At 43.7% G+C, this 144,179-nt stretch overlaps 1 pseudogene; it reads left to right on the top strand.

Moving 5' to 3' along the window:
* The first annotated feature begins 25,667 nt into the window (after positions 1-25,667).
* On the top strand, positions 25,668-105,616 carry LOC146856419 (glycoprotein-N-acetylgalactosamine 3-beta-galactosyltransferase 1-B-like; annotated as a pseudogene).
* The last annotated feature ends 38,563 nt before the right edge of the window (positions 105,617-144,179 follow it).

The raw sequence follows: 144,179 nt of genomic DNA on the forward strand, positions 1-144,179 counted from the left end.
CTTTCATGTTTACTTTTTACTCCTCGCCATAAATGTGGTTTTCGTCTACACAAATTCTCATATTCCTTTCTGGTTCCCTTATGCTCAGTCTCACCTCAGATCCTCTACTGGGTCCTATCATATGTATATCTATTCCCATTCCTCTCTGGTCTGTACCCAACCCTCTCATCTTTCGGCACCTGTAAAAAATGCACTTACCCGTCGCTGTTGAATTTCTGTTCACTTCATGCTGCTACATTTATTTGCACATTTAATGTTTTGCAACCGTTTTACGTGGAATTTATCTATACTGCTTGGACAGAAATGCTGGATGATGAAGTAAATGAAATTAAATACAATTGAATCTTTCCAGTCACTGTAAGCGCATCTTAGGATGACAGACTATGTTTCGTCTTCTCTTTGAGTGATTCAAAGCACTGGACATTTAACAGGCAATAGCTAACAATTTCCCGAATAAAATATCACCTCTAAGTATGCAGTGCTGGAACGATTTTTTCCTGCTACGCTATACTGATACGGCTTTGCAAGATCAAATCTGTTTTTTTTTTTTTACTTTACAGAGTTTTATATAGCGAGGAACTTGAGCCGAATATGGTATCAGAGCGCTTTACAAAGCACCAGTTGCATTACATGAGGACACATTCATTTTTTGTTGTTGTTGTTAGTCGCGGTCCTTAGACACACTAAACCAGTGAATCATCTGACAAAAACAGGACACAATTTACACTTCTCACCACTTTTCAAGGCTGTCCGTGGCAAAATGTATCCGATTTCTGTGCAGTTACTGTTATTTTCTAAATCAAACAACTACTATGCCCAGTGCCACCCGTGTTTATCGAACACCACATCATATCAAAATGCTCTTGAAGATTTCCACCTAACACCCTAAATTCTATTATCAATAACTTTAACCACATTTAGAAAATATGCCAATTTATTTAGGCAACACCTACAGATAGAAGCAAAAACATTTTACACATCTCAATGACGGTACACAGATCAGTGATGGTGAGTTGGTCATTTATTTGAAGTTTTATATAGTAAGAACTAGACCCCTCCCCTATCTCCCTTCGGGTAACAGAATAACTAAATTAATGGTATACATTTAAACATAGAAGAGGATGTGCATATTACCTTCAGTGGAATTAGAGATTAGAAGGGAGAGAACTTAATCCGTGATATGGATATTTTAGATTGTGGTGGGAAAACGGACTGGAGAAATTTGGGGCGAGGATTCAACCCAGGTTAAAGTATGATAGAGGCCAACAGTATGACAGTCCCAAAAAAGACCTATTTAAGTACTCTAGCCACTGCAGATGAGCTACAAGCAACAGTAGAATGGAGGCTGATCATGGCCGAAGAAGTAAAAGTAGAGAATGGCTTTTAGTTCTTTCTTGATGGTGAAGTATGAGGGTATACTTATTTCAGCTGGGACAGAGTGTGTGATCTTATGGGCGCTGCCCGAGAAGGACTGATTCAGAGTAGGTAGCTTTTTGAAGAGTGGGGTTTCAAGTTGGAGAGTGTTTCTTTACTTAGGTCCTTAACTTTCCAATTTGGTTTATTCTGGATAGTAATCATTGCTGTTAGTAGTGCTAGCGCCAATAAGGCAAACATAAGCCAACTGTTAGGCCTTAAAGTGTAATATTACAAGAGTACATGCATTGTAAAATGGCTGCTGTGCTGGCCTTTCCCCATCTTGAAAACCATAATCAAACCGTAGGTTTCATATCGTTTCTACTGGAATCAGTGGAGTAATGCAGAACAGTATCAAATTCCTTGGCAGAGATATATTTGAATAGGAGTTGATTCTCTAGATATACTTGGTCTGAAAATGGTTACCGTTGATAATCGGATGATCCATCTCTTTAACGTATATAATCGACCATGCCCATCATACAAGGAGTCACTATGTATTGACAAACTAGAGTCAATACTGGATACTCTGGACCCGGTAGCAAGCACGATTATATGTGGGGACATGAACTGCAACTTTGAGCCCATTGTTGGAATGAATAATTTGTATGAGGATGAAGATAATGCTAATGGTATACCATCCTTATCTAGTAATGGGACAGTTGTAGGTACTACCCTAGCTTTCCAAATCACAAGGGTACTGGTAAGCCATGGACTGAGGGCATGTAATGGGCGTTTCCCCTCTGATAGTCCCAAGGCACCTACTTTCACGAGACGTAATTGCCAAAGTATAATTGACTATGTTATTATTTCCATGGACTTATGGCCACATACAAAAGACTTGATGGTCAAAGATAGATTTGATAGTGATCACCATTCCCTGGAAATTAGTTTTGTAAAGAGCTTAATAATGGGACTGGAAGCTGAAGAGGGAGGACATCAACCAGTCCCAGATAATGTTATATTAAGCAACAACCGTCGGTCCGTTAAATGGGCATATATCCTGGGACAAGAAGACTTAGTGGCAAACATTTACAACTGCCTTACTAATATATTTGATACCTATAATCCCTCCGAAAGTGAACCTGGTCAATTTCTTAAATTACATAAAGAGTTCTTTAAAGAATTATTAGAACTTATGACTAGAAGACCAAAAAAAGGAACGGGTGCTGTGAACTTGCAGCCTATAGGTAAACCATGGTTCAATAAAGAATGCCGAACAGCAAAATCAGCTTTGATTGATTCGGTTAAAACCAAAAATTCTTTGGCTATTAAAGAAAGTAGGAAATTATATAATAAGGTGCTGGCCAATGCAAAGTGTTCATGGGACGAGGAATTGTGGTCCTGTATGCTGATGGCAGCCAAAATGAAGGACCAAAAGCTATTTTGGGAAACAGTGGCCAAGGGTAACCAAAGGGAGAAAGGCTCAAGAGAGGTTTTTCTTGATGAAGCAACTTGGATAGACCATTTTACGAACTTGTACGCCGCCCAAGGGGCTGATAGTGCAGTGCAGGAAGATCATGCTCTGTTGCTCGCAGAGGTCGAAGCTACACATATAGTTTTTGATCTAGAGGAAACAGAATTAGTTATTAATTCTGTCAAATATGGGAAAGCTCCTGGGCTGGACAAAGTACCAGGTGACCTGTTCAAGCATGAATTAGACGTCTGGGTTCCATACCTTAATCATTTGTGTAACACTGTTGCTGCTGGGGAAACAATTCCGGACACATGGAACGGAGCGGAAATCATTACTATTTTTAAAAAGGGCGATAGAAGCATTCCTGCTAACTATCGCCCCATAAGCCTTTTAGATATTACCCAAAAAATCTATGCTAGGCATATATTAAATCGTATTAATACCTGGTTGGAAGAAGAACAAATTTTAACGAAATATCAAGCAGGGTTCCGAGTAAAAACAGGAACTACTGACCAAGTCCTAAGGCTCTGTTGCTTGTATTGGAAATATGTCACTCTTCGTAAAGGTCACTTATATGTGGCATTCGTAGATCTACGGGCCGCATTTGACCTTATACCGCGAGAACTTTTGTGGGAATCACTGAAATCCCAGGGGCTCCCGCTAGGCCTATTAAAATTGGTTATTGGATTACATATGGACAATTATGCAAAGGTTAGGTTGGGTCCAACTGGGGAACTTACAAAAGCTATCCCTATAAAAAGAGGAGTACGCCAGGGGTGTGTACTGGCGCCAACCCTATTCTCCCTGTTTGTTAACGATATACCATCTTACATGGAGTGCAGTGACAACGACGCACCAAGACTAGGGGGCGAACGGGTTTCTTCCCTTTTGTTCGCAGATGACACCATTCTCATTTCCCAAACACCACGGGGCCTTCAAAATTTATTAAACAGGTTCCAGTCTTATTGCTCCTCGAAGGGCTTAGAAATCAATACTAAAAAAACGAAATACATGGCACTGAGCCCACATAGAAATTTTAAGAAAAATGTAATGTTAAATGGACAGAAGCTTGATTATGTGCAGAATTTTATTTATTTAGGTGTCTCTATAGACTCTTCTTTAGCATGGAGACCACAGCTAGAAAAGAATAAGATTAGCTTCAAACAAAACTGTCTCCCAATTCTTAAGAGACACAAAGAATGCTTGAACAAGGCAGTGACCCCTGCCCTAGAGATCTTTAAGTATAAAGTCCAACTAGCAGTATTATATGGGCCGGAATTATGGGGTCCTGCATGTAGAAATACATTTGAAAGCTTAGAGAACAAGTTTCTTAGGGGGTTGATAAAAATATCTACAAATACCCCATTGACACCCCTCTTTCTGGATCTAAACCTGAAACGAACAGATCAACATGCAATATTAAGACCATTATTGCTGTGGGTTAGATTGTGGACGACTCCAGAATTACTTGATTACAAGAAAGGCCTGAAAGAAGTTATGGATCTCGATAGTTGTAACAAAGTTTATTGGTTCAAGCATGTTAGAAATTGGTTAGGCAAGATCGGATTAGCCCACTTTTGGAATGATCCTGAGGCTATGAACTCGTGCTCTAAGAAAATTGTTAAACTATCCTTCTGGTCATATGTGAGCTATGAGTCAGTATACACAAGAATCCATGGACCACTAACAGAAAACTTTCTATTGTTTAAGGATGTAGCATCCTTTGAACCCTTTCTAGACGAGATTCACCCGCCATTATCAAAAACTTTGTACCTAAAATTTAGATATGGGACTCTTAGAACGAAGGCCCTTGAAAAATGCTGGGCGAAATTAGGAAGTGATCTTTGTACTTCATGTACTCATGGTACTAAGGAAGATGATTTACACATACTTCTATTTTGCTCCAGCTATTTAATACCAAGGAAAAAGTGGATAGTACCGCTTTGTCACAAAATAGGCTCAAGATCCTACAAGAAGGCTGGCAGAATTTTAAAAACTGATACCAGCCAGGTGATAGTTTTTGGAGTTAGTAGATTTCTTCTCGCTGCTAATTTTATTAGAATAAAGTTGGGCCTACATTTTTAAAGAAAAAGAAAAAAATGGGGTAACATATACAAAAATGCACAACTATTGTTCACTAAGTACCCTTAAGAAGACTACGACATCAAAACATTCAATTGTTTGTTTTATTACCCAACTAGGAGGATGTTGTTGCTGTTTTAAAAAAAAAGATTAAAAAAAAAAAATTTTTATATAAAAATGTCCTAGCGGTCAGTGATTTAATACTATTTTAATAGTTCTTAAATTATATTTATTAATTGTATTTTAACCTTGTAAAATTTCCGCCCGGGCCAAATGTGTTTGATAAAGAATTATGTAACTAGATATTGTGTACTCGGATGCAACGGACATATATGAATAGGTTAGCTTATTTGATCCTTTTACCTCTTTCGTTTTTGAGCTAGCAAATGTTAAATTGTAAGAATAACAAATGTTTTTTATTGTATCTTTTATGATGCCAATGCGTCGAAATAAAGACTCAAATGAAATGAATGAATAGGAGTTTAGTTTTTCATGTTTTAAAATAATTTGTTGGGTTTTTTTTGTCCCCAGACTGGACATATTTGTACGGACATTCCACACATCACACACCAATGTCACGCTTGCCTTACTGGCACTTTTAGGTTCATTTGCACACCCATCAACAATGCCATACTTTATTTTTCATACTTTAAGTCACAACTTCTAGTCTTGAAAACCACGACAAATAAAACATGGATCAATGTTTTGTTTAGCAATAATGGTTAACTTTTGTTAAAAAAAATTACAAAAAGACTCCTTCCCAAAGATTCTTCTTGAATGCAAGATTTTTGGATATTTCCAGTTTGTAAAAGAAAGAAAAGTCAGAGGAAGGTAATCATATATTGGTGTAACACAACAAACTGACAAAATAATGTTATAGGTACTGATATTTGCCACAGTATGTTTTTTATAATTTATTTTCAATGTGTTGGTCCTTTTCTGAGGCTTGTGAGCGGGCACCTTAAGGTCAAGCAATAGAAAAAACATTTTCCCTGTATTCTTAATTTTGCTAGAGTTTGAGGCACAGCCACGAAGAAGCACTACACAAAGAAGCCAAATTAAACCAATAGTTTCAAATCTGATGCTATAACATATTTTCAATTTAAGCTATTTTGGAAAGTCTAAATAATGTTTATTGTGGAAATGTTTGTTGGTGTTGTCTGCAAAAAGACTGAATATAAAATAAACATTTTTTTTGCATTATTACAGGACACTTTTTGGGGGGTAAAACGAAAATGTTTACTAGTTTGTGTTTTCAAATATATCTGCAAATTACTTTACTTATGATTGTAAACATTATGAATGACGAATAGTTGGGGACATTTTACACCCAAGAAAGAAGTGCATCTGAGTTAACTGCATTTTTGTGACCTTGCTTCTTTTATTATTTGTTATGAACAGATAACCAAGAGTATTCATTATAGTTTAGATCGTTTATGAAAACCGGAAATAAACTTTATAATTAGCAGTTATAATATTTTCATTACTCTGATTAACTCAGGGAAGAGGCCCTAAATAAATACAGAGAGCATTAATATATTAGTAATCTTTGTGAGGTTAAACGAGGCACAATTAATTTGTTTGAATGAAATAAAGTTATGAAGTTTTGAATAATAAAATGCTCCAACAGAAAAAAAGGGGTTCGGTAATTAATTTGTTAATCCTGGATCCTTGCCACTTGGCTCAAGTAGCTGTGATCATACAGGAAGTACTAAACAAGCATTGGCATAGCCAATAGGTCTCGCCTTTGGGATCTTATAAGTATTTACTTATGCAGCACAATATTCTTGGTGCAACAACATCAACTGTTGCATTGCTAAACACTTATAAGATCCCCAAAGGTGAGACCTATTGGCTATGACAATGCTTGTTATTTATCTATTCCTTTCTGTCAGAAAGGGTTTCTTTATGTCATCAAGGGAGCATATAGGCACAGTCTATTCTTAACTATTTTCTCGCCTGCTACAATGTTACTGTGGGTTCTTTTTGGGTCGCATTTGTGGGTTTTAGGAAAGTATTTATTGTATTTTTCATGTACTTTTGTGCGTGTTGAAAGGCAGCGTGCCTTTTATTATTTATGTATTTACTTTTGTCATGTAGCTTGTTTTGGAAAAGTTTTAGAAACATATGCTTTATATCCTTTATATTGTCAAGATAGCGTTAGTTTACTTTAGCATGCAATTTTGTTTTTTATACATTTTAAGCTATATGTGCTTTTTTGTTTTTAGCATTTTTTGGTGTGCTTTAGTGGCATATCAAAGGCATCGTGGCTTGCCTTTTCATATCTTTATTTATGTCCTACCCTAAAACTTTTTTTGACACTCCTAGCAAATACGGAATAACTGTTTATGTTTAATATTATAATTATTTGATTATATCTTTTATTAGGTTTAAGCGTTAACATTTCAGTTGTGGAGGTCTTTGCCTATTCGATCTATGTCTGCCCTATACCGCCTTTGAAGTTTGGGAGCAAGGCTCCAGTCTTTTTTGGAAGTTTACCATCCTTTGATTTAGGGCAATTCACTCAATATCTACGTGCCAAAAAAAGACACATATGCAGGTCGCAATATATATCATAGCTGTTTCCCTTGAAAACACAGCTAGAAACTATTCAGCCCTCTCCCGCCACCCCAGACTCCTTGGCATACCCTTCTCGCTTTGACTAAAAAGGTGTGAGAGGTTTAAAATCAGCTTGCATGCTCAAAGTGACCTAGAGGCTTGAACACTCACACTAGTGCTTTTTAACCACCTGTAGCAACACTTTTTTTTATCCGAACTGAAACACCAAATGTACTGTGATTACAAACAGTAATCAACTGTAACTTCTTTATTTGCATGGAAACGTCTGTTAGATTCAAATTTTGTCTAAATACAGTGTGTTGGCTGTTGGACCCTTTACAGCTTTTACAATTAGAACTGAGTTACAGTGCAATGCTTACATTATTATATTGGGAATGGATGGGGCAATGATTTGGAGGAAGGGGCAATCTAATACCCCCGAGGAGTTTACAGACTAGAGGATGTTCCCCCGCCTGGTGATCCCCAATGTGAGAATGTCTTGCAGAAATCGCCGACTGGTAGGTATTGATGGACCTATACACCCTACCGTCTGAGGCTAGGGATGCAAGTCCATATCACGATATAGATAATGTCTGTCTCCACAGGATCCAGGTGTCACTGGTGACAGCAGCCCATCCATCGAGAACAACTCAATCTCTAATGCTTGATCGTGTCGTCGGCCCAGGCCTTGGAGAGCAAAGACACAGCTTGTCATGAAAGTCCTTGCACTTTCCAGCATTCCCTGTAATCCTCCACACCATAAGTTGTAGAAAGCCATCCATTACAAGCCGGTGAAGGTTTCCCTCGGGATTCCCTCGGAGACCTGGAAACAGGGGTAGACAGATTGGAGAATCCCAGGAAAGTTCCATCAGAAGTGGATGCCACACTTGAGATCTCCAGATCGGGGTTACAACTACCAGGTCCGACTGCTCTCTCCGAACTCGAGAGGTTAGCCTCATTATCATTGCAAATGTTAGTAATGCATACCCAGCTTCCGCCTGCCAATTCTGTAGAAAAGCGTTCATCTCCACTGTATTGGGATCTGGCCTCCATCTGAAATACCTGACTAGTTGATGGTCTAAGCGAGATGCAAAGAGGTTCACCAAGAACGTGCCCCATCTGACCAGGAGCATTTGGAAGACAGACTGTTTCAGTTTCCATAGGCTCACATTGTGCAGGTACCGAGACTCTCACCAAAACATGGTTCAAGAGGCAGTAGTCCCAGAAACTTCAGGCCAGATCCAAGAGGTTTCTGGATCTCGTTCCTCCCAGGTGATTAATGTATCTGACTGCCGCTAAATTGTCCATTTTCAGGAGGACGCAGCATTGTATATTGTCCTTGGTCTGGCATTTGACTGCAAACAAGCCCACCATCAATTCGAGACAGTTGATGTGTAGCTTTTTTTTGAGAGAGGACCATTTCTGCCGGTGAATAATTCTTAACACTTTTCGCCCCAACCTGTACCACTGGCACTGGATTCTATATTTTTGTCTGGGCGGGATCTGAAGATCGCACACCCATTCCAAGCTTCCATGTCCTTTCTGGCTTTATCTGACAGGGGAATCCTATACAAGTACGTGAGTCCCTGCCGGAGGCGAAAGGCCTTCAGATGTTGTAGGGCCCGACAGTGCAGGGGTCCCTGAAAGATGGCCTGTATTGAGGTTGCTAGGAGCCCCACTATCAACACAATTTGCCAGAGGGAGGTGGACGGCCTGGCCGCTGTTCTTCGCAACTGGTGTTTGATCCTGGTTATCTTCCAAGAAGGAAGACTGAAAATGGCTCGAACCAAGTACACCACGAAACCCAGGAATACTATGAATTGTTCCTTGGGCATTGATTCATTAGGGGGATGTTGTGTAGGGACACTATGAGACACATGCCCCTGAGATGTTTGCCCACCGGTTTCATGACCTTGGTAAAGCAGCAAGGTGCCGAAGACAGCCCGAATGGAAGAGTTATGAACTCGAAGGTCTGAAATGCCATTGGTACTGCAGAAAGCGACGATGTGATGGGTAGATCGGTATGGTATGGAATGCATCCTTGAGATCTAGGTGTACCATCCAGTGACGCAGAAGGTCCCGCAGGAGGTGTATACCTTCCATTTTAAAGTAGCGGAAGACCAGCCACTCGTGAATTCCCTATGGTTGATCACAGTGCATTGTCCACCATTTCTCTTCTCCACTAAGAAGAGGTTGCTGAGGGAACCGGAGGCATGGGGCCTCGCCTGATATGCAGATCCTTTGGAGTGCAGTTCTGCTCCTTCCACATCTACCAGGGTTGCTCCTGATTCGGAGAAGGAAAGACGGCCAGGAGGGCTGGTTGGGAGGGGGAGCTGTAAAACTCAATTCAGAACCCTCAAATCATTTGAAGGTCTTAGGAGTCCGAAGTGACTGTTCCCCAGTAGTGAGCAAAGTCGCCGGCCTGCCCCCCAGTTTTTCTTGAGAAAAAGGGTGTACACTCATGTTGAACAGAGCCTTGGTTGCCACTTTTTCTGGGAGCACCTCTAGAGCCTGGATGGCGAGGGAAGCCTCTAGTTGAGTAGAAGCCACCGAATCAGGCCGGGCCCTGCCATTGTTCTCTTTTGGAACACTAGCCTCTGTGGGGGGGGGGGGCAGGCAGGTGTTGGGGTTCGCCGGCCGAGTGCCCCTGCCACGACCACCCCTGGTGAAAACCCAGGGTGTAAATATTCTCTTGATGGAGGCTTGGGCTTTGTCGAGTGAGTTGTCGGTGGCCCTAAACCTGCCCAGTTCCCTTATGCACAGGTCACCAAAAACCCCTTGTGCTATTGGGCCCAGTTTTTATGTCACTAAATTCCCCAATTTCCAGTCTATTTTGATTAGTAGTGACCTGCCCCTCTCAGTGGAGATGGCGCAGTTGGCATTGCCAGAAAAATAATTGCCCTCTGTGCCCAACCCAATAGAACTTCCAGGGAGATTAGGGAGCCTGATTCCTTGACATTCTCAGCCATGTCAAGGATCTTAGTAAGGCGGCCAGAGATTTCGAGGAGCTTTTCCTGACATGATCACAAGGATCGGTCTATCCCTTTCTTAGGGTCCCGGATGTACTTGGCCAGGAAGATGGCCATACAAGCCTCGATCTGAGGGGTTAATGCCACTTTGCCGCTAGCGACGGACAGGAGCACTCAGCTCGGAGGTTGTTACGTGTTTCTTTATCCAGGGGCTTCCGAAGCCTCCACACCACATAGTTGGCCACTTTCTCCACTACGGTCCATTTTGCCTTACAAAGGATCTTTGTAAGTCGAACAGACATATTGTGGAGCTTATCCTGACATGATCACCAGAGAAGTGTCTAGGCACTGCATAGCCAAGCTGAAAAGCAGTACAGCAAACCGCAGATAAATACTGTAGTTGACTACAAAATGGCCCGGAGGCCACAGGCACTTATATGTGGCTGCTAGAGCAGTGAAGACAGAGAAGGCAGGAGAGATGACCGTGGACTATAAGTAGCGACCCTGACTCCATAATAGTTAGACTGATGTTTTTCTTCTTCCCAATGGTTCATGGGAAATGTAGTTTACTATTCTTATTTAATGTGGCTGCTGTTAAACAAAAAGTGAAGAAAGTACAGCATAATCCTCGCCTCTAGTCCTGACAAAGAATGGCTAGCAGAGTGCATGTATGATGATGCTTAAACACACCACGCACTGATGAAGCAGTTTTAGTGATATGCCAGACCTACAGACATTGCCAGTGCTTGTTTAAAGATTATAATCCTAACAAAGAAAAAACTGCAGAAGCGGCTTTTGTTCAGCGCCATTGTCTGCACTCTCCTGTGGGAGCCTCCGGTTCATAGTGTGGTCAAAACAGTGAGGGATCCTCTGCTGTGACATCAAGGGGGGCCACAGGCAGATCGAGTTTAATGATACACTGAGGAGCCAATGAGTTTAATGATACACTGAGGAGCCAATTTGTGCTCAGGTACTGGAATATCAGGGGTACCTGGAGGTCAGGGGGTCGTTGGCAGAGTGGAGTGTTTGTGTGTGGAATACTGCAGGGTGCTACAGACAAGGACTGTGGTCTTCGACAGAATTCTGTGTGCATCCTGCCATCTGAACAGTAGAAGCATCGCCACCAGAGGATTGAAGTGCTGGAAACCAAAGGGTATTGTGTGGGTCAGAACCGAGGTGATTGGATAGAGCAGTGCGTACATTATTGTCTGGACCAACAGAGCCACACCGCCTCATGGTTGAAGAGCTTTGGTAGAGCTGTTGCTGCATCATTGCACAGAACTATTCAGAAGCTGCTGGAGGGTGTTGAGTTGCTTATGTAACTAATATGATGCTGAGCTTTGGATTCCTATAAGTAACAACAAGAATACCAGTACTGATACTAAACTTTCTATCCACTTTTTTTGTGTGGGAACATTTTGAAAGACAACAAAATGAGCAAAGACCACTTTTTCCGTCTATTTAATCAATCAATTTCATCTATTTCTCTTTTAGTTCTCCATGCTTTGATAGTGACTTTACAAAAAACAATTCAAACAAATATCACAAATTGATGACTGTAAACATATAAAATAATTACATCACTAACATTTTTTACACACTCCATTCATTTCTAATCATTCGTATTCACATTCACTCCCATACCATACTGAACAGTCCAGAAACAGACATACTCTCAACTAACAAACTCTTCATCATGTGACCACTTCTAAAACATATATTTTCAAAAGGCCATAGGACAATGTTATACACCGTAAACAAAGTACAATGTTTTTCAAGTGGTTCTTGAAGTTCTTATGGCCAAAGAGCTAAGGTCGACGCGTTTCAAGCCCCTTCCACAACCGGGGCTATCATCAGGACCTGGGAGCTTTAATTAATGACCAAGCCGGAGTTGCGACCAAATGAGTTCAGAACATCGACTAGTACTATCAAAGACTGCCGGGGAGACGTGAGGTACAGGAGAATGTCGTCCGCATAAAGAGAGATGCGGCCCTCAAATTCAGGCGTCCACCTAATGCCGCGCAATGAGGGCTCCCATCGTAACCAGGCAGCCAGAGGTTCCAAGGCAAGTGCGAAGAGGAGGGGCGACAGCGGACAATCCTGCCGCGTGCCTCTTCCCAACCCGAAGGGTGCCGACACGCTGCCATTCACAACTACCTGAGCCAACGGTTCCTCATACAGCAACTTCACCCAACCGATAAACCCGGGGCCAAAACCAAATTTCGCGAGCGCCGCCCAGAGATACGGCCATTCTAGGGTATCAAACGCCATTGTGGCATCCAAGGACGCCAAAACGGCCGGTTCACGTATGTACGCCGCTCTGGCGAGCACTCCATGAAGACGCCTCAGGTTCAGAGCCGTATTACGGTGAGGTATGAAACCGGACTGGTCCGGATGGATCAAGTCGCCAACGACCCTAACCAGACGATTAGCTAAAACCTTAGCCAGAATTTTAGGCTCAGCTTTTAACAATGAGATGGGCCTGTAAGAAAGACACCGATCCCGCGGCTTCCCCTCCTTGTGAATCACGACTATTGTAGCGAGACGCTGATCATAGGGGAGGGAGCCCACGTCACGTGCCTCAAGAAACATGTCGCAGAGATGAGGCGCCATCTTGTCCGGGCGCAGTTTATACAGTTCAATGGGAAGGCCATTGGGACCCATGGCCTTGCCAGAAGCGACCGAGCGAATAGCCAAAGCAATCTCATCAGGCGACAACGTTGCATCCATCAGTACCCTATCCGCCTCTGACTAAGACGGCAACACTATATCTCTCAGCAACAGATGAGAGTCATCCTCAAGGCCATCCGAGACTGGAGAATATACGTCGCGGAAATAAGTCGCGAAACATTCAACAATTTCCACTGGGTCAGTCACACGCACGCCATCCGCTCTCTCAATAACCGGCACCACTCGACTCGCTCTCTCCTTCTTGTCCAACCATGCAATCAATTTTCCAGCCTTATCCCCCACATCGTATAAGCGCCCTTGTTGCTCTCTACTCATCACTTTGGCAGCATCAGTAACCAACGCTCTATAGTCAAGCTGCTTAAGACTGAGAACATGCAACTTATCATTCGTAACACCCAGCTCCAGGTCTCTCTCCAACTTGGCTATTTCGTTTTCAAGGCGAACCACCTCTTCAGTCTTGCTTTTCTTGGAGTGGGAAATTAGAGAAAGAGCCTGCCCACGGAGCACTGTTTTGAAGGCTTCCCATAGCGAGACAGCAGATGACACTGACCCCACATTTTCAGTGAAATAGCGCTCAATGGACTTGACCAGGTCTGCCCGGATGTTAGGATTACGCAGGTACCAGGGGTTGATCGGTGCCACCCTCCCCTCAGCCCCGGGGGTGACCTCAATATGCAACAGTAGTGGGGAGTGATCGGAAATACCCCGGGCCAGATGTCTCACTTCCCTAATCATCACAGCTTGGGCCGCCGGCATAAGGACATAATCAAGTCTCGATAAACTTCCATGAGCCCCTGAGTGGAAAGTGTATTGCGCCTGCCCCGGATGCATTAGTCTCCAGCAATCTATCAGTCCGAGGGTATCTATAAACCCACTCAGCCAGGCCTGTGCCCCCGGGAGATCCCTGGGAGGGTGACGATCCGCCCTACCAGATACGACAGAGTTAAAATCGCCCCCCACCACCAGAACCCCCCCCGGGAGTCCCAAGACCATTCGCCCCAAGTCAGCAAAAGTTACGGTCTGCAATCCTGGTGGGACATAAACAGAAACGAGCGAGATGGTTCTGCCCTCCCATCGGCCTACTAGTGCAGCATACCGCCCTCTATCATCATGAATCACATCGTCTACCTCCAACGGGAGAGAGGCTCTAATCAAGATGCCCACCCCCCGTGAGCCAGAAGTGAAACCAGAATGCACAACAAGACGATATCCCCGCCTATTCATAGCATGGCAAGAATTCCCAATTAGATGCGTTTCCTGCAGAAAGACAATATCTGGCGACAGCCGTTTCAAAAACTGCAGCACTACTCCACGTTTAATCCTATCCCCCAAGCCATTCACATTCCACGAGAGTACTCTCAATCCCCTACCCCCCATCCCAACCCCGCGCACAACTCCCCCCCCCCCCAGAGAACACGATCCCGACCACCAGTCGTATAGCGTGACGTTGCCTTGTAGAACATTCAAACATTCCCCAACTCCCCCCCTCCTCACCAACCTTCCCGTTACAACTCCCCCCGCCCTGCACCCCCTGCGTGAGCCCATGTAGCCCCCCCAACTTGCAGTGTGCCTGTCGCCCTAGCATTAACTACTCTACAAAAAGAAACCCCAGAGGAGGAAAGAGCCCCACTGAGCACCCCACAACCCCCGGGCATTGAAGGATAAGGCACTAAATAGAAACATCAAACCAAAATATGGAAGTGTCATCACATTAGTCAGTCACCGGGGACCAGAGTCTCTTCCTGTCCAGCCAAGCCCACTCCGTTCCCCTCGGTCTGTCCCTCTCGACGTCGTCGCTGGGGCAGGGTATCAAGCCAATCTCCAACCTCCTCCGGCCGATCGAAGAAATGCGTCCGATCTTCAAACTCAACACGCAACCTGGCCGGAAAGAGCATCGCATATTTCAGGTCCATGTCTCCCAGTCGCCGTTTAACACCCATGAACTCCTGTCGCTGCTTTTGGACCAATTGTGTGAAGTCCGGGTAGAAACTTATATGTGCGTTCTCGAACTTCGTCGGCCCACTCACCCTCGAGGCCTGCAGGATAGCATCCCTGTCCCTGAAATGAAAAATTCTGGCAATGATGGGCCGTGGGGGAGCGCCCGGTTTAGGCTTACCACCCAGAACTCTATGGGCCCGCTCAACCGCAAAGAATTTACTCAAGCCTTTGGGTGCGAGATGGTTGATCACGAGGTCTTCCACGAAGAGATCAGCCGCAGGGACCTCCGATTTCTCCGGCACCCCTACTATGCGCACATTATTCCGCCGAGCCCTACTTTCAAAATCCTCCAGCCGACGGACAGACAAATCCGTAGACGTCCGCAGATTACGGACCTCGGTTTGCAGGTCAGACACGTCCGTTACCAGACTCGACGTCGTCAGACCCAAGGATTTGACATTTTCATTCGTTTGTGAAAGGTCCGCTCTGACTAGTTTAACGTCTATCAAAACCGTGTCCAATTTATGGGCCAAGGTATCGAATTGCTGGCCGACCGCCTCTTTCATCTCATCGATGGCACCCATGACGTCCTGCAATGTTAACTCCGTGAACGATCCTGGGCCATCCTTGGGTCTCTCCGGTGACTTATGCAGGCCACTAGGGGATCCTTTTGACTGGGTATAGCGGTCCATGTTATTAGCTTGGGTATGAGCTCCCCGCCTAGTCGTCTTGGATTTTTGTTTATCTCCGTCCAATCTAGCCGCCATTGTCTGATGGTCGCCAAGGTTGTCGGCCACCAACACAATGAGCGATCCCCGGAGAGCCGATCTAGGGAGCCTCGGCGATCACGAAGGGTAGTCCAGGCTAGTGTCCAAGATCAGGCAGGATACCCAATCGTCCCACTATAAGTGCGTGCTGACAATCCAGGGCCCCTCAGTCAGTTTCAGCGAGGAGACCCGAAACCGAAAGTGAAAGTACGGGGTGCGCACCGGCCCGGGTCCTGCATGCCATTGTTGTTCACTTTCTGCCCGGGCACCATGCCAACTCGAGTCCGTGGCAAGGGCTGGAGTAGGCCGCCAACTTGGAGTCGATGCTATCCCGGATCCTGAAGTCCGATTTGAATTTGGACAGCAGGTTTCACCTCCACGTAGGTTCGCCTGTAGAAGCCCGTCGATAGAATCAGGATAAATTCAGGATAGACGTGGGAAGTTGTGGAGGCCCTCGGGAGCCCTGTGCCTACGCGGCCATCTTGGTTGCGCGCTAGGCTCCTCCCCCCAGATCTTTTGGTTTTAATGCTGTTTGATGAGTCCTAAAGGGGGGGTGAGTATGTATGTGAAAGAGTGAGGTTAAAACTGGGTAGGGGATATCAATTCTATGTTTAATGTGTGACTTCCCCAGTTAGATTAAAAGACCTGGTAGGTTAGTGCTGCTGTCGGAGCTGCAATGTCCCATTGTAGCGTAAGTGATATATCTTTAGAGAGATAGAAACCGGTCAACATGTTTCGCGTTCCTGTTGGTCTAAACAGATCCCTGGCACTCCATCAGGACAAAAAATCCAAGGGAGAGTGAATAGCGTACCCCACATGTGGTCCTGCGGGTACTGACTCGTGAATAATATCACTGGCTGTCCGACCTAGAAGAGAGCATAGGTAAAGAAGAAAATAAAGGGTAAAAAACAGAGCTCATGGCAGGGTTAGAAAATGTTTCTGACATAAGAGCCCCATATTTGCCAGAAGGTTCCTTTGCGTGGACCACTGTGTGAGTCTGGAGCTGACATAGTCACCAGATGTATAAACATACACACATACATGCATGTCCCGTAATTAATTGATTATGGATGTAATATGGTTAAACATGCTGATATTATCGTTTAAGTAGTTTTAGTTCAGAACATATCAAGATCCTGTCACCTTACCTAGTCATAATTGACATACGGCCTAGTGGGTTAATGCAGAGGTAAATTAAGGGCCAGTTCCAAAAATAAGTGCCAGTGGCTCCCACCGACTCAAATAAAGCACTGACTGCAGGAATTCCTAGTGGCCAGCCAGGACATTTCGTGTCAGTATATTCGAATATTCTTGCAGTCTGCCTTGCGACTACATATATCATCATATTTCTAGTAGTGCTGTTGCAGGTGGGGGTGATGGAGAACGACAACATGCCTTTGGCAGATGGGAGAGATTACATTGTCCTATTGTGCGTTGTCACTCAAAGGCATGCCTCAGGCTTCCAAGCAAGATACATTAATCAAATGGGTGTGTTCAACCTCTTGTCTTTGATACTTGTTCAACTGGCAAATATATAGCTTTTATGCAGTTTTTAAGCGCAATAAATAACAGGTGTTGCTATTTCTTAATTTATTGGGACTGAATTTACTGATGTCGAAAGGATGAAATGCTGAGACTGCCATGTCTATATTTATACTGGTAACCTGTAGATCAACACATATCTCAGTTATGAGTATTTTACTCACAGGTCCATCATATTATTGGCATCCAATGTTTGTTCATTGTCGCAGTTTCTTAAGATTTTTGATGGCACATTCTTCAATAAGGTCATTGCAGTTATCCGAAAAGTTTTGGACTTAAGTTTCTAGGTAGGTCACCCTTTTGAATATTAGCTATCCGGAGCTGAGGCTCCCCCGTAGGATCTTGACATGGGATTGATGATCCACTATAGATTCTATTCTTCTTTCTTGCGTAATGCCGATCCTCAGGCTGCTTACTGAATAACCATATCCAAATCTTCCGTTGTGCTTCAGAGCAAAACATTTGTCATTTCAGCTTTTTAGTAAATTCACACAAGTCATTCAACATTTGAGAAGTCAAACCTAATGTGTATCTAGGAAGCAGCCACTGCTCCTCTGTAATAGCACAAAGGCGCAACCTCCAATGATGGGACATCCGCATGAGCTAAGAAGCCAAGTGATCATTTTGGAGGAGTTGTGGTTCAATAGCAACAGGAGAAAGTCGTATCTGGCTTGAAAATGATGGCCCAGATCCACACCGTGCAATGGTGGAGTAAAAGGAAAGCACAAAGGCCAGGACCTGACCTGCAAGAATTGTCTTCCTCAAGTTGTTTTTCCCACTTAGTACCATTATAGTCTTATCAAGTCAAGTCAAGGGCATTTAAATCGCGCACAAATCACTCATACAAGTCTCATGGCGCTTGCAGACAGCTCTGAAAGTGAACGGAACTAAAAACTTAGTTTCCAAAAAGCCAGGTCTTAAGCTTTTTACGAAAACAGCTGTGGTCTGACATGCTGCGGAGGTAGTAAGGCATTTTGTTCCAAGATGCTGGGGCCAGGGAGGAAAATGCACGGCCCCCCCTGCCTGGCTGTGTGAATTTTAAGGGGGGTAAGCAGAGCAGAATCACTAGAGCGCAGTGCCCTGGAGGGTTGATACCATCGTAGCTTTGGCAGCCAGTATTTTGGGCCGCTACCGTACATATGTTTATGAGTTATCCATAAAGTTTTAAAGAGGGTTCATTTTTTCACTGGGAGCCAGTGAAGAGTGTTTAAACATATTGCCGACGGGAATCTGTATGGGCGGTCAAGGACTAGTCTGGCGGCCGTGTTCTGAAGAGTCTGGAGTCTGTTTATGAGGTCTGTATTTATTGATAGCAACAGAGCATTGCCATAGTCCATTCTGTTAATGATCAGACCTTGTATTAAGGGTCTGCGAGCCTCGAAGGGAAGCCATTTAAAAACCTTACGAAGGCTCCGCATGACACCGAAACATGTGCCAATAACATGATTCACATGCCCCCTCATGGATAAACAGTTGTCCGTGTAAGTTTCGAACCACGTTCTTATGGGGAGGACATGGTCAGTCGCTTTGCCGAAGAGCATAATCTCAGACTTGGCCCCGTTTAACTGGAGATGGTTAGATATCATCCATTTATCCACATGGATCAGGCAGTCTTTAAGACGTTGCTTGGTTTCGCTGGGGTCAGGACCTAAAGTGACCAGAATCTGCGTATCGTCTGCATAGGATATGACATCGAAGCCATATAGTCTGATCACTGCAGCTAAAGGGGTCATGTAAAGATTAAAAAGGGTGGGGCTCAAGATAGAGCCCTGGGGGACACCCATCTTTACTGGTCGCTCACTGGAGGTGATTTTTCCCATCTGAACGATGGTTCTGCGATCCCTCAGGTAGCTACTGAACCATTTCAGAGCCTTCCCCCTGACACCAACCTCCCAAAGTCGTTGTTCAAGAATATAATGGGAGATGGTGTCGAAAGCCGCTGACAGGTCGAGCAGAATGAGGATAACTGATTGGTGTTTATCTAGAGCAAGTCTGAAATTGTCAGTCACCTCAATCAGCGCAGTTTCCGTGCTGTGCGCTGCTCTGAAGCCGGATTGAGAAGGGTCTAAAAGTCCATGGCTTTCGAGATGGTTCACCAGCTGTTTGTTCACCAGGGACTCCAGCATTTTCCCAAAATAGGGCAGTAGGGAGATGGGTCGGTAATTCAGGAGTACCTCCGGATTGGCCGATGGCTTCTTTAAAATTGGTCTGATTCTGGCTATCTTACAACATAAGGGAAAGTCGGATTCTGCCAAGGACTTGTTGAATAGGTTGATCAGTCCATCTAAGACTGTAGGAGCCATAATAGGAAAACATTTAGAAGGGAAAGGATCGGCAGGAGAGACAGATTTTATTTTTATCATGGCCTCAGTGACAGACTTAAGGTCACATTCCTTAAATACATTAATAAAATCGGGAGGGTCAAGTGAAGGGCAAGAAAGTTCTTCAGTGCTGATATGGTCCGGAGAAGAGGGGAAGGTCCGATGAATGTTCATCATTTTTTCCTCAAAAAATTCAGATAAGGAGTCCGTCCACTCTTGAGAGACGGACACAGTAGATTCATTTATAGGAGTAGTGAACTCTTTGAGGATATGATGTAATTCCCTTGAGGAATTTTCTGCCTCTTTATCCGATTAACTAAATAGGATTTTTTGGCTGATTTTATTTCGTTCATGTAGCCATGATGCCGCTTCCTATAGTTTTCGCGGTCTATGGAATTTTTTGTTTTCCGCCACCATTTTTCGGCGGTACGACATAGACTTTTGGTAGTTTTTAGTTGGTCGGTGAACCAGGGGGTGGTTCGGCTCTTGGACTTAATATTCTGAACAGGGGCAATTAGGTCCATTGTAGTTAAAATAGCTTTATTTAATTATAGAGCACCATGATTGACATTTGCTACGGGGTCTATAGAGTCGAGACGGAAATTATCATAAAATAGAGGCGGGGTTACTTTGCTCCAAGGCCTGCGCGATACGAATTCGCTGTCAAAGTTGGGTTTCTTTTTAGGGATGGTCGGAATGATAAATTTCAATAAAAAATGATCGGTCCATAATAGCGGTTCAGGGGTTTCAACGATCATTTCCGATACATTTGTAAAAAGAAGTTCAAGTTTATGGCCCGCGCAGTGGGTAGACCCGACCACCATTTGAGCAAGACCAAGGGTGCTCATATTAGAAAGTAATTTGTCAGTGTCTGGATTAGAAAGCATTTCTACATGATGATTAAAATCTCCGATGAGGAGAAAATTATCGGAAGCTAAAACATGCGGAGCAATAATTTCAAATAGCTGGTCAGAGAAATCACCCTTTATACCAGGGGGTCGATAGACCAAAGCCCCTTTCCAAGACCCATTTAAGAGGCCAGTGATCTTGAAAGTACATATTTCTATCTGACTACATAACACATTTTCCAAGGCACTGATTATTAAAGCACATTTATAGGCAATTAATAGGCCGCCCCCTCTTTTCTCTTTTCTATCGATACGAATAATTTTATATTGGGGGGGGAGGGCCATATGCAAGTCTGGACAGGCATGTTCCTGTAGCCAGGTTTCCGTAATGAAACATATATCTGGGTCAATTTGATCCAATAAGCCCCATATCTCTAGCGGATGTTTAGAGATGGAGCGGGCATTAAAATAAATAGCTTTCAGTGAAGTAGAGGAGGCTTTGTGTTTCTTCGAATCCCCGGAGCTGATTGGTGCATTGGGGTTGATTAAAACAGATAGGCGCCTAATTTCTGGGAACCGAAGTAGGTCCATTTCACATATGCCGGAGCATTTCGTAAAAGAGACGTTTAAATCTTTTAGTTGGGTACTTGAATATTGGATAAGACCAATTTTCCAGACAGAAAAAAGGAAAATGACCCCAGAATGCGATATGAGACAGGAGAGCAACTGTGTCAAAGGCACAACCACAAACTATCAGGGTTTCTGGCTGGGGCCCGGCGCGGACGGGCGCAGACGGGCTTGCCATTGGCGCGCCGTTGGCGCGCTGCTGCGCGCATCCGCGCCCTCACCCTGCTAAAGTAGGGAAAGTCGCGGAAGAGGCTAGAGAGCAAACCTAAACTTCCGCCAGGAACCGGAAGCTGTGCTAACCCCAAAGCGACCCTCCGTACAATCGGCACACGCCGTGACGGATCGGGGTCAGGGGCAATTATCTATTTGGAGGATTATAACCAGAGACGAGGTAAGGGTTTGGTGTATTTATAAAAACGATTAAGACAAGTTATTTAAAACAGTTAAAACAAGCTAAAACTGAGTGCAAAATACGCAATTGTGCAGGTCATAGGCAATATCAGAATCAAGGATGCAGGTGTAAAAAGCAGCAGCCGTTACCGTTTCAAACAGGGCAGCGTTATATGAACCTGGAAACACATCTCAATGCCTGCCTGATCCCTGGCACCATAACGTATACTAGTTTACAAATATTAGGTGGCAGTGCACAATGACTAGTGTGATCCATAGTCTGCACCAAAAAACAACGTGAAAAGCTTCAGCATTGCAACAAGCCGCAATACCCAACACAACTGAAATCCCAGATCCCGCTTAGTTTCTCAGGGCTGCCACTGGCCATAGGGCCATTCTGTGTGCCAGACTTGAGCACTCCTGCTTTGGTTTGGGTGTCTGAATTCTCCACCCTTGATTATGAGATCCTGTCTTTATTACATTACCTCTCTTGTGCAGACATGCTCCAGTTAACACAAGCTTCCATGCTTGGACCCTAGTTTTTGGTCACTCACCCCTGTTGGCTAATGAGAATCACTAGTTGCCCAACATTTGAGAAACCTGAATAATGACTCTCCCAAATATCTTAAGACAACCAAACAACCCACCTACCCTACAAATAGTAATGAAAATCACTGTCATCTTACGAGTGAAAGACCTGTCCAGCGACTGAGTGACCCCAAAGTCTAGTATATTCAGTGAGCCTGTGAACACCCTCTCACTTCTTCCCTCTTTGTGCCAGCTCAGAGCCCTGACAGTGTGCCCCCTCACTCCCAAGTCCACACCCACACATCACCCAAAGGACAGCAGCAAAGACTTTGTGTATCTCGGAACTCAGTTCTATTCCTTGTGGCCGCATCCATCCCAGGATGTCTAAAGGAAATTGGTACACACCCTGGTGGTATCAGGGCCGTGCGGCTAAAAGTGCTAGAAGAGGGTTGCTGGGCAAAATAAAGAAGACAGTACCCCCTCCCCCCATCATTTGTCTCTCTTTTTGCATTCTCTCCTGTAATGTCCTTTGCAGGATGCATTACCAAAACTATGCCTGGAACTATGACTTGTCTGTTGATTTGTGTGTTTGAATACGTTAATCAGGACACACACAGGGCACCTCGCTGTGCAGTTCTATGGTTACATAATTAATCTGAAATTGATAATTTTTGAGCTTTTGAAGTTTTCTGATTAAATTCCTTAATTTCTTATTGTAGACAGTGGGAGCCACCGACTGGCCTCAACAATGACTGCAGGCATGTAATTGTTAGAATAGGCTGACTATTAAGGGAAACGCATGTAAACAAGCATTGGCAAGGCAATATGTCTTGCATTTGGTACCTATTGGTCTCTGTCAATGGTTTGTGGTAATATTATACACCATGGGTAATAGCAAACATTTCCTCAAAAAATATAGTCTGTGGTGTGGCCAAGGGCCGCATTATTGCCAACAGGGTAGGGGTCAGGGGAGAGGTGGGTGTAAGGTGGTGTGTAAGTGGGCGACTCACAATCCACATGGCGTGGATTGTGAGTCGTGGAGTTTTTTTGAAGGTTTAATTCCATACTGCCCTCTATATTATGCCCCTAACTTCTAGAGGAGAAACATATTTTACAATACTGTGTTATGCTGTATCTTAGTCGTTATCCATGTATCACTATCTTTAGTGAGTCGAGAGTTCAATAGAAGTAACTCAATTATTGAATTGCAATGAAATAGAATGTTAGGCCTCACAATCTCCTTATTCCTTATCTGTAAACATTAGGAATGCTTAGAAAGGAGCTCAGATAAGGTATCAAGTTTTATAAAAACTTTTTGACAAAGGCCCCCTTGCCACCCTTTGTCGAATCTTGCGCAGTGAGTGTTGCTAATAAAATAATCATATTGGGTGGTTCTTCTCATTCTATGCTGGCTATTACAAATGAGACGAGAGGAATATAAAAATGTTTATGCTTTCAAAATATGTGCTTTGTCAATAGCCGTAAAATTACATTGTGTTTAAAATAGGGTAACATGTTGTATTTTAAGTCAAAGTGGCTGTGCATGTGCATTTCTTACAACCGGGTAACAGTTGGAGTATTGAGTTTCACGGCCAGTTGAAGGGTGTGGGTTGATGTTGAAAGTAAAGACAGGGAGAAGTGGGATCGAGAGACTGGGCAGCAAGATGGAAAAGTGGTTCTTGTGAGGGCGAGACAAATGGTACCTGAAGCAGACGCACTCTGATTAAAATGAATCAGTGCTTTATCCATGGGCTGCTGGCAAACTATGAAGCAGCAAAGAAGAGTTGCAATAAAGTCAATGAATGGTATGCAATAGGTGGGCTGCAGCCCCTTGTACACGATAGTCTAGAAGAGACACCGCATGTGCTGTCTAGCTGAGACCTATGGTGTGGATAAAACTAATAAAGCCAGTAAATATACAGCAAAGAAATATGAGTTACAAAACACAAAGCTGATTGTAAGCACTAGATGGAATGCATTCCTAGGTAAGGTTTCAGCATGACCCCAATAGGCCTTTCCAATCTGCTACGATTCAACCTAACAATACAAAAAAACGCTGAATGGAATATCACAGTTTGTACAATGCACAACAAATGAAAGCAGGTGTTGCTCGGATATGAATTTACCTTACATAAAGACAAGAGGTGTTTGGCAAAACAGGAACAAGTTGGTTTAATTAAAAGCTGTGGCCGGGAGAGCCTGGACTGAGTGTGTCTGCTTAGAATCTCTTGACGGTTTTGGCCGTCAATTTATACAGTTCATGAGGTTTAATAAAACAATTTTCTACATTCCAAAAAAGCATGAGTTTCCGGAATGGCTCGCTACCTCAGGGAGAGCTAGTGGTGCCAGTGTGTATGTGTCCAGGTGCCTGGCATGCGGCGCACATGATCACTACGTATGCTGTGCATGTCATGTTTTGATTGGTTGAGTGTGCCTAGCTACATGTGGTATCTAACTTTGTGGTATTTCTGGGAAATGCTAGCCTTTGGCCAAAAGGGTTTTATTAGGGCCAATTATCTCAAACTTGTTTGTGGTGCAACTATCTATCTTTGGAATCGATCAGGGTTTTTCCTGGGTGCTTATTATTTATGGGGGACTCCACCTGTGACCTGTTGCTCAATAAGCGTGGACATAGGTCGCAGGGCCTGCCTGACCCATGTATCTCTGACTCGGGTTGATGGAGGGGTCACCTTGGTGAATCCAATAGCAATGAGGTGAGTTCATTGGAACTCCTAAAAATAATATGGCAGCCACTGGTAGAGTTTTTATCGGCATTATCATCATCACACATACAGTTGTCATTTTGTACATTGATATCGTTTGTACTGGCATTACAAGATCATGCTTGCTTTGGTATGAACGTACGTTGGCGTTTTTCTTATTTGCAACAACAATATTATCATATGAGCATGGATCACGGAATACATTGGTATCATTGTTGCTGATGTTGACGCTGCTGTGCGGACACAAGTTACGGTATATTTTGACATTGCATTGACGGGCATTGTACGGGTACAAGCTGTGGCATACGTTTACATTGCATTTACTGATATTGCTGATGTCCGGCCTGCACGTATCATGACATTCATTGACATCGTATCCACCCATTCCAACACAGGCATGGCCTAACTTCTACATGTGGTTACCTTTGAAGATCAGGTTTTTTACTCTTGTCTGTGCTAAAAACGTCTGTGAAAGTGTGAATGGAAAGAACCATTCTAAGACTTCCTTTCCTAAATATTTGACTGATCATCACTACAGTAAGCAAACACCTCTCACTCTGCCACACAAATAATAGATTTTGGTTCCTATAGACCAAATGCAATACAATTGCCGTTGCTTAAGGAAGTGGGGTTTTAACATAATGGCATATAGGCCATTCTTGAATTGAGAGTTTTTGGCATGTATGGATACATCATTGAAATTTTACTGGTGCATCTTGAGAGCCTTTTGAGAGTTCATATCTATGAAAGAAACCCTAAAGGTACTTTTGGAATGCCGGACCATCCACCTCTGTCTTGTGTTTGTGTTCTCAGGTTTTTACTGTGCAGAGCTAAGAATAATGTAGAGAGAAGATGGCCTTTCTCTTCAAGATGTCCTGGCTGATATTTAGCTCTGGCCTTGCTCTGGGATTCACCACTGCCTTTTACATCCTGCATAATTTATTTGAACCTATCGATTTGCAAAGCCTCATTCTGTCCACGCCAGTCATCAGCCATAAACAAATCAGCTGTGTTTAACGTGGTTCACCCGCATCATTAAGGTGGGTATGCACAGAAAACCTCCTTGTGTTGAGGGGCTTGGGGAGATAGAATGACAACAATGTATGTGTTTGAATGTGTTGTGATGTATCAGTAGCAAGCATAAGGAGATGGTGGACGGAGCACGGGTATTTTTGAGACACCCTCCACTAGTCATAGATCTGGGTTGAATCCATCATCGTTCTTTAGCTCACTTTGCCAACCCTGTTCAGACCCAACCATATGCAAATCTGTCTTGACCCTGTTCCTCATGGGAACAGTCCAGCCCGAACTGCCAACCCAGGTCTTCCCTGGCCCGGAAACAAGCATCCTGGAAATTGGTTTTGGTGTAACACCCCTCATCAGCCCGGTTAGCTTGAATCCAGTGACAAAGTGAGTAAGGGACCCACGTCTGGACATACCTTGCCAAATTAGGGCGAACAAAGCAAACACAAGGAGATGATGGACGGAGCACTGAAACTTTTCAGACACTCACCCCCAGTCACAGATCTAGGTTGCATCCAGTCACAGATCTGGGTTAAATCCATCAACGTTTTAGCTCACTTCGCCAACCCAGTTCAGACCCAGCCATATGCAAATCAGTCTTGACCCTATTCCTCATGGGAACAGTCTAGCCTGAACGGCCAAGCCAGGTCTTCCGAGGACCGGAAACAAGCATCCTGGGACTGGTTTAGGGGTAACACCGCCTGTGTTTGCTCTGACTCATCAGTAGGCCATCTTAAGGATGTTTCAAAGCATCCTGTAAAAATAAAAGAAATTGCAGTGTGTGATAAATATGTATGAGCACAGTGATCCAAGCAAGGGTTGTGCATCAGAGTGTGAGAAGAGCAGTTTGCTAAGTTTCTGACTCACGGCATGCTCAGATGCACTATTGCTTTATGAGGATTGTTGTTAAGTTATTGTATACAGAAGACACCCATGTATTTCTGTTTTCCCGTCTAGCAACACAGAGATAGCCTGCATTGCTCACCATTGCCTCTTGTGACCTTCATGTGTCATTGGCTTTGTTAAATTCTGTTTCTTTAATGCACAGTGCTTCTCATCTCCTGTATTTTCATATCCATCGTTTGAATTAATGCAACTGCACCCTTCTACAATAGAGAGACTATTAATGATAGAAGTGTTGCTGTAAGTGTCTTGTACCTCTTGAAGACTGCTTCCAAAGACAGACACGTGCCTCCTGTCTTAGGCCTCATGGAATTCTGTTCCGTGCCTCAGATGGTCTGACACACTGCTTTTGTCTTTGTAATTCTATAATCTGGTGGCAGGTCCACTTCTCTGCCACTAAGTGCTGCATCATATCTGAGCCTGGTCAGCTCCAAACCTCTCACCATTACCATTGCCATGCTTCAATTCTGGACAATATTATGCTTCCAGAATCCTCTGCGGCATCCATAGTAAAATGAGGCGCAAACACTGGCAAATGTTCTTTTCCTCACTTTCCTCAATGTCATTTATGATTGGGAGCAGAGCATTGAATGAGCTTACTGGCATGGGCATGAACTGGTTTGCTGCTGGTGATCTTCTTGAACCTACCTTTCTTTCTAGTGCTGTATAATGAAACTTTAAGACAAGTTTGGAGGCTGCTACTCTAGCCCACAATGGTGCCAAAATTCGAGAAGCAGCCTCTCTAGTTCTCCAGGACCAGACAAGTCCAGTCTGGGTCTGTTCCTGTCGAGGCAATTTATAGCAAACTAACTAGGAGACCTTTGGGCACTGTCTGGGTTGAGTTCCGATATCTCACTGGGCAGTGTTTTTCTAAGATGACGCACTAAGAAAATACCCCGGATTTGCCAGTTCACTCCCCCTTTTTTTGGTAAAGTTTATTGCTAACATTTAGACTCTGTACACAGGGGCACTGCTGTACAGTGCCCACGGTATGTGCTCTGACCTCAGAAACTTGTACAAATTGGCTAATCACTGATTACCAAATGTAACTCTCCTTAGAGGCCATCGTATATGGTGTAGCAACTACACTAATGGCATGAAAGGTTATAGGTCACTCTTGGATTACAGCCTTTATTGTGCTATCCACTAGTGTGACGAGGGAAACAGCTTCATGTCTACTACTGTAGCCTGACTTCTGCAATTTAAATCGGCAGCCTAGCCTGTGAAAATATCCCTTTTGGCAGGGGAAACACCTTCTTTTTAAATATGAATAAGTCACCTCTATGTAGGCTTTGTAGCCTACCAAGAAGGGGGCATGGCATTTTAAAATGGGACATGTAAAAATGTTATGTCACCATGTCGTGAAGTGACAAGCCCCCAAACGCTGTTTTCTCTGTGGAAGGCCCTGGCTGCCTATGAGAAAACTAGAGTACAGATTGAAATATTAATCTGCTACCTTGAGTTTGGTGGCAGCCAAAATGTTTGATATTAATTAAAAATGCAATCCAGTGGTGAAGTGGTATTTTGTTTTCGAGCAAACAATTCTGTTAGTGTTTAGCAACATATAGACATACCCAGCAATTTCCCAGTAAGGTTCACACAGCCTCTAGTAACATAGAACACAGATTACATCATACTTAGTTTTGTAACTGTTACCTTTACCTGTAGGTATGCAGTACATTGATGTTTTATTCACATTCTGTGTTACAGCAACTTGTGATATTTACAGCTTTCTGATTCTGTCGGGTCATGTATGCTCTAAATAAAACTCTTTAATACTAATAGCTCCCGTTATTTGTGGCGTCACAAAGTAAAGCATTGCATGCTATTTGTTTAGCCCCATCCAGAGGTCTTTTTTGTAAATATTTAGGAAAAGCAACTTTTAGAAAGCTACCTTTTCCCTGCCTGATGCTTCTGGTGGCTAATTTACAATAGCTCTCTAGCAGCTGTCCAAAGTGCTTGACCTTAATGAGGTGTTTAAACGGCTCCAGGAACCGGGACAGTGGCCTTTGTGTGTTGAGGTGGTTTTCTTCGCCTGCAAAGAAGTCCATCTGGGGTGGGACCAGGAGCTAAGTTAACTTGAAAGAGATCAGTCCTGCCACAAGTAAGTGTTAGGTGACACATGGAGAGGAGCACCCTTTGTCTCCCTCATCAGGGTGGAGCCAAAACCAGTTGGAGGATCGTACCCCAAGAATTGGTTGTGAGTGTCCACAAAGGAGGGGACTGCTCAATACCTAAACTACAATGTGGGATTGTTTACCATATGGCAAATAGGAACTGCTGCAAACATGGATAGAGCTGCCCCAGGAAACTTGTACCCCATTGGTTAGGGAGGCACTACGGTCACCCCAACCTACTAGCTGATGTCAAGCATAATTGTGTCACTCTAAGGTACCATCATCAGAACACTCTCTGGACCTGTAACAGGAAAGAAGCACTGCACCTGCTGTTTGAACCTGTGAGGAGACATGAAGAGCTGGACCTGCTCCCACTTGTACCAAGAACAAAGAACTGGTCAACTGTGACCATAGACATTTTACTTTTTACACACAATATGAGAGCCAACAACAACTAACATTTAAGAACAAAGAGTTATGCAGAGAACAGAGAAAACAAGATGAGTCAATTATTGCTTGTGTTATTTCTTTTTTATTCCATTCTTCTTCTGAAAATACAGACAAGCGCTACCAATACATTTTGCCTAACCATAGGCTTCCTCAGGGCTGCAAACATGCAAGGAACACATGTAAGTCTACGTTCTAGTACATACATAACATTTGGAGAAGATATTATGTGACGTTTTGATATTGAAAGTCTAGCACCACACAAATATATATATATATATATATATATATATATATATATTCACTGAAAAAACCATAGGTTTCACACATGTTATAGTTAGCTGGACATTTCACTCGTAAAAAACCAATCAAATTCCCCCGTTATAGTTAGTTCAGCTAACTACAGCTCGCGCGCCCGCAATCCACTGCTGATGACGTCACATAATACATCACTCATGACATGGTCAGTGACATCACTCATGACATCACTGATGACATCTCAAATGACATTACTGATGACATCACTGATGACATCATCCATTGAGTATGTGTTTCTTAACAATTTTAACATGTTTAATATATATAGGAAAAGACCTGTTGAAGAATGAGTGGGTGTACAAGTGTGTAAATGGATGATTTTCTGTGGTGTGTAACTAACTCTATAAGTGAGTCATTAAATGTATCTTACTGCAGACTAGTGACTAAACTGTGTAAATGTCTGTATGTTTCTGTATGTTGGTGTACAAGTGGCTGCATGGTTTTGTGAATACCTATATGAGTGTCTATATGAGTTATTGATTGCTTGTCTCAGTATCTGTATGGGTTCCTGAGTGTTTGTGTGGGTAGGGTGTGTGTGACTCTATGCATAGATGTGTGAGTGGGTGATTCTATGAGTGCATGGTTTTAAGAGTGCATCTGTGATGGACTGTATGGTTGAGTGAGTGTATGTATGGGTGTGTTAGGGATTGAATGTATATCTCAGTGGTACATTTGTGACTAACTACATATGTGAAAGGCAGTATATATGTGTGTAAGAGTATATAAGTGGGTAGATGTGATAATGTGTGATTGTGAGAGTGACTGTATGGATGAGTGTGTGCTTGTATCAATGATTCTATAAGAGCGTAAGAATGTGGTACTATTTTTTATGATTAAGTGAACTTGAGTGTGTATAACCGCATAGATGAGTAAATGGGACTGTAATTATTTGCATGATTGATGGTGTGTGAGTGTCTATATAGGTGTATAAATGCATATGATAGTCTTGTATGGCGTGATTGTAAGTATGAGTGACTGTACAGGTGAATGAGTGGAGGTGTATGTAGACCTAACAGTTAATAAGTGGGTATGTAGTTATTGGTATTGGAGTATGTATGGTTTTGAGAATGGAACTCTGAAATTTTGAGTCGGTGTATCAAAGGTTATATTAGGGTGTGAGAAGATGTGGTAATTTATCACATGGATGACGTCATCAGTGATGTCATCAGTGATGTCATTTGAGATGTCATCAGTGATGTCATGAGTGATGTCACTGACCATGTCATGAGTGATGTAATATGTGACGTCATCAGCAGTGGATTGCGGGCGTGCGAGTTATAGTTAGCTGAACTAACTATAACGGGGGAATTTCATTGGTTTTTTACGAGTGAAATGTCCAGCTAACTATAACATGTGTGAAACCTATGGTTTTTTCAGTGAATTTGCAAGGCTTTTTAAATGCTAATTCCTAACTATAACGTGTGTGAAACCTATGGTTTTTTCAGTGAATTTCAAAGGTTTTTTAAATGCTAATTCCTAACTATAACGTGTGTGAAACCTATGTTTTTTTAGTGAATTTGTAAGGTTTTTTAAATGCTAATTTATGTATGTATTATTATATTTTTTATATATTTATTTTACAATAAACTACCTATGTATATAGTTATAGATTGACTGCATCCTGTAATATTGAATGGCTCAGCTCTTTTTTTTTAAAATTTGGATAAAGTTGAACAGCATAGTTAATATCTTCTATAAAGTTATAAACACTTTAATATTTTTTTTTTTTTAAAGGATTTTTACAGTTCGCGCACCGTGCGCGTACGGTGCGTGCACCTGCATGTTCCGAGTGCGCATGCGTACGTCGTGCGTGCTCCGTGCGCGTGTGCTCCGAACGCGCATGCGTGCGTGCACCGTGCGCGTACGGTGCGCGCACCTGCGTGCTCCGAGTGCGCATGCATATGTCGTGCGTGCTCCGTGCGCGCGTGCTCTGTACGCGCATGCGCGCGTGCTCCCTACGCACGCGCTCCGTACGTGCATGCGTGCGTGCACCATGCGCGTACGGTGCGCGCACCTGCGTGCTCCAAGTGAGCATGCGTGCATGCTCCGTGCGTGCACCGTGCGCGTACGGTACGCGCACCTGCGTGCTCCGAGTGCACATGCGTGCGCGCTCCGTCCGTGCTCCAAGTGCGCATGCGTGCGTGCTCCGTGCGTGCTCCGTGCGCGTATGGTACGCGTACGGTGCGCGCACCGTGCGCGCACGGCAAGTCATGTGATTACAAAACAACACTTTTCATTGGTTCATATTAGTTTCTGTTTCAGAATCTTCAAACACCACACCCACTCCCCTCACTTTTTCTACTAATTTCCTGAGAGAAGGTTGCTGAAGAGCTACTCCAGTGAAATGGCAGAACACCAGTCATCTTCAGACAGTGAGGAGACCTTTCAAGAACCACCAAGAAAGAGCAAACAGAAGCACTCTTTCATTTGGAATTATTTCACTTTTCCAGACGGGCAAAAAAAAGTGAATGCGCCAAAGGTCACTTGTACAATTTGCGGAAGTGTCCTGTCTAGAGGGGATCCGGCCAAAAAATACTCCTTCAGCATTTATTGCATGCTCAGGCATTTTAAAGCAATGCATCCAATTCGTTTTGCTCGTGAAACCACAAGAGCCCTAAGGGAGAACCCTCCACCTGACCTTCTCAGCCGAGTACATCATCTGCGGCTGCAGATTCACCATGCACCAGGCCTCTTGACATCCGGCCCCTGTTCCAAAAAGTGCACATTCATCGCAATATGTGCAATGAGGTAATTTGCTACGGAGAGAGTAGCATAAATTTAATTGAAAACCGTATACAGCAGCACACATACTCCAGGTCATAATTTTTTATTTATTTTTTGTTCCTGTTGAGCAGTTTTTTTATTCCCAGTTTTGTTTTGGTGCTGTAAAAAAATCCCCCAAAAAATAAAAAATTGTTTGAAAACTAAAAAAAATATATAAAACAAAAAAAGACAAAAAAAACAGTTCTTTTAAGAACTCACTTCACTTCTCCAAAAAGAGCTATATTCCTAATATACTGTTTTTTATTTTGATTGAATGAATGTGTAGTGTATACAAGAAGGATTGAAATGATTGAAATGACTGAGTGAAGAGGAGGAAAGGACAGACCGAATGAGTGAGAAAAGGAAATTTTGATCAGTCATGAAAGGGAAGTGAAAGACTGACTGCAACAAAAGGACTAAGGGTAGAGGATACAGGTAAGAAGAGTAAATGAGTAAGGGAATGGCAGTGAGTAATGGAGGGGGAGTGAGAAAAGGGGAGTAAGGGACGGAGATAGGAAAAGGGAGTAACAGATGAAGCGGATGAAGTACAGCAGGGTAAAGGGATTGAAAGTAAGAGAAGTGGAGTGATGGTGAGATAAGGGGTATGAGGATTAGAAAAGGGGGTAAGGGAAAGTGAGAGATGGGGAGTGAGGGGATGGAAGAATTTAGGAAACTGGAGTGAGAGAAAGGGAGTCAGGATTTCAATGGGCAAAGGAGAGGGAGGGAGAGTGAAGGAAAGAATGCAAAAAGATGAAGGGGTGTGAGATACAGACAGGAGGAAGTGAAGTAGGAGAATAGGAGTGACTATGAGTAAAGGATAGTGACAGTTAGGGAAGGTGAGGGAAGGAGAATGACGGAGAAGGTTAAAAAATTAACATAGATGGAAAATGAGTGATGGAGAGAGGAGAAGTGGTAGAAACAGAGATGTTAAGGAAATTAAGGGTAAGACAGACAAAGGGAGAGAGACAGAAACAGAGATAGAGAGCAAGGAACTGAGAAGGAGTAAGGCAGTTAGAATGACTGAGACATATGGAAACAGGGAGAGAAACATGGTTGAAAAAATAGTGATGGAGGCAGTAAACCTAGGGGAGTAGTAGAGAAGGAGTGAGGGAGTTACGAAAGAGCAGTAGAGTAAGAAGAGAGAGGGAAGGGGAATGAGAAAAGCAGAGTGAGTAGAAGTGAAGAAAAGGGAGCATGAAAGTGAAGGGGTGAGAAATACAGATATTTTAAACTTACCTGACCAACAAAATAACTTAATTAGAAATAAATGGGTTTTTTTAATTGCTAGAAAAAAGATTTAAATTTCCTACATATTCTTTCTCGATCTGAAAAAAAAGAAAAAAAGTATTAATATTTAACAATACATTTTAGAATACAGTACACATATTTTCATATTTAACAAAGTAATGTTTTGCCCTTTTTTTGCTGTTTTCAGAATATATTGAATTTCACTGAAAATAGTGATATCAATTGCATTCATCACTTAACAGCGGGCAAAAAAATTAACAATCTGAAAGATTGTTTAAAAAAAGCCCAGAATCTATCCTCAGTAAAACATACCTTGATAGAAATGTAAGATATGTATTAAAAATATCTTCTAAGAACAATAACTATTTGCAAATATCATCTGTAAATCTTGTTGCTTAAGCACATACACCAAAATAATATCTGTCAAAGAAGTCCACAATAGAAAGAGTTACCTTTCCATGAGGCCAAATGGTAATTTTTAAATTCTTTTTTGGTGAAATATCCAATGGTAATCCAATAAAATCAAAATAATGGTTTGTTCAGATGCTGCAATTTGTATCTAAAATTTTGGTTTTAGAAAAATTAAGTAGGAATTTGGTAATTCTGCAGGCAAATGTTGCTTGAAAATCAATTGTGAATCATTACACAGTGTCCAGCTTTTTTCACATTTTAGATAAACTGTGTAATGACCAGAAGTTATACAAGGTCCATCATGGAAAATTATTGCAACTGCAACAAAAGTCTTTCCTGATATTGATAATTGATTTCCTGTAAACTTCTTTATTAAAGTGTCCAATTTTGTTCCATCAGCTCTACAACGTTGCATCATTAAAATTACATACTGTCCATATTTCTTTAAAAATAACGTTGATAACATTTCTGATTTACATTGAGAACATTCCATGTTGTGATTTGCATCTTTAACTAATTGACTAAAAGTCACTGATTTACTCTCTGGTAATGTTAAATATATGAACCTTTCAGAATCAACATTAGACCTGCATGTGTTCAAACAGTTTTCACAACAATGTTCCCATTTATAAGAGAGACCAAACATATTTTCTATTTCTACCCCTTCATCTTCCAGTACCATAAGCATATACATTAAGAATTCCTGTGCATCTTGCTGGACATTTTGAGTAAACTGTGTACATCCAGAACATACATCTAAAAGATTTCTAACATCAGAAGCACTTTCTATTTTAGTTTTATCATTACTCAGCTTCTCATAAAGGAAACTAAGCAGAGAACAGAATCTTTTTTCATGATTTAGTATTATCTGCTCTTTCAAACTTTCAAGATAAAATACAACATTCAGCACTACATTAGCGTAGCAGTTGACACCAGAGCTATTTTCAAAATGACAACTAACAACCTCTTCAGCATTGTCCTTTTTCTTTTTGCTTGCAATCACATCTCTATTTGTTTACTCTTCTGTACATCCTCATTACAGATATTCTCAATTCTCCTTTTCCGACAAACAACACGTTTTTCAAACACAGGATACTGACCTAAATGAGGAGCATAGCTTCTTCTTAATCTATTATACTCCTTTACACAGTTTGCATCAGCACTAACTTTTGACTCATCAAAGTCTATCATGAATAAACCAGATATTTTTTTCACGCGTGACAAAGCAACATATGCCATACCTTCTTTAAACACACTAGATCCAATGTTTACAAAAGCACTATCTACAGTTAATCCTTGAGATTTGTGAATAGTTACAGCATATTCTAGAGAAAACGGAAACTGCTTCCTACGTACATATAAGTCTTTCACAAGCAAGAAACGAACTGAACAACGACTAATGTCTTTAACCTCTTCAATCTGATCAAATTTTATTTTTAAAAATTCAATTCCATCTTTTTTCTGGTAATTAACAAAACACACAACTTTACCCATAGCTCCATTCACTAAACCTTTTTCTACATCCAAATTACGTCTTAAAATTACTCGACAGTTCATACATACATAAAGATTCTTTTCTAAACCAGCTGTTTTCGATATGTTTTTCTCTAGAGAATCCAATTTAGTTGTCAATTTGCTTGTCAATATAATAGATATTCCTTCATGCTGTATTTTATCCACAGCTTCCAGTTTTATAATCTCTTCATTTTCCAATTTCAAAAGTTCTTGATTGAATATAGAGCATTCATGTAGTGTTGGCATTAAGCAGATTACAGTATTTTTTCTTGCAATTTTCTTGTATATTTTCTCTGGCACTATTTGTTCTGTTGGAAACAAATTACATAGCAATCGACTCTGTAAAGCTTTTTTGCCATGTTCTGTGAGTAGTCCAATTCTGATATCTTTGAGAATACTTGCATAATCATCATTATTTGCTTGCCGCATATTGGTAATGAGTTCTTTGTACTCAAAGTATGTCCAAATATTCACATTACCTATACTTCCTAACGACTTTTCCGTGTCTTCATGTGTAAGAGTATGAAATACTGGTTGTCCTTTAACTGGAGTGAGCTGCAGTAGATCCCCAAAAACTATAACATGTTTTCCTCCATATAGCACGTCATAGTCTGTCTTTTGAATTTGCTGCATTCTTAAATGCACAAAGGCAAGCATTAAGTTTGATACCATGCTTACCTCATCAATAATGAGAACTTTCATTTTTTTCAATACTCTTGAAACTTCAAAACATGCTTCTCCTGTTAGCTTGTGGTATTGTATTTTGTTCTCATGCTCTACTGGTAACATTAGCAAACGATGGAGGGTAATTCCTTTTATGTTATATGCTGCTAACCCAGTTGGAGCAGTAAAAACACAAGACAATGTTGAATCAGTTTTTTTCTGTAGGTAGCTTCTAATTACTTTAATTAAGAAACTTTTTCCAGTTCCAGCTTGTCCACTCACATACATTCTGATTGATTCAAATGATGTGCATGAGCACTCTTTATTTTCATGTAGTAATCCATGATCAATTTGTTTTGTGACTTCCTCATAAATTTGTTGTTGTTCATCATTCAGTTGTTGTTCCAAATTTGGTAAGTTTATTAAATCTTCCTGAGCTTGATTCATAGCTGTTTCCACTTCAGTCATGGCTATTGCAGCTTCATTTTCTACGATTGGTTGTCCTAAAGGATCTTGACTGAGCGTCCCAGAACTTTGACTGTCTTGAGAACTGTCTCTAGCTACTTCAGCTTCAATTGTTGCTTCTTGTTCAATTTCTTCATTTAACATTTGTACATATGTTGTGAAAGTACTGCATTCTATGGTATCTTTGCATGCATTAAAGGAATCTTCATAGCTTTGAAAATGTCCAAGTAATTCATCCTCTTAACGCCATGGTTTAAACAACTGTAAAAGTGCTAAGTAGTAAAATTCCTTCTTGTCAGTAGTGGCGCAACTCAGCTTTCTGTGATTAATCAAACTTCCTTTTGTTTGTTTTACCAAACATCCTTCCTCACCAATGACTTTATATTTTCCATTGTTGATGTCTTCTGTGGTATTCCGTTTAAAAATGTAGTTCTGCAGCACTTCATAGAGACACATGTTCTCAAGATGATGACTTCTCTTTGGGTAATATGTGTCCAACATGTTTGTTCTTAAAATGTCTGTACTTTCAGGTTCGTACTCTGCTAAATATTCAATTTCTCAAATAGATTTCAATACCCGATTTCGCATTCCTGCAAGGCCTAAACTTACCCAAATTATTCTTCTGGATTTGGAGTACAGACTTGCAGATGATAACCTATCTGAGCATTCGTATGACCCAATTTCTCGATGCGATAACATCTTTAAACTGAAACTGTATAGCGTTTTACTGACAGTCTTCTCGTGAGAAATCTCTTCCCACATTTCTTTCAATTCCGTTTTCTCAGATTTAGTGATGTAAGATGTGACATACCGAGCAACAGCAATAGAATTGTCAGCTACATACTGAATATCCATGTTAGCATTCCACATGGATAAAATGACTGGGTTGTAGTCATTTATATATTTTGACTCTTCTTTTCTTCTTAGGTTGTAGGTATTTTTAGGCGATTTTCTTGTAATAGTATGTCGCACAGCTGACATAAAACTGTTTACTCTTCCTTTTGAAAGAACAGGTCGTGGAAATCCAAATCGACATTTTGTGTAGAATTTATCTTTACTCTTGTACTTTCGTCGACAGTATTTTCCACACCGATGACTTTGAAAACGTAAAACTTGCTCTTTTAAGTTTTTTTCTTCTGTGCTTTTAGTTATAGCACATGTTGCATATCCTTCAATGAAAGATAAAACTGCATCATCAGAATCTGTTCCAAATTTTGGGGCATCCTTGATCCACAACAGCATATGAATATGAGGAGCACCTCTTGCTTGGTACTCTTTTCTCCAAAAGAAATCCACAACTTCTCCGAGAGGTGGATTTTTTTTATTGCAGATGAACGACATCATAGCCTCAAATCTATGATTGAAATATCTGCAAACATTAACCCGATCCAATGAGCACAATTCTCCTGCTGTCTTGTATTGGATGTTTTCAATATTTGAATTTGCATCTCGAAGAAAATCCATTAAATCATCCCAAGCGTACTCAGCACAGATTAGGGTAAGGAACCATGTAGGAGTTCCTAAATTCCGTAACATACATTTCAATTCTCCATGGCGTCGGTATCAATATTCATTAGTCCCACGTTGAGAAGCCATCAGATGAATCAATTGAGATTCCAAATGATCATCTCGCTGTTGCACTTTGTTCAGAAAATCCTTTGCAGACACATTATGTAGATGTACTCCAGTTTTTAAAATGTGATTTACTGCATAAGATAGTGCAGACAAGTCACTTTCAAATAAAAGATGGAACAAATAAGGAATACTTTGACGAAATCTTGGATCTTCTGCATATATTCTTGTAGTCCGATACTCAGAAGCAGGAATCTGTACTGGACGTTCATCATATCGTCCACCTTTTCCTGTAGGAAACAGTTGGGGAAAACAACTAGCTTCCAAGCTCTCCTCCCATACACTCACGGGAGTTCATTTTGCTTTTTTTAAATCTAAAACAGATCAATAGTGTTTCCCATAACTTCTTTAGAATGAAGAGGATGTATGCTGAAATGTTCATAAATTTCTTCTTCTTTTGACTTATCCACTTTTTTAATTTGCCCAGTTGGTATTCCTGTGTCTGCTAGTAAAACTTCTTCATCTTCATCCATATACATTGATTCATACCATTTATTATTTCTTTTCAAATATAAATTTGCTCTTTGTAATTTTCGTACATCTACCAGCTCCTGCCAAATTTTCTTATTCTTTGTAGGTACACCATTAACCAGAATAACTATTGGTTCAGTTTCCAAATTATCTGCATGAATTGTTTCAATATTTTTTTTCAAATCTAATGGCAAATAGACAACTCTTCCTTTTAAACCTCTTTGTAAATCTGAAGGAGGTAATTTACCTGTTTTGGGCTCCATACGAACTATAGTCTGAAACGGATGGACACATTGAATGAGTATAAACTCATACGTATTTAAATCAGAAAGTTCTGCAGGAATATCAACCAATTCTAAATTATTATGTACAGCTCTAGCTGGCATTTTATTTTCTTCTAACTTGTTATAACAGTATTTACAAATACGCTGATCTTCACCCAAATCAAAACAATTTTCCAGAAATAAATATGTAGCAAAATCCTTCCACTTAGAATTATTTTCTTTTTCACTTTTTTTATAGAGATCAACTTTCCTTGTTTGAGTTTTATAATGGCTTCTCTGGCAACAAATACAAGTAATATTTGGTCTTTCATTAGAGATGATAGCAAATTTTGTCATTTGATCTTCAAATTTTTTACTAACAGTGAGTTCTACATTCTCTTCCACATTTTCTTCAATAACTGTGTCATTTCCTGCACTTTCTTGCGCTGGACCAAAGTAACAAAACTCAATATCCTCACAAACTTTCTTCACATCTGATACAGATCCACAGAACAGAGCACTATTCAACTCATTTAACTTTAGTGCTGGACTTTTAGCAAAATACAATCTTCTCACAAACTTTCTCATTTCAGTATGATGAACTGCCAGCATCCTAAAATGGTGAAAAACACTTTGACAAACTTTCCTAGAAAGACAAGCCAGAGAATGTCCTTGCAAACCAGTATTCTCTCTCACTCTGCATGGATCTAGTCTTTGAAGCACCTTAATCTTCTGTTTAACACTTTTTTTACTATATTCTCTTAGAAAGTCACGTAATTTATCAATAGATTCCTGTCGTACAGTACAAATACTACTACAATTCCAAGTGTACACTGGGGCTTTAGGACGTCTCCCCATAACCTCATCAGCTAACACTTCTTCCTCATTTCTTGGAACCATTTTCTCCTTTTCCATTACACAACCATCTTTAACTTCATATGCTCGACCACTGGTGTCAACTGCATGCAGCAAACTATTACTTTGAAGATAACTCTCTTCATTAAAAAATGGTTCAGTACTTGAACTATGCTTCCATTCTCCTAAGAACACTTTACAAACGTTTTTTTTTTTTCACTTCTCTTTTTCTTTTGCTATTTGACTTCATTACATTCACTAATTTATCTGATGTACGGATCCTGTTCAAAATTAAAATGAATAGTTTTCTTTTTAATTCCAAAGCCTTTGCAACAATTGATTCAATATGTTTCTTTTTCCTATAAAATTTGGCTTTCTTCCTATATTTTTTCACAATATTTAACAAATTGAACATCACTCTTCTCTGAAACATTTTTCTACGAATGTTTTTAAAATCTATTTTTCTTTTTAAGTCATTATTTCTTACTTCTGATTGTACATTAGCATTTAGTATATTCTGTCGATTGTCTTGTTGTTTTCTACTTGAAACAGTATTTGCAGTGGATATATTTTTTACATTTTTTCTTTGCTTGAGGATATTTTTTATAAAATCCTTAGTCTGCTTACCAGAAGACTTTTTCTTTTTTCCAACATGAGGTTCTTCAACTAATTTTTGTTGTCCAGTTGTCTTCAAACATAGATGTTGTTGCTGTTCTTTTCTCTTTCTTGATTTTATAGGCATCTTTAATTTATTTCAGTGTTGTTCAGCAATACCTGAAAGAAACTAAAAAAAAAATACCTTTATGTAATTTAAATATATTACTATATTTTTTATGAGGTTTTCAAATCCTATCATATGAGCTGTCCCTTTCCTACGACTGCAAGTCTTACACAATAAAAGCTACACAAATTAAATCTCTGACAACAATTCCTGTGTGCACACAGACTCATGGTGTGATTCTAGGCAGAAAACGATATTTGATTGGCAATTTCAAAGCACATTTACTACTGTGGTAGAGCAAGTGATAATTACTGTAACAGCCTGACACATTTTCCTTATAGTTGAGAGAGGTAGAAAAGAGCACATGTCCTAATAGCTACTTGAGACCATGAGCATGTGGAACCTGGGTGAGTGATTAGACTAGAGCAAAGGAAATGAGCCTTGGTGACATTGAATGTGTTAGCGTTACACACTGCTATCTGATATACCACACAGTGCTGAATACTTAGCATGGGACTGCAGGAGAAGCTACTGCCTGTGTGCTAAAAGTATGTTTCTGGAGATTGTATATTGTCAGGTGCAACAGAGATCTGCATGGACGCTTCCACAACTGCATGAAGACTGCAGAGATGTATATAAGAGTACATGTATGGTAAGGGTTAATTGAAGTTTTGAACATGTACGAACTACCTCACCAATTGCAGGAGTGGAAGGAAAATCTACCATGTTGATTTCAAATGTGTTTGCATTTGCCTTTCATTTGTGAGATAGTGATTTGTGCTGAATGCTAACCATCACAGTTCAAGAAAACAAGCTGCCCCTTTCCTACGAGTGTAAGTCTTACAGAACAACAGCAACACTAATTAAATCTCTAACAACAATTCCTGTGTGCAGACAGACTCATGGTGTGATTCTAGGCAGAAAACGATATTTCATAGGCAATTTCAAAGCACATTTACTACTGTGATAGAGCAAGTGATAATTACTGTAACAGCCTGACACATTTTCCTTATAGTTTAGAGAGGCAGAAAAGAGCACATGTCCTAACAGCTACTTGAGACCATGAGCATGTGGAACCTGGGTGAGTGATTAGACTAGAGCAAAGGAAATGAGCCTTGGTGACGTTGAATGTGTTAGCATTACACACTGCTATCTGATATACCACACAGTGCTGAATACTTAGCATGGGACTGCAGGAGAAGCTACTGCCTGGTTGCTAAAACTATGTTTCTGGAGACTGTGTATTGTCAGGTGCAACAGAGATCTACATGGACGCTTCCACAACTGCATGAAGACTGTAGAGATGTATATAAGAATACATGTATGGTAAGGGTTAATTGGAGTTTTGAACATGTACGAACTACCTCACCCATTGCAGGAGTGGAAGGAAAATCTACCATGTTGATTTCAAATGTGTTTGCATTTGCCTTTCATTTGTGAGATAGTGCTTTGTGCTGAATGCTAACCATCACAGTTCAAGAAAACAAGCTGCCCCTTTCCTACCAATGCAAGCCTTACAGAACCAGACCAACACGAATTAAATCTCTGACTACAATTCCTTTGTGCACACAGACTCATGGTGTGATTCTAGGCAGAAAACGATATTTGATTGGCAATTTCAAAGCACATTTACTACTGTGGTAGAACAAATGATAATTACTGTAACAGCCTGACACATTTTCCTTATAGTTTAGAGAAGCAGAATAGGGCACATGTCCTACCAGCTACTTGAGACTATGAGCATGTGTAACCTGGGTGAGTGATTAGACTACAGCAAAGGAAATGAGCCTTAGTGATATTGATTGTGTTAGCGTTACTCACTGCTATCTGAAATACCACACACTGCTGAATAGTAAGCATGAGAGTGCAGGAGAAGCAGCTGGCTGTGTGCTAAGAGCGTACTTCTGGAGACTGTGTATTGTCAGGTGCAAGAGAGATCTGCATGGACGCTTGCACAACTGCATGAAGACTGCACAGATGTATGTAAGAGTACATGTGTGGTAAGGGTTAATTGGAGTTTTGAACATGTAGGATCTACCTCACCCATGGCAGGAGTGGAAGGAAAATCTACCATGTTGATTTCAAATGTGTTAGCATTTGCCTCTCATTTGTGAGATATTGATTTGTGCTGAATGCTAGCCATCACAGTTCAAGAAAACAAGCTGCCCCTTTCCTACGAATGCAAGTCTTACAGAACCAGACCACCACAAATTAAAACTCTGACAACAATTCCTTTGTGCACACAGACACATGGTGTGATTCTAGGCAGAAAACGATATTTGATTGGCAATTTCAAAGCACATTTACTACTGTGGTTTTGCAAGTGATAATTACTGTAACAGCCTGACACATTTTCCTTATAGTTTAGAGAGGCAGAAAAGAGCACATGTCCTAACACCTACTTGAGACCATGAGCATTCTCTAAGTTAAGCCCATCTGCTCTGTGCAATATCTACAAGGGGTTGAGTTCACTCAGGTTTAAATTATTGAAACCTTGACTGGACCGCACAGGTTAGTAAGTGTATTAGTTGTGGTGGACCACCATCCACCCCTATTATGATTTTTTTAAATTTACATTGGTGTTCAGTGGTGGGATCCAGAACTTGTGGCAGTACCACATAGTTTTAAAAGTTGAAATTAAAAAACCCTAAATTCAATTAACAGCAAAAAATGTTTTTTGATGTTTAATTGGTATAAGGTCATATTTGGGTCATCTTTGATTTTTTAAATTATTTTGGAGTCGAGTTTTTGCATCCTTAGTTTTTTTTGGGAAAATGGAGGTGGATCTGTCTACCATGGAGAGCTTTGTCATGGTCAAGCTGACAAAGGTTCTAACAGAGAAGGCAGAAGTTGAGTAGAGAACCCAAGAAGGAGGATTTCCAGAAAAACTTTAGGACCTGGCAAATGTCTGCCAGCTACAAACCACCTCAATGGAAGACGTAGAGATCAAGGATGCCGAAGAAGAGAGGGCAGCTGATAACCTGCCCCTGAACAGACTCTTTAGTGGTCTTTAAAAGTTGGGAATGATGCAGGCCCTGACAGCGTAAGCCCATCTGAGTAGGCCATCAGCCAGATGGAGTACAGTAGTAAGCAGTCATCAAAGGAACTGCAGGCCAAGCAGGGATCATAGCCCTGGAGGAAAAGAAGCCTGCATTGGAGTAAAAGAAGATGGCCTTGGAAGAACAGAATGCCAGATTGGAACTCATGGCATCTTATGAAGATAGTGGAAGCAATGCTGAGCGGTATACAGTGGAAAGTATATTGTGTCTAGCTTTGTGATGGAACCTGGGAGGTTGACCCTGGCAGTTAGCTGATGATCTTTGGGGTTGGTGAATGGTGTCACAGTCACTGCGCTGCGGGACTACCTTTGCCAGCCACACCATGGTGTTGGAAAATATGATTTCTCTAGAACAGTATCGGTCACTGGTGAAAAATACAAGGAGGGTCTGCTGCCCAGGGTGCCCTGAAAACATAAGTTTCTGGCAGTGCTGTAACTAAGCATAGGATACAGAGGCCCTGGAAAAGAGTTTGAGGTACGAGATGGATGCCATTCACAGTAGGAAGACCAGAGGGCCAGGGATTACCTGATCTGACAGGAGAGGACCATAAGACAAGCACTGGGAGGGCCAGTCCTCACCTGTAGGCACTGCCACCACTACTGCGACAGGAGTCTGGGACCTGGGCCAGACAAACTCCTACAAGACACTGATAGACTGTGTCACCCTCGAGGGGGACTATGTGTCCATCCTAGAAGTCCTGTGTAGCAAGTTGGTTGACCACAAATACCAGCAGACGTCGTTAAAATCCAGAAGAGTTTTATTGGCCATACATCCAAATAAAAGTAAAGACAGAGAAACCAAAGCTGACAGGAAAGCGTCCTAGTAGGTTCAAGGTCAGCAGATAACTGCCCAGGCAGAACACCACCAACCATGACCTAATCATTGTTCTAACCTAGAATCATGGCAATTAAAGAAACAGCACAGAATACTAATAGAGAATACTACATACCCTCCCCCCATAACAAACAATTTCAAAAATAATCAATACAGTACATAGTCATTGAACTTTTGTGGCATCTTGCAAACGCGATGATCACGCGTAGATACAACAGAAGATTGACTTGGGGAGTCTATTGTAGAACTCAAAGTAGGATTAATGATGACATTATCTGCATTAGAGTTATCATCCAAGTCAGGACCAAAATTAAACCCATCATTATCTTCATCACCATTTCTGTACACTTTGTTAAAATCTTAACTTGTTCGTCAGAAATTTTCACAACACTGTTCTTATTCCACCAACCTCTGTTTCCTAGAAAGAGGGAGGACTTAGTAACTTTAGCCACCTTAACTGGTAAAGTAAACTTAGATTCATCTTTACAGATTTTAAAAGGTTTTTTTTATAATAACCCAATCATTTACTTTGATAACAGGAACATGATGAGTGGAGCTACTATCATAATTTTTCTTTTGTAGGAGTTGCTTATGAGCAACTCTAGATTTAACCTCTTGGTAATCCGTCATTGTGTTCCTTTTATTGAGTAAGGAGGAGCCAGCTTCCAGGTCCGTGAACCAGTGCGGCACCAGTTTAGATCTTGCTTCCCTACCCCTAAGTGCTTTAAAAGGTGTGACTCCGGTTGTGGAATTAGGCGTCGTTAGATAGGCCCACACCTTCTTTTTTAAGAAAGCACCTACCTCAACATTTGTTGCAATGGCAGTCTGTACTCCTTCTTTAATGAAACAATTAGCCCTCTCAACTAATCCATTTGATGAAGGACTATAGAGGGCGACACGACAGTTTTATTTCAGCACTCTCAAGAAAATTAGTGAAATGCTGTGAGGTAAAATGTTGACCATTATCAGTAATGACGTAACTGGGAGTGCCCTCAATTTTAAAAATGTTTTGAAGAAACGAAACAGCATTAATGGAGTTGGCTGCTTGAACAAATGAATAATATACCCATTTGGAATGGTAATCTATGGCAACTATGTAGTAGGCTAAAAGGTCTTGAAAAGTCTAATGCAATTTTATCCCAAGGTAATTCTTGAAAAGGAACAGTGATCAAAGGTTTTGTGTGAACTTTCCAGTGTTTATCTGATACAACACAACTTGGACAATTATCTATGAACAATGCTACTTGTTTGTCCATGCCTGGCCACCAGAAAATACTTTTAAGAGTCTTGCATGTTGCAGAAATGCCTAAATGGCCTTCGTGTGCAATATTTATGATCTTTTCCCTTAATGATATGGGAGGAACAAACAACCCATTCCTTACACAGACTCCATTTTCAAATGATATTTGTTCACTAATTTGTGCAAAACTCTTTAACTCGTTACTCAACCCCTTATTAACCGGCCATTTACTTCTGTTAAAAATGTCCACTTTCTTAAGAGTGTCATCAAGTTCCATTGCAGAGGCCCATTCTTCTTGTGAAATACTGTTATTACATTTAGCGACAGCGTCTATAAGGCCAACTACGCAATCTTTATGGAAATCATCCTCACCTTCGCTACAATCAGGCAGAGGTATTCGAGACAAGCAGTCAGCACGAATATTCTTACCTCCTTGAATATATTTGATGTTGAGATTATATTCTTGTAATTTAGATAGTAGTCTGACTAGTCTTGCTGAAGACTTTCCCAGACCATTACCACACAATAGAGAGACTAAAGGTTTATGATCAGTGAAAACATCACAACGAATGCCCCAAATGTATGTTTTGAATTTCTGTACTGACCAGACAATGGCGAGTGCCTCACGCTCGATTGTGCTATAGTTGCACTCAGTTGGAGTTAAAGTGCTAGAAGCAAAGGTAATAGTTTGTTCTTTGCCATCAATCCATTGTCCAAAAACTGCACCAAGGCCTTTCTGACTGGCATCCACTGATACAAAAGAATTTGCATTTGAGACAAACGGATGTAATGCTGGGGCATTGATAACTAATGATTTCACTTTTCCAAAAACCTCACGTAGCGTGTTATTCCATTCAAATTTTATACCATTCTTAAGGAGATACCTTAATGGTTGAATCACCTGTGCATATCCTGGTACGAATCTAGCATAGTATTCACATAGGCCAAGAAATGAGCGCAAAGCCTCTTTATCTGTGGGAGGTGGTGCATCACGTATTGCTTCCACATTGCAAAATCTTGGTTTAATGCCTTCTCGTGAAATATTGTGACCTAGATATTCAACATCGTTAACCAACAATTTACATTTATTAGCCTTAACTGTCATCCCTCTGTCTTGTAAAATGGTCAATACTTTCTTTAGAATTAGAATGTGTTCCTCTTCGGTTTCAGTATATATCAATACATCATCCTGATACGCTTGTACTTGTGGGATGTCACCAAACAAATTATCCATCAGTTTTTGGAAAACGCTTGCGGCCGATGCCAGTCCAAATGGCAATCTTAAATATTTGTAAGCTCCAAAGGGAGTCACAAATGCAGTGAGGGCTTGGCAATCTGGCGTGAGCTTAATTTGGTGGTAAGCGGAGTGTAAATCGATGGTGGAAAAAAACTTTGACTTCCCTATTTTTGCTAACATCTCATGTATGAGGGGTAAAGGATGACAGTCTACTAGGATATTTTGATTTAAAGATCTTAAATCTACACATAACCTAAGATCCCCATTCCTTTTTTTCCGTAAAACCACCGGAGAAATCCATTCTGAGGAGTCAATTGGCGATATTATTCCTTCAGTTTCTAAGTTGTTGAGTAGAGCTTTTAAATCCTCTCTGACATTAAGGGGTACAGGCATGACTTTGTGGATTATTGGTACAGGATTCTTTTTCAACCTTATGTTATGTTCGTAACCTTTTACTACACCCACTATATCCTTGAATACATCTGGGAAGGACCTTGTGATGTTTTCTACCTCCATATCAGACTGGATGCATGCCAAAATGTTTGAAGGAAGGTCACCAAGTACAATCGGAGGATCTTGTCCAGGGCGTAATATGATACCCAGGAGAGCAAGATCTTTCCAACCTATGATGTCTCTTCCTCTAACGGCCACATAGATTTTTGTCCTAACAGCTCTTCCAAGACACTCTAATTTATCCCAAAAATATCCTAAAAGCTCTATGTCTTGCTCTCCAAAAGCTTTGGGATTAATATCAGGAGCAATGAGTGGCATTTCATTCGGCCAAAACTGATAAAATGTGCGATCCGCGAGAATGGTTACAGGAGCCCCAGAATCGGCCATCGCTAAAATTATTTTCCCATCTATAGACATGTCAACCAATGGGCCCTTAATAGGTTTCCCAAGTGACTCTGGTACTTCAATAGTGACCACAACATTTTCAAACTGTGAAGTGCAGTCTTGTACAACTTGTTCTTCCAATGAAATATTGGATACCCTGACTCTGTTTAAATTAGAATTTATGTTACTCCTACAGGCTCCTTGGAAATGACCGATCTTTTGACATTTGGTGCATTTTTTTCCCAAAGCAGGGCAACTGGGATTGTTCCCCATGTGGCTTCTAGAACCACATCGAAAACAAACCAATTGGCCTCTTGGAGATTGATTCTTATAATACCTATTCTTGTTGTATGACTGTCTGTTATTGATAGCACACACAGCATTGTCATTAGAAACCAGACTTACATTGGAGGAACACACAGGTTGCACAGAAGTCTGTATATCGGAACCCAAGGTCTGGTTTGATTGACCAGACAACACTTTAGATGTAACAATCGACCTCTCGATGCTTTTTGCTATGTCGATTGTTTCAGCTAAATTAGGATTACGTGAGGTAAGTAACCGTTCCTGAATTTTCTTTGAAAAACAATGAAATACAAATTGATCTCTAATATAGGTATCAATCTCAGGTCCAAATTCGCACTTTTCAGCTAACACTCTTAAAGTCGCTATGTAATCTTCTACTGATTCTTCACTGGATTGTTTACACATTGCGAAATTAAATCTCTCAAGTAGGACGCTTGAAGTGTCAGAATACTGTTTAGCCATGCGTAACTTCCCTTCAGTGTAAACATTCCAAACTGTATCTTCAGAAGTAGGGGCAGGATGCCTTGGTAAGTTGTCAAAAACTCTATGACCTGCTGTGCCTAAATGATTGACCAATAAAGCTAATTTCCTTTTTGGTGAGTAATTGTCTGCATTGATGGCTGTGAGGTAATTTTCAAAGTCCCTAAGCCATTCTGCCCACTTCAGTTAAGGTTTGCCTGCTTTTAGTAGAAATGGTGCCGGCTGAATGACACCCTGACTGGAAGCCATCGGGGTAGGATAGATGTCTATTCACTTTTGTTGAAGAAAGTTGAATTGATTTCGTTTGAAATGTGAAAAGAATAACTTCGCAGGCAAAGGTCAAGAAGGTGCGTTTATGAAAACATTCCCATAACTCACTGTTACATAATTCAGGAAATTGCGGTGTGTGAATCACCGTGTGTCACACTAGCAGGAACGCTGTCTCACCGATGTATGACGTTTTCCTTTTCCTGGTTCCTGAAGTCGCTTTCATTTACTTAAAACGCTGAGGAAAACGAAAATATTCCTTTTCCCCAACTCAAAATGGCCGCCAACGTGCGTGTGACGTTAATCCGTCAGCGCATCTCCCACAATGCACCGCGGCAAGGCAGGAAGAAGGAGAGCGTGGAACTTGGAGCGCTGGAATATTGAATTGAGAATGCTGTTTTGTGTTACCTCGTTTCGAGCAGTGTCGCAAGGTAAGCAATGTCAGCCGGTGTACTTTAAAAAATGCTATGTTGTAACGGTCCCTCGTTTAGGAATGGCAACGCCGGAGCAAAACAAAATTTCCAAAAATTGGCATGAATCACCACTTACTTGACGGAGTTCGCCGACGTCAGGAGGTCGAAACCATTCACTGTGTAGGTTGCGGAGGCACTGGGCATACGCAAAGTTGAGTTTGTGTGTAAATAAAACGAACCACAACCAGTAGACAAAGCGGATCGGCTCCAAGGCGACTCCGTCCCGAAATGTTTAAAAATGCTCCTCTGTCCCAACGTGGGTAGTCCAGTGAGGTTCTGACGATCAGGGATTACAATGAATCTTTACGCCACTCCTGGTACCAATTTGTAGCAAGTTGGTTGACCACAAATACCAGCAGACGTCGTTAAAATCCAGAAGAGTTTTATTGGCCATACATCCAAATAAAAGTAAAGACAGAGAAACCAAGGCTGACAGGAAAGCGTCCTAGTAGGTTCAAGGTCAGCAGATAACTGCCCAGGCAGAACACCACCACCCATGACCTAATCATTGTTCTAACCTAGAATCATGGCAATTAAAGAAACAGCACAGAATACTAATTAATAGAGAATACTACATCCTGGATGGCCAGGCCCATGCTCAGGATACAGACACTGTGATGGCAGAAGTAGGAGTGAAATGAGGATGTCTGCAACCAGGGAGACCTAAAATGCCAAAGGGACCTTTGGAGCAAGTGGGCGATTTCCAGGTAACCCAAATGCTGGAAATGAGGCCTACCGCAGGCACCAGAGGAGTGGATGGCTAGGGGCATGGTTCCTGATATTGACAGCAGCTGTAAGTGGCCTCTGTTGATTGCTTACTGTTTTGGCAGAGCTTGCCCTAACTGAAGGACAGAAGCCTGCCATAGGAGGCAGAATGAACTGCAGCACCTTGTTGGCTATGGTGGTATTGTTCACCTGCTGTGATGTCTCTGTGAATAGGATAAGTTTAGCTCAATCCCAGGTGGGGATTGCACATGAGACGTGTTCCCATGGACCTGGTTAGTGGCTGAGACTGAGCTTGGCTAAACTGTCAGCAGCAAAATGTGAAGGTAGGCCAAACCTTTAAGGTGGTCCTACCCCCTACAGAGAGTTGGCTTGGTGGTAGAATGTGAGAATGGATCTGAAACTGCTAAAACAGAGGGCTTTTCCACATCCTTTCCACTTAAAAAAAGATAACTGCTAAGAAAGTGACTTTTCTTCTTTGCCTTTTTTAGCTACAGAAGACCTGTATGAGAAAATGCCCCTTTTTGTGTGGTCATCCCCATTTTGTTTGCTGAATTTGTTTGCTGTTTTTTGGACTCTGGAAACTGGGGCACTGTTGCCTGGTGTATGTGCCCTGACCACTAAAACATTAGAAATGAGCTAATGCCTGATTAGGCATATATAATGCTCCTACAATGCCATAGTACACATTGTAGAAACTACAGCCATAGCATGGAAAATTTAATTTTATCTGTGGACTGTGCCATCTACTAGTGTAGCAAGGAAATCATGGTTTTAGGCTGAGCACTGTAGCCTGACTGCTGCAGGCAGTGACAGGGACAAAAATGTCCTTTTAAATACTAGTAATTCACACATAGTCCACAAGGTAGACTGCATGGTATTTACAAATGGGACCATTTAATGTCATGCTGTCCTATGAAAAATCTAGAGCACAGATCAAAATAATATTTCTGCTTTTCGATGTCTTGTCAAGAGTTTTTGTGGTATTCCTCCTGGAGATGTCATCCAGGAAGTACTATTCTGTTTAGGGATGGGAGTTTACTTAGTAATGTAATGCTTTTTTTACTCTGTCCCCATGTTGCAGCCCCCTGCTGCCCAGGTACCCTGTTTTGCTTCCCCATTTGTATCTCCTGTTTTGCTTTTGCGCTCCCTGTCAGGAATTTTTCTTCTTTTTGGTTGCCAATCTAACTCGGATCAGTAGCTAAAATCAGAAAACAGCACCCAGGTCATTTTGTACATGCGAGCCTACAGAAAGAAACTGCCGTCCGTGTCAGAAGTGTCTACTTTTTTTTTTTTAACACTTTATCCATAGTGCACAGAATCATGGATGCTGTGCAGCGTGGCTAAACTCCATTGGCAAAGCCAATAGGTTCCAAAGACTAGACCTATTGGCTTTGCCAATGTTTGTTCCCCAGCTTGCAAATAGGAGCCTCCCTGTTCAAATCAGATGGGGATGTTGGGTTGAGATCCCCAATGAGAAGAGTCTTTTCTCTATGCAGCTGTGGACTACATTGTAATCATTCATGCTGTATTTTCTGTCCCTGTGTAGCTGATATTAAGAAAAGTTATTTTAGAGATTCATACCGGTATTAGGACTTTAAATGATGCTCTCTGTTGCAATTATGTTTTTTTACACATGTTCTGCTTGTTATAAAACTTTGGGTTTTAAAGACCATATGACAATTTTCTAATGGTGAATTTATATTTATAAAAATGAAATTATATCAATGTCAATATTTGGAGAAAAAAAAATGTTGATATATTCTTGTTTTGCAACCATATAACTAGTCAAAACCATCAATCCTAATAAAATGTAATGTAATTTGCCTCTAAAATTGTCCCGCTCTCTAGTCGCCAATTTCGGCTGGTTTCATAAATAAATATTGCCACCCTAAAATTCTTCCTTTAACCCCTTCGCTGCGGCGCGAATTCCGCCGCAGCACTGGGGGTGTTTTAAGTGTGCGCGGCGCCGCCATGCTCATGACGGAACCACGCCGTCATGAGTCACGGGTGAGCTGTGCTCATGACGGAGTGGTTCCGTCACGGTGCCGCCCACTTACGTTAGACGCCCGCACAGGCAGGGAAAAGGCGCCGCGTGGGCGGAGCGACAGCCAACGGCCGCGGCATGACGGAACCACTCCGTCATGAGCACAGCGCGACCGTGGCTCATGACGGAGTGGTTCTGTCATGAGCAGGGAAGGGGTTAACAAGAGGCCCTTTCTTGTGAATGAATATCAGTGTTTAGACAGGCTCGCAGTTCTCCCTGCTAGTCACAACCAGCCCTCGGGACCTGCATCCCTGCACACAACCCACCTTTAGTGCTGTGACGCTGACACCTTTACTTTAAGTGCAAACATGCCTCTTTAATTTGCTTCATGTAGGAACCGTTTTTAAAACCAAAGCTTTACTCAAAAGCAGATCTTATTCTGCTTCCACGAGCCTTGTGATGTGTTTTAGTCTGTCCACTGCCGTCATTTTCATATTTTTCCCAAATTACAGGAATAAAAGAGCAGCAGAGTATCACGTCTGCTTTAGCTGAACTTCAAGCAAGTCAACCTCGGTTTAGTTTTTAGGTTTAATCAAACACACAAAATCTGATGGAGGGAATGCTTGCAGTTTGTCTAACCCAGGGATCTCCAACCTTTTCTATATTGAGAGCTACTTCTGATCAGTGAAAATCATCACGAGCTACTGAAGGCTAGTCAACTTGTGCTTTGTTTAAATTTAAAGTACAGAAAAATGTTCTGCAAAAATGTTCATAATATGGAACATTTTTCTGCACTTTAACCCCTTCGCTGCGGCGGGAATTCCGCCGCAGCGCTGGGGGATGTGGGGGGGCAGCGCGGTGGCGCTGTGCTCATGACGGAGCCACTCCGTCATGAGCCACAGTTGAGCTGTGCTCATGACGGAGTGGTTCCGTCATGACTCCGCCCAGTTGCATTGTCCCCCCGCACAGGCGGGGAAACAGCGCCGCGTGGGCGGAGCGGCCGCCATCGGCCGCGGCATGACGGAACCGCACAGTCATGAGCACACGGCAACCGTGGCTCATGACGGAGTGGCTCCGTCATGAGCGCTGAAGGAGTTAAATTTCTCTCATTTAAAAAAATGGCTGTATTTTTCAGTTATACGTATGGCTCAGTGTCTACTGGCCACTGGGATCAAGAACCTGCAGTTTGTAAATGCAACACTTTGAAATGAGAGACAATTAAAGTGAAGAGTTAATGAAATCATTAATGTAACTTTTCATTTAAATTTTCTCCCATTTAAAAGCATTCAGAGACATCTTTTTGTTCTCCGTTCCAATATTGCGTTGAAAACGACTTGTATTTAAGAGTTAAATACCTCAGTGCTTCAGTTGTTCACTTCGCTGTCCCAGTGGTGCCTCCTCCGCAAAGGCAGAGGAATGTCACCCCACTGCTCCTTGAGCAGTGTAAAAAAAAGAAAATAATAATAACAAGAAGTTATTATAATTTTATTTTTCTTTGCTACAGCCAGGTTGGGTGGGGCAGGGCTGGGTCGCCGCAGAGGGAGCAGGAGTGGTTTACACTTCCAGCCTAAGTGCGCATGACGGCTCTTTAGACCCGGCCAAACTGCCATGCACACTTGGCATGTTCTCCATTGGGCTGTGTTGCACAGCCCAGTGAAGAACATGCCAGCCTCACCAGGCACTGCCTAAGCGACAAAAAGGCCGCTCATACCAATCACGACGCTGCCTGAGCAGCGTTGTGATTGGCCGGGAGAGTCCGGAAGCCTGGGAGCTTCCAGTGCTGGCAGCGAATGGAGGAGAGGTGTGCGGTGGGGGGAAAGGCGTGCGCAGCGGAGCAGGTACGTTTTTATCCCCTTCACCCACCACCCCGCCTCACCACCCCAATTCAGTGGAAGCCGCCACTACTTTGTCCCAACCCTAGTCTGGGTCATTAATCTGAATGATCACTGCTCATTATCAGACCCTTCTATCTGCAGCCTGAAGATAATAATGTGAAAGAAACACAGCCTTCCCTTAGCCCTAAAGGGAAAATATGACCATGTGCTTATTTAAAAATGAACTCAAGGCTGTGAGCTTCTCTGAATGTGTTTTGGAGCTACTGGTAGCTTACGATCGACTGGTTGGAGACACCTGGTCTAACCACTGGCAACCGTTTAGATAGCATTCCAACCGAACCTATCATCCAGCCCAGACTACCAGGCCAGGTCCTTCCTGAACTGGAACACAAGAAATCCAAAAGCAGTTTTGCCATTATTATTTTTAAAGGTCACATTTAAACACAGCAAGCATCTTGCCCCCAGTGACCTGTAGAAACAGTGCCATATTAATAACAGAAAATACAGCTATTTGTTTAAATGGGGAGGAATTTAGCTTTAAATCTGTTTATTTATTTGAGAAACACAAGAAGATGCAGTAAGCAATACATAACCCCTTTTTAGGGTCCAAAGGCATTTGAACTGCAATATAGTGCTTCGTAAAAAGGAAAACAAAACAACATCCCAACATCCCTCCGGCTTCCCCCCCCCGTTTCCTTCCCCCACCCTATTTCGTCAGACCACAAGGGAAGAGGAGCACAATTGGCGCAAGGTGCTTCAGTGTGTTGGAGGTTGGGCTGAGTCTTGCAGCAGCGCGGGAAGTCGGAGCAGGCGCATGTATTTAGGGCAAGTTAACACGCGGAACACAGAGCAGAGCATAGCAGGGCTATAAAAGGGTACCACAATTCAGCAAAGGCGGCCCCGTGGAGCGAAAAGGAGATGCGTTCCATGCCTAGCACATACCACAGCTTGTGCAACCAACCCTGTAGCTTGGGGGTTCTCCACGTACCCCAGTGGGACAGTATATTCTGTAATGCCGCCCCCAAGGCTATTCCCATCTGCCTTACCTTACAAGACTTAAGGGGGAATGTGAGTCTATCTGGCACGCCCAGGATAACATACTCCGGGAAGCGTAGTATTTTGGTGTCGAAGTATTTATCAATCTCATCTAAAATCTGTTCCCAGTACGGTGTAAGAGTGGAACATTCCCATAACAGGTGGAGCAGCGTGCCCTCCGTCTTGCATCCCCTCCAGCATCTCGAGGAGTGGCTGCGGTCACTCCTATGAAGTCTGGGGCAGTGAGATGCCAGTACGTCGTTATTTTGGTGGCAGACCCTATGCTGGAGATATTGCACGCCGAGTGTCTGGCCCTGTAAAAGATATCCCCCCATTCGTTCGGAGATAGTGTCTGCCCTAGTTCCGTCTCTCATCATTTCTGGCCTGCGGATTTGGCCAGCTGTTCCGGGGGCGTAACTTGTGGTAGAGCTCAGTAATGAGCTGTTTATTTGATTGCTTGGAGAGTAACCACCTCTCGTAAGGGGTGGGCCATCTCTCCGCTCCTTGGCGTGTCGGAGGCTGCATTATCCAGTGGCGTATCTGCTGGTAATGAAATCATTCGATTTCAGGCAATGCAAAGTCGGAGTGGAAATCTTTGAAGGACAAGTGGCCCTCGGCATCAAAGAAATGACATATTGATCTGTGCCTCTCCCCATCCCAGTGTCTAAAAGCTGTCAGGTCGAGTCCCGGGGTGAAGTCAGGGTTATTGGTTATAGGGGGTGAGCGGCGATGGGAAAGTAGTAAGGCCACTATGTGTAGCTTTTGCATCCCAGGCCTTTAGGGTAGCCTGTGTGATTGGCGATCCATATAGCCCAGGGGGCCGAGAGGCCTTATGGAGGAAAGGGATCTTCAACAGGAACTGGCCAGCCAGTGCTTGCTCCATGAATTGCCAGTGTTTCTCAGATTCTTTCTGAGACCACTCCAGTAAGGGTTGTAGCTGAGTGGCTTTATAATAGCGATCCAAGTTAGGGATCCCCAGGCCCCCTCCCCTGGGGGTCTGTAGCTCATGTCCTTGCTCATCCTTGGTTTCTTATCTGCCCAAAGGAAAGGAACTAATTTTGGAGCGGTTTCAGTATGCCTGGGTGGGGGCTCTACGGGCAATGTCTGCAATAAGTACAGTATTTTGAGGAGCACGCTCCTCTTGAGAGCTGCCACCCGACCCTGCCAGGAGAGGCCAAATGGTCACTAGTGGTGCAAGTTCCTCCGGGTCTGTGCCAGCAGGTGAGAATAGTTTAAGGAAGCTGTTTCCTGAGTGGATATCTCCGGTTTAATACCTAGGTAAGGTATGGCTTTCTGATCCCACCGAATGGGGCATGCCTGCTTAAGGACGGCCATAGTAGGTGGCTGTAGAGAGAACACTAGGGTTTGTGATTTTGACACGTTGACTCAGAAACCCGATGAGGCCGCAAACGTCTCTAGTTTAGTGAGGAAGGCCAGTATCTATATCGCGGGGGCTTCGAGCGTGGCGATTACATCGTCTGCATACAAGCTGATGGTGTGGCGCTCTCCCCCAATTGAACCCCTATGATCTGTTGGTTCTCCCGCACTCTCTGTGCTAACGGCTCCATGTATAAGGCGAACAACAGTGGGGAGAGCAGAAAGTCCTGCCTCGTTCCTCTTGTTATCGGGAAGGGATCTGAAGTAAAACCGTTTACCAGGACAGTGGCAGAGGGGTGGCGATAGCTGCTGAACACCCATCTACAGAAGTGGATCTCTACCCCAAGCTGCTCCAGAGTGCCCTCCAGGAAGGGCCAATGCACTCTGTCGAACGCCTGTTCGGCGTCGACAGACAGCACCACTCACTCCACTGACTGGCGGTGTGCCTTGTCCAGAAGGTGGAGCAGCCTTCTGGTATTATCGCTAGATTGTCTGGTTGCCACAAATCCAGCCTGATCCGGGTCTATTAATCCTGGCATTAATGGACCCAGTCTAGCCGCTAGAATCCCTGTAAAAAGCTTATATAGGCCTATAGGAAGCACAGTACCGACTGTCCTTGCTGGGCTTAGGGAGGGCAACTACCGAAGCCAGAAGCATCATGGGCGGAATCTTGGAGGTGTCGCCGATTGCATTAAAGAGTGGTGTCAGTATCGTGGCTAAAAGGAAGCAAAATGTTTTGTTAAAAATAGCGGTAAACCCATCTGGGCCTGGGGATTTGAAGAGTTTGGGCCAGGCTATGGCTGAGATGATCTCCTCCATACAGATTGGACTATCGAGGGAGGAGGCCTGATCCGGCCTCAAGCGGGAATGAGTTATACCCCGAAGATATTTAAGGAAATTCTGTTCTGGTACTTGCTGCACAGGATATAATTCTGTGTAAAAATCTCTAAATGCATGACAAATGTTCACCTCTTGAGTACATTCACTGCCCTGAGTGTCGCAGATCTTTTGAACTGTCGCTGCCTGGCACTGAGCGGGTAATTTGTGGGCCAGCAGGTGGCTGCATCTGTCCCCCCATGTAGAACAGCTGTTTCAAGCGTAGGGCAGCATATTCCGCCCTATCTAGGTCATGGCTAGCTAGCTGGGATCGCGCAGCTTCTAACTGTCTCCACCCTTGAGGTGCCCCAGTCCGTTTGTGTATTCCTTCTAATTCTAGGACCTGTTTGGAGAGCTTCTCCCTTTTCTCCCTACGAATCTTATTGTCTGGTGAGGACATGGCAATAAACTCACCCCTTGCCACTAATTTAAGCGTTTCCCATAGAGACACTATAGAGGTGTCAGGAGTATTGTTACTAGATAAGAAGACCTCAAGTGTCTTGGTTAAGCGTGCAATGACTTCAGGGCGATGGAGGAGCGTGTCCCTTAGCCTACAGGAATATGATGGTCGGGGCGTGGGAGGGAATGTCAGTGTTATAGGTAATTATATGTGATCGGATAGTTCCCGGGGTTCGATCATTGAATCTTGTGCCAGAGTTAAAAGGGATCGGGAACCTAGAAAGTAATCTAACCAGGCATAGGTCTTATGGGCGTGGGAATAGAAAGTGTAATCGGTTGTGCAGGGGTAGAAGTGACATCAGATATCGACTAACCCCAGTTCTTGCAGCCACTGTTGCCCGCTCTCGGACAAAGCTCCAGTCAGTCCCTGTCTCTGAGCTGAGGGATCCAATTGGCTGTTCAACACTGTGTTCCAGGGAGGACGTTAGGTCTGCTACCGCTTTGTGGAGAAATATCGCCTGACCCTCATTGGGAGCGTAAATAGTGGCCAGCATAAACGTGTGTGTGTCCATGGCTATGGAGAGCCAGGAGTCTCCCCTCGAGCTCGGATACATTTGCCCCTACCACCCCTGTGAAGTTGCGGGATATAAGGATAGCTACTCCGGCCCTCTTGGTAGGAAGGGAAGAGAAATATTGCTGTGGGAATCTCTTGGAGCGTAATCTATGGGTATCGCTGTGCAATAGACGGGTATCCTGAAGTAAGCATATATGGGCGTTCAAATTCTCGAAATAGGACAGGATGGCCCTTCACTTGTTAGGATTATTCAGCCCTTTTACATTCAGAGCTAGGATTTTAATGCTCATCAGTATGTAGGCTGGAGTCTGGGTGCACTATTGAGGCAGGGCATTGATATGTGTCCAAGATGCCTGCAAATAAGTGCGATCATATATGCGAAGATCAGGTCTAACAGAGGCCGCATGCATATGTGGGAGACCGGGGAGGCGCAGAGAGAGGGGGGGAGCCCACCAAGAAAAAGTAAAAAAACAAACAACATAACTATATGAATATGGTGAAGGATCATCTGACTGTCAATGCCCAGCTTACGACTCCTGGGAGAGAGAGTAGGGGGTACCAGTGGCCGGTGTCTCCCCGCTCCCCCCAGGCACAGCCCACACTCATGTTTGAAACAGTTCCAACGACGGGCAGGGGAGCCAAAAACTGACCACTGGTTCTCTTCTTCAGGTATTCCGTGCTTATTCCGAAGACGCTCCAGTCAGGGATACCAGAAACGCCTGCCGCTCCCTGGCCTGTCCTTTATGGGTTCCTCGATATTCAGAAGCTTGTAAGTCGTTGAGAGAGAGCGGATCTGCCTGAGCTCACCTTTAAAGTGGAAGATCAGCTGAAAGGGGTGCCCCCAAGAGTATTTAATGCCAGTTTCTCTTAGATGGGTTGTGATCGGGCAAAATGACTTGAGTCTTATTAAGGTGGAGGCTGCCAAATCTTAATATAGCGTAGGTTTTCGACCCTTGTATTGCAAGTCTGTGTTGTTTCTGGCTTCACAAAGAATGCGATCATTTAGGTGGTAATCGTGCACACAGGTCAAAATGTCCGCCGAAGGGGCCGGGGCCGCTCTCCTAGGGCCTACTCTATGAGTGCGGTCCAGTTTGATTGTAAAGTCTGGAGGCTCACCAAGGATTGAGCGGAAAAGGTCCATTACCAGCGCTTTGATGTCGCTGTCCCCCTCCCCATGTGCCATGTCGCGGATTCGGATGTTGTTCCACCGAGACCTGTTCTCCAGGTCCTCTGTGTGGGCCTGGAGATCGAGATTCTGTTCCTGCAGCTTGAGGACTTCTTGTTGGAGGCTCTTGAGTTCCTCTTCGGGCCCTGTTTCATGTTCTTCTAGGGTATTAACCGTCTCTCCCAGTGAGTCCACGTCTTGACGTATCTGCCGCAAATCCGCAGAGAGGTCTTGTTTCATGGTGAACATGTCTTCACGTAGGGAGGAGAAAAGCGGTTCTAGAAAGGATCGGCTAACTGGGACCTCTGGTCCCTCCGCTCCCTCAGCCTCCTCCATGACCTTCGCTATGGGTTGGCTCTCCACCTGCGGGTTCGTTGATTTGAGCAGTATGTCTTTCACCGATCTGTCCTTTCTGCCTTTGGCGCCCGCCATAGCTCTGTGTTGCTGATCTCATCTGGGGTATGTGAAGGCCTTGCATGGACGTCTTGTGGACCTGAAGGCACCGCCCAGAGGCGCGCAGACTGTCCCTTGTGCCTTCTCCAGCTGAGCCGCAGCCTCCCCCTGTTCATCTCCTCGCCCCGTTATGCTCTCCTGTCCGATCAAGGCTGCTCTCTGGCCAGGGCTTGGGCTGCTGCGGTCGTGATGCGCAGTGCAACCCACGAATCGCGAATACAGCCGGGGCGGAGTCCACCCAACCAGAGACCCTGATTGGCCACTTCTGCTGTTCTTGTCTTGATTCAGCCTTGTGTAGTTCGCCCTGGGGTCCCTGCGGCTTCGCTCTCCACCATCCTGTCTTCCCAAAGGCTGTAGGGCCCGTGGGCCCTGCAATCAGGGATGTTGGCCTCGGCCCCAAGCTCCTTGCGGCCCGCCAGTGGCCTGACAGGTCCAAGCCCCAGACCCGCGCAGTCTCCCAGAGTTCAGCCCAGTAGCGGCCACTGCGGCCCAGTCTGTCGTGCTTTGCCTCCTGGATGCCCGGGCTGCAGTGGGGCTAAGCACTATGGCACATCTGACCGCGTTGAGGCACAAAGAAAGGTTCTGGTACCTCTGCTGTGACTGCTATGCCCGTGTGTGGCCAGCCGCCCGGGGAAGCGGCCTGCTCTTTCCAAGGTAATGTTCGTAGGGGTCCCAGCAGCTATAGCGCCTCCCCTACCTCAGGGCCACTGCCTCTTGGTGAGTCCGCGATGTAGCCCACCCTCTCCCGAGGCTGTGTCTCTGGTGCGTGGTCAGGTCCGGGCCGTGCCTCCGCCGGGCCCACCAGCAGCCCCACAGCCGGGGCCTCCCATAGTCCGTTGGGTGTGTCACGCACCGCCGTGCAGCACAGATGGCAGGGTCCCACCTGTTGTCACTGCTGCAATCGGTGATCGAGTTCCGGTCACGATAGGCTCCGATCCAGAGAGGGAATCCAGTCACTGGAGGCCGTCTGTACCTCCGTTCCCCTGGGATCGCAGGACGCCGTCTCAAGACCTCTACTCTCCTTCCGTTGCAGCCGCAGGTGCCCGCTGCACCACAGCGCTGGGCTGGCGAATTTGTGCTTCTGGGGCACCTCCTGTGTCAGTATGCCCCTAGGAGGGGTGAAATCGCTAGCCCCCACAGCCCACCTTAGCCGTCAATTAGCCGTTAATTATTTTTCTTCACTTTAAATTTCTCCCATTAAAAAAACACTGCATTTTTCTATTATAAATATGGTACAGTGTCTACACCCACTGGGAGCAAGAGGTCTGCTGTTTGTAAATGCGGCACTTTGAAATGGTAGAACATTATAATTAAGACTGAACTTAATTATGACGGTAACTTCTATTTTCTCCCATTTTAATGCATTCAAAAACATTGTTTTGTTCTCACGCTCCAAATTGAGTTGACAAGGACACTTATTTAAGAGTTAAATACCTCAGTGCTTCAGTTCTTCATCTCTGTGCCCGAGCCTGGTTCATAAATCTGACTGAGCACTGCTCATTAGCAGGCCCTGCTCTCGAATGCCTGATGATAATAATGTAAAATAAGCACAGCTGTCTCTTAACTTTAAAAGAAAAAAGTAAATGTGTTTATTTAAAAATAAACTAGGTTGCGAGCTACTTTGACGGAGTCTTCGAGCTAATGGTAGCTTGTGATCGTCTGGTTGGAGACACCTGTTTTAGAGATTGTAAACCCAACAGTGCTAGTTCCTGTCAAGAATGTTCATATTTAATCCACTCAGAAAACACACTTGCTGTTCTCCCCCTGCCGCTACTTGTTATCCTTCATCTGTGTGCCGTGCTGCAGCTATTCACCGTGCTGACATATCGGTGTGTTATTAAAAAAGGCTGTTGCATCTGTTTAGGTGGGAAAGTGTAATTTTCACTTTGTGAGATCTTTTCTTTGGCTTTTGATGGGGAACACAGCAAGGTTTCCGTACTGCACTTTAGTACAAGAAAGAACAGCAGAAATTACTTTGAGCCTGGTGCGGTTGTCCTAGACACTCCACTGACCTACCTAGGTCTTGAGTCTTGAGACCTTTTGGTTATTCTTGCATGTACTTTTCCTGTACCCTATTTGGATTGTCCTCTCTTAACAATCAGTCAATACCAGTGACTGCTCCTAGCAAACAATACTTGCAATCATCATTAATAGTGCAATGTACATATATTAGAACATTGGAATGTTGGGAGCTCCATTGTAGACAATAGAGTGCTCCATGCTTCTATGGGACTGATAAATATTTTGTTTTAAATTTCGTCGTAGGAGTTGCACTGGTGCAAATTCAGCGTAAGATATTATTGTTCCATTAAAAGGTTGCATTTCAGACGAACTTTATTTAATCAGAGGTTCCTCAGGTATCTGTTTTTTTAGCAAAAATGCAGTTCACTTATCTACACAAAAGTAAAGATGTATCTTGGGATCATGGGCAATCATTTCACATTCTGGATAACTGGAATATTTTATTAACAGTTTTAAATTTAGAATTTTTATATCTTTAATTTGAGATAAATAAGATGGGTGAAAGAGTAATGCAAAGGCATGGGCGTCGATTCACTTCTAATGGATTATAATTTTTAAGTTTTACATTATTTCAGAGGAAAACCTGCTTGCGAGATTATGTAACTATTGAAGTGTAGCTTGACCAACAGCTTCTGTTTTGTCGATTGGTGTTTGAGAACTTGGAAGTGCATTTGGAATTGGAAGTGCATTTGTAGAGCGCGAATTGCTTCCCCGAGGCGTCCAAGCGCTGAGAGTACCAATAATCCGACCAGTGGGCCCAGGAGAGGGAAGGAAGAGAAGGTTAGACTGAGTGAAATAATAAGGTTTTCAGTTGTTTGCGGAAGACCGTTAGCTTGGGGTTGGCTCTGAGAGACAGCGGCAGGGCGTTCCAGGCCCTTGCGGCGTTGTAGGAGAATGTTCTGCCTCCGGATCTGGTTCTTATAATTCTGGGGGTCGTTGCAAGGAAGGTCTGACTAGAGCGTAGACTTCTTCTGGGCATGTAGTGGGTGATTAGGTCCCGAGTGATCCTGGGGCCAGCGTTCCAGAAGGCCTGATGAGCTATACACATAGCTTTAAACATTACTCTCTGGCGCACCGGTAACCAGTGGAGGGATACCAGTCCCGACCTCGCTGACTGTCTGCGGGGGAGGTCTAGTAGAATGCGTGCTGCACAGTTCTGGAATGTCTGCAGTCTTCTCAGAGTGGCTTCAGGGGCGCCAAGATACAATACGTTATTGAAATCAAGGCGTGACTGGATAAGACCTTGTACGGCCACTTGTTTGGCATCCAGAGGGAGGAGAGGGAGAATTTTCTTTAACATCCTCATGATGCCAAAACAGGTAGCTGAGAGTTTAGTGGATTGTATATTAAAAGACAGTGATCTATCCAACCAAACTCCCAGACTCTTGATGCTATTTTTGGCGATTGGAGGAGATCCCAGACTAGGCGGCCACAGGGAGGTGGGGAGGCTGAGATCTGAGGGACCTAGGAGCATGAGCTCGGTTTTGTCCCCATTCAGTTTTAAGCAAGACAGGGCCATCCAGGTCTTTACTGCCTCCAAACACTCTCTGAGCCCGCCACGAGCAGATGGATTAGTAGCCTGCGACATGGAGACCACCAGCTGCGTGTCGTCCGCATAGGAAATGATCTTTATTCCAAATGGGCGGACGACATCAGCCAGTGGCCTCATGTACAGATTAAAGAGGGCAGGACTCAGAGAGGAGCCCTGGGGGACTCCGCAATTCAAAGGTCTCCTGGTGGACACCGAATCGCCTTCAAACACGCGAAAGGACCTGTTCTCTAGGAAGGATTGGAACCATGACCAGGCTTTATCCTTAATCCCGGCTTGGGATGAGCGTTCCAGCAGAATGACATGGCTGACCGTATCAAAGGCCGCGCTGAGATCAAGGAGGATCACTGCCACTGATCCTCCTTGATCGAGGATTTTTCTGGCTTCCTCTGTAACCATGAGAAGGGCGGTCTCGGTTCCATGTTTTGGTCTGAAGCCCGTCTGGGTTGGGTCCAGTAGGTGGTTATCTTCCAGGAAATGAATTAATTGTGAATTAATATATTTCTCAAGGATCTTACCTGCCCATGGGAGCAGGGAGATGGGACGGTAGTTGCTCAGATTAGTGGAGTCCAAGGTAGGCTTTTTCAATAAGGCTCTAACCATCGCCTGTTTCCAAACGGTAGGAACCGTCCCGGAAGAGATGGAGGCATTTAAGACCTCCTTAATAATGGGAAGGGTGACCTGCGAGGCTGTCATTATTATGTCTGGTGGAGCTGGGTCTTCTGGAGATCCGGAATGTACTTTCCGTGCCAGGGAGTCAAGAGTGGCTAGATCCAGAGGGGGGAAGTGAGTGAGCGAAGGTGACTGAAGAGTGGATGATGGGGTAGCGGGATCAGGAAAGGGGGTAGAGTTAGGGTTTCTCGGGGGAAAGGAAGAATAGATAGAGCTTATTTTCTGGTGGAAAAACTCTGCGATATCGTCACAATGGGTAGTGGACACTTCCGCCTGCGTGCGAGGGGACTGTTTAGTGAGGGTATTGATGATCTGGAAGATTTCCTTGGGCTTAGATTTGGCAAGTAAGATTTTCGCGGAGAAGTAAGAGGCTTGTGCTGTTTTTATCATCGTTTTATATTCGCTGATGGTTTCTCGATAACGAGTTTTATTGTCTGTGGAATAATCAGAGCGCCAACGTCTCTCCGAATGCCTGCAAAGACGTTTCTTGTCTCTAAGGGTCTCTGAGTACCACGGGGCGGATTTATGAGAGCGTTTAAGCGTGATTTTCTTTTTAGGTAGAACAACGTCGAGGGATTGAGTGATCCAGTTGCTGTAAGCCTGGTGGGCAAGGTCGGGATTGGCAAATGTCCTAGGTGGATTCTCAGCAAGTTTGCTGGACCACTTGTCAGCTGCTAAGCGGGACCAGGCTCTCGTAAATCTCGTGGTAGGTGGTGGCTCAGGGTTTTTGAATACAGTCCAGTTGATGGGGATCAAAAAATGATCCGTCCAAGGCAGGGGAATTGGTGGACTGGTTAAAAGTCCAGGGCAATTACTGAAGACTGGATCCAGCAAGTGGCCCTTCACGTGGGTGGCAGAGGGGACCCGTTGGGAGAGTTGCAGAGCGGCAAGGTCCTCTGCTAAAGTCAGTGCTACGTGGTCTGAGGATGACTCAAAATGAAAATTGAAGTCACCCAACAGGATAAAGTTAGAGGTGGTAGTAAGACGTTCAGCCACGTTAGATGGTAGGCTGACATGGAACTGCTTCGAGGGGCCGGGAGGGCGATAGATAAGAGTGCCGGAAAGGCAACTATTGGGTGTTAATTTGATGTTGAAGGTAAGACTCTCACAGTCCGTAATGATTTCCGGAACTACTCGGCAGTGAAGTTCTTCTTTATAGATTAACGCCACACCTCCTCCTCTCCCTTTGGGGCGGTCTTGGCGGGAGATTCGAAAGCCTGGTGGAATGGCTGCTATGACCGCGGGATCGGCCTCAGGGGATAGCCAGGTTTCTGTAAGAAAGAGTATGTCTGGTGAGTGTTCCTCTATTAGCAGTGCGATTTCGGTGGTATGTTTTGGCAGGGAGCGGCAGTTCAGCAATAACATACGAAAGTCGTGTAGTGGAACCGAATTACATTTGGGTCTGAAGGAGTAGTGGCAATCAGGGCATATGGGCGGCAAGGTGTCAGCTTGGTATCTGTTTCGACTGCAATTCCAGTTGGGTGTCCTGAGACTGTGGAGAGTGTCAGCATTGTAGGTGATGGGTCCTGGGGACTGAGAGGTAGAGGGACTGGCCCTAGGCCCGGACTCGGCGCGGACGAGCGCAGACGAGCTTGCCTTATGCGCGCCTTCGGCGCGCAATCGTCGCGCCCGCTGCGCTCGTCCGCTGCGCTTCCGGTACATACACATTGTTATAGGGCGGGGAGGGGGTGTGGCCTCGAGGGGGCGTGTCCTTCGCTCCGGCGTGGCCGATGGCGCCTGCCAAGACTCCCGTAGGCTCTCCCTCGCAGCGTTAGGACCGCTGCTGGGGGCGCTATCAGGCAGGGAGCAGGAGGCAGCTGAGGGGCAGTAAAACAACAGCAACAATTGCAGGTGAGTTTGCTAAAAAAATTTAAAACGGTATACAAGTGCAAAGTAGCGCAGAACTAACTCCCGGCTGAGCCTCAGGAGGACTAAAGGAACCTAACGCGCTCGTCAATCAGCGGCTAGTTATACCCAACAGAGGGGGCGTGGCCTCGAGGGGGCGTGTCCTTCGCTCCGGCGTGGCCGATGGCGCCTGCCAAGACTCCCGTAGGCTCTCCCTCGCAGCGTTAGGACCGCTGCTGGGGGCGCTATCAGGCAGGGAGCAGGAGGCAGCTGAGGGGCAGTAAAACAACAGCAACAATTGTAGGTGAGTTTGTTAAAAAATTTTAAAAAGGTATACAAGTGCAAAGTAGCGCAGAACTAACTCCCGGCTGAGCCTCAGGAGGACTAAAGGAACCTAACGCGCTCGTCAATCAGCGGCTAGTTATACCCAACAGAGGGGGCGTGGCCTCGAGGGGGCGTGTCCTTCGCTCCGGCGTGGCCGATGGCGCCTGCCAAGACTCCCATAGGCTCTCCCTCGCAGCGTTAGGACCGCTGCTGGGGGCGCTATCAGGCAGGGAGCAGGAGGCAGCTGAGGGGCAGTAAAACAACAGCAACAATTGCAGGTGAGTTTGTTAAAAAATTTTAAAAAGGTATACAAGTGCAAAGTAGCGCAGAACTGACTCCCGGATGAGCCTCAGGAGGACTAAAGGAACCTAACGCGCTCGTCAATCAGCGGCTAGTTATACCCAACAGAGGGGGCGTGGCCTCGAGGGGGCGTGTCCTTCGCTCCGGCGTGGCCGATGGCGCCTGCCAAGACTCCCGTAGGCTCTCCCTCGCAGCGTTAGGACCGCTGCTGGGGGCGCTATCAGGCAGGGAGCACGAGGCAGCTGAGGGGCAGTAAAACAACAGCAACAATTGCAGGTGAGTTTGTTAAAAAATTTTAAAAAGGTATACAAGTGCAAAGTAGCGCAGAACTAACTCCCGGCTGAGCCTCAGGAGGACTAAAGGAACCAGGAGTATTTTGTTTTCTATGTGTTTCTTTTTGATGTTTCGCCTAGACAGTGCATGCACTGTCCCTGTGAGACTTTTGTTTACATACAGCCCGTCCATAGCCTACCATTTCTTAGATTCAGCATTGCTCTCATTTGCTTCACTCCAGTTTGTCACGTCATGTGGGTGTCATGTCATTTTCTTGTGTTTGTCTCTCCCCTGAAGCATGTGTCCATCCACTGCTCCCATTCTTGGAGCGACTTTTTTTTGTGTTAAAGCAATCCATAGAAGCTCTTGTGTTTTCAATCAGTCTCCTATATCCCCGTCTATGTGGCTTCTATTCCCTCTCTCCCACTCCCCTTTCATTATGCTTATTTTATCTCCCACTCCCTACACTGCACTCTATGCCACTGAACTGTGTGCCACTGCACTGTAAACAACTGCACTCTACTCCACTCTACTCTACTGCACTGTACTCTGCACTACTGTACTCTACGACACTTTACTCTACACCACTCTACTCTGCACTGCTGCACTCTACCTCACTGCACTCTAAGCCACTCTACTCTGCACCACTCTATGCTACTGCACTCTACCCTACACCCCTCCATGCCACTGCACTCTACAGCACTCTAGTCTAAACCACTGTATTGCACTGCACTTTACACCACTGCACTTTATGCCACTCTCCTCTACTCTTCACCTATCTACTCCACTGCACTCTGTCAATGCACTTTATGCCACTATCCTCTACTTTGCACCACTCTACTTTATGCCACTGCACTCTACGCCAATCCACTCTACTCTGTGTTACTCTACGCCACTGCACACTACGCCAGTCCACTCTACTCCACCCTAATCTATGCCACTCCACTCCGCGCCACTCTATGCCACTCCACTTTACTGTACGCCACTCTTTGACCTTACTCTGCACCACTCTACTCTTCTCCTGACAATGCCTCTCTCCTCTATGCCGGGCAACTCTATGCCACTTCACTCTGTCTCAATTCACTCTACCTCAGTTCACCCTACCCCAGTTCACTATATACCACTCTACTTCACTCTGCGCCACTCTACTCCTCTACGCCACTCCACACCACTCAACTTTACCGTACTCTGCTCCACTCCACTCTATGCCACTCAACCCTATTATACACTGTGCCACTCCACTCTATGCAAATTTAGTCTGCTCCACTCCACTCTACTGTACTCTATGGTGCTGTACAACATGCCTAAAAACCATTGGCAAAGCTAGCAGATCTTGATAGGCAAAACCTATTGGCTTTGCCAGTGCTTGTTTTGAAATGATGAAAGGATTCTCAAAATTAAGAGAGTCTGCTTGAAAGGGTATTCCTCATTTTGTGTGTGTGTATATATATATATATATATATATATATATATCTATATCTATATCTATATATATATATATATATATCCAACGAAGAGTTGTCCCCTTGACAGAAGCCACAACAGAAAGGTAAGTTCTTGGCGTATAATGGTGGCAGAACACAGCTACACAGGGAAAAGCAAGTTACGAAATTGAAGCGCCCAACGCATTTCGTGTACTGCTAACACTTTGTCAAGGGCGGTACACGAAACGCGTTGGGCGCTTCAATTTGGTGACTTGCTTTTGCCTGTGTAGCTGTGTTCTGCCACCATTAAACACCAAGAACTTACCCTTCTGTGATGGCTTCTGTCAAGGGGACAACTCTTCGTTGGATATATATATATATATATATATATCTCCTACTGGCGGTCTCCAGTAAGTAATTATATTAGGACCTAGTGTTTTTTGCCAATATCTTTGCCGTCGTTTGACGAATCTTTGCGAAATTTCCAAAACTAATGGGGCGGTCAGGTCAGCTGCTGTGTTGAAACAGTTTTGGGGTGATCTGTCAAGCAGGGGCCGAGATAAAGGGGGGGGTCGCAAAATGTGTTTTCTCCATGTTAATTTCCATAGGACACTTTAGACACGGCTACAGCCTGAACTGCTGAACGGAATTACTCCAAATGTGGCAAAAGGTAGCTCTTGAGTCAGAAAGCACTATTTTGTTAAATGGTGTAAACCTGTTCAGTAGTTCCTGAGAAATGTAAAGATTTCTCAGATATACAACTGGGGACGTGGAGGATCCGGGAACCCCCTGATCTTGTGCCTGAGATCTGATTGGCTGCCAACACTTCAAACCAGGAAGAAAAAAGGTTAAAATACCCGAAAAACAAGAAAAGGAGTCAGGGTAGAAACACCCTGACCCCCTAGGCCTGTGCATCCATTTTTTTTGTTAAATCAGTGGGATTCGTGGTGGATACATTACACTTGTGCAAATTCAGCTGTTCTAGCTGAGCTAACAATAACTCACGCCCCCATTGTACTGCTGATGACATCACATTATTACATCATTAATGACAAGGGCAGTGAAATGACTGATGACATCTCAAATGACATCATCCAGTGACCGTGGGTTTTTCTAAAAAGATAAAGTATGTGTGTGTATAACTGTATAGGTGAGTAAGTGGCAGTGTGATTGCCTCCTTGGGTGAGTGACTAGGTGTGTGAGTCGCTCTACGGGTGAGTGGCGGTGTGTGAGTGTCTGTATGGGTGTATGAGTGGATATATCGGTGGCTGTAGTGGTGAGTGACTGGGTGTGTGTGTAGACCTATGAATCAGTGAGTGGGTATGTACTAACTTGTATTGGTGTGTCTATGGTTTTGAGAATGGTGGTCTGAAATTAGGAGTGGGTGTATGAAAGGTTATATTGGTGTGTGAGTAGGTGCATCAGAGATTATGTGGATGATGGCATTAGTGATGTCACTTGAGATGTCCTCAGTGCTGTCACTGACCATGTCATGAGTGATGTAATATGTGACCTCATCAGCGGTGCATCGCGGGAGTGCGAGTTATAGTTAGCTTAGCTAACTATAACGACTCTATTTCACAGGTTTTTTACAAGTGAAATGTCAGCCTAACTATAACGTTCCTGTAACCTGTGGTTTGTTCCGTGAATCTAGATATATATTTAGATATAGAACAAGAGAGTATGAGGTACATTCACCACATATCGTCCAAGAGAAGTTAAAACCATGATAGTGCAGATAATGTGTCACTTGGAAGGCTACCTGGCACCTAGACTCTACCGTAATGCTCAATATTTTGGATGGGGAAGCCTAAATCCAAGATATTGAGCATTCTAGTAGGCACTAGGTCCTATGTAGATGTCCAAGTGAGACATTATCTGCACCATCACTGCATCTTTTTTTGGTTAGTTTTGATTCCTTATTTCATTTCATAATTTGTGCAAGTTAAAAATATTCTTCCAGAACCAGATGGTATTTCACTGTGCAGAACACCAATAGTTTCTTTTTCAATTAATTTGCTGTAGACCAATGTCTATGACTGTTCAGAGTGCCTCCAGCCCCTCTTCTCACATTAATTTATTCTTTTATACCTTGCTCGATTTGTATGACCTGGGAATGTTTCATAGAACATGGGAAAGGTTATGTCACGTAACAATTGTTCCCAGGAGTTCTTACCTTATGTACCATCACATAAGACTTGTTGGTCTGCTTTTTCGGTTTTGCCGGTGCTTGAAAATTCACTTGTATTTAAAATATATATATCTTAAAAGGGGCTTAGAGCCCACCCATCACTTACATTTACTTATCGTTGTATTCTCGGCATGCTGTGTAATTCAGTTCTATTCTTGAACTGGTATAAGTACGGCTCCCGGTTTTCAGTTTAAACGGATATTTATATATAAATTCAGACGGAAAACTATTTTTCCTATGTCTTTATTTATATTTAGAAGCGGGAAAATACTACCAAATTTTGCTGCACTGCCGTGCTCCAGCCGAGTTGCTTCTCCATGCCCCTCTCCCTGATTTTAGGGGCGTGCCTGCTAGGGTGACCAACTGTCTGTAAATTTAACAGACTGTCCATAAATTTGCCCTTCTGTCCGTTGTTTGGGATGAATGTCCATAATCTTAGCTTGTAAGATAAATACCATAAGTTATTTTCCGCAATTTACATTCCCCAGCTCAAGTGCAGGGGAGTCTCCTGTGCTGCATTCCGTAGGGAGGGGCTGACGGCTGAAAGAAATAAGCCCAGGGTGTCTGCTTCCCCAAAGAAATGCAAATGTGTGTAAATGGTTACTTGGCAAATGTGAAGGCTGCTTGGGAGGCGCTAATTGCTGGAATCCTTGGAGTTTCCTGATGAGAAGATATTTACAGAGATCATGAACTCAAAAACTATTGAAAGACCAACAGATTAGGGCAGAGCAAGCCGTGGAAGAGGAGTCCAAGACACACAGAGAAGGACATTGCAAACTTGAGAAAGAAAAGGGCACAGAGATCGAACAGCTTAAATCCAGATAATGTGTAAGGCCAATTTGCAGCATTGAGTGGAGGACACCCCGGGGACAGACAGACCCACAGACAGCCCCAGTTCAAATGTATATGTGATTGTACAAACAGGAAAAAGAATCTCATGACGTCTTAGCAGAAGCCCCAGAGGGTCGAGGCGCTAAAGTGACGGGCAGCCTTGATGTTCAGTCATTGAGCACTGAGTGATTATCTGGACGGAGTTCTCTCCTCGCATAGACCGCTGCTAAGCGAGCTTATTACATTTCTTATAAGAACCGAGAGCGCTGGACATTCAGGTGACCAGGTGAAGCTTCGGAAGTAAAGGGGCAGCTCTGGAGAAGGTGTCACAGGAAGCTGGAAGGTTCACTGACCAGCACCTGCATAAGGTCTGCACTGCACAAAGTCAGAGAGCGGGCACAGACTGCCAGCTCAACGTCGCCGTTCTGCGTGCATGGCCTGACAGGGGGATGTTAAGATGCACAGACTGGCAGCTGCATAAGAAGGTTGGGTTACAACACTATTGGTGAGCAGTTTGAGCATGTGCATGGAGCAACAGCTCGACGTCACACGCAGGTGTGAATAGCATCACTCAAATAATATAGGATGCAGAGACCAGCAGGCATCTGCATAAGGAATCTGGGTTATGAAAGTGCTGCAGGAGGGCTGAGAGAGTGTTCAACAGGAACCTCAGCATCGCCCTTCTGCATGGGTGGTATGACAGGAAATTGGAAAGGATCGGATACACAGACCGGCAGCTGCATAATGCAGCTGGGTTATGAAAGTGCTGCAGGAGGTGTGAGAGAGTCACCCAACAGATACATCAGCATTGTCCTTGTGCACGGATTGTATAACAGGAAGCTGGAACGGATGTGCACATGAGCTGTGAAAAAAGATGAAGCACAGTGTCCGGAGGAGTGTTTCACCAGTGGACGGCTGGGGTAGCTTCAGTAAGCGCGAAAGTGAAAGCATTTTGCTTGCGCTTGGAGCTGAATGCCAAAGAAAAACAAGCCGCGCCAGAGAAATGAAAGGTGCGTCAGCCATTGCTGAAGATAAATGCGATAATACGAAAAAAAAGTGCTTAGCTGCAAATTAAGAGACACTGTCTCCCGCCGCAAGTAAAAGATCCAATCCTGGTGGGCAGGGCCAAAGGTGGACAGGGTGGTAACCAGGAGGAACTAAAAAGCCTCCTGGACAATCATAACACCTGGTTTTGCATAATTAGTGACGCAAAATGACACGCACCAATGGAAAACACGGGCAGAGCAGAAAGCGAGCTTCTGAAATCGTATTGATTCCAAGTAGCCTTCGAAAGGCGAGAGCAGCGCATGCGCGCTGCTAATGCCAGGCGAGAATTAAAAATGTTGCAGGCAGACATTACAGACCTCTGGCCTTAGTCCTGTGTCTTGAGTTTAAAAAATAAAAGAAATATAGGGAGAGATGGTCGGGATACCCGGACAGCTGAGCCCTTGTCACCTGTTATAATTATCTCTAGTTACTATAACTCGTGCCTAAGTTAGTTATAACTTGCTCCCTCCTCACCATGCATTTTATTTTTATTTATTTATTTAAGCTTGTACCGCGCACAGCTACCCACAATGGGTTTCCCGGCGCCAGGGATAGACTGTAGAAGAAAAGAGAATGTCACCTTGACTTAAGGCCTCTGCCGACTATTGGTCACGCTTAGTAAAGAGCAGGGTCTTCAAAGCCTTACGGAAGCGGAGTAAGTTGGTCTCAGATTTTAATGCCAATGGGAGGGAGTTCCAGTATTTAGGACCAAGAGTGGAAAAGGAGCGGCCTCCCATTTTTGCCAGCTTCCATCTTGGTACTGTGAAATTGCCAGTGTCCGATGACCTTAATGGGCGCAGGGGTCTATAGGGTTTTACCAGCCCCTGAACATATACTGGGGCGTTACCCTGCTTAGCCTTGAACATATAGCAGAGTGCCTTGAATTTAACGCGTTCTGGGATGCTCAACCAATGGAGGTCACGCAAAGCGGCAGTGGCTGAGATGCGTCTGGGGACATTCTTTAGCAGGCACGCGGCCGCATTTTGCACCACCTGCAGCACATGTATAGTAGCTTTATCTGCGCCCAAATAGAGAATGTTGCCATAGTCCAGGCGTGATGTTACAAGTGCCTGGACTACAGTTCTGCGAGAGGAGAGGGGGAGCATCCACAAAATCTTGTGAAGCCATCGCAAGGTTGAAAAGCAGATGGCTGAGACCTTAGTAGCCTGTTGTCTCATAGTTAGCCTGTCGTCAATAATGACGCCCAGGTTGCGAACTGCAGTAGATGGTGTAGGCGCATTTCCCAGTTCGATGGGCCAATGGCGAGGACCCCAAAGATGTTTGTTCTGTCCCAGAATGACCACCTCGGTCTTCTCCCCATTCAGCTTGAGACAATTTCTCCGCATCCAGTCGGCCACAAGAGTGAGGCCCGACTTGAGTGCGGAGATGTTGTTTACGTCTCTCCCTGACAAGGAGAAGACAATCTGGGTGTCATCTGCGTAGGAAAACAGGGTTAGCCCAGCTTGTTCGATTATGGTTGCCAAGGGTTTAACATAAATATTAAATAATAAAGGGCTAAGAATTGAGCCCTGGGGGACGCCGCGGGTGGATGGACAAATGGCGGAGGCAGCTTTAGAAGAAAACACTTGGAAGCTTCGGTCACTAAGGAAAGACGCCAGCCAGGCCAAGGCCTGGCCTGCCACACCTAGAGATTTCAGAGAGTCAATGAGGATGGAATGTGACACGGTGTCGAAAGCTGCGCTCAAATCCAGCAGGATGAGCGCCATGGTGTTTCCCTGATCGACACCGTGCCTAAGACTCTCTGTCACCCCCAGGAGGGCTGTCTCGGTTGAGTGCCTAGGCCGAAAGCCCGACTGAGAAGGATGGAGAAATCCAGTGTTTTCAACCAGTTTGGAGAGCTGAGAATTTATATGTCTCTCCAATATCTTTGAGAAAATTGGCAGCAAAGATATAGGGCGAAAGTTAGCAGGATTTGAAGGATCTGCACCCTGTTTTTTTAATAACGGTACAACCATGGCGTGTTTCCAAGGTTGTGGGACATGGGCCTCGCTCAGAGAAGCGTTGAGTAATTTAATGATGGGGGGATGAGTGAGGGGGTCTAATTGTTTTAATATTTTGGCCGGGAGAGCGTCCTGTGGGGAGCCCGATCTCACACTATTTAAACAGGAGAGGAAAGAAATGGCGTCTAAGGGCTGCCAAGTAGTGACTACTGCATCAGTGTCATTGTTTTCCAATTTTTGGACTATGTCAAGGGCAGTGTACATAGTACCTAGAGGTGTAGTGAAATTTTCATAGATAAGGTCAACTTTATCTATGAAGTAATCCGCTAAGGACTGACACTGAGTGCCATCAAGTGCCGGGGGAGGAGGGATCGAGTTAGCACCAGTCAATTTTTTGACAACAGAAAATAGCACCTTTGGGCAGTTTTGTGCATCAGTCACAGTTTTCCTTGTGTAGTCTGCTTTAGCAGTTTTACAACTGTAGTGGTATTTTTTTAAGGCTTCTTTATATGTGGCTTTACGTGAAGGAGAATAGCCTTGTCTCCATTTTGCGCTCCAAGGTCTTACAATGTGAGCGGAGGCTTTTAAGTTGTTCCGAATACCATGGAGCAGGAGGGTGGTGTGAAAATGCGGGCTTTGATGTCATTGGAAGCGCTGTATTGACTGCAGTGGTTAGCCAGAGTTCAGTGGCGCAATTGAGAGCGGCAGTTGGTAGTTCAACACATGGAAGTGTTTTGATCAGTAGTTTATTGAGTTCTGGCAAGTTAATCTTCCCCCAATTCCGAACTGGCCGCGTAGTTTCCACCTCAGGTCTTATTACTGTATCAGCCATGTCATAAGAGAAGGGGACAGCTAAGTGGTCGGACCAGGTGATTTGTAGGGCTTCACATAGCTAGTTACTGCACATATTACATCACTCGTGGGTACGAGTTATAGTTATTAGAGATAAATATAACTGGTAAACTTCAGTCGTTTATTTGAGTTTAAAGCATCACATTGTCACTCAAATGTTCACCAAACTATCTTGTCACTTTCACTTTTTTTTGGCGAATGAATATATATATAGATACATATAGAGAGAGAGAGAGAGATAAAGAGAGGGAGAGAGAGATAAAGAGAGAGAGATAGAGATAAAGAGAGAGGGATAAAGAGAGAGAGAGACAGATAAAAAAGAGAGAGATAACGAGAGAGAGAGATATTAAGATAGATAAAGAGAGAGAAATAAAGAGAGAGAGAGAGAGCGAGAGATAAAGAGAGAGAGATATAGAGATAGATAGATAGAGATAGACAGATAGAAATAGATAGATAGATATAGATAGATAGATAGATAGAGATAGATAGATAGATAGATAGATAGATAGATAGATAGATAGATAGATAGATAGATAGATAGATAGATAGATAGATAGATAGATAGAGAGAGAGATAGAGAGATAGAGAGATAGAGAGATAGAGAGATTGATAGAGATAGATAGATAGATAGAGATAGATAGAGATAGGTAGAGATAGATAGAGAGATAGACAGATATATATAGATAGACATAGATTGATAGAGATAGATTGATAGAGATAGATAGATAGATAGATAGATAGATAGATAGATAGATAGATAGATAGATAGATAGATATAGATAGAAAGATAGGTAGATAGATAGATAGATAGATATAGATAGAAAGATAGGTAGATAAAGAGAAAGATAGCTAGGTAGATAGATATAGATAGATAGATATAGATATAGAAAGATAGATAGAGATGGATAGAAAGATAGATAGATAGATCCGTAAAAATATTACTGAAAAACTGCAGAATGCACAAATCTCATTACTGGATTTACTTAATGAAGTGACAATGTAGCCTGGGCTAGATGGACAAACCCACAAGAAAAACAAAGGATAAGTTGATTAGGTGGTTGGAATTTAAGAGCAAATTCATACTAAAGCACACGAAAGCACCAGTAGATGCACACTTTGTAGAATCCAGACATAATATCTGTAAAATACTTTTTGCAGGATACAGAAACTATAATACTTCTTAATTGTCAAATAGGAAACGCCCGCACTTTACTGGGGTGGTTTGTGTGTTCACTCTGCAGAGTCTGACCTATTGGAATATTTCAAGTGTTCGGTTCAGAAATGTCTGCACAATCAATGACTTCAAACACTTTTGGGGTGAAGTTTTTCAATAAACATGTATAATTCGGCTCCTTTTTAAAAAAAAATCCTGAAGGAGGACCATGGCTAAGCCCTATGGGAGGGTGTTGTGCTGTTTGATTGCTGCTGTACAGGGTGAGCGTGCATGCCCCCCCCCCCAATTTGAAAGTTTACCAACCATCACAAGTTGTTAGCAGACAGAAAAAGATATTAATTATCCTACCTCTAGACACATTATCTACAGTATGAGTTGGATCACATTTTTCAGATAACAATTAATGAGAATAACAATTTTAGCAGCATAATTTCATAATATGTATGTTACAATGCGACACACCTTTAATGTTGCCCCTTCTTGCTTCAGGTCTAGAATTCCATTTTAAAACTTAATAAGGAGGGTTGTTTGTATCCTCTTTCACAAACCATGATTGCATCGCTTTAAGTTAGAACATTTTAACACGTGTATGGTGTCAATAAAAACTAACAAATAATCAGACCACTCACTCCGAACAAACCTACATCGATACTAAATGAATAGCGTTGAACCGGTCCTTCTGCACAAAATAAAACGTTCCCAAACCACCGAATAAAATTCATAACCACACAAGCTACTGCAAAAACTGGTGACCAGGCTTCGAGAAGTATTAAACCAGACATACAGTACTCTAAAAACAACCAGGATCGTGAATAAAACATTGCCATTGTCGACCCGAAGGGCTGTGCTGAGGGGGCCCCCTGGAACTTGGGCCCCCCCCGCACCATGGGGGCTGCGGGGGCCTGTGTTACACCCCTGCTTATATCAGCCTGCTGTGGCACACACTATAGTTGCACCATTTGTGTGTGCAAATACGTTGAAAACATTCACTCACTTCCTAGTGACCACAGACTTGCCCCATCACAACCTACTTCAGCGCACCTACCTAAACGTATTACTGTATAAAGTGAAACATTCTGTCAGATATTATGTTGCGCTGATGTATGTTTGTGGTAGAAAACAGCAAATACAATGTCTGCCGAACAACATGTTTCCTTTACAACAGGGAAGGAATAACGAATGCATCTGAACCACGCATTAAATTCACAGCGCAAATCGTTACAACAACATGCATTAGGTCAAGCGGCGTTGGACTTTAAAGTCCAACGTTTTCCCCTCTGTTACAGTGACTGGAGTTAGAATAGTAAATGATACTATTCTAAAGTCAAAGTCCAGCACCCCCCTAAGGCAAGTTGTTGCAACGACCTGCGTTGTAAATGGAATGCGTGGTTCAGACGCATTCACTGTTCCACCCGCGTTGTTAAGGAACGCGTGGAAAATCAATGCGTGGTTGTGTCATACAACCGTTTGTGGCATATATTTCCACAGATGATAATTATGTCAATCTGTAATTTTTGAGTTCCTAAGCTGAGCTTAAGTGTGCTCACAAACTACAATTCGTATGCCATAGGTCCTGATTAACAATGGTCTTGCTTTGTGAGTAACAGTAGCTTACTCTTTTCTCAGATGCCGTTTACTCCTCACTTTCCAGGAGTAAGTCTCACATTTTTCAGTGTAAAGTAGCCTTACGAACCATGCACTTGGAGAGCAGTTAAGTCTTTCTTTAGAATCCAACATGCAAGATTTGGTGCATTATACATATTTAAAACTTTACATATATGTATCCGGGTTCACCTTGTGTAACTCTGTAGGGCAATTCTGTACCCTTGTGAAATATGGAACAGAATGTAGATACAAGCATTTGCAATGCAATAGGTCTCGCATTTATGTGAGTTTAAGCTATTGGCATTGTAAATGATAATGCCTTTTATTTACATTTTAAAAACCAAAACATAAATAAAAGTCATTGTCATTTACAATGCCAATAGCTAAAACTCACGTAAATGCGAGACCTATTGCATTGTAAATGCTTGTTTGAGATGCCAGAAGAGCTCGGGCAGAGCCAATCGCACGTGAATCTACGTTGTTGGGGGAGAAGCGCGCACTTCAAGGAAGGGGATGCCATCGCGTGGAGCTGTCAACCCTCAACCAGGTTCGAATCCCAGCCTCGACTCAACACACTGCGGCTCTGGGAAAATTCCTAATTCTTCCTGTTCTGAAGTAAATGCACGTACCCTAGTTTTGGTCTAATGTGAAACACGCTAAATCTCTGGGGCCAACTTCTTGGTATAGAACAAACTGCCTAAAAAACCACAGGCGTGAGGGATATTTTACGCGACTCCCCCCGCCCCCCAATTTTAAAGCTGGGACGATGGCGACCACTGACTGAGACCATTAGGTTTGGAAGGAGCAAATGGCAATTCGGTCCTGAATCTGTGAAAGGCCAGTAGGGCTAGGCTAGAATCACCCTCATGTCAGTTTCTTTTCACTTCAGAGAAAGGTTCTTTGAGATGACGTTGGTCACTTGCCAGGCTTTAAGACTTCGGAAATCAGCCAGGTCGAGCAAGAGACGCCCACGCTTTAGTCTACTGCTTTCAAAAGACCCCAGGACTGAGGCAGAGTCATGTCTCAGGGAGACTCACAGCAGACTAGAGAACGCCCCAAAATGTAGCCCTTCAACTGATTAAAATAAGACATGGATTTTCTAAATATTACTTAAAAGTGTGTGGTGTTTCTCACAAGAAAACTTTCCATTCAGGGCCTAATTGTATGCGCCGTACGTGGACAGTGACCACGGTGTGTGGCCAGATGCGCTCGCCATTTCCTGACAGCATGGATTCCCGCCAAACGACATGACTCAGCAGAGTGACACTGAGGTCACTTGTTCCAAGGAAGTGAGGTGTATTGTGGGAGGAGCTGGAGGGAATACAGATGTGTGAAGAAGTAGAGAGCGCCCAGTAAAAATTCCAGAGCGAACCCAAACATAATCAAGACATTTTAAAAACCAGCATCTCCTCCACATTTGGCTGTGCCTTTGTGGAGAGGCTGCTGCACTTAGCCTGGTAGGGGAGGATATTTACGGGGGAAGAGCGAGCACTCTGCCGGCTCCCTTTCTCGCTGCATTCAGGGGATTGGACAAACCGCAGCCAATTACAGAGGCGCGATGCACGAGCAGAGCACGCAGCGAAAACGAGCCTGAGAAGTGGTGGAACGGACGTCAGGGGAAAACAAAGATGGCATGCGTTTGTCCGGATAGGCCGTCTTAAAAGTCCACAGGGCGGTAACCAAAATGGGCGAAAGCTAATCGCGAGCCAGTGATTACCATAAAATCCGACGCAAACGAATTGCAAACAGAGCGGGGCTTAAAGCCCCCTTCTGAAATATATTGTTGACTATAGCTCTCACAGGCGAGGAGCGCTTGCGCGCTCCAACGCCAGGCGAGACCTAAAAATGAATGTGTCCTTTTGTTACGTAATTGGTGCTCTGTAAAGCACTCTAAATACGTTTGGGTCGAGTTTGCACTATATAAATCTGCAACAAGAACGTGCGGTTGCAAGAACAATCTGGCCACAAACTCGGTAAAAACTCCAGCCACTGCGTCTTCACAGCCAAGTAGGGTAAGGACACCTTCCCAACGTTCGCCACGCAAACAGGTCCCAAAAACACATGTGCAGAGCAGTACTCTGTACCTGCCCCTCTGTACCCACCAGATATACTGTCACTGTCTATCTCTGCCTCAGGAGCTGTTCCAGAAGCGGTGCAATAAAAGTAACTGCAAGAAATGGAAAAAAGAGGGATTGTAGCCAGACGTTCGAGTGAACTGTAAAAAATAAGAAATATGTTGAAATAAAAAATATACTACAGCAGTAGCGAATTGTGTGAAAACTGATTTGTGAAAACACATAGACCTATGTGAGTTTCAATGTAACAAAACGCTCCACCCTGTGAAAAAAGCATGTATCACATCGGACTCGCAAAGCTTTTTTTATGTGTGGATTTTTTGTCTTTTGAAAGCACTATTATATTAATATTTTCAATTTTTTGTAGAAGCCAGCCTCTGTACAAGTGGGGGCCAATCCCTCATCTCTGTTAGCTCCATGCAAACTCTGACAGGTCTCTTTAAAAAAGTATATTTTTTATGAGAATCAGTTTCTCCATTACGGCCCCTTTTATGTCTCGTGGCAGCTGCCAAGTAGTAACTGCACTTAAAGGCTAAGGCAAGTACATGACCGTGGCTGATTTACACACATCTACACTATTGTAAGATCATATTAGTTTGCATTAAAATGCGAATATAAATTGTGGTAGTACTGAGCTGTTGATAGCCTAAAATAGATGTAGAAAAATGATAGCTGCAGCTTCGTCTTTTCATTGCGGAAAAAATAAATGCAGATATATATAGAACAAATGGCCAAAAAATAAATGCAGATAAATATAGACGGAAATGGCAAAAAAAAAAATACCATAACACCGGGAGCCCTAATTATAAGTAGGGAGAATGTTCGGTCAGGCAGTTGCTTACGGGATCTACCCCTTGCTGGTCGCTGCTTTACAACTTGTCAAATAAAGCAACTTCCTCCAACATCATGGTGTGCGGACCCTCATTTTAACAGTGACAACGAGCAGAGGCCATGGACCGGTTAGAAGAGCAAAGGACCTACAGAGCAGGGCCTACAGGGCAGTTACAGATTTGGAGTCTGAATCACGTTATTTTGTCGAGCACAGTGTGTGGACGACAGCTTTCAAGGACTCCTCAAATCCTGCTATAGTTTTGAAATTTGACATTACTTCAGGGGATTGTACGGAGATAGCTTTGAGAGAGGTATGGGTACATTTGGTCGAAGGTACCGATCCCTTCAACGCGCAAGACTTACACACACTACTGATCACTGCAGCGCACAAGGCTTACACCCACTCCGCTGTGAATGTGCTCAGCTCAGCCTTGACCACTAGAGAACGGCTGTCAGTGCGCTGGTGCGCACAGAGCTGAAGCCGAACAACTGGAGCCAACATGCTAATGAGCAGAGAAGAGGATAAGCGGTGATAAAAATAGCTCAGTCTATTGGAATTGCTTGGACAGTGCTCCCTCGAAGATTAGTGAACTATCTCAATCGATCGGAACATTGCTTCATTGAGAACCAGGAAGTGAACTGTACCATTTCTGCCACTGGTAACTCAGCGAGCAATGGTATTGGATGATGGCAGATTCACGCTGATTGGCTGGTACTCTGCTGTAACAGATCATCATTGGTCCATTCTCTTTTTAGGTCTCGCCTGGCGTTAGCAGCATGCACGGGCTGCTCTCGCCATGCAAGGGTCTTTTAGAATCAATACACTTTCGGAAGGAACTTTAAGCCCCGCACTTGTTTTCAATTCGCTCGCGTCATCGTTTAAGTTAAACGCTGGCGCGTGATTGAAAACCGGGCTTTGGGGTTACCACCTTGTCCACTTTTAGGAAGGCCCATGTGGGCAGGCCAACGCCATCTTTGTTGGGCGTGACGTTGCACGTCACAGGAGGAGCCCTAAAATAATTAACTATGAAATGCATGTTTCACTTCCTTGACATTGCACGTCAGAGGAGGAGCCCTAAAAGAATTCACTTTGAAATGCATGTTTCACTTCCTCACTTCTATTTGGGGATGAAAAAGGAAAATACGGAACTTCACGCAGGGTATACATCATGAACGACGCAACACATGCGGGTACAGATATAGCACGACCCCTGACTTGGGCACTGGCACCTTCTGGACGGGCTGTTTTTGGTTTTACTGGTATAGGCAAACTTAGCGAGAGATGGGTGCATCCCTTTGTGAATACGTAACTTACTTAATACAGAACTAACTTTGCGCAGGGTATACATAATGAACAACACAACACATGCGGGTACAGATATAGCACAACCCCTGACTGTCTTGGGCACCGGCACCTTCTGGACGGGCTGTTTTTGTTTAGACAAACTTAGCGTGAGGTGCGTGCATCCCTTTGTGAATACGTAACTTACTTAAAGGCAACCGTCCGGCCAGCTAAGCGGTCTCTAAACCCAGGCAAAGCATTCACCCTGCGCGCACGTTGTACGGAACACATACAGTGCACGTAGTGAATGTGGAGGCCATAGGGAAGGTGGAGGCCACAATTAGTGTAAAGCACGTAAAAGGCAGAATTTTTTAGTGGAAAAGCTCAGGTCATACAACACCTCTACCCATGACTAACACTGACAATGTACGGATGGGTGAGAAAGGCTTGTATGTACCGTGCACCTGATTACCGCCTGCTCGCCAGCAGGGATTCGTTGTAAGGCACACCTGCCACCTGGATTCCTTATCATTAATCAGGACGGCACTGCTAACGGCCTGGACCCCACAAACACAAAGACAGTGTTCATTGCTTTGAGCTTTTGGGACAGTTCCAAGCTCCGAGCTCACAGTCAACCAAACACACGGGAATGTCTGCCTCATCTTGCGCATAACAGCCTGTGAAACTTCCTCTCGCGCTGGCGACGGTTACCAATGCAACACTATTTTTAACATTTGTACCAACTCTGTCACTGACAGATTTGGCTCTGCTTAATATCAACTTGTTTTACGTGGGCAGTTAATAGCACAACTCACGCCGCGTTAAGATGGGTTAATAGTTTTCAATTTGGCTCCTTTTCACTTTCCTTGCTTTTAATCGCTAGACCGGTAATTAGAATAAGATATCTGCGTGTTGCTAGTAATAATGTATTCGTGTTGTTTGCCTTTGATATTAAAATCATAGCCCATTGACTTTTACACTATACAAATAGCTACAACAGATAAAGCCAATGTACAATAAATGGGCTACTAATCTGTGAAGTACATAGCTACTTAAGTATCGGGTCTGGGAAAAAGCATGGCTGTTAAAGTTGGAATGAGGATCTTCTTACTTGGAAAACGATTTTTAGAAACTATTGGCATCGGGAATCCACTGCATGCACTGGATGGCACTCCAAACCCCGAAGAGCACTGCATGGCAAACTGAAAACAAGCATTGGCATAGCCAATAGGTCTCGTTTTTTGACTGCTTGATTTCGGAGCGCCGTGGGCCGCCTCGGCCGCGCTTGTTTTAATGTGCCTTGCTTTTTGTCAATTAAACAAACAGTAGATGTTTCAGCACCCAGGCTAATGTGCTGCATAGCTAAATACATATAAGGTCCCAAAGGCAAGATTGATTGCATAGGAAATGCTTGTTAAAGTATATTGGACCAAGACAAAGGTAATTGGAACCTGTTTGATCGACATCGTCGACACCGCTCACTACTTTTCTTAAGTAAGTTTGTTGTTTTGTCCCAGACAACGGTGACTACTTTTATTTTGTTACATTAGTGTTCCTCCTGTTAATTTTGCAACCTCTATTGGCTGTAATTTTGTGTTCATCCTTTTCATACTGCAACCTTACACATAGTGTGCTTAAGCAAGACATTATCATGCAGCCCATTTCCCCTCCACCCAAGATCCTTGCTACTCCAGGTGATCCCATCATGCCTTGAGAGGATTGGCAAGAAGTGTTTGTGTATGTAGAAGCTATAGGTGGAGATGTTTATGAGGCAAAAAGGAAGTTGGCTTTACTTAGACATCAATCAATCAGAACATTTGTAGAGCACGCTACTCACCCGTGAGGGTCTCAAGGCACTAATGGGTGGGGGGGGGCAGCACCTACTGGTTGAACAGCCAGGTTTTGAGAAGTCTCCTGAAGGTCAGCAGGTCCTGGGTCCGACGCAGTGGGCGGGTAGGGTGTTCCATGTCTTTGCGGCGAGGTGAGAGAAAGAGCTGCCTCCTGCAATCATTCGGCAGATACGAGGAACGGTGGCAAGGGCGAGGTCGCCGGAGTGCAGCTGGCGGTTTGGGGTGTAGAAGGACAGTCGTTCGTTGAGGTATGTAGGTCCGGTAGAGTGCTTTGTGAACATGGGTCAGGAGTTTGAAGGTGATCCTCCTGTTGACCGGCAGCCAATGCAGATCTCTTAGGTGGGTGGTGATATGGCTGTGGCGGGGGAGTCCGAGGATGAGGCATGCGGATGCGTTTTGTATGTGTTGGAGTCTCTTCTGGAGTGTAGCCGTGGTTCCTGCATAGAGGGCGTTGCCGTAGTCCAGCCTGCTACTGACGAGTGCTTGGGTGACCGTTCTCCTGGTTTTGATGGGGATCCATCTGTAGATCTTGCGGAGCATGCGGAGGGTGTTGAAGCAGGAGGAGGAGACAGTGTTGACTTGCTGGGTCATAGAGAGCGTTGACTCCAGGATGAACCCCAGGTTGCGTGCATGGTTTGTGGGTGTCGGGCCGTTCCCAGCGTGGTAGGCCACCAGGAGTCGTCCCATGAGGAGGGGGTGGGGGCCGAGGATGAGGACCTCCGTCTTGTCTGAGTTCAGTTTCAGTCGGCTGGTCTTCATCCAATCTGTGACAGCCTTCATACCCTCTTGGAGGTTGGATTTGGCGGTGTCCAGCTTCTTGGTGAGGGAGAGGATCAGCTGGGTGTCGTCGGCATACTAGACGATGTTGAGGTGGTGTGCCCGGACGATGTTGGTTTGCGGTGCCATATAGATGTTGAAGAGTGTCGGGCTGAGGGATGATCCTTCGGGTACACCGCAGGTTATCGTGGTGGCTTTGGATCGGAACGGGGGGAGGCGGACTCTCTGCGTTCTGCTGGTGAGGAAGGAGGTGATCCAGTTCAGGGTTTTGCCTCGGATCCCTGCGTCGTGGAGGCGTGTGCACAGTGTGTGGTGGCAGACAGTGTCAAAGGCGGCCGAGAGGTCTAGGAATATGAGGGCCGCGGTTTCGCCCTTGTCCAGTATGGACCTGATGTTGTCAGTGGCGGCGATGACGGTCGTTTCGGTGCTCTGGTTGCTGCGGAAGCCATATTGGGAGGAGTCCAGGATGATGTTCTCCTCCACGAAGTGGGTCAGTTATCTGTTGGTGGTCTTCTCAATGACTTTTGCCAGGAACGGGAGCAGGGAGATGGGTCGGAAGTTCTTGAGGTCCTTTGGGTCCGCCTTGGGTTTCTTGAGGAGGGCGTTGATCTTGGCGTGTTTCCAGCTCTCTGGGAAGGTAGTGGTCTCGAAGGATCTGTTGATGATCTTTCGGAGTTGGCGTGTGATGATGGAGCTTGCCTTGTTGAAGATGTGGTGGGGGTAGGGGTCGGAAGGTGATCCGGAGTGGATGGTGTTCATGATTTTGATGGTGTCTTCGTCATTGACATTGTTCGAGGAGAGCAGGAGGTCGGTGTGTTTGGCGGGTGTTGAGTTGGGGGAGTTGGCATCTGTCGGGGGCGCCTGGGTGTCGAAGCTGTTGTGGATGTCTGCGATCTTGCGGTGGAAGAAGGTAGCCAGGGAGTCGCAGAGTTCTTGTGACGGTGGAACGTCATTTGAGCTGGAGCTGGTGGTGGAGAGTTCTTTCACGATGCTGTTGTGTGCGTTGTTGTCCATGCGTTCTTTGAAGGAAGTTCTTTTGGCGGATCGGATGAGTTGGTGGTGTTTGCGTCTGGCGTTTGTGAGGGCTGCGTGGTTGTCTAGTGTCTGGTCTTTGCGCCATTGCTTCTCGAGTCTTCTGCAGATGTGCTTGGAGTTCTGGAGGTTGGTGTTGAACCAGATGGCTCTTGTGTCGGTGCGCCTGTTGGAGGATTTCCTAATCGGGGCGAGGGTGTTGGCACAGTCGTCGATTCATTGTCTGAAGTTGTTGGCTGCTGCGTCGGTGTCGGAGGGCTCAGGTGGAGGGTCTCGGGCTAGTGTGGTGATGAGTTGGTCTTCGGTTACTTTTTTCCAGTTGCGGTGTGGGATACATTGCGGTTGGTTGTGTGTGGTGTGTTTCTCGAAGGAGAAGTGGATGCAGTGGTGATCGGTCCAGTGGAGTTCGTGGTGTGGCTGAAGGAGAAGTGGTCGCTGGCATAGAAGATGGGGTCGAGCGTGTGTCCGGCGGAATGGGTGGGTGTTGTGATGAGTTGTTTGAGTCCGATATTGGTGAGGTTTATCGATCAGACATCACATGGGGGTGGACGATAGAAAGTTGTTGAAAACACCTCCACTTTGTAATAGTCAGTCAGGGGATGATAATGCTGATTCAGCTATGGTCGTAAAAATGGATTTTGAGTATGTTGTGGCAATAAACGCATTAGAAGAAACTTCTGGTAGGAAGGTGAGTGTGGTGGTCAAAAGTTTTTTTCTAGGGCACAATTGGCTGGTGAATCTGTGGATTAATATGTTGCTGTTTTTATAATGTTAGCGACAACATGCAAGTTCAGAGATCCACAAGAAGGGATCATTAGGGATCAGCTAATTAACCAAAGTTCACATTTAAAGATTCAGGAGAAGCTGTTGAGGAAGAAGGAGCCAACATTGGAGAGGTCCATAATCAATGCAAAACGTATTGAGAACACATCACATTATGTTGAAGAGCTGAAAAGTAAAGAGGGAGTGTACAAAAGTAACAGTGCAAAACACAAAAAATAATGAGTAGATCAAGTTGAAGTGAGGGACAAATCTAAATCTGGGGTTTCGTCCAAATCTGAAAAGAAAACATGTTACAGGTGTGAAAGTAGCAAGCACATGGCTACCGCCAACAGTCGTCCTGCTGTTAAAGTAAAGTATTTTAAATGCAAAAAGGCAGGGCACTTTTCTAGGGTGTGCAAGGCTGATGGTCAGAGAAGTGTGAATATAGTGCAGGAAGAAGGCTCGTCATGTGAAAATATGTGAGAGGTTGATTCCAGCATCAAAGTGGAAGGGTTAGTTGTGTGAGATACAGATGAAACACACAATACTGATGGAGAGATGGGGAATGTACCTGGTACTGATGTGAATGTAGTGATAGAACCGTATTGTCCTCCTAAATGTGAAGTGAAGATTTGTGGAAAAGCCATTGCAATGTAGCCTGATTCTTGTTCACCCTACACTGACAGATAGAGACACATGGGGGATGTTGGGTAAGGAGAATTTGGAAAAAACCAAAGTAGCACCAGAGGGGTATAGTGGGGCAAAATTACTTGTTGTTGGATGTTTCCCAGCAGAACTATCCTTCAAGGGTAGAACAGTGGCTTGACGTGTCTATGTTGTGGGGAGGGGTATAGCATTCATGGGTTGGAGGAAAAAGAAGGGCACTAGGAATAACGTTAGATCCTAATAGTGCTGTGCAAGTCCTGTTATTGGTACAAAGTGAGACCCTGCAATGGGTGCAGAAGTTTCCCACATCGATTTAAAAAGGAGTTAGGATGCTTGAAAAAGTTCGTTCACAGAATTATCCTGAAGGAAACTGCTGTACCAGTGGCGCATAAGGTGCAGAGTGTGCCATTTGCTTTGAAAGGTATGTTGAAGGATGAATTGGTAAGAGTGCACAAAACAAAGGTGATAAAGCCTATTGAATAATTGGAATGGTTGAACCACATAGTGATTGCCCGTAAGCCAAATGGGAAGATCAGGATGTGCACGGATCGTAGGGATTTGAAAAAGAGCATTTTGGTAGATTTGCAACCCTTTGTCAAATATAAATAAAATGTTAGGGTGTGAGAGGTGGAAATTACTATTCCACCATTGATTTGTCTAATGCGTATCTCAAAACAATGCTACAGCCCCACTCCAAATATCTGACTTCATGTGTGACCCCAGAGGGAGCCTTCAGGTTTGTGCGAATGCCATTTGGGTTAGCTTCTGCATCAGCTGTTTTTCAATGCATAATGCAACGAAGTTTAGGAGGTCTGAGTAATGTAAAGTACTTTCAGGATGATGTACTGGTGTGGGGGTGGACAGAAAAGATCGTGATGGATGCTTGTGTGAGGTTTTAGAAAATGCTGGACCTACTGTAGAAAGTGGAAAGTACAGATTTGCTGTGAAGGAAGTGGAACATCTAGATCACCAGGTTTCAGGTGAAGGTATTAGACCAAAGATGAATTTGTTGGAGGCAATTGAGAGGACACCGAGTGTTCAAGACAAGGAGCAGCTTAGGTCGTTCCTTGGAATAGCGGAGTACTACGCGAAGTTTGTTGAACACTTTGCAGATAGAATGCAACCCATGAGAGAACTGATGAAGATGGGGGCAAGTAATGATTGGACACATGAGTGTCAGAAATCATTTGATGACATAAGGCAGTGTATTGTACAGGCTGTGGATTTGAAACCCTTTGATTCTAATAGTCCCAGCATTGTATGCCCTAGTGTTGGTATGTATGGAGTGGAGGCTGTCCTGATGCAAGTGGAGAAGGGACAAGGGAGGATTGTGGTATTTGCTTCTCATACGCTTAGAGGTGGGGAAAATAATTACTCCACCATAAAAAAGGAAGCACTAGCCTGTTAGTGGGGTGTTCAGCACTTCCGGAACTATGTGTGGGAACAGAATTAGAGCTCAGGACAGATCACAAACCATTGTTGGATGTTTCACCACAAGGAATGCAAGGTAGGGCCACACCCCAAATTACTAAATGGTTTTACAGATTACAGGGATTTGTATTCAATGTTTGCTATGTTACGGGCATGAAGAATGATAATGCCCACTGTCTGTCCCGGTTGCAATGCCTGCTGAAGGGGCTGACGAGGAAAGTGATTGGGTGGTGGCTGATGTGAAAAGTTATAGTCAAAAAGCCATCACTGAGGAGAAATGGAAAGTGAAAAGGGATGATGAGATGCAGAAGATAGTGGTATGTTTACTGGCATATTACCCGTAAGCGGGATCTGGTTCCTAGTTTGTCCAATTATAAGCTAGATTGGTCTGAGTTATGGTTCCTGGACAGTGGTTCTAGGCGAGGTGACAAGCTATTAGACCTGAGAACTTTGAGAGAAAGATTGATGGCAACATAAATTGAGGGACATGGTGGCATGTCCGCTGTCAAAAGGAAAGTGAGACAGAATTGTTGGTGGCTGGGTTTATATATTGAGATGTTGAGAGATTTGTGAGAGGTTGAGGTGTGGCACAGTGGCCAGGGTGCCTGACTCTGCACCACGGGGTACACAGTTAGATCCCGGGCTCCTGCGGCAGGTGAGCCCAGCACCATGTGACTCTGGGCAATAGCTCGCTTAAACTTCCCGAGGGCCCCCAGCGCCGGTACACCTCTCCGGAGGTAGCTGTGCGCTTTACAAATGCTGGTATTTCATTCATGTCTTGTTCCTTCAGTGACAAAAGTCACATGTGCAGGATAACTTCAGTAATTCCTATAGAACTTCCAAAGACAGCATGGCAGAAGGAGGCGAAGGACGTATGTGGTCCATTTGAATTAGGAGGAGGCAGAAGCAAGTGTGCCATCGCGCTCATGGACTTTTACGCGTAATAGCCAGAAGTTGCTTTGGTGAGGGATGTGAAGTCCAAGATGATAGTTGAGTTCTGTGAGGAAGTGTTCCATAGAGAGGGATACCTAGAGGAGGTAACCAATAATGGCCCTCAGTTCTTATCTGGTGAGTTTGAAGAATATCTTGTAACGCATGGAGTGGGATGTAGCAAAACTGCGATAGGACACCCTTGTGAAAATGGATTAGTGGAAAGCTTCAATAGGGTATTGGGAGAGAATGAACAGTTGGCAGTTCAGGATGGTCTAGAGTGGAAGAGTTAGATAAAAAATAGTTTGGAGTTATAGAACCACACCTCATTCCACCACGGAGGTGTAACCTTTTCAGCTGTTAACGGAAAGTGTGCCAATGCTGTAAGGCAATACCCAGTTGGATGTATATAGTAAAGGCATCAGAGGTGGATGTGGCTAAGATGCGACACACTGTGCAAGAAAAACAGAAGAAGTATAGTGTTGATCAAGGGGATAGGAAAACATTGAATTGAAGGCTGGAGATTTGGTGCTTGTTATGCTGTTAGGTGGTGTAAAAAGGGTACATCAAAATGGCTTGTACCAAGAAAGACCAAGGAGATTGATAAATTCAGAGTAATATTGGAAGATGGAGAGAAATGGAATATGGGTGATGTGGTCAAGTGTAATGAGAGGGAGGTTTCGGAGTGGGAGGAGCTCAAACATTTACAAGGAAATGGAATCCTTGTGCCGCAAGAAGAATGTGCCAAAGGGCTGAGCGCCAGGAGAAATTATCTGAGAAATTGACAGATTATGTTTTGTCTAAGTAGTTAACCCCACACATGTGCTTTGGGTTGTGTGTATTGTGGCCAGCTATTTACGGTACTTAGTGTGCGTGATTAACTTCACGGCACATTGTGGATTATTGTCATTGTATATTTTATTAGTAACTTTTTTTTTTAATTTTATTTTTCTTCATATTTCTTTTAGTTGGTCAATGTTTGGCATAAGGGGATGTGTTGTACTCTGGGTATGCTGTGTAATACAGTTCCATTCCTGAACTGGTATATTTGAAGCAGGGAGAATGTTCCGTGAGGCAGTTGTTTACAGGATCCAGCCCTTGTTGGTCGCTGCTTTCCAACTTGTCAAAATAAGGAACTTCCTACATCCTCACAGTGTGCGGACCCCCATTTAACACTTACTTACCATTGGCTGGCTCCCACGTGGCTCTCTGGTTTAATTGGTCATCACCTTCTCCTCGCCTCCGTCTTTTCCTGGGCTTGAAGTCCAGTCTTTTCCTGGCATGGAGCCTGGCCCAAGTATTACTTCCGGTGGACAGTGTGTTTACACTGCAAGCTCCTACAGTGCAGGTATTCCATCTATAGGTCTCTGCAGCCCTTCTCTGTCAGCCCACCTTATAATGCGAATATTAACTCGTAGGGATTGTACTTCATTTTTAATATGTTGGAGAGTACAGGCCCCCATTATGTTTAACCTACAACTACGGTGATTAATATCTGCTACTTATTGTCCCTGAAAACAATGGCAGCCAAATATACACGTCCCTGTTTTGTGCAATGCTGCAGACTGCGGTGTGCATTTCATTTCAAAAGTGAGCCGTGACTGCCACCTTGTGGATCATTTGTGAATTTAACACGAATGCTAATAAACACGGATGTCTTATGTTCTTCACTTTGGTAGCGCTTATTATCCCTGTTAGAGGTTGAAGCGCTTTACATTGGTAGCACACTGCTCCATTACCCAAAGTAAGTTGTTAATCAAGTGATTATTATTGCTTATTGGGATCAGTCATGTTCTATCAGGGAAAACTTCTTTACATTTAATCTTTCTTTCTTTCTGCAAGATGACATTAAAATGAGTATGGTGTTGTGATCTTTCTGCGTGGTCACTGTTTATATGAGGATGCATGCTCACTACTTATATGAGGAATGTAAAGAGAGCAGAAGCGGTAAAGATTTGGAGACACGAGTATGACTTTTGTCGCACAGAGCTATTTGGCTTAATTAATGTTTTTTTGAATGATGTTGTAAAGCAGCACGGGCTGCTTTTGCAACATGGCATTAAGCCTTAAAGTAAACAAAAAAAGCGCTATGAGGTGGTGAACGCTGGTCACGCCATAAAGCTTTTTTGTTTTTGTTTACTTTGAGCCATGTTGCAAAGCAGGCCTGGCTGCTGTGCAACATCTTTTAAAAAAACATTGACAACGCCAATAGAACTCGCATAGGTGAAACCAATTGGCTTTGCCGGTGCTTGTTTTAACAGTGGAAGCTCCAGAGTCGGCCTAATTTAATGCAAATGTGCACGTTTGCAATCTGCAGAACAAACACAAAGCATCACAACAAAATAAAACTCAATCCAACCCCATAACAACGCAACGCATACAAGAATACATTAACGTGATACAACAATGTACATTATTCACTGTTGTGTGTAGTGTAGGTGTGTATTGTTAGTATAATGTTGTGTTGATACATTGTGTTTTAGTGTTTTGTGTAGCTGTCGTGTTTGAGTGCAGTATCTGTATGGTGTTGGTGTATTGTGGTGCGGTGCGGTGTCGATTTGCTAAGTTTGTGTGTTTTCTTGTTGTTGTGGCCTTTCCATGTTGATGTGTTTGTTATGTTAAGGGGTTGTTATGTTGTTGTAGTGTTTTGTGTGTTTTTGTGGAATATATTGCCTTTTATTCGTTGGCTGTTACGTTATGATTTAGGTGTGGTGTCATTTTTCTAGCCTAGTTGTACGGTATTTTAAATATGTTGGTGAGTTGTTGTTAATGCTGTTGTATTGCACTCTTGTACACCTATTGTATTATGATAGTAGTATGCTGTGTCTTTGTAATGTGGCTGTATTTTAGTGTGATTGTGTTATGTTGTTTTGTAACACATCTTTAGTCCTCCTCCTTGAACATGGATACATTCTCTTGTCTCGTAATACCACTAACCCACTTTCCTGATTAGGCGGTAAAGGGTGTTTGCACAACAGACTTGTAATAGCGCTGAGGGCAAATGTTTTTGATCCCACCCATGACTATCTAACAAACCAGCTCATCTGTCCTACAGTATCAGTCACAAACAGACCACACTGTAGGATATCGTATGAGCTGGAGACACTTCATGAAGAGATTTACAAGTATCTAGCAAGTCTCTGGGCGTATTAGGAATAAGAGAGCTCAGGGGGTTAATGCTCCTATGCAGAGCTCTGTGCACCACCTGCAGGTCACGGGTCTGCATCACTGTATAATAACTCATAGGGTGTATGTCCTTGCTGCAAAACACTAATGTAACGTGTAGCTCACATGAACATATAGTTTACAGATGTGTCATTGCGCCACTGATTTTGTTGCAGACCTTCTTCCTCAACCTGCACATCACAAGATGTGATGCCGGTAAAATAGGCCAGCGGGTTATGCTGCCGATGAAGGGGTATACCTGAATCCATGCAGGTTTATCTAGTGTAGGTTAAGTAATATCGGTTATCAAGTACCAAAACAATTCACTTTGTATAAAGCAATACAGAAATTGTCATTATATGAGAAATTAGAACATCAACATATATATGTGCATTTCTTCACATATTGCATGCATTCCATAGGCATTGTTCCCATCAGTTGCTTCAAGTACAGGCCTGAAATGTTTTGCTTCGCCTCACTCTCCCATGAGTACCACCTCATATGTTTTCTTCATTTCGCCTTTAATTGGTTAATTCGTGATAGGCGAAAGGCGAAGGTAAGGTGTGGCTTTTCCATCTGGGTTCACCAGGGCCCAAGTGATAAGAAGTTATCAGATATCCTTCCATTAAGAGCTGGGCTCCCTGGAGAAGGGCTTGGTGGTGGCTGGAGAGGACCACATACAGTCCCACAGCCTCCCTACAGCGATCCCCTTCACACATTGATATGAGCTGCGGCGTTAGAAGCTCTGTTATATAGTACTGAAGCCCTTTCGTTCACCTAGAGCCCAGCAAGGAGGCAGAACACAGGTGGCGGCTGCTGCCAGCGCTGTCTCGCAATGGCTTGACAGGCCTGAGGTTCCGAATGTCTGAATACTTTACGGCTTTCAAAATGGTGGAACCCATAACGACGACGATACGCTACACATGAAAGTTTTTCAAACCGTTCCAGACATATGTCTGAAGAAGCAGGGTTCTTCCAGCAACCTTGTGATCCAACTAGAGCTATCCATGCTGGAGATGAATAGGTTACACATAGGTGTCAATGATTTTGCGGTGTTGCTGTCTGTAAAGAACAAAGCGGATCCGTGAACGTAGTTGAAGTTCTTTATTCGCCAACACAGCTCCAAACGTGGAGCGCAAGAATGCAGCCGCTGCTGAGGATCACCAGCTGTCAACTGTCATCAACTGCCAGCTGGTGATGTCACAGCTGGTCTAGAACCACGATACGGTGTCCTCGCAGGGACACGCAAAAGCAAGTGACACAACGGTGTCCCCAGGCAATCAATACAGGTACACAACACATCTTCCCCCTTTATGAACAGAGAGACAATGGCTAACAAAGCTAAACAGAAAAGCCTAGTCACAAATGTAATCGTTTAGTTTAGCAGGTGGTATTATCCTTCTGCCACACCTGCTGGTACTAGAAGGTAGTGACTCGTCATATCTAGGAGTGGGTGGCAAAACTCTGACAACTCTACCAGGATCTGTGCTAGGGGTGCGTGTCTCGGGGTTGGGAGCTTCAGCGTGTGTAGTGAGAGGGTACTGGGTGGCTTCACTGTCGGATGAGTCTGATAGGGAAATGTGGTGCTTGTTATCCTTTGGCTTACAGTGCACTCCGTTGGTGACTCCCATGGTAGGCTTGCACACGGATAAGGCTGAGAAGTGATGCACCTTACCGTCGCTTAAGAGGGCGGAGTTGCAATACACCTCTTTAACCGTAAGGGGTGGAGAGAATTTGTTCTGGCCCTTAGCTATGTGGCCACTTTTCTTTACCTTAACGGTTTCCCCTAAGGAGAGTTGCACATCCTTGCAACCATGTTTGTGGTCGTATCTTTTTTTTGTTTTGTTCTGACCATGCCCAACCTTCCTTCTTACTTGGTCACTGGACCAGTGTACACTCTTTGAAGCTAATGCCCAACCCACATTATCCTTAGAGAGAGGCGTTCTGCCTCGCATTAGTACGAAAGGGCTGTGGCCAGTTGATTCGCACGGTGTGATCCTGTAGGCCCACACAGTTTTTAGGATCTCATTTTTCCAGCACAGTCTGTTGTCGTTGGACAACTGGATAATGCCTTTGAGTACTCTATTGAAGCGTTCCACCGCTCCATTACCGGCAGGGTGGTACACTGATGTGGTTTTGTGTGCAATTTGGTTCCTAGAAGTATAGGCCTTAAACAGGTCTGAGAGGAACTGCGGGCCATTATCACTGGTTATTTGTTTGGGGAGCCCTTCTCGCGTAAAAACAGAATCTAGAAACTCTACCACCGCCCTGGAATCAGGTTTAACCGTGAACGTAAGTTCAGGCCACTTGGTAAAATGGTCAATGAGTACTATTATATACCATTGCTCCTCTTTTCCCTCTATGGGGCCCATGATGTCAATCCCCACTCTTTCCCATGGCATAGTCGGACAACTAATGGGGTGTAATGGTGGTCTAAGAGTGACCTGGGCCTTGTCAGATTGCTGACACATGTTGCAGTTTCTGACTACTCTTTCCATGTCCTTGCTTACCCCGGGCCACCAGTAGCTTTCCTTGACTCTCCTTTTACATTTAACTATGCCTAAATGTCCCTCGTGACAAATATCAAGGATTCTTTTTCTTAACGTGACTGGGGGTATCACCCTACAACCTCTCAACAGTAAGTCATTCTCGTGTGACAGTTCCTGCTTCACTTCATAGAAATGTCTCATAGTTTCAGTGAGTTTATTTTTGTGTGTCCATTCTCCTTCTAACATTCTGATTACTTGGCAGATGTCCATGTCCTTCTCTTGCTCAGTGAGCCACTCTTCCTTTGAGATTCCCTGAATATTGTCATCTAGGCTGGCAATACAGTATTCTACCTCGTCAGTTCCATTTTCCTGGTTTTCATCTTTTACCGGCAATCTGCTCAAATAGTCAGCTACAACGTTCTTCACCCCTGGCACGTATTCAATATTATAATTGAAGTCAAATAGGCGTACCGATAAACGCGCCAGCCTAGGTGAAGCCGAATATAGACCCTTAGTAGTGAACACCTTGGTGAGTGGCTTATGGTCCGTGCATAGTGTGACCTTATTTCCCCACACATAATTCCGAAAATGCTCCAAGGCCCACATACACGCCAATGCTTCACGTTCAATAACCGAGAACTTTTCTTCCGTCGGTGTCAATGACCGTGATGCAAATGCTATGGTGTACTGTAGGCCTTTGTCATCTCCTTGAGTCAAAACGGCTCCCAGACCCTTAGAGCTTGCGTCCGTTGTGATGGTGTTGTAGAGTGAAGGGTCAAATCCCTGTAGGGGTATAGCATTGCACAGGTCTTCCTTTATGGTGTTGAATGCAGCTTGGCATGTGTCAGTCCAAATGAATTCGCTTCTCATTTTTAATAGTTGTCGTAGATCGTACGTCTTTTCCGAAAAGTTCTTTACAAACTTCGCATAGAATTCTACAAGGCCTAAGAAAGACTTCAGCTCTTCTTTGTTTTTGGGCACTGGAGAGTTTTTAATAGCATCCATCAAGTCTTTCTTCGGGTAGATTCCTTTACCATTAATTTCGTGCCCAAGATAGTTCACTGACTCACATGCAAACTTGCATTTACTGTACTCAGCCGTGAGTCCCTTCGTCTCCAGGATTTTTAGCACTTGCTCAACTTTGTCGTCGTGTTCTTCCCTTGTCTTTCCCATAATAAGGATATCATCTGGAAACATCAGAATACCCTTTACTCCCTTGAAGATGTTGTTCATTAGTCTCTGAAACATCGCAGCAGCGGATGCCAATCCAAAAGGTACTCTCGTAAATTGGTAACACCCAAATGGTGTGATGAACGTCGTAGCCTTTTGCTCTCACGGTGCAGTGGCACCTGGTGGTAAGCAGACTTTAGGTCAATTGTTGAAAACCATCTGACCCCTTTGGTTGTTGCAAGCATTTCGCTTATTTTAGGTAACGGGAACTGCTCAATTATTATACTCTTGTTAAGGTCCCGTAAGTCTACACAGAGTCTCAATTTTCCATTGGGTCGTTTGGCTACCACCAAAGGTGCGACCTATTCACTTGCCTCCACTTGTTCGATTATACCTTCCTTTAGGAGCTTCTCGATTTGTCTTTTAACCTCGTCCTTGATTGCAAATGGTAGATTGCGAGTCTTGTGTACCACAGGTGTTGCATTTGGTTTGACGACTATCTTATGTTGGTATCCCTTAAGTGCACCAATTTTTTCCTTAAAGACATTGGGGTACTTGTTTAGAATGGATTTGTTGTAGTCGTACGCGTTTTGCACCACTAGAACAGGGTCAGAACTGCTGGGGTCCAAGATGATGCTCAAATTCCCCTGGTCCATCCAGCCCAAGACCGATGGCCCCACAGCGGATACATAGAGTTTACCTTCTGCTTCTCTCCCTTTGTAGGCGAAATTTAGTTTTCTGTAGCCACACACGTCAATTGCTTCTCCAGTGAATGACTTGATCAGGATGTCAGCTTTCTCAAGGTGATTGCCAATATGTGGTGTAAACTTTTCTTCCCATACTTTTTTGTTCACTATTGTATATGGTGAGCCTGAATCAGCGACTATGTTGATATCCACGCCTCCAATAGCCATGTTGCATGTAGGTTTCTTTTTTTTATTTATACCATCTGTACTGACTTCGTTTATCATTTCCTCCTCGATACTGAGGACATACATGTTGACGTCGTCATCCTCTGATTCTTCACTCTCTGATTCATCTGCTTCATAGATGTTCTTCACAGAGCGTGCCTTACGCCTTCGACATGCCTTTTGGAAATGCCCAATGACTCCACAGTATGTGCATTTTGCTCCACGTGCTGGGCATTTTTTGTCGTCGGCCCAATGTGTATTGTCACCACATCTGTAGCAACGCCTTGCTTCGCTATCCGCAGATTTGTTGCTTATTTTCTTTGCTGACTTGTTCCATGTATTCTTCGTATTTTGTTTGACATGTGTCACCTTGCTGACAGTTCCGCCTTCTTTTTTCCCATTGCTTTCAGCTATAACTGCCTTTGCACAGCGTCCTGTTAATTCAGATTTTCTTGCAACGTCAATAATATTCTGGAGTGGATACTCTCCTTTAGCCCAGAGGCTGTCCTGTATGTCAGCATTTGACCCCTGCATAACAATTTGGTCTCTAATGAACTCGTCCTGTAGATTCCCAAAACGACAATTCAACGCCAACTCCTTTAGTGCAGAAACATAGTCATCGACCGACTCTTCCTTCCCTTGCTTCCTGTGGAAGAATTTATATCTATCCACACCAACACACACATTAGGTTTGTAATACGCATTCAGGTCATCTATTGCATTTGCGTAAACGTCGTCTTCTCCCTCACCTCTTGCCTTCTTGTTGATGCTGTTGTACACTTTTATTCCACCAGCTCCAAGGCAATGTAGCAGGAGTTTGTATTTCTTTTTTGGTGTAAATTCGTCATCATCATCAAACTGCGAGATGTAGTTATTAAAATACTCCCTCCATTCTTCCCATTTTAGTAATGGTTCTCCCTTGCCAGGTAGGAATGATTGTGGTGGGGAAAGATTCCACAAGTAACCTGATGACATTCTGCGTTTATTTTATTATTATTTTTTTTATTTTAAATACAGTGCTGCAACTGTGATATCAGTTCACTTTTAGTGTCTTTGATTACTGGTGTTTTTTTCTTTAAATTGTGTTTCTGGCATGCGAAATTCAGCTTTGGTTTACTTCCGGCAGCTGATTTGAAGCTCAGTTCAGGGTTGCCGGTGTTTTTTTCCTAGCGCGTGACGCGCGTTGCCCAGGAGATTCAATTTCACTTGGCTTGTTTACATTTCACACATTCCAAAATGGCCGCACGTTGAGTACGTGATACGTCACTGCAGTGTTTCTGAAGAATTCCTATGCGCGTCGGCTTACGTCACATCTAATTTGCATGCGTGACGCTGGATCAGCTGGCAGTTTACTTCGTTAAACTGTCAAACTTTTGCCGTTGGAGAGTGCGAATCGTTTTACCTCACGGAAGCCTCACAGACAGAGATAATAACGGTGTTTAACGTTTCATACGCTGACCTTAACTGTCACACTTCGTTACTCACAGTGTCCACTTTACTCGTTCAGGCTTTTTCATCACAGTTCCTTCGGCATTTCTTTCTTCGTATATTGTTGCTTTAAATTTTCTTTTTTTGTATTGGTTGCTAAATGCCCCCTTAATTTCTTCAAAATTCGTATTTTCCTCCGCGGCAGCTTACTCCTCAGTTTGTCAACACCTTAACGTGAAGGTAATTGTTCAGGGACTGCAGGTTTTCTTAATCGCCGGTTTTTCTTTTGTAAAAATACCGGTAGTGGGTTCCGGTGTTGGCGCTCGTCGCCACTTTGTAAAGAACAAAGCGGATCCGTGAACGTAGTTGAAGTTCTTTATTCGCCAACACAGCTCCAAACGTGGAGCGCAAGAATGCAGCCGCTGCTGAGGATCACCAGCTGTCAACTGTCATCAACTGCCAGCTGGTGATGTCACAGCTGGTCTAGAACCACGATACGGTGTCCTCGCAGGGACACGCAAAAGCAAGTGACACAACGGTGTCCCCAGGCAATCAATACAGGTACACAACACTGTCCTCCTATAGAATCACAATCCACACTGCCTTTTGTGCACGTCTCGGAAACTAATGAAAGGTTATATTGAGCAACTTTAAAAAAAAAAAAAAGGAAAACTAAAGAAGTTTCATCTTTTGGTAAGACCTCAAAATGTGTGCTGAAAAGTGCTCCCTGGGAATTTGGGCAGGGCAGAGAGCATATTTGTCTTGGTATGATTCTGAGAAGAACAATGAAACACATCAGCAATGTATTGAGCTTGCCTGCCTGTATCTGGATTGTACAGAAATACTGACTGTCTGAACAGTTGTGGCATAGCCTGATAGCAACATCGCCACTTTTAAGGATACTGTAACGATGAACCTTTCACAGTAACTTGCCACTACCTGATGAGCCAACAAGTGTATAGTGTGGGACGAGCACCTCCAAATTCCATCCAGACTATTTATTTTTTATGTTTGACAGATTTATTAAATCAATTAAAAATAACATTGCCAGCCATCCAGTGAAAAGAAAAAAGCCTGTTCTCTTACCCAATCGTCCCTCATCAACTGTCACAAAGAGCAAGGGTGCCAGATGTCCTTTTTTGATGTCTGGTAGCGTTATAAAACCTGTTTTGACATTATCCATTAAATTATTCTTTCCAGATGCTGTCTAAGACAACATGCACGGGTCTGCATAAACCTTTATGCAGATTCAATGCATGCCATCTTAGCGAGCTTATGGAAAGGGTCTTCTAATGAATAAACTCAAAACAGGTGTTTTTGAAGTAACTGCTGCATGTAAATGGAGGAGAAAAATGTGGACTGGCTGTCAGTTAAAGTCCTTGAAAAGTGTTGTAGGGAACTGTGTAGTAAGTAAGGAATCGTCCAACAGGTTTGTTACTAAGAGTTCCTCAAGAAGCTGAGGACCTGGCTCTTCGTATAAGCACCTAGGGGACCCCCACACCTGCCTAAGCGCCTGGGTACCCTCTCGGGTGATTAGTGCGCTATACAAATCAATTAACATAAGATAACATAACTCAAGATAAGATTCATATTCACCTGCAACAGCGGCTTCACAGCTTTATTACCAGCTTGTTGTTTTTCATGTGAATGAGGTGTTCAGCCCTTCTTAAAGGTTTCCAAGAAAGAAAACTACGGCTGCATGCAGTTGACTTTTTGAGGCTGTCTGTGTCTTTGCGCTCAAAACAGAAAGGAGGGAAGTAAAATGACGCGCATGGATTCCAAAATAGCATATAAAAGTGTTGCAGAGACGCATAGGATCATAGAGGACCCTTATAGTAAGCTGGTATCTCCATAGGAGTATTGCTATTGTTACAGGTTAGTAATGTCATTATGATAGAAAATTCATTCAGGCCAGTGCTCTTCTGTGCGCCATAAATCCTTACCCAGGCTTGATACCATTGGATATCTTTTCAGCACAGATTCTTTGCTCATAAATAGTTTTCCAGACTCCTAGATCAGGCCTCTATACCTCATAGCACTTTTTGTTAACCACAATGAATTGTTATCGATCCTTCTTTTCCTTGCATGTCCAATGATGTTCAGTCTGTTTATTAAAGTAAAGCACAAGTGAACAGGTGGGCGGGGGAGGTGCATAAATCATGATTTATGCTACATGATCAATCTGTGTTGACATTTTTCAGGAGAAGACAGCCAAATTAGTGATGAACTCTACAGTAAGGTGCGGATTCTCTGTTGGATCATGACGGGCCCAAATAACCTGGAATCGAAAGCCAAACACCTGAAGGCCACATGGACGCGGCACTGTAATATCGTGCTCTTCATGAGCTCAGTGACGGATGACAAGTTTCCCGCCATAGGCCCGGACACTAAGGAAGGCCGGGACCAGCTCTACTGGAAAACCATCAAGGCTTTCCAGTATGCACATGACAACCACCTCGATGAGGCAGACTGGTTTCTAAAGGCCGATGATGACACCTATGTGATTGTTGATAACTTGCGCTTCCTACTTGCCAACTACACCCCTGATCAGCCCATATACCTTGGCAAACCCCTCAAGCCCAAACCCAACGAAGACTACATAAGTGGTGGTGCTGGCTATGTTCTTAGTAAAGAGGCCCTCAAGCGTTTTGTGAATGGTTTTAGCACAAAGGTTTGTCACCACACATCATCAGTGGAAGATTTGGCACTGGGACAGTGCATGGAGAAGATGGGCGTGCTAGCAGGGGACTCCATGGACACTGAGGGGAGAGAAACATTCCATCCATTCGTGCCTGAGTCCCACCTCACTGGCCCTCTTTCCAGAGACTTCTGGTACCAGAAGTACTGCTTCTATCCAATTTTGGAGGTAGGTGTAGAAGTGTCTTTGAGTCGGTGCTATAGCCGAAGAGTGTGTGTTGTGCCTACATATTGTTTTTAGAGTGGGTGTTTCTTTCAGCACTGAATGTGCCCGATGTGCTTACGACCATCACATGGAGTGGGTGCTTTTTCATTAAAAGGGAGGCTAATTATCATCAAAATGTGTGGAATTTTTTTATGTAGAGCATACATTGTTTTGCATATACCTTGCTTCTTTTTGTCTTGCGGAGAGAATCTGTGCTGTCAAATGGCTGCCAAAGGGTCTTAAGAACAGTAGTCTCCAAGAGACTTATCATCTTGTCAGAGCTGACTGTTCTGCATCAAAATGTAACATAAAACTCAGCTGACAGATCCATTTCCAACTGTCCATCCTTTCACACATACAGCCTGACTCAAGGTCAAAGAGTGCCTTAAAAATCTCCCCTCATCCCCAAGACACTACAAGTTCACTCTCCTTTGTACGTAGATGTAGGAAAGCAGCCCTTTCTGCATGGTCAACCCAGATTTTTCACCTTTTGCTGGGCCCTATATTTTAGCTGGCTTTAGAACTCTGTGTACTTTACCCCTGCTAACCAGGTGTAGAATTCTTGTGCTCCCACTTTAAGTAGTTGAATTGCCTTATTCTTATTTTGTATATGTAACGTGCCTATAAGTCCCTAATCTATCATGTACAAAGTGTACCCAGGGCCTAGAAATTAAGTGCTACTGGCGGACTTCAGCACTACAGTGGCACAACAAAAATGGCTTCATGCCTACCCTGTGTAGCCTTACTGCTGCTGTGGGATCTGTTAAAATACCACTTTTGACAGGTAAAACTTCCCTTTTAAATAGTAGTAAGTCCCCCCTTTTTAGGTCAAGCCTTGGCAGCGCCCATGTGCTGTCTGCAAGACCTGCTGTAATCAATAAAACAACTCTATTCCCACCTCCTGCTAACGATTAGTTCACTTCAGTGTTGCTCTTCTTTGCTGCCTCCTGTCTCGTTCCCGCAGCCGATAACTCACTTCATTTCAAGGCTCAAGAGCACCTGTAAAGTACATTGTACTTATGTTTGCCTTCTTTATCTCCTGTTTGTGAGAACTGTTTTTCTTAATTTTTGTTTACAGCACAGGACGCAGTGCTTTTTAATAATGGCAGCCGCACAACTTTTATTTTGTTGTACGCAGCTCACCCAACTTTGTCTTTGCAACATTGTATGTTTTTTGTTAACTGCACAGGACGGTAGGTTTAATTTTTAGCTCTGGCAGCTGCCTATTTTCTTTTTTAAATGTGTGCCTCGCCCGACTTGTTTTAAATATCTTTAGTTCTATTCTCCCAGAATGTGTCGACTTGACTTCCGTGCAGCTTAATGTGGATTAGTTGTTAGGTGATTTCTCTCTCGTTAAGCAACAATTGAAGTAGTACTTTCAGTCCATTAAATGGGCAGACTGCGGATAAATCTGCACCCTGCACTGTGCGGTTAGAAAGCCTCTCCCTCCCTTCCTCGCCTCTCTTTGTCACCTTCCCTGCTTCTACTTTCCTAACCCTCTCCAAAACATTCACCTTCGCTGCCCTTCCTTCCCAGTTCCATTATTCTGCCACCTACTTTTGCTTTTCTGGGTTAAAAGTGGCTGTTTACTTTGGTCTGTCATGAACACCGAGTGTTATCTGAAAAACGCTGCATAAAGCAAGTTTATTTGCAATATGAAGAGACGAGGGAGCAGCCACGGTTGAGCAGTGCTGGTTTCACCACAGCTCATAGTTCCCTACCATCACCGATAGAGCAGGGAATTACCTCTGCTTCACGAGAGGACCGGGCCCCCATCCTCTGAACTGACAGCGCCCCTCCGGAAGCACAATCAATCAATCAGGGGAATTGTAAGCATGCCACTCACCCATGAGGGTCTCAAGGCGCTTGTGGGGGGAAGCAGCTCCGTTCAGTCGAAGTGCCAGGTCTTGAGTGCCTTTCTGAAGATGTTCAGGGAGGGGGAGCGTCTGATGTCGATCGGGAGCTCGTTCCAGGCCTTGGCCGCGATGTAGGAGAATGTTCTGGCTCTGCGGGTGCGCGGAGTTTTGGCAAGGTCGGCGGATCAGAGGTTTCTCTTGGGTGCGTGGAAGGAGATTCCACCACAGCCTGTGGTGTACGGGTGTACGAAGTGGACAATCCAAGCGCACGCTTCAATGAACCATTCCCTCTCCTTTTCTAATACTCCCTGTCAGATTGCAATTCAGTTTTCATTTCAGATAATATTGATGGGGCATTGATTGGCACATTTATACAAAGCGCCTGAAGCCTGTTGGATACCACATAATAATTTACGCACAGCCTTCCAACAATAATTTGTCTAGAAATAACTGAAAATTCTGTGCCCGTTGCTTACAAAGACAGTGAAACCCGTGAAGAGTTCACCTGACCAATAGATCATGATTTTGAATAACCACCTGCAGCAAATATAAAAAAAGTCAACCCAAAGTAAATAATTATCATTATTAATGTTTGTCACCTTAATCACACCTCCTCAGTCTTTAGGAATGTGACGTAACAGTTATCTAAAAGTTTGTAATAAGAATAACTGTAATAGTAACGGCATCAGTGATAATAATACTATAATAAAAACAACATCATCTAGTTTTAATACAGACTTTTCTCTGCACTTCTTCCGTTTTTTACGTCTGTAATTGATTTCAAAATTCAAAGCTACTGATTTTAAGGGCCTTCAGCCAAAGATAAACTCACAGACGTAGGCTTAAAAATACTCTAGCCTCACCACTCGCCGCACAGCGAACTCAATTTTCTATGAATCCAATACTTTTAGAAAAGCCCCTTTTAAAAAATAAAGAAAAATAAAAAAAAGAGAGCAAACAAGTATCACATAAAATAATGAGTCGCTGAGGAAACTGGACTCCCAGGGGTTAATAAGTGCAAATACAGTGTCAATACAGACATCCACCAGATGGGTCCTGGTATTAAAACACTTTAGTCGAGTTGGCAGCCAATGGAAGTAAGACTACAGAGTAACCCTAATGATAAATTGTATTTATATAGCGCTAACTTCCCCTGATGAGGCATTGAAGCGCTTTAGATAATAAATGTAAGGTGCCAGAATAACGACAATACTGCACGTAATGGTGATGCAATATCAGAACTCTAAGTGAGTTCCTCTTAAACCTGCGATCGCACGACAAACACTGGGCCTTTTTTTTTAGGTCGAGCTTTGATAGGCATAAGGTAGGCGGTTTTTTAACATAACTAAAGCAGCATTCACTGTCATTTACAACTATTTACAATTTGTTGAGTGTTACAAAAAATTGCAGCCGTTCGTATCACACTCTCTGTACCCAAGCAAAATTGTCACACAATTCACTTCACTTTTCTTTCTCTGGCTGCAAATTGAGAGAAGTTTGTAAACACCAATCCACGAGATAAACAAGCATTTACAATTCAATATATCTTGCATTACTGACAGTTTCAGCTATTGGCGTTGCAAATAATAATGCAAAACCAATAGCTCAAACTTTCAGTAATGCAAAACCTATTGCATTGCAAATGCTTGTGAATACTTGTAGCCCACATGGTAGGATGCATGGTATTTAAAAGTGGGACATGTTGAAAGTTACTATAGGTTAGACAGGGTAACGCACTCCTCAGTAAAATAAAAGTGTCGGATCTGTTAATCCGGTTGGTGGTGAAATCAGGTAAGTCCTCCTGAGTATGAGGATAATTATACGATGCAATCGCACTCTCTTAAGCTAAGAGAGTGTCTCCCTCATGCACTCGGGGAATAAATTCAATGGTTTTTCTTGTAGTAATCAGTTTTTCAAGTTCTGTTTGGTGTAACAGTCTTTATATATTTATTTGGGGTTGTAGGAGAAGCTCTTTCCCAAAAAGAGTTCTGGACCTCAATGTGTACCTTTTACCCTGTGGGACCTCAGTGGTGAGCCCTTCTGGTGGTAAATCAGCAGTGTCTAAACCTAACAATGGCCCCTTATGCGGGTTTCTCCTTAACTGCCCTTTTATTCCTCCAGGGTGGTCACGCTGCTGTCCTAAAAGCAAGTTTCCCGCCTCCATATGATGACAGGAAAGGTCATTCCCCAAGCTATCTGTGATGTCCGACTGACCCAAATAGCTGGCCAACTCTCCTCCGCAGCTAATAGAGCCCGGGGTGGTTATTGGTGTTTTAAACTCAGCCCTGTATTCAAGGTATTCAAGGGAGTGAGAAAAGCTGAAAGTTAAAGGAGTGCTACAGTTATCCGGGATCAAACAGGTTAATTTCAGGGCAAACCCACTAGGACTTGCCAGCATGTGGCCAGGGTTCTGAGCATACTGAAATCGCTGTGCCTGCCTACATTCAGCCAATGCCCCTACTACACGCGGAAAAAAACCTGCTGCCCCCCCACACATTCAGGCTGATTATATCTACAGGTACACTACAGAGAGAGGATTATACTGGGGTGCAGAGGAATAATCATAGATAGTAATCATCAGTCCCTTAAAAAGTTCATCTGAGCCATACAGAGCTCACATTCACCCCCTTGTCTGGGGGAACTCACCCGCCAATCTCGCGCACCACCACGACTCAACGAAGCCGGCCCTCGACACAACGCTGGTCTCCCCCACCGGGTCGGCATCGACGGGAACACCACAACCAAATCCCGCGAGGCGACACCAGGCAGAGCCAGCAGAGTCGGCTCCTCCAGGCAGTGAGGACGCAGGCGTCGAGTCACCGCCGACGACAGAGAAAGCGGACGGTTCAAATGGGGCCAAAAGTAAAGGTATTCCGATGCGTTCCGTAATGGCTGCCCTTGGTTAAATCTCAGGAAGTTTCTGGCTAAACTTTACAGATAGACATCAGTTTTTCTAATGTAGTAGCATTACGAACGGGCGGGCGAGAGAACGACCGACTCGCAGCCAGCTACTTTATGCGAGAGGCTTGGCTGGTGGGCGACGTTCTGTTTATGCGAGAGGCTTGGCTGGTGGGCGACGTTCTTACGTTGTAGCTGATTTGGATAGGCTGTTGGATGACGTACCAAGGGAATCTAGTCCAATGGTCGTGGGGGATTTCAACACTACGTTTGAACCCCTAGGGCTAAAGGACCATGATCTAACGGAGGATGAGGATGCTAAATGGGGTATACCCACACTTGAGGCCGAGCCAATTAAAAAATGGACAGAGGCGGCCATACAAATGAAAGGGATGTGTATCGGGCATAGGTTGAGGGCCACAAACGGGCGCACAATGTCTGACAAAAAAGGGGCCAATACCTTTAACAATGGATGTAGGGCAAGCCGTATTGACTATGTTTTGGTAAGCCTGCCCTTGTGGCATTGCGTGAGGGACATGGCCGTAGTTACCCGAGTGGAAAGTGACCATGACCCACTCATCGTCACAATGGCCGGGTTGCTAGAAAAAGTTACGCCAGTCAGTCCAGTGGCAGGAGGCAGTGATCTGGTACTGACTAATGACATACGACATTTGCGATGGAAAAATGTTTCAAGATCCCAGGCAACATTGTCAGTGGTGAATAAGGAGGTGGACAGGGTATTAGAAGTTTGGGGTTCTGGTGAATGTAGCCAGATTCCCTTGACCCATATTACCGAGATGCATACAGCACTGTTCGAACAATTAAAAGTGTTCTTCTGTAAACATGCCAAGTACTGCCAGGGCAAGAAAAAGAAAACTGATGGATGGTTTACCGACAATTGTCGACAGTTGCGGAGAAATTTAGGCCTAGCTATAGGCGAGGGAGACCCAGCAAAAGTAAGGTTGGCACGGGACTCCTACAAAAGAGCAGTTAAAGCTGCAAAAAACTTTGGGATCAGGCAAGATGGATAGAGCTTAAAGAAGCTTGTGAGTCACGCAACCCAAAAGCATTCTGGGATACGTTTAAGTAGGATAGGGGGGGGATCCCGGACCCCCCACAGAACAATGTTGCCCACCACTTATGGGTGGAACATTTTAAACCCCAGTACGCTTCTTTAGAGGACGAACAGTCTATGGGTCCTATTGAGTTTACCTTTTTCTCTGGCGAGGTGTTCATGTTAGGGGAAGTAGATAGGGCCCTGGATACCATTACCCCTAGTCGCGCTCCTGGAATGGATAATATTCCCGGAGATGTGTTCTTGAATTACAAAACCTCTTGGCGCCTGTTCATAACACATTTGGCAAATGCCATTGCGTGTGGGGCCCCAATCCCGGCCTCTTGGAAAGGGGCCGAGATAATACCGGTTTTTAAAAAGGGGGACAAATCTGTTGCCGCCAACTATAGACCAATAAGTCTTATAGATTCCATCCAAAAGATCATGGGTAGACTGATTTTACAAAAGCTGCAGTTATGGATGGTTGATGAGCAAATCCTTACTCCACTGCAAGCGGGCTTTCGCCCCCTTACAAGTACCATCGACCAGGTCTTCCGTTTTATTAACATCTATTGGAAGACAGTTATATTGGGGAAAGGAGCCCTGTACGCGGTATTAGTTGATCTGAAAGCAGCCTTCGATCTGGTGCCACGACGAAGGCTGTGGGATGTCCTAAGTGAAATGGCGATGCCGGCTGATTTGCTGTCTTTGGTCGTCCGCTTACATGAGGATAATCATGCGCAGGTCCGGTGGGGAGTAAAGGGTGAGGTCACTGAAGCATTCCCCGTTGACAGGGGAGTGCGCCAGGGTTGCGTGCTTGCGCCTACCCTGTTTTCGCTCTTCGCGAACGGGGTGGCTGATTTCCTCTTGGAGCCCCCTACCGATGCCCCTGTGCTGGCGAAAGAGCATATACCTATCCTCATGTTCGCAGACGATACTCTGATAGTCTCCAAGACCCCTAGTGGCTTACAAAAAGCCCTTAGCAGGTTTGAGGATTTTTGTTCAACCCGGGGTCTTGTAATTAACACAGAAAAGACAAAATTTATGACATTTAATGAGCATAAATCCTTTCGGGGCAAGGTATTTATGAATAATGTACCTCTTGATAGAGTAGATGCCTTCACGTATCTGGGGGTTACGCTTCAGTCAGACATGAGCTGGTCTAAACAAATTAATATAGCCACCCTAAAGCATAAACAACAGGCTGGGATTCTTGCAGTTAACTTTAACACCTCTTTCTCCAAACCAATTAGCCCATTGATGGAGATTTATGGTTTGAAAGTCCTAAGCTCCACTCTGTACGGCGCGGAGCTTTGGGGGTTTCAGAACCTTTGTACCATAACTGCTGCTGAAAACTCCTTCTTGCGTAAGGTCATCGGTGTCCCAAAAAACACCCCCATGTGCCCATTATTGCTTGACCTGGGAAGGAATGCAGTAAGGGATCTGGCTAAACTTCGCCCTCTTTTATATTAGCGAAGATTGTGGTGTACGGTTGAACTTGCACATTACGCAAGAGGGTTAAAAGACGTAATGGACTCAGACTGCTTCCATAAGATCAAATGGTTACGGGAGATAAGGCTGTTGTTGGTGAACCTAGGTCTGATAGAACTTTGGGATGATCCCCAAAATGCTCCTTTTCCATCAAAAAAGACATTGAAGGAGATGTATTGGGACATGATAATGGATTCAGCCCGAGTGAAGGATGCAGTAAAACATCTGTCAGGCCGGTTCCTTGAATTGAAGTCAAAACCTGCACTAGAACACTATTGGGACTCTATCGAGAAACCTTTAGACAGGAAGTTATATTTCCAAATGAGGATTGGTACCCTACCCGTTAGATCATTTACTGGCAACTGGGTTGAGGCTACTATGAAAGCCTGCCCAAAATGCTTAGATAAAGATGAAACGGTCAGTCATTTGTTATTTTTTTGCCCACTGTATAAAAAACCTCAGGCCAAGTGGGTAATACCTATTTGCAAGCTTCTAGGCTTCAGGAAACATGAGGAGGCCCTAAGAATCCTCACAACGGACTCTTCGCAGCCAATAGCAATCGCAATGGCTAAGTTTTTAGGCTGGGCCTGGTTCATCAGATCTAGGGTGTTACTCCAGGTTAATTGATTTTAATGCTCTCAGTTCCAAAGATAGGTTGAACCATGATATGAATTGCTTGGGATAAATTGAGTGTTTATGTATTTTAATTCTCTAGAATCAACTTACTCGGCAGTATTCATTGTTTAATTCGTTTTTAAATGTTTTAGATTCAGTATATTTATTATCTTATTATACATGTTTTTATGTATGTGTTTTGCTTTTATGACAAAACTGTCGAATAAAGCTATTTTTGACTTTTGACTTGGTATTCAAGGGAGTGAGAAAAGCTGAAACCCACTAGGACTTGCCAGCATGTGGCCAGGGTTCTGAGCATACTGAAATCGCTGTGCCCGCCTACATTCAGCCAATGCCCCTACTACCTCGGAAAAAAAACTGCTGCCCCCCCCCACACATTCAGGCTGATTATATCTACAGGTACACTACAGAATGAGGATTATACTGGGGTGCAGAGGAATAATCATAGATAGTAATCCTCAGTCCCTTAAAAAGTTCATCTGAGCCATACAGAGCTCACATTCACTCCCTTGTCTGGGGGGAACTCACCCGCCAATCTCGGCACCACCACGACTCAACGAAGCCGGTCCTCGACACAACGCTGGTCTCCCCCACCGGGTCGGCATCGACGGGAACACCACAACCAAATCCCGCGAGGCGACACCAGGCAGAGCCAGCAGAGTCGGCTCCTCCAGGCAGTGAGGACGCAGGCGTCGAGTCACCGCCGACGACAGAGAAAGCGGATGGTTCAAATGGGGCCAAAAGTAAAGGTATTCCGATGCGTTCCGTAATGGCAGCCCTTGGTTAAATCTCAGGAAGTTTCTGGCTAAACTTTACAGATAGACATCAGTTTTTCTTATGTAGTAGCATTACGAACGGGCGGGCGAGAGAACGACCGACTCGCGGCCAGCTACTGACTTGCCGCCATGTTCCCCATCCCTCTGCGCATGTGTCCACCCAATGGTCAGACAGGGAGGGTTCCCGTGGGAGGGTTGGGGGGGTTGGGTGGGGTTTTCTTACATGTTTGTTGGTGGGGAGCATTGGGAAAAAACGAAAAAATATATATAGCTTAATAATATACTCATGCAACACAATGACCTCCAGCACTAGTCAGAGTAGCGAGTGGGATCAAGCTAAAAATGGTGGGGAGTCCCCAGTATGGAAGAAAACAGACTTTGGGGCTTCTTACCTGGATTAAGGTAATGGCTTGAGAGTACGAAAAAGGCAACGTTTAGTTCTTCAATACTTGAAAAACAGCTCAGCCAGTATCATTCTGATTCAGGAAACCCATTTTATGTTATCAGACTGCAAAACATTATTTGGACGACTGGGATGGGTGGATAAGATCATAGCCTCAGATCAGTTGTGCTGCTCGAAAGGGGTTGCTATTATACTAAAATCTAACTCAGGGATAGACCTTACTAAGTCCCTAGTGGATGACAGAGGACGCTAGGCTATTGCCGAGATTAAGATTCAGGGTTCTAAATACACTTTAGTATCCTTTTATGGTCCTAATGAGGATGACGTGGGGCCTTTAAATAATCTTTGCCTTGCGTTGGCAGATTTTGAATCACCTCTGATAATGGGAGGAGATTTTAATGTGCTGTTAGATAACAACCACGTGTTAAAATCCACCTTATGTCTACCCTTAAGAATTTAAATCTGAGTGACGTGTGGCGAGAAATAAAGGGCCAGAATAGGGAATATTCTTTTTTATAGTAAAAAGAACTCACATTACTCCAGGCTCGACTACATATTTCTGGATCATTCTGAAATCGATAAAGTCAACCTTATCGAATACAAGCCTATCCATATTTCTGACCATGGAGCTGTAGTCCTTATTTTAGATCTCCCTCAAGAATTCCCCTTGAGGAGATGGACCCTAAATAGGAGATTTTTACAGCAGACATCTACCCCAGGCTTTTTGAAACTTGAAACAGCCTGCTTTTTAAAAGATAATGTGGGATCGGCATCTCTGAATAACGTTTGGGACGCATTCAAGGCCTGGTTGAGGGGTACATTAAAGGGGGCAATATCGGGTTGGAGTAAGACAGAGAGGAAAGATCTGTCGGATTTAGAAACTCAAATAAAAAAAGCCGAAGGTGACTTAAAGTTTAGGACTCCTCCTGGCACAGAATATGAAAACTTAGAGAAGAGACTGGAAGAGCTGCAGCTACAATTCAGACTCAAGTCGGAGGAGATTCTGCTCCAAAAATGGGAAGTCAGTAAGATGAGAGAATCTGAGTAGGGGGAGAACTGTGGGAAAATTTTAGCCATGAAGTCCAGAATCGATAGGTCTCATAATTATATAAAAAAGATTAGAGTAAATGCTCAAGTAATTGAGGCCAAAGATAAAATAGAACAGGCTTTTGCGCAGTTCTTCCAAGAGTTATATCATGAGGAAGAAGTTGCTGCCAAATTAGATATTGATAAATGGCTTATAGCTAAACAATTGCCAAAACTTTGTGAGGATAATCAAATGTCTCTCAAAGCAGTAATAACAGAGAGTGAGATACTGACAGCATTGGATAAAGCCAAGAGCGGTAAAGCTCCCGGCCCAGATTCAATTCCGACGGAGGTTTACTCCCTACTTAAGGAAGAGCTTGTTCCTGTCTGGTGGCAGTTATTTAATGATATCCTGGCCGGAAGATCTCCCATACCAGCTTCTTGGAGTGGGGCTGTCATAACCCTGATATTAAAACCCGGGAAAGACCCAATGCAATGTCAATCGTACCGACCAATCTCGTTATTAAATGCTGATTATAAGCTCTTCGCAGGGATACTGAATACTCGGCTGTCTAAGATAGTGGGTACTATTATACATCAAGATCAGAAAGGTTTTCTCCCGGGTAGACAGATGTCGGAACTAGTTTACACCTTGATAGGAGCAACAGACTTGGCAGTCTCATATGGTCAGCCACTAGCTATTATCAAGGTTGATGCGGCCAAAGCCTTCGACCGTGTGAGCTGGGTCTTCCTAGATAGGGCTCTGAAGGTTTTTGGGTTTGGTGAAGAGTTCAGAGAAGTCCTTAAAAAAATATATAAATCATCTACTGCTCAGATCTTAGTGAATGGCAGTTTATCCCCCACGGTCAGAATTGGTCGGGGAACCAGGCAGGGCTGCCCACTATCTCCTATTCTCTTCGACTTACATATTGAACCTTTTGCACAAAGTATACGGCAGAATATGAAGATAGTCCCCTTTGTATCAAATGGGTTTGAAAGGAAGGTAGCCCTTTATGCAGACGACCTGGTCTTATCTTCTTCCAATGTTGAGGTCACCCTTCTTGAACTTTTGGCTGAAGCTCAGCTTTTCGGGAATCTCTCAGGATATGAGATTAACGAAGATAAAACCGAGATCATGGCCTGGAACATCCCCAATCACGGTAATACCTTCGCAAAACAGCTTAGATATCTTGGAGTTATAATCACCCAAAACCCTGATAATATTCCAAAAGTGAACCTAGATAGGGTCTCCAAAGAGGTCGATGTCTTATTAAAGAGGTGGCAGAGTATCCCACTTTCTCATTTTGGCAGAGTAAATCTTGTTAAAATGTGCATTCTCCCAAAATACACCTACTTATTTAATAACATACTGCTGGAATTTGCAAGGGCAGACCTGCTTAAAATTCAGGGTAAGATCTCTTCCTTTATTTGGGCAAGTAAAGGAATTCGGCTCTCCTGGAAAAAACTCAGGCGCAAACTACAGAGTGGAGGTATGGGTTTGCCGGATCTACAACTATATTCATGGGCCTATCAACTGAAAAATTGCAGGATGCTACTGCAAAGACCGGATGACTCACTAATCGGGAATATGTTTAAAGCCATGCTAGTAGGTATAGCGGAATCTGGGTTTATGTACAAATTTGGGTCCCTTAAATTTTTTAAGAAAGTGCGCCTGAAGACTTTGCGTGCGGTGGCCAAGCTTTGGTCGTCCTGTCGAGGACACTTTGGACTTTCTTATTATAGTGACTGGGCCCCAGTGTGGGACTCCCCTGGAACTCCAGAATGTCTATTAGAAGCTCTAGCCCGTCCTCTGATTGAGGCTGGAGTTACGCACTGGAAAGATATTATACAGGATAATGAATGTCATCCTTGGGAATACTGGGATGCCATCACCGGAGGTTCACTTTCAAGGTTTAAATTCTACCAGATCTCCTCGTGGAGTAAGACACAAAGTTGGCCTTCTCCGGTAGAGCCCTTAATAGAAAGTAACTTACAAATCCCCACATTGAGGAAGAAAGAAGTGGCTCTATGGTACAACCCTTTCCTCTCCGCTGCAGATTCCAAGATGAAGAAGCCAAATCAAGTTTGGGAAAAATACTTGCCGAGTGAGGAGTTGGATGAGATATGGCAAGTATCTATAGATACTCTTTACCCTCTAATAAAATCTGCTGCACTCAGGAAGAACCATTTTTTTTACAATCCACAGGTCCCCTCTTAAGATCTCAAGAATAAAAGGTGGTGGAGAAGCGAGATGTTCTAGATGTGGCACTTTGAACGCGGATGATATCCACATATTGGCTTCCTGTTCCAGGCTCCGTGATTTTTGGGGAAGCGTGGGTAAGACCATCGCTAGGGTATTGGGTCCTGCTGTGGAGGTAAGCCCAACTCTAATATTATTTGGGGTGACAATCAAAGCTGAGGGTGTACATACTTTAAAGGGGGTACAACAGAAGTTACTATTTTATTTAATACTCCTGGCTAGAAGAGAGATATGCAAGCTGTGGCGTCAGGAGTCTCCTCCTTTATGGAATACTTGGTGGAACTCTGTTAAATACTTTAGAGCCTTAGACCAGAGAGTAAACATACACAGAGAGAGACCGGATATTGGGTCATTTTGGAATCTGCTAGATACTGAATTCCCTACTTAGACAGAATTTAACAAGGATTTGGTTTGACTCCAATGATTAAAACCTCTGGGTCAGATCAGACTGAGTATTTCGGGTGAATCCCGAAAAAAAAAAGAAATTATCGGCTGAGACTTTAATCCACCAAGCTATCAGTAACAGAGGCGGATCAGGTCGAGAGGTTGCTATAGCTACGGAGATCAAACAGGGAGATTGGTCTCTAGCAGGTAGGGTCCTGCCTATTCTCCTTCTTGAACACTGGGACTATAGTAGCAGATTTCCTAGTCAGCGGTAGGCCTAGCTGGGTCACGGCATTAAGAACATTAGACAAAACTGAAGCCCAGAGGTGTGGTTCAGCCCATGGGCATCCATCTGGCCCAGGTGATTTGTTGGATGGGCTCCCCATACTCAAACCGAATCTCAGGCGGATACAATTTATCAGCATTACCCTAATATATGGTGAGTTCTTTGCCCAGATCATATACCTTATGGTAATGGGCAACATAAAGGGCTGGAGAGATAGAGGAGCCTATATCATCTTGCGCAGCCACGTTCAGCTGCCTTCCAATAACCACCGCCAAAAACCCTTAGAATCTCTAGAGGAGCAAGTGGACACCAGCCGATCCCAAGATGCTTCCTTGAGTTCAGCCTTTTGCTTCCCCAAGGCTATTTTGTACACCCTCCTGGCATCCTTAATAATGTCCTGGTTACGGGGTTTAGTGTTGAGAGCCTCTCGCAAATGGTTACCCGCCAACCTACAGGCTTTATCTAGCCAGCCCGGCTTTGCACCCCTAGGTCTGCTCATATCGCCATATCCCTTATGATATTTACGGTAGACTCATTTAGCTGGTTAAATGCATCCACAAGTAAGGCAGGTGATGTTTCCAAAGATAGCAGGGACTCCATAATGATAGCAACATTGAGACTTACTACAAATTTAGTCACCATAGGCATTGGAAGTTTGCACCACTTTACCCTCAAACCCCCGTTTTTTTTATTAAGCCCATCAATCCTGGGTCAGGATTATCACCAGGACCAACATTTACTCTTAGTACAGTTTCTATCGGGTTGTGGTCACTAAAATTAGTTTCATGTACTGTGGAAATGTGGATTTTCCTGATCAGTTATGTCCCCTATCTTGGACCCCAACGGTTCTATGTGCATGCCACAAGTACATGTATGCTCCCTCCAGTTCCAGTTTTGATGACGCAAACACATGTGCATCCACTGTCAACATGTCCTCTGTCAGATCCGCCATCAATGGGCTGGATATTCGATTCCTAAGTATGAAAGGCCACCGACTTTATATGGCTAAGTTACTCCATTCTTACAGTTCAGGCAAGTAGGCCCGATTCTGTCTTCAAAGCCTTTCATTGCTCTCTGTATCTGACAGCTTCAGCTTGAGCTCGCATCTGTATCCATGAACTTTGTCCTACTCCCTGTGCAGCTAACGGTGCCTGCCTCGGCCAGTTTTCGCCTGCCTGCCAAGAAGCTGTATTTCACCTTCGAATTATCTATTTTGCTCCTCAGCCGATGCATTCCTGTCTAGTAGTTTAAGTAAACATTCTTCCAGCTACCAAGCAAAGGACTCAGCCTTTCCGTCCTCCTGCAAGTGATTCATAGCCCTGCTGCCATGGAGAATTTTCTGCCTCTCGCATCTCATATAGACACTTAGGCGTTTGTGCACGCACACAGTCAGTATAGACTAGATTCTGTCCGAGAGTCCTTCCTTGTGGATAACATAGTTCTTTAAACATAGGATGTTAGATATGATTTGGGATTAGGTTGACTTGACCCCCCAGACTTCTCGTCTCCACATGTAGAGCTAAATGTCAAGTCCCCTTCACCCCCTAGTTGCACGTCACTCACACGTCATGCTGCTGCGCGCGCATCTATGCCAAGTATTATCTTATAGATCCACCTATGTCTGATAATCCTAACCAATCATGTTTCTTTTATTCCTTATTACGCCTAGTTTCGATTACGTACCCGTTATGTCACTTTTCTTATCAAATGTTACGCCTTCTACATTCGTTTCATTGTAATGTACTTATTATAAAAATGCATGTCTGTCAATAAAGTATTGTACTTCACTTCCTGAACCCTCGTGGTGACGGAACCTGAAGGCCGCGACTCGAGTCGGCCATTTTGAGTGGAATAAAGCCCATTTAGAAAACCTCTTATACCACGGATTCTGCCTCTTGTTATTTTGAGCTATTTTACTTTATTTTAAGATTCTGTATGAAATTCAGTCCGGTAAAGAAGATTTTATTTACCACATAATGGCGCCCGAACAGGGACACTTTCTCATCTCACGCGCCGGCGGTGCGTTGCAGGCCCGGTCTCCTGCCACAGCTGGACGGACCATAAACGCGTACCAACAGGATTTCCTGTAAGCTCCCTCCGGTCAAGCGGGGGCGACTGAGGCTGCGATCAACCCAGACGAGGCGGTGAGAAGTGCGAAGTATCCCAACCAGAGCCTAGCTGAGAGAGCAAGATCCGAGGTATACAGAGGCCCACCAGATATTTCGAAATCCCGATGTCCAGAGGGTCCGCTGTCCGCAGTCATCGAGTCCTGTCCATTCTCTGAGGCCTTCCGTTTCAAGGAGCTACTCGGTGAGTACCATCGCCGGGGAGGCGTGTTGACGCGCACATAGGTTGTGCCGGTCAAGACGGATTTGGGTACACAAATCCGGTCTGCACTGTTTAGCAGTGTATATGTACTGTTTAGCAGTATATCAAGTATTCCGAAGTATGCAGTTATTGTCAAGAATTCAGCGTGGTGATTAGTTAGGCAGACTGTCATCATTGTCGGTCATTGTTAAATGTTTAATGTTTAATGTTTTCAGAAATGTCTTGCATATTGTGGTATGAATGATTGTTCATTGTACACTGTTCATTATTGGGGTTTTTTCCGTATTAAGTAAGTTCAAGAGTAAGTATCAGATCAGTTGTCAATATGCCGCTCTTCTCGAAGTTAAGGCAGATTACTACCAGAAAAGGGGTGCTTGAAGAAGCAGTTCCTATCCCTCCTAGGGACACTCCAGGGCATTTTATGTACCATAAGCATGGCTTAGATGCCATATTGTTTCTTGATCTATGGGTAGATTATACCAAGGAATTGCCGGAAAGTCAAAGGTGGCCCGTAGCGGGAACCTGGGATGCAGAATGCATCCTGAAAGTGGAGGAAGAGTTATGGAAAAGAAAGGTCAGACAATCAGAGAAAGACGCTGTTGAGTTATGGCGTAAAGAATCTCATAGACGAACAGAAAAAGCACGTAGACAAGAAGAGAGGAGTAAAGAAAGTTCAAATAAAGTTCAAGAAAATCTATTAATTAAGGAAGGTATCCGAGTGAAATCAGAACAAGTAAATAGACAAAGAAATGCCCTTATGAATGGTATGTATCCCCTTCTAGCCGAAGGACTACCTAAGGCTGCTCCACAGATGCCAAAAGACTTGCCACCCCCATTATTTCCAATTAAGGTACATCCAAAGGGGCATCCCAGAACCGCAGAAGATGTTTTTCTTTCCTCATATCTAGACGACGCAGCTCCCGAGTATGCTAACGCCGCACCACATAGACCGTCTGGTGTAGGTGTTCAACGTCAGGATCAGGTATCTGTCCCCGTGCAACAGCAAGTCCCGACACAAGCTTCGGCAAGCACATCTGTTTCCGCATCTGTCTCCGCAGTCGACTCTACAGAGGTATCGACACCCATAGTTGCTGTGTCACGTTCAACGAACCCATTCACACCCGACGCCCCAGATGGGGCCACGGGAGGTGCTAGCATTACCTTTACACCACCTAGAATAAATAAACTTGTCTTTCAAGAGTCAGCACATTCACGTACACCTAAATTCGTAAGTGAACGTACGCTTAAGGAACTCCTTGTAAATTGTAGATATGACCCGGTAGTTGGTAAAGAGGACGAAATGGTCCTGGCATCATTACGTATCAGGCGAGCCGCAGAGTATTTAGCAAGGTTACCAGGAATGACTACGCATCTAGATAACATATATCATTTTGTTCAAACAGGACGAGATCCAGGATGTATTAACAGAGCTATGGAATTCCAGAAAGTAGAAATACAGGGGGAACTGTTACGTTTCCTCATAAACTGTGTGATTAGAAATCAAGACCGCCCGGGGGTAGACCCGAATGCAATGCTTATTCTTACAAGATGGAGTCAGAATATATCAGAAGGGAGACACGATAAGCAAAATTGTATAATAGCCATGTGCCGAAAAATCCGTAAAGAAATAGAGCGTATTCATGAAGAAAGATTGGGAACAGACGAGTTTGAGCAAGATGAAGTATCCGAATCAGGGAATTCCGCAAGACAGTCAGAGACCATAGCCTATGTAGGCAGAGGAGGATCCTGTGATAATGCTAGATGTTTTTCTGATCCCATACACTCAGTATGCCCAAATAATAGCAGAACGTATCCGACGCCTATAATAAATCTGAAGTCTCCTGAACATTCGTTTCAAGCCGCAGATAAAATACTACGAGAACGAAGGGGTTACCACCTCCTCGATTCCATGGATGAGCAAGAATTAGCCAGATCAGCCGTTCACTGGATTGACAGTCCTGAAAAATACGGTGATGAGACCGTAGCACACACGTTTTTTAATCTCAGTATAGATGAACAACGTTTAGCTGGAATCTATATGATTCAGCAACTCCTCATATTATATAATAGCCAACATGCTGACCCTGGTCCTTTGCCTGATATATTAACGGAACTACTCACGAACAGATGGAGAGGTTCTAGTAACAAGCTAATTAAAGAGATATTAGTGTCACGTAAGCAGTACGTCCTTTTTGTAAGTCCGGATTCTCTCTCGCCGCCCCGCAGAGAAAGAGCGCCGTACTATATGGATAGACAAAATCCCCTACGAGAAGTGCACCCAATAAAAGGCGAAGACAATGAGTTTCACCGTGTATTTGTTTACACACCCATATCGAAAATAGAATTATTAGAAATGAAAAAAGTAGTACCTAGTCATGACAAAGACCCAGCGGGTTTCCACCGAGAAATTAAAGACATGTTACTGATGGGAGAGTATACCTTTCCTGATATTATGACGATATTAAAGGTGCTTTTGCCTGCTGGCATTTATGAAAAACTGAAAGAAAAAGAGTGGGAAGTGGGTGACCAAAAGATAGACTGGACAGCATTAGCAGAGGAAGAAAGGGGCCGAACTGCAGGTTCAGGGCTCGGGGATAAAGTTAAACTGTTACCAGGTTTACTAGTACAGGTACTGCCACGTTTATTAACTACAAAAAAGGAAGATTGGGGTGCAATCACAGCCTGCAAACAAAAACAAGATGAAGACACAAGCGATTATTATGCTCGATTTGAAAAATGTTTTGGTATAAATAGTGGTATAAAAGCAAGTAGTGACTCATATCCACATTTATTTGTGACAAAATTAGTGGAAAATGCATTGCCTCCAGTAAAGAATAGAATATTGAAATTCGAGAGTACCTGGCAAAGTAACACTCCGTCGCAAATGCTACAAATGTTACAGTATCATCACAATAGAATTAGGGATGAACAAGAACACGAGCATAGACGCATGAAGGATACAAAAATGAAAATGCTAGTTTCTCAGACAGTACCAGCAGATGGTCACAAAAAGGGTGTGACACATTCTGGTGATTCTGCAGTTCCTGTAAAGGGAACCTGCAATTACTGTAAACAACTGGGCCATTATGTACACGATTGTCCAGTCCTGAAACGTAATATAGCTACAGGTATTGCAAAGGAGAGACCACGATTAGTTAGACAAGATCAGAATGAACAAGGAGCTATGCAGCATGGACAGTCCATGCCAGTTCAACAACAGTCCATGCCAGCCTTACAGCAACCCATACAGTTTGTGCCAGCTGCACCACCGTTGCCTGCTACTGCCACACAAACCACAACACGACAAATGTATCAGACTGCACAGTATGAATACCCTGAGTATCAGCGTTACGCATGAACCAGCCTAGAGAGGGAAGTCGACTTACCGCTTATCGAGATTCCTGTAGATCAAGAAGGACCTTATGTACATAGTGAATTATTAGGTCAAGATAGAAAATTCTTACTCGATACAGGGGCAAGTCGAACAACCATAAAACGTAGTGAAGTTCCAGGGGCACCCCTCTCAGGCTCTCAAAATGTTTCCCTTGGTTTTTCAGGAAAACCTATTGTTAATGAAGTATCACAGCCTCTACCACTTACGATAGGACCTTTGACACGAACTACAGATTTATTGCTTACTAAATCATGCCCAGAAAATCTGTTAGGAATTAAAACTCTGAAAGCACTAGGAGCCATAATATGTTGTTCTCCGGAAGGAGTAAGGTTGTTTTTACGTGATTTTAAAGGTCACTATGTGTCTAGAGACATGGATCCCCGACTACAGACTTTACCAGTACATCTATGGGCACAAGGCCCTACGGATGTTGGCTGCATGAACATTACACCCTATCGAGTCACACTGAAAGCAGGAGTGGTACTACCACGAATGCGACAATACAAGTTACCGCATGATGCTGTAGTGGCTTTGCTGAAAATCATTGATGAGCTGATTGCCCAGGGAGTAGTTGTAGAAACAGACTCCAATGTATGTAATTCACCGATAATTCCGATTCTTAAACGAACTGATCCTACTGCCCCACCAGTGTACCGATTGGTTATTGATTTGCGTGAACTAAACAAGTGCATTGTACCACAATTCCCTGTGGTCCCTGATATATCATCATTGTTGACAGCAATTGATTCCGAAGCGACATTCTTTACTGTAATCGATCTCAAGAATGCCTTTTTCAGCGTCCCAATAGATCCGGAAAGCCAATACTTGTTCGGATTCAGTTTAAATGGGCGCAGCTTTAAATTCTCACGCGCTCCCCAAGGATTCACAGAAAGCCCCAGCATCTACAGCCAAGCACTGAAACGAGAACTTGACAGTATCCACATGCCAGTCAATACTGCACTGCTTCAATATGTCGATGATCTGCTGATCACAGCGAGAAGCGAGCCAGAATGTGAAAAAGCTTCTCTGACAGTTTTACATTTCCTAGCCGACAAGGGGCACAAGGTGTCTCCTTCTAAGCTGCAATTCTGTGTCCAGCGAGTTATTTATCTTGGTCACTCGCTGTCCAAGGAGGGAAGGCAGCTTACACCAGATCGCATCCAGTTAATTGCTAACATGTCAATACCCCAGACACAAAAGGAGGTGCGGGCTTTCATAGGCCTCACTTCATATTGTAGGCAGTGGATCCCTCAGTACGCATTTCTAGCAAAACCACTCATTCAGTTAACCACACAGGAGGCAGCCACATCGACTGTTCTCCCTTGGACTCAGGAACATACACAAGCTTTTGAAAGCCTAAAGGAAGCTTTATGTCAAGCACCTGTTTTAGCAACACCATGTTATAGCAAACATTTTACACTCTTTGTTACAGAACGCGAAGGTACTGCCTTGTCAGTACTCACTCAGGATCAAGCAGGATCACGCAAGCCATGTGCTTATTTTTCCAGTACATTAGATCCCGTAGCTCAGGCTTTGCCTGCATGCCTGAAATCAGTGGCAGCGACAGCTTTAGCAATCAGACAAAGCGATGCCATAGTATTAGGACACCCATTGACAGTACAAGTACCACATGCAGTAGAGGTTCTTGTGAACCGAACACAAACACAACACTTGACCATAGCAAGACTTACCGGTTATGAACTGACATTGTTTCAACCACACATAGAGATCCGACGGTGTAATACATTGAATCCTGCTACACTATTACCTGTAATTGGAACAGACCCACTAGCTCATGATTGTGTTGAAATCATTGAAATAAAGACGAAACCTAGACAAGACTTGACAGACGTTCCATTGTTAGATCCAGACCTGACGTTGTATGTAGACGGATCATGCATGAGAGCAAGTACAGGAGACTTAGTGGCCGCGTATGCAGTCACAACAGACACTGAAGTTATTGAGACAAATTGTATAGATACTTTGTCAGCCCAAGCAGCAGAACTTATTGCTCTAACACAAGCCTGTATTCAAGCCACAAATAAGAAAGTTAATGTATACACTGACTCACGTTATGCATTCGGAGTTGTACACGACTTCGGCGTGCTATGGCGAGAGAGAGGTTATTTAACCTCCCATGGTGCCCACATTCAGCACGGACCCCTCATTCATGCTTTGTTAGACGCAATACATCTACCCACTGCTATATCGATTATGAAATGTAAAGCACACACGAAGGTTACTGATACCATTTCTCAAGGCAATGATTTAGCTGACAGAACAGCTAAACAGACTGCTCAGAATCGCACATTAGACATGACAAAGCCAATAGTTCAGACACCAACACAGTGTATGACAATTAAGGATCCCGCACTTGACGTAATTGACATACAGACACATGCCACAGCAGAAGAAATAAAGAAGTGGACTGAACTAGGAGGGATCCAGACAGATCACGGATGGATGACGAAGGAGAAATCTGTATGGTTTCTCCCTGATTCCATGGTTCAAGCCATTATAGCTACAGTTCACAGTCCAGCACATTTAGGAGAGAAGGCTATGCTAGACAGCATTCAGCACATTTGGTTCAACAAACATTTACGAGCAGCAGCTAAACAAAAAGTTCGTACCTGTATGATATGTTGTCAGTTTAATCCAGGAAAGAGTGTTCCCGTAGAGCAGGGTGGATTTCAGCCTCCTGACCATCCTTTTGAAGTCCTCCAGATGGATTATATTCAGATGGAACGTTGTCGAGGATTCAAATATGTTCTCGTAGTTGTCTGCGCTCTCTCCCGTTGGACAGAGGCGTACCCCGTATCAGATTACACTGCCCCGACTACTGCCAAACAGTTAGTTCGAGAATTCTTCCCACGGTACGGTTTACCACGTGTTGTATATTCAGATAACGGCCAGCCTTTCTCATCCGAATTAATGAAACATGTCTCGCTTTTGTTGGGATATCAGTGGAAATTCCACTGTGTCCGGCACCCTGAGGCAGCAGGTCTCGTAGAAAGACATAACCAGACACTGAAAATCAGACTGTCCAAAATATGCAGAGAGAAAGGTGTCGACTGGATAGTAGCATTACCAGTTGCACTCTTTTACATGAGAATGGTAGCACACTCTAGAACAGGGCTATCCCCGTATGAGGTGATCTTCGGTAGACCACCGAATATGTGGGGGACGCCTATACCACGTAAAATAACTGATGTTGACTGTAATATGCTGACAGATTACCTGGCTTCCTTGATGTCTGCACTACAATCTTGTCGTTCACAGGTAGCTGCAGCCTTTCCCGACAACACTGAGGCGAAACCCCATGACGTTGTTCCGGGTAATCTTGTCTTTGTGAGAAATTTCGACAGGAAAAATCAACTGGAGCCCAGGTGGAAAGCACCCAAGTTGGTCCTGTTGACCACAAGAACAGCCGTGAAGATCGAGGGACGAAAAGGATGGATTCATTCAAGTCACATAAAAAAATTTCATGGACTACCTTCAGATATAGACACTGTGCCCTGCACTCCCTCACAGACTGATTCAAAACTTCCTTTTGTTGAAAAGAATGACTCTCAGTGCTATAAATTAAAGCTTAGGCCCAAACAGTCGAGCAATTTGATTGTTTAAGTCCTCTCCAAGGTGAAGCGGTTGAATTGTCTCTGACATGTATCCCTTGGACCTGAGTAGAGAAAATACCCGAGAAATGTTGAAACGACAGGCGTATTGTAAATCACTGCGTAGCCACTGCATAGTGACATTATTAATCTTGTTTTTATTGAGTCTTTTAATAACTATTACAAGTATGTTGTTGCACATATATTACCCTATTTCTAGACATGTTCATAATGTTACTGCTGAACATTCTTTTAGTGAATTACCCCCACATGAGTTGTCCTATAGACTTGCGCTGCGCAACAACACCTTCATTAGTATGTTACATCATTCCCATCAGACTAGTAATGCCACCAATTGTTGGGTGTGTGGCCGACTCCCTCCCTATCAGAATAACAAAGGAGTTCTGCCTTTCTTTCCACATCCGTTCACACACAATGGCTCCTGTGGAGCATGGTTTAGTTTATTAAATTCCATAGACCCAGACACAGCAGTTTATCAACAACATTGGATATGGGGAAATCTGAATCTAGTTTTATTCAAAGTCTGTCACCCTAATAAGGAGGGTCACCCCAGTAGAACAGGAACTGATTTAGAAAATGAAGTGTATAAATTAGGTAATTTTACGCCTAATCTTATGATTTTGAATGTCAAAACCGAAGTTGAACTAATTCTGCCCACTATGTCAGTATTTCCAGTTAAGGGTGAATTATGTGTAAGAAAAGTTGGTTCCATACACATGGGCCATAGCCAATGCGTTACTACAGTAGAATATAGTGATCAAGGTAAATCTTCATTTAGAGCTTCTCGCCATTCTTACTTTATATGTGGTCAGACTGCATATATGCGTCTGCCTCTAGATTGGGATGGTACCTGTTACATAGCATTCCTTTTGCCACCTGTTTTTCTAGCTCCCCCTGATTATTATCGAAATATTCATTTAGTACACAATAGAGAGCGAAGAGATCTCCCAGTTGTCGATTATACTGAGACGGCATGGGACAAGTATGTAGATTTCAATAAAGGTATCTTTCCCTATATAGGTACAATATCAAATAGTAAACTGATACGCAGACTAACCAAGACTCTTGAAGCTGTAGTAAACGAGACTATAGCCGCCCTAGGCAATCTGACAGAAGAACAATCAGTGATGAGAATTGTTGTTCTCCAGAATCGTCTTGTCCTTGACGTCATCCTGGCCGATAGGGGCGGAGCTTGCAGGGTCATCGGATCCAGCTGCTGCATATTTATACCAGAAAATTCGCCATCTGTATATAAAGCTATAACACGCCTTCATAAGATTGTGAGCCAGATACACGAGAATCCAGGCATTTGGACTTGGTCCAGTTGGTTTTGGAATACGGTATCAGCCTGGGGATGGAGGGTTCTATCCTTCCTAGGTATTGGCCTTCTTATGCTCTTCAGTTGTTGTTTATGCCTGCAATGTGGACCAGCGATTTGTGGTCTGTGTGCCACATCATGCATTCCATATCCCAGTTCTCGTTCAAAATGCCGGAAGAAGAAGGAAGAAGAAATGATGCTCCATGAACAAATCGATGGAATGATGAAAATTGATATCTCTTGAAGGGCAAGTAGGGGACAAGGAGGGAATGTGGAAATGTGGATTTTCCTGATCAGTTATGTCCCCTATCTTGGACCCCAACGGTTCTATGTGCATGCCACAAGTACATGTATGCTCCCTCCAGTTCCAGTTTTGATGACGCAAACACATGTGCATCCACTGTCAACATGTCCTCTGTCAGATCCGCCATCAATGGGCTGGATATTCGATTCCTAAGTATGAAAGGCCACCGACTTTATATGGCTAAGTTACTCCATTCTTACAGTTCAGGCAAGTAGGCCCGATTCTGTCTTCAAAGCCTTTCATTGCTCTCTGTATCTGACAGCTTCAGCTTGAGCTCGCATCTGTATCCATGAACTTTGTCCTACTCCCTGTGCAGCTAACGGTGCCTGCCTCGGCCAGTTTTCGCCTGCCTGCCAAGAAGCTGTATTTCACCTTCGAATTATCTATTTTGCTCCTCAGCCGATGCATTCCTGTCTAGTAGTTTAAGTAAACATTCTTCCAGCTACCAAGCAAAGGACTCAGCCTTTCCGTCCTCCTGCAAGTGATTCATAGCCCTGCTGCCATGGAGAATTTTCTGCCTCTCGCATCTCATATAGACACTTAGGCGTTTGTGCACGCACACAGTCAGTATAGACTAGATTCTGTCCGAGAGTCCTTCCTTGTGGATAACATAGTTCTTTAAACATAGGATGTTAGATATGATTTGGGATTAGGTTGACTTGACCCCCCAGACTTCTCGTCTCCACATGTAGAGCTAAATGTCAAGTCCCCTTCACCCCCTAGTTGCACGTCACTCACACGTCATGCTGCTGCGCGCGCATCTATGCCAAGTATTATCTTATAGATCCACCTATGTCTGATAATCCTAACCAATCATGTTTCTTTTATTCCTTATTACGCCTAGTTTCGATTACGTACCCGTTATGTCACTTTTCTTATCAAATGTTACGCCTTCTACATTCGTTTCATTGTAATGTACTTATTATAAAAATGCATGTCTGTCAATAAAGTATTGTACTTCACTTCCTGAACCCTCGTGGTGACGGAACCTGAAGGCCGCGACTCGAGTCGGCCATTTTGAGTGGAATAAAGCCCATTTAGAAAACCTCTTATACCACGGATTCTGCCTCTTGTTATTTTGAGCTATTTTACTTTATTTTAAGATTCTGTATGAAATTCAGTCCGGTAAAGAAGATTTTATTTACCACAGTACCACCCCTGGGCTGATATAACGATTGAGAGACCTCGAACAAAAAATATAATCAATGATGGTCCCTTTACCCCAACCCACAAAAGTGGGAAGTACCCTAGACAAACTAGGGCCCACAGGCATTACATTTATTAAGCCAGCTTGCCCAAGCGCCTTCCATAATTTACGTCCCCTCAGGTCGGACCCCTGATCCCCAGTCACTCGGTCCTCCCACACAAAAGGGTTACCATCAATGGAATTGTGCCCTAACTTAGCATTAAAATTCCTACCTATTATAATATTAAAAAATTGTAAATGGGCTTATGATTTGGTCTCTAGGTGTGACACTACTTCAAAAAGCGCCTCAATCTGAAACCCAGGGTCACATGTCGAGTTGTAAAAGTTCATTAAGAAAAAATTAAAATCTTTAGAAATGGGCATCCAAAGAATCTGGACTCCTCTATGTTTAAGGGGAATTGGAAATACCCTCAGATTGGCTGAAAATTGGACCAAGGTAATTAGTCCCCCTCGTGGCCTATGTCCAGGGGAAGGAATTGCTGCCACACAAAAACTTTCATAACCATCCAGGCCAACCAGATCGACAGCCCAAGTCTCCTGGAGTAAAATAACATCAAAATCAGAATTAAAATTCTGCCATTCAGAGTCCGCCAACTGATCCCTAATCCCTGCTATGTTCCACCTTAAAAAAATTTAAAAGCGCCCTGGAACACTTAGAAGTGTAGACTCAGTGATAGACTCAGCAGGAGGATTACTGGAATATCCGACGTCTAGGCAGGGGGACTAACACTGGATACACAAGGAGAGATGCTATGTATTCAATCATTTTGGTCCAAACCACAAAGGGGATCAAATATGTTACTCACAGAAATAGCTAATTTTCAGAGGTAATAGCAGGTTGCCTAAAAGTGTGAAAATTCATAGTGGCCCTTAAAGGGGCATGGGGCTGTAAGCCACAGTAGAAAAAGCCAAGTGGAAGAATGTTAATCTGTGTTTCCTTGATGGAAAAAGAGCCAGAACTCGATAGTAGACGCTTGGCCTACACGGGTGATCTACAATTAATCACAACACAATCCCCCCCTAGTTATTTAGGCATAGGACCAACCCACCCTACCCTTCTCACAAATAAAATATCGTCAGAGTCCTTACAGTCAAAATTTGTCTCGTCTCCAGCTGGGTTTTGATAGAGGGTCAGCAGATCAGAGTGAGGGCAAAAAGTCAGCTAACTCAGTCTGTGAACTTGGACCTCCATGGAAGCGGGTGTTAGTTAGATAGAGGATTGGTCGCTGACTCTCAGTGAGTTGGTGGTTTGATGGCTGGTGAGTTTCAATCAGTTGAAGAAAACTAGTATATGAATGCCCTGCATAGCTGTGATATCAAAGGCTTGTTTGTGGGGATGAAGCTTGATTTTGTGGTAGGACTAATATAAATTGGCTGGGGTTGAAGGAGGTTCTGAGCATCTGGCTGATCTTTTCATTTCATTAGTGCTTTATGGGTTCTGAGAGTGGGGGGCATGGAGTGTGTTAAAGGTTGAGGCTGGTAAACAGAATCGACAGGGACTTTATTCAGCAGTTGGGACTAGGAGACCTCTCTGTTTCTCTTAAGTGTCCACCATGGGCGAATGCTTGAGTGCATCGAGTGCTGGTTGCTGTGTGCTCTGTTAATTCTGGCAGTGTACTGCTACTTTTGCTAATATGTGCCTGGGGGCAGTGCCCTCGTCAAGTGGTTTGAATGTTGACCTTGGTTCTCTCAGTTGCCAGAAATTTTAAGTATTTTCATTCTGAATCTTATTGAGGTGGGTTGTTGCATTGAACTGCTTTATCAGTGAGGTTTTCACAGGGTGCGTTTTCCAAGCAATTATTGTGGTTTTTGAAAGTTAGTCACTAGAAGTCTGCCAGAGTAATGGGTGGGGGTGAGAGGTGGTAGGGGGGCTGTGCAGCTGTGGGTTCATTTGATTTTTGTCGTTAGCAAACAGGACTTTGTTTCACAGTTTCTTGATTAAATTACAGTTTTGTAGCTGCTTTTTCAACATTAAGCAGTTTCAAAACAACTGTTTAGTTACGCAAACCTTGATCAAATGCTATTTGTAGTTATAACACTTGTGACCGCGTGTCTTTTATGTTTTAGAATAACAGTTTTTGATTACTTTTTCAATAATGTGCTTTCCATTGTCCCTAAATCTTATAGTATTCCTAGGCGTCAAATAAGAGGAGACAATGCTGACCTCTGAGTGATCACATGTGCTATACATTGGATTATTATTTCAGGTGGGTGACTACCCATCTCAACGGATTATCACAACCCTTGTCAGGGTCACTAAATTAACCTGATCTCAACCCCTGCTAGCTATGGCACAGCGCAGTCAGGCTTAACTTAGGGCAAGGTGAAAAGTATTTACGCAGTAACTAAACAGTAATAAAGTCAAAATGCAAACCAATAAAAATCCCAGACCAAATAAGAAATGTAGAGCAAAATATAATTAGCAGAATGACAAAAATCCAATAAAGGTAACAAAAGACATGAATTTTTAAGGTTTTAAGTCCAAAAGGCAGCACAAAGTGGCAATGATAGCCAATGATCGCGGTAGGCCAAGACCTAGGTGCAATTTGAGGCGGACACGATGGAGCCCAAGTCGGAAACACTTATCAGGTTCGTCCTTGTCAAAGATTTTACCTTCTGACTTAAAGCTTGATTTATATGTTGGCGGGAAGGTAAGTTTTCTCCTTACCAACATAGTGGGCCGCCCACCCGGACAGACCTTAATTTTGGCCACGCTGGAGACTACTCTGTCACCACCGTGGCCAATCGTCTCTAATTGCTCTGCAGATTAAGGGCTGTCAGAGAAATGACTATATGTCCACCCACCCAATTAGGATAGGCAGATGTATAGCCTTTTTTTTTACTGTCTTTCACCGCCAGGTAAACCCAGGCAGTGAGGAACAGTAAAATGCAAATAATGTTCTCCCATGCTATAACTCCCATAGCGAGAGCAGCATTCATTTTTTTTTATTGAAAAAAAGAAAATCCTGTTTTGGGATTTTGAGTTTGTAAGTAAAACAAGAGGGCTGGGTTCTGCTTACAGTGTGTCCTGCTTGACAGTGTGATGTCAAAAAGGATGCTCACAGTCCCCTCCATTCTGTTGAGCTAAAAGGAGTCATCCTTGCCTATTCAGGTTGACCTGTCCATTGCAGTGACCTATAGTGTAGGTCCTGGGAGGAATTTCACACCTCATGAACATCTTATTCTGGCTGTGTATAGGCTGGTGGAAGCTGAAAAATTCTTTGAAATTTGTCTCTAGGAATTTCAGTCAGGGAAAAGGTAACTTTCTAAATTGTTACTTTTCCTTAATATCTATAACAAATCTGACTTCACCATTCAACTGGATATGTAATAACTATTAAAAATACGTGTTTAATTATTTTTGTAGCTAGTCCCATTCCTGAGATACACTACTAGGATTATAGTCTATACTCTGGTTTTCTACATTGGACAGCTAGGCCTCACACACTGAAAAACAGCTTTTGGGTACCGGTCACCATAAAGACATGTTAACATTACCTTTCTACATTGCTACTTGTAATTACCATGCACCCTGGCTTGTGGGCAGGAAGGCCTACATAGAAGTGACATTACTATTTAAAAGTAAGGATTTGACCAAATTGCAGTTTTCACACTGCCACAGCCAATCTACAAATGGTAGGCCTGAAGTCATGTTTGCACTACCACTGTAGCTGATGGTATAATAGGTGCTGCAGTCCATTAGTGGTATTTAACTTCCAGGCCCTAGGTACATTTTGTATCATATACTAAAGACTTATAGGCAAGGTAAATATACCAATTATGAGAAGACCACTTTGACCATGTTAAAAGGGGGAGTATAGGCACTTTTCTATTAGTTGGCAGGGGTAAAGTGCACAAATTTCTAAAGTCAGCAAGAATGTAGTGTCCAGTAAAATGTGAAAAATATCCCGGGTGACTACGCTGAAAAGGCGGATTCCCTCCAACATGCATGACCTTGATGTCTTTGTCTGTTTTTTCGTGGCTGTACAAAGGACGCAAGTAGATTTGGCTGATTTGCCTTCCTCCTTATCAAACAAAGCTGCTGTGGATCTTGTAACCCACTCTTCAAGGCTTTGCATCTCATTTTACTTACTGTAAGCATCAGGCTGACTCTTTCTCCTTTCTGCAGCCTTTTACTGTCACAGAAGTTGTGTCCTATCCCATTTTCTCTGTTAGGCCTACTCAAGACCCTCTCACATCCAGCCCCCATGCCTAAACATATTCCTTTGTTTTCTCTCTTTCTATATATATGTATCTCAAGAACTGCCAATAGGTCTTGCCTTTTGTACGTATTTATTTAGCCAGTACTACTTGATGATGTTAAGTAGCATTGCCCCCCCCCCCAAAAAAAGGCAAAATTACTCAGTTCTTGGTTTTGCAATTTCCTATGGGTGTGCATGTATGATGACTGCATCATCACTCGGGCGCACGTGTCAACACATATGCTTTCATTTATAAAATGGCAAAAGTATTGTTTGTTATGTACTGATCCAAGAGGAAGCCGTACATTTTAAAAAACCTGAATATTTTGTTAGCATAAAAATGTGTTTTTTAAAGCAGAGGGGCTGGCAGCAAATTTTGATGCCTGTCCCTTGAAAACATGTGTTAAAAAAAAAAAGAAATACTGTGAGGTTATGGGGGCAAAAGTGGTGAGAGTAGGCGGGAGGGATAAAATAAAACTAAAGCTACTGGGAAAGGGAGTGAAAAGCAACACACGAGGGACAGAGCAACACAGGTAGAGAAGTGCAGGAGGGACAGAGCAGCAGAGTATTTGACTGGAGGGATAAGCATATGTGGGAGAGAACTGTAAAACACATGCAGTCTCGTGGGATACTTAACAGAAAAGTAAAAATTGGTTCCCTAAAAGTGAGCATTGAAAGGGTACAAGTCGGCCAAGTTTGGTTGCCCCAGACTGGTGAAGCAGTGTTCCAGCAGAGGAACCAACACAAGAAGAGGAAGAAAAGAAATCGGATAAGAAGCAAGCCAATGAGAGTGACTTTAAAGTCAAACAATGTTAAGCAGTCGGCAGGCTATAAGCCCACTCCATGTTTTTGGTAAACCCACAAAATGTCTTCTAGAACCAAATAGATTGTGCTGTCTTTTAGATGAGACCTAATAAGTGGGCTAAAGGTTTTATTATGATCCTTCAATAGTGCTGCTGGGTACTGGGATTAACCGTGCCCCTGTCTCTGGTATACTTTGAAAATAAATCTAAGAAATGAGGGGGGACAGTAGACAACTTTAATCATTTTTATGGAAAGGATCCCCCGAATGCATCTTATACAAGATATATCTTCTCCTGGTGGAGGACAGACCCAATGATGTCATTATCAGCCACTAGTACGTCAGTGAAAAAACATGTCACTGACCGAACATTACTGTTGAGGGTCCTACTAAGAAAGCAGGTGGAGATGAATGAATGAATGAATACACACTTGTATAGCACATGGCTACCCAAGGGCATCCCAGCAAGATCCTCACTGCAATTTAATTTCACCCCTCTTGATTTTGTGTTATTTTATATGGGAAGCTGAGGGGAACACCTATAAAGTCTCGCTACCTCATTGATTACTAAACCAGGAAGGAGTAGATAGAAATGTTCTCACTGTTGAAAGTACGCCAGGTAGGGTAAGACATAACAGTACAGGATAAGAAGGATGGGGATAAAAGGGAGAGGCAGAGTGGAGCGGAACATTGAGAATTGACTCAGAGCTTTCAGAACCTTAGCCAGCGTGTTTGTAGAGAACTTCCGGCAGAGCCCAGTGGCCCTGTTCATGCACGAGCAGAAAGTGCACAAGATGCAGCTTTAATATCAAGGGGATGCCTGGCTTCTGTACAATGAGGGCTTCATGATAAAAATGCAAACCTGGCAATGCATTGACTGGGACCACCAGGATGGAGAAAGGTATGCTACCCATAAGGTGGCAGCCAGGGTGGGAGTCAGTAGTAAGGAGTCACCTTTCTGGGGAAGAGGACAAAAATATAGGATGGATGGGATTCCCCGGAGTAACAAACCGAGGACGTATGCGGGAGGTAAAGCGGGAAAAGCTGCCCAGTAATATTTTTTGAGGTCAGGTAGTCCAATTCCCCCATCATACCAGTTTAGGTTGAGTTTAAATAGAGCTAGTGCATCCAGCTTTTGAATGCAAGAGGACCAAAGAGCAAGGGGATGTCAAAAACACCGTCAGCAAAATGTAGGAGCCTGGAAGCAGGGACACCAGAGGCTGAGGATTGGTTCGCCACTTAATTGCCCACACCCGTAAAATCTGCAACATTGCTGAAATTGCTGAGCAGCTACCCTAAGAATAAAGAGAAACAATTGCTAGGAGAAGATCTCGCAGTAGGGTTTAAGATACCATAACAGGACCCCCTAACTCCTCCTCTTAGCCAAAACTTGAAGTCAGTGAGGGATAGCCCATCCATGGCAAAGAAAAAGTAGACAAGGAGGATTGCCTGGGGCACGTCACCAGCCCCTTTGCAGAACCCCCATGCAGCAATTTTGTGGTGTCGCCATTAGGGTTGGTATGCAAGAAAGAACCCGGTCAGTTTAGACTTATTCATCATCTATCACACCCAGCCGGGGAGCCGGTCAACAACTGGCTGGATCAGGACAGCTGTTTGGTATCTTATGCCACCATAGATAATTCCATAGGCATGATCAGGACAAGCGGGAAAGGGTTCATGCTGGCTAAGACCGACATCAAATCAGCATTCCGCTTGCTACCTTTGCACCCAGAAAGCTATCACTTGCTAGGTTTCAAACTGGAGGAAGAGTACTACCAGGATAGGTGCATGCGATGGGATGTGTGATCTCCTGTGCTTATTTCGAGGCCTTTAACAGCTTTCTGGAGTGGGTCCTGGGGGAACACCACCCAGCTGGGGAACGGATTTATTACCTGGATGACATTTTGTTCATAGGCAAACTGGGCTCTGCTGAGCGGGCAGATATGTTTGGGCAGTTTGTAACTTTGACTGTAGAGCTGGGGTGCCCCTGGCTCAGGAAATGCCGCAAGGCCCTACCACACAACTATCCTTCCTGGGCATTGGGTTAGACACTATGCAGGGCTAGTGCAAGCTGCCAGCAGCACAGATGAAGGACCTGAAGCACACAATAAAGGCTCCGTAACGCCGGGACTGCTTTCTCTTCCGCGATGGGTTTTCCGCATCGTTAAGGTCACGGAAACGATTATTCCTGTGATCGGAACGTCGCTGGAGCAGGATGGGAGGTTTTTTATGAATTAACGCGTCGCACTTCTTTTGTTATTAGCACAAACGCGTTCTCCTCAGATCACCAGCCATTTTAGCTCTCCTGCATGCCTAGTGAATGGAGCTTAGTTTGTGACGCAGTTCAGAGTGTCTCCTCAAACTGAATCTCTGGCATCATTAGGATGTTTTTTTCTCCTTTTTCTTTTTTCTTTTCTTCTAAAAACAACACCTAAACTCTTACCTTCATGACTGATTTTTGGCTGTATTTTTGAACATTTCTTCAACTGAAATACTGTGTATAGAGGCCTCTTTCCATTACCATAATGCTATGCCTGCCATAAACTTGACTTTTTCTTTTTTTTTTTTTTGACATTTCTACGATATTTGCATCTTCTTTATGACTACTCTACCCAGAGGGTATCTCATATTTTTCTTCTGTCACCAAATATTTATTTGTGATTGTCGTTGGCTCCGCTGATGCTGGAGATTGACCAGTCTTTGTGAATCACCACTATTACGACTGCTTTTTCCTTATCTCATTAGCCCATTATATGGGTAGAATACGGAAACCTCAATTTATATTTGTTCCAAAAGGGCATAATCCTGCATGTATGTCTTCCTCTGCTCTGCAAGCAACAACCTCATCTCCTGTTAAACTCATGGCTGGTGCATCTTCCACTCTTACTCCTTCATTGCAGTCTACTCCTCATAAATCTTTTCCGCCTACCACGACCTCCAAGCGTCTGAAGCAAGACCCTCCCTCTCCTGACAAGGCCCCTTCTCCCATCTCCATGGAGCTTTTGCTGGAGGAAATACGCGCTCTACGTCCATTTGTGGAGGAAACAAATAGTAAGATGCAATTTTTGGAGGAAAAGTGGTCTTTAATGGAGGATAGAGTGTCTACAATGGAACAACAATTCTCTACTATCCAGGATGTCCCTCAAAAACTTTCTTCCTTGGAAAAGGAGGTGCGCAGATTGCAACAGCACACTGAGGATTTGGAATACAGGAATAGGAGAAATAATCTACGAATTTATGGTCTACCTGAAAGTTTGGAAGGAGACGATCCTGTTTCCTTTTTCTCCTCTTTCATACCAAAACTATTGGATATGCCCCCTTCTATGGTCCTTAATATTCAGAGAGCACATAGACTTGGTCCTCGTCCTTCCATTTCTACACCTTCGGCCAGACCCAGAGGAGTCATCATCCTCTTTTTGAAGTTTACGGATCTACTTTCTGTTCTTTCTGCAGCTAGAGCTAAACGTCAGGTTTTGTGGCTTGGTCAAAAAGTTTTCTTATCTCAAGATGTTTCCAGCGCCATGGCTGCCAGGCGAAAAGAATTTCTTAATCTTCGTCCACCACTTCGCTCTCTTCGAGCTCGCTATGGACTCTTTCATCCCTGCATCTTCAAGGTGACGTATCAGAATCGTACCTTGTCCTTTGAGGATCCTGAGGAGCTCAAGAAATTCATTCACTCACACACCTCAAGTAGTATGGACACGGCCAGTCCTTCTGTTGGTTGATATTTATTTTATATTTTGATACATTTATTATGGTACATTTATGCTGGTATTTTCATTCGGTTAATGCGTGATTCATGTGCTTAACGTTAACTGTTTTTTGCCTTTTCTATATATCCATTTTTTGGTTATTCGTAATTTCAAAGTTTTTCTTCTCTGTTGTTCTTTCCAAATGTTTTTCTTTTCTTCTCTTTTCAGTTTCCTAGGTAATTTCTCATCTGTTTCGTCTTGCGATGTTTGTCTAATAACCTCTTCTTAGCTCTCACAGGTTTTGTATATTCCTATATTTGTACACTCCGTCTCCTTGTACTTATTTCCCCTGGTGTGTTGTGAGCTTCCCGGATTCGAGCGTTCCGTCTTTTCGTTCGCCATCATTGCCCCAGTGTACTCCCGTTGTTTTTCCCCTCAGGTATGTTTTTTTCAGTCGTCCTACTTGGATATGTGCTGTCTCTCTTTGTCTTTCCTCTTTTTCCCCTGCTTTCTTTTCCCCTTCCCTTATTTTCTTTTCCTCTTCTTCTTCCTGTTCTGTTTTTTATCATTTTGTCATGAAATGTTTCATTCTCCTTGGTTCGTTAATGTTTTTACATTCAGTGTTAGCTTTTGGAATGTGAAAGGCTCCGTTTGCCCTATTAAAAGGCAGTGTATTTTTTCTCTCCCTATCACTTAAAATCTTGATTTGGTTTTCCTAGACCCCATTCCTTTTACATTTTTTCTGTTTTCACATTCAGAGTCATCTCCTGGAATGTAAAGGGTTTCATCAATCCTATTAAAAGACAGAGAATCCTTTCCCACCCAGCCTCCTATAATCCTGATATAGTTCTTTTACAAGTGACCCATCTTACAGAAATTGAATCACTTAAGTTAAAATGAAGCTGGGTGGGTACAGTTTTGTTCTCTCCTTCTACTAATAAAAAAATGGTGTTGTCATTCTATGTCATAAGAAATTGAAATGTAAAGTTTTACTGCAAGAATATGACACAGAAGGTAGATGGATACTAGTCAAGCTGTTAATTAATTCTATCCCATTAACTGTTTTTAATATTTACGATCTTACACAACCTGATTGTTCTTTTTGGCCTTATATTACACAAAAATGTATTCAATTTCAAGATGATTTATTTGTTTTAGGTGGCGATTGCAACCAAATTGTTGACCCATTTCTAGATCGCAAATCTACAGTCCGTTTTATTCCACACAAGCCTCACAAACAATTCCTTAACACTATTTCTCAAACACATCTCATTGATTCTTGGAGACTCTCTCCTCCTCATGCATCTCTTTCTCGTTTAGACTATATCTATCTCTCTCAATCTTTGTCTCAAAATCTTCTGTCCTCTTCTATTGAACCCATTGTTATTTCTGACCATGCCCCAATTGTTACGGACCTTGATTTACTCCCTCCACATCCAAAATCCTCTCGATGGCGTTTTAATAACTCTCTCCTTAATGATCCTCTTTTTTCCTTTTCCTTTCGCTCTTTTGTTATTGAATTCTTTGAACTCAATTGTGACTCCACCTCTTCCCCCCATATTCTTTGGGACTCCTTTAAGGCCACTGTACGGGGTTACATTATAGACTTTGTCTCCAAGAAAAAGAAACGCTATCTTCAGAAGCGGAAAACCACCCTCGCACATATAAAGTTTTTGGAGCATGAATTTTATATATCTTCAAAGAACTCAATTTCGCCAGAATTGATACGAGCTAAGCTAGAGGTTAACAAAACTACTACGGACAATGCTTCATTCGTGCTTCTTCGTAGTAGCGCTCGTTTCTATGGTGGCCGTAATAAGGCAGGGAAACTCTTAGCAAATTATCTAAAAACTCGCAGAGAGCGCACTCTCATAGACTCCATTTATTCTTCCAATAACTCCCTTCTACATAAAGATCAGGATATACTTAATGAATTCAAACTTTTTTATCAAAATCTTTACACACCAGTGTCTCCTCCCTCCTCTGATCTCATTCAAGCTTATTTTGCTAAAATTCCTTCTCCTTCTACTTCCCATATCAACTTCCTCAATCTTGAAAATGATCTTTCCCCTAATGAACTTTCCAATGCATTACACACCCTTACTAAAGGGAAGACACCTGGCCCAGATGGGTTTTCTGTGGAATTTTATTTGCATTTCTCTGATTTGTTACTCCCTAAGCTTTTAAAGCTCTTTCAATCATTTTATTCATCTGGTAAGACAAAAGGCACTTTTCAGGAAGCTACTATCGGCCTTATCCCTAAAGAAGGTCATGACCCCCAATTTTGTAAAAACTATAGACCGATCTCACTAGTTAATGTTGATTATTAACTATTTGCTAAGTTGCTTGCTTTATGTTTAGACCCCCTCATGACTCATCTTATTGGTAAAGAACAATGTGGTTTTGTTAAGGGTAGGCTCACTTCTGATAATTCACGGCTTCTTCTCAATGTCTTAAATAAAGACCCCTCTCTTTCTATTTCTCTGGCTGCTATATCTGTTGATGCAGAGAAAGCTTTTGATAGAGTAGACTGGTCTTTTTTTTTTTGTCAAATCTGTTTTATTAAGTTTTTAGATCATATTACATAAGCATAACATACGGCATCACATTGCTTGGACATCAAGTCAGAAATTTATACATACTGGGGAATCATGCCAACTGTCGGGGGGTGGGGTGGGGAGCAGTCTGGTGTCTGCTGGCGCTCCCCCACCGCCCTTCTGAGGCCCAGTCCCTTCATCCTTAGGAGTTCAGATGTCATCTCGTTAGAAGGGGCCAGCCCCACCACCCACCAGCCATGGAGCCGTACAGGAAAACTAGTCTCGCCAAAGCAACTGAGGCGTCGATATAATCAAAAAAGGTGACATGCAATACAAAGGAAAGAACCCATGTTGCCCGGCTGGCCACGCCCCCCCGAGTAGACTGGTCTTTTTTGTTTGCATCTTTACGTTGGCATGGTTTTGGCCCTAAATTCATCTCGCTTATTTCTTTATTGTACTCCGCTCCTAAGGCTTTGGTTTTAGTTAATGGTCGGGTCTTCTCTTATTTTTCTCGTCAGCGTGGCGTTCGTCAAGGCTGTCCTCTATCCCCTCTTCTTTTCGCTCTAGCCCTTGAACCCTTTTTGACTTCCATCCGTAACAACGATTCCATTTCTGAATTTCCTTATGGTGATCATCAATTAAAACTCTCTGCATATGCAGATGATATTCTTTTATTTATTTCTGCCCCTGAAACCTCTATTCCTTCATTATTACTTGAATTTGAATCCTTTTCGCTAGTCTCCAGTTACAAAATTAACTCTGACAAGACTGAAATTCTCCCTCTCACAAAATTCTGTCTCCCCCACACCTTCTCTACTACTGGTTTTGCTTGGAATAGTTCAAAAATCAAATACCTAGGCATATGGTTTTCCAATTCCATCACCTCTTCAATTAAATTGAATATGTCCACAGTCTTATCTCGGATTGAGAAATTACTTTCTTCTTGGAACCCTCTGTTTCTTTCTTGGTGGGGCCAGTTGAATTCGATTCAAATTATGATTGCCCCAATTTTAATTTATGTACTCTCCATGCTCCCCGTTCATATTCCAGCTATATATTTTAAACACATTGATTCGTGTCTTTCTAGTTTTCTCTGGAAAAATAAAAAATCCAGAATCGCTTTAGCTTCTCTTCGAAAACCAAAATCTAACGGTGGAGTGAACTTCCCGGACTTTCGTCTTTATCATAAGTCTTTCTCCCTTCGCCAAGCTTCTAAATGGCTCATATCAAATCCCTCCCCCTTTACTCCTCTTTGGTTTTCCATTGAACAAATCTTATTATTACCCTTCTCTTTCAAAAGAAGTTATAGGTTTTTCTGCCAAGACTTCTCACACTTCTTTTCCCCTATTTAGACATACATGCTCTCTCCTGAAATCTTTGACTTACCCTGATTCTATTTTTCGCGAATCTTTCTTAGACTCCCCTATCTGGCATAACTTGCTTATTCTTCTCAAAAACAGACCCATTTTTTGGAAGGAGTGGAGATTAAAGGGTATTATATGGGTTAAACATCTGTTCAATGGAACTTCTCCTTGTACCTTTCCTCACTTTCAATCCTTATTCCATTACCCTCGCTCCTTTTTGCAGAAGTTTATTACTATTATGGCGATTATTCTTGACATATATTTTTCTCTTCCTCCTTCAGCTTCATCTGTCACCCAAAATCCGCTTCTCAAAATACTTCTTACTCTCCCTAAAGCCTCTCTTATATATAAATATTGTTTAGCCCCCAATACAGACCGTGCTAAATCTAAATTAGAACTTTCTTGGGAATCAGATCTGGGATGCGAATGGTCTATCACTTTTTGGGACAAACTTTGGTCCAGATCTTTAAAAATCTCTTGTTCTGCCTCTCTTACCCAATCTATGTTCTTCCTTTACCACAGGCTTTACCTTTCCCCTGTTTCTTTGGCAAGGTTCTCTTCCTCCACTCCTGACTCTATTGCTGGACTTGCTGCTCTTCTAATGCCGATCTCATACATCTTCTCTTTCTCTGTCCTTCTGTTTCCGTTTTTTGGGAGAAGGTCTGGTCATACATGTCTCGTCTGTTTTCAATTCCCATTCCTTATTCTATATCCCTTCTCTTTGCTGGAAGCCTTTCTGACTCTTTAGATCTTCCCTCGCATAACCATGGTCTTTATGATCTTATGCTTGCTCTAGCCTTTCAACATATTTCTTTCAACTGGAAAGCTCTCGCAAAGCTTTCCACACAACATTGGTGGAATACCCTCTGTCATTTTCATAGACTTGATGTTGCTTTCGCCTCCTCATGTAAACCGACCATTAATAGAGATCTATTCTGGTTACCCCTTACCTCCTATTTAGACCGTGTGGTTTTGCAAAATAATTCGCACCTTACCTCTGATAAATTTAAACCTCCTTGAATTATTTACTCATTCAACAATCATTTATGAAAAGTAACCTGGTATGCCTTTCTCGGTTTTATTTTATTATTCCTATTTCTCCCCTATCAGATATTGACATCCCCTTTCCTCCCCCTCTTCCTGTCTTCCCTTTTACCTTGTTTAAAATTCTAAAAATTGCTTTTACTCTTTTCTTTTAAGTATCGGCTATTTACTATGTTATATTTTTACATTTGTATTTTTACCAATATATTGCTGATATGTTTATGTGTCATTAAATGCTAATAAAGCTTTTCAAACTTTAAAAAAAAAAGGAATGCTGCATTGGCGTTTATAGTTTGTCGTTACTGACAGGGGTTGTTTGTGGTCGTTCAGCGCTGTACAGTATTTTTGTTTTATGCAGAGCATGTAGTAAGTGCCTTCTCATTTGTTGGTCGTGGTGTGTTGGGTTTGAGTGCCGTGATCAGACCTCTCGGATATTACGATGTCCCATTTACTGGCAGCATTTGCAGGTGTGCCTGGATGTTTTTCTTTGTTAAGCCCTCTTGCACAACATGGTGCAGTAATTAATGACCAGATATTTTGATCGCTCTCTTTGTGTGGGGTGGAGCGGCTGCTGGGAGCCGTACTTTGGTGGTTTAAGCATAGCTGAAATATTGAGCCTTTGGTTTGGCTCCAGCGTCTGCTTTCACCCTGGCAGTATGGGTATGTCCGGGGTGGATACAACCGGCTCATTTTCAGTCCTTTTTCCGGCTCCTCGTCCACGTGTGTCACCAGCACTAGAATGTTGTAGCTCCGCGCGGTTTCCATTGCTCTCGCAGGGTACAAGGACTGCTGTAAGGCTCAGCCAGATTCGAGATGCATGTGAGAGTTTACTCCACGCAGTGGCCTCTTCTGCTTCGGTCTTCTCTTTTTTTGCGTCTTGTAAACCATTTTCTAGGTATTTTGCACCCCTAGCCTGTCATAAAGGAACTTTCGTCCTTATGTTTCAATTCTCTTATGTATATTCCTTCACATATGTTCTTCTCCAACCCGGTGTTGCTTCTAGCTCTGTGCAAAGAGCGCCCTCACAACGTGCTCTGAAGCCATCCCATTGGTTATTAGCGCTATGCGCATTTTTTTGTATTTTTTTTTGCATATTTATATAGCGCGAACTCGACCCGAAGGTATTGGAGCGCTTTACATGAGCACCGTATTTACATTACACATTCAGGCACGGGGAGATTAAGTGATTTGCCCAGAATCACAGGACGTGGACGCGACCTCGAGGCTCGAACCCTGGTTTCCAGCACCAAAGTCGGCAGCGTAGCCGACGGGCCACATCCTCTCCCCTATTTGTTTTTTTTGATTAATTAATTTGATTAATATACTACTTTACGGCTCACAGTCACAGACAGTTCCTCCAGTCTTCTTTTCCTATCTGCTGGCCCAACTTTTAAAGTGTTCTTCAGCTATTCTTCTACTTATCTTACTATTTAATTAGTATGCAAATCGCATTGGCATAGCTGACATATAAACAAGCTGAGCATCTTCAGTTTATTAGATGTGCAACGTTTAGGACGTTGATAAACAATGTCTGTTTGTTGTGTAGTCTGCACATGAATACTTGTGGACAGCTCCCAGGAAGAGGGAAGTGCCGTTGTGCGTTACTTAAAATGGCAAATTCCAATGATTGAAAGAAGACCAAAGGAGACCGTAAAAACCCTGCTTTATCACCAGCTATTACTGTGAGAACCTTCCGATCATGTTCTCGGCATTCAGCATCAGCCCCAACCCCGCGACGGCAATCTGGCACTGGCCTTTCGTTGTTGTCATCTGCCTTCTTCCTCCAGGAAGGGGTTCCCATAGGCAGCCTTTATAGAGACATTCTCCTTGGGGTGGCTGGCGATGGGAGCGCCACATCCTTCCTTCTGAATCCAAATAACTGACTAACCCATCCACCACTCAAATTACTTTCATATTTCACTATACTAATTCTTCACTAATCCTTTATGGGTTCCGGGGCAGCATGCTACTCGCTGAAAAAGCGTTTTGACGCCTTGTCAGGGGTAGTAAGCGCTCTATAAATGCAATTACAATACAATACATAGTCTGATACATGGGTACTCACAAACCTTCTGTTGGGGGCCAAAATTACAGTGTGGTTTGTGGCCGAGGGCGGCACCGGTAGGGGTGGGGTCAGTGGGGAGTGGGGTAAGTGGAGGGGGGCTACAGTAAAAAAATCAAACCCGTTTCAAAACATTAGACAATGCGACAATGCTGTATTTCAAAAGCAGATGTAACTACAAAGAGCACATTTTGATAATACATTTTTATTAGCAGACAGTAGCAATCTTAAGAGGCATTGCATAGCATCATACACACTTTGACCCCAATTGCATCACAGTCTCTCTCTCTCTCTCTCAGTCAGTCTCTCTCTCTCTCTCTCTCTCAGTCAGTCAGTCTCTCTCTCTCTCTCTTAGTCAGTCAGTCAGTCTTTCTCTCTCAGTCAGTCAGTCTCTCTCTCTGTCAGTCAGTCAGTGTCTCTCTCAGTCGGTCAGTCAGTGTCTCTCTTAGTCAGTCTCTTTCTCTCTTTCTGTCAGTCAGTTAGTCTCTCTTAGTTAGTCTCTCTCTCTCTGTCAGTCAGTCTCTCTCTGTCAGTCAGTCTCTCTCTCTCAGTCAGTCAGTCTCTCTCACTTAGTCTCCCTCTCTCAATCAGTCAGTCTCTCTGTCAGTCTCTCTCTCGGTCAGTCTCTCTCTCTCAATCAGTTTCTCTCTCTCTCTCCCCCAGTCAGTCTCTCTCTCTCAATCAGTCAGTCTCTCTCTCACTCTGTCAGTCCGTCTCTCTCTCCCCCAGTCAGTCAGTATCTCTCTCTGTCAGTCTCTCTCTGTCAGTCAGTCTCTCCTCTCTCTCATAGTCAGCCAGTTTCTCTCTCAACCAGTCAGTCAGTCTATCTCCCAGTCAGTCAGTCTCTCATGCAGTCAGTATCTCAGTCAGTCAGCCAGTCTCTCTCTCTACTCTATTTCCACTCTCTCCCCACTGTCTCTCTCCACTTACTCTCTCCCCACTCTCTCTTTCCACTTACTCTCTCCCCACTCTCTCTTTCCACTCTCTCTTTCCACTCTCTCTTTCCACTCTCTCTCTCCACTCTCTCTCCCTCTCTTCCTCTCTCTCTCCACACTCTCTCTCCCTCTTCCTCCCTCCAATCTCCCTCTCTCACTCTCCACCCTCTCTCTCCCTCTCTCTCTCTCCACTCTCTCCACTCTCCCTCTCCTCCCTCTCTCTCTCTCTCTACTCTCTCTCTCTTCACTCTCCACTCTCTCTCTCTCCCTCTCTCTCGCCCTCTCTCTCTCTCCGTCCCTCTCTCTCTCTCTCTCAACCTCTCCACTCTTTCTCTCTTCACCTCGTCTCTCTCTCTCTGAGGAAACATGGGTACATTACCTGCAAGGTCCATGGGCCACCAAGGAAGGCCAGCTGGGCTGCTGGCTTCCCACAGGCCGTACTATGAGTACCACGGGTCTGATCAAAGGAGGGAGTGGGACATGTATCTTCTCCCTCGACTGCTCTTCTGGTCAGGAGGGCTGGGACAGGCCAGCAGTGCTGGAGAATTCTGCAGTGATGCAGTTTGGAGAATGGGAGTTACCATGGCCTCTTAACAGGGGCCAGGCTCTACTCTAGAAGAAAGAGTCTAGACATCAGTGGTTGCCACGACCACAGTAGCCAAAGCGGAGTCTTGGAATGTCAGATTGGGACATAAAATAGGCAGAGGCAGCTCAGTAAAAGTGGCCCTCA

This window comes from Triturus cristatus, chromosome 4_1, assembly GCF_964204655.1.
Source record: "Triturus cristatus chromosome 4_1, aTriCri1.1, whole genome shotgun sequence".
In the NCBI taxonomy this organism is placed as follows: Eukaryota; Metazoa; Chordata; class Amphibia; order Caudata; family Salamandridae; genus Triturus; species Triturus cristatus.